We start from the raw sequence: 144,179 nt of genomic DNA on the forward strand, positions 1-144,179 counted from the left end.
TTATGCTACCGTTTCCACTTGTTGTTTGCAGTGGTTGAATTCCCAGCAGCTGGAAAGTCAGACAAAAAAAAAACAGTGACTTCTTCTGTGCCATTGTTTTATTTCAGAAGATTGTGGAAATTTGCAATTGTNAAAAAAAAAGGCTTCTTTGTAAAGCAAGCCAATTTAAGAAGAGCTAATGTTTAAAAGTCTGGCAAAAGACTTGGACTACCACAACAACAACAACTTGCATTAACGTAGCGCCTCTCGCACAGGGTGGAATCTCAGAGCTGCCAACACTAAAGAATGGGCAGTCAACCAAACCGAACCAAAATGTCAATCTATTTTCAGTCAAAGTGCTAACAGAGGAAGTTCCTCTCTATTTCTTCTGTAGAATTATCTGATCCAGGAATCAAAAGGGGATAAAGAAGTCAATAGTTTTGTTCCACCATGAGTTTGACCACTCGTCACAGAGCACTGCTCTGAACCACTCTTGTGTGAGCTCTGGGTCTTAAGGTGCGGTGAGGAAGTGTGACGCGAGGCATGCAGCTAGCAGGAAGCAAGAAAGCTTTTCGGGGAACTCGGCACCATTGAAACTATGAAAAAGGCTGAAACGTTTTAAGGTGAGCAAAGTTAGCTTCAACTTGTTTTGAAAGCACGTTCAAAAAATGGGGAGTTTTGGCGTTCAAGGTTGCCCTTTATTTCCCCCCGCGCTTAAGTGATTTTTAATATTGCTGACAAAGCTAAATTTCGAAAGTTGAAACGGTCGAGTAACAGATCGAGCCTTATTTTATGCAGCACTCAAGTTCAAACCACAAGCAAATTAGAGGAATTGAAATGGTCGCCATTTGAATGTTAAAAAATGCAATATATAATGCCTCGTAGTCAGATTCAAAGAGGGTTGAATTTCCGAAGGGTTTTAAAATGCAGAGATAACTTGGACCAAACGTTTTCACTGAATTTATGAGATGCAAAGTTGAAGTTCGTGAAACGTGAGATGGAAAATAATGCGCAGGGTTTTTTTTTCAAATTGATTTTTAAGAACAGTAGCCGGTAGTATTGTGAAGTTTCTCTGAAACATAAAGCTCTTGTGAAACACTTGTGGTATAAAAATACAGGTCTAATGCACAGCTAATCTACATTGCTAACCCAAATGGACTAAATATAGTGTTTTTTGTCACACCGCAATAAGTAATATAGCAGGAATCATGACGATAGAAAAAGTGGACCACTTCTAGCGCACAGTCTAGATCAAGTTATCAATTTGATTCCATGTTCATTTGAGGAAGTAAGATGTCAATACACTTTGCGCGTTCATTGCATATGGTAGTCAGCTCACGTAATACTTGTGCATTTGTATTTAGTCTTAATTCCAATATAGTGATTAATATTTGAAAATAAATCTTTGAGCTGAACATGAATGTATGTCTCCATATTGTTAATGTTCAAAATCCCCTCTCTTCATTCGGACTTCCATGGGTTGAACAAATAGTGCAATGACTGATATCTAATCAGTATATATTGTGTGTGTCAGTCTAGCTCAGTGTTTAGCACTCTTGCTTCTGAGTGAGAAGGTTATGGGTTCACAGCTTATCTTGGGGTTCTGAAGAGTGCTCTCAGACTCATGGTAGAACAAGACAATTGGCCTGTTTATCCCCAATTGAACCCTGGATCAGAAAATAATATAGAAGACCTAGAAAATAACTTCCTTTGATCAATTTTGGGACACTTAATGACTGAAAATAGATTGACATTTTGCTTTTGTTCCCTCCCCCACTCTTTAGTGTAGTGGTCAAAGCTGACACTCCAGTGCAGTGCTGAGGGGGTGTTGCAATGTTGAAGTGCCATCCTTCAGATGAGGTGTTAAACTGAGGTTCCGTCTGCCTGTTTAGGTGGAAGTTAAAGATCCCATGGCACCATTCGAAAAGAGAAGGGAGTTTCTCCTTGCGTCCTGGCCAAATTCCTCAATAGCAAATACTTATTCTCTCTGGAAGAAATAGATCTCTAATTTAAGTTCACATTCTTCATTGAAAGAACCCCTGAGGTTATATTTTTATTTAATATAAGAGTATTTGATTGTGTGACAGACTCAGTTTGGTCACTTCATCCAGCCTCTGTGGAGTTCCAGGATTGAATACAATGACGCTGGGTGACTGATGTATCTGCACCTGTACAATGCGGTGCTTGGGATAAACACTACATCAGGTTAGTAACACAGATCACTGACCCCAGCTTGCCCACAAGTTGTTTCTGGCAAAGTAGTAAAATTCTTTCCTTCTTTCCAATTGTCTTTAGATGTAAGCACAATCGAACATCAGTCATGTTTAGATTTGTACTGAGAAATGGACATGTTCTTACCATCAGAGCTTGCAGTTGCCCACGTTCTTGCTCAGCAAATGGACAAATAGAACCAGTGGTTAAAGTTATGGCTCAATAATAGAAAGTGTAATGACACATACAGGAAGTGCCTTAAAGGAAGCAATATGTTTCCATTTTGTATTTTGTAAGATTTTCTCAAACCAGATGAATTATTTTTACTCCAGTACATGGACTTGCTGGATAATATTGACTGTAGACTGTATTGACTGTAGAAGCTGACAATGAGTGTATTATTTTGTTCTTGAAAGTGTTTTTCAGACCACAAGTTACTTCATTTCAATAACTTTCGAAGGATAGTTTTGTGAAATCTGGGTTGAGATTCTAAACATTTACAAATATTTATGGTTAGGTAAGGACAATCATTGTTTCTATTTCTTTTGAAATCTGGGAAGTTGACAGTGCTTACACGGAAATAAGGTTGACTAGTACCTAGGATCAAAGGTGTTGTCTCTAGAAATATCACTGCTTATAAAACAAAAGACCTCCGCTGCAAGAAGCTTTAAAGAGAGAGCGACAAAAAGTTTGAGTTCCATTGGTTGATTGCTGAGCTATGTAAGGTATTGTTTGGATCATGTTTGGAGGCCAATTGATGTCACCAATGTTTTGAAAGTGTGGTCCTTTGAGAATTGAAGTAGACTTGTTGGCCTGCATTCGGAACCAAAAAAAACCTGTCTGCACATCTCTCAATTCCCAATCCCCTTACATGTTATTTCAAACGTTAAGCACATTATTTGTGGAGGTGAGTGATTATAATGAAAGGAAGCTAAACGGAAAGTACAGCACTAATGTTTTGGGCAATTTAAGAATAATAATAATCCTTGCGTTTGATATAGTACTTTAGCACCTTGTTGAGACAGTTCAAAGCATTTCACAGTGCAAGATCATATATATGAAATCATAAGGCACTCTAGGAAGAATTTGTCATAGGAAATTTAAATGCCCTAAATGAAATTATAACCTTCAGATTTACAGCATTAGTGTTGTGCTGTTTAACACTCTTTTCTCCTAATTTGGATTTCTTCCATTTTTTAGTTTATCTGTGTGTTATTTTTGCAAGTAATATTTTGGCTTGTATATTATAAATCATCTTCAGTGCAATTCATGGTGAAGCTTTTCCTGCAAAGAACGCGGGTATATTTGTTTCTAGCGCTTGCTGGCAGGAGCAATTAAAAACTACCAAAGTGTACCCCAATATTCTCCAACTCTGTGGCTGGGAGTCAGTATTGTCATACTCAAACAAAAGTTTCTCCATAGATGCTATTTTTCCTGCTGAGAGTTCCCAGCGACTTCTGTTTTTGTTTCAGATTTCCAGCATCTGCAGTATTTTGCATTTTGTCAGACTCAGTCCACCACGGTGTGTTGCCTGGTGGTGTTTTAATATTAATCGTGCAGTAAATCTGAAGGTTATAATTTAATTTAGGGAATTTAAGCGATCGTTGAAATTCAGTCTAAATTTTCTCGTGTGGTTAAACACTTTTGATTAGATTGCACACTTGTCTTACTGCCCCCCCCACCCTTTTTTCTGTTAGTCTCTAATCATTGATATTATTTCAGTCTGAAATTCAAACCTTCCACATTGCTGCGAATAAATCTGACTTCAATTCGCTGTGGATTCACCTGGCTTCATCGACTGTTTTTCAGCAGGCAAGCTGCAAACCTAACAAAACTGATCATGTATCCTGTTAAAAATTGGAATATTGGCTTTGCAAAAGATATGCATTTAAGTGCAGTGCTACTTCACTTCCAATCCAGTACAGTACTGAGATTCACTGTGGCTCTACACACAGTGGACAGAACCCAATATTCTCCATATTTCTAAGTTCGAAACTTAGAAAAGTCTCATTCCAACTTTTGAAAGAGGGTGTTGGACAATTAGTAACTATCATCTGACCTGTGTGTGATTTTTGTGCATAGGAATTATTCAAGTGAAATGAGGAGAATATTTTTTTCCGTAAAGTTATATAGAAAGGACATTAGGTAGCAGCAAACATCCCAAATGATTTGTTTAAATAAGCCGAACTTGACAGAAACTTGTAATGTTAGTAATTAAGTGTTATATTTTATCATGATCCTTTCATGAACTAAACATAACTATTTACAGAATTAGGAGCTCCCTTTGTATATTACAAAATACAGTGTAACAGCTGAAGCAGCTGCCAATTACAATTAGAATTGTGTACCCTAATTCAGAATTGTGGGTGTTAAGATGCAATTTAATTAAACCACATTATACCACATTAGTGCTTGTAAAACGAATAGGGCAAATTAGATGTATAATGGTGTGTTTTTTTCAAAGAAATTATCTTTCAAACTTCTAATTAAAAACTGCTTTGTCAGTGTCACGACACAAATCATATCCATCAATATCTCATTTTCATAAGCTACGTTTTCCAAATTTGTACCTTGATTTGGTGGTAATACGGTACACTAATTAATCTGCATAACCTTGTGAAAACGAGACCTTATTATGTGACTTTGTTCTACCGAATGCAAGAACATAGGTGCTTGGTGAAGTTGTCTGTCTGAGGTATCCACTCTCACTATATTCCAGCAGTTGTATTCACTTTCTATGGTGGGCTTCAGCAGAAACAATCCTGTTTCAAAGAACCTATTAAAACCTATTGTATAAATGCCATTGGAACTCTTGATGAAAAGTACATCACTTCTAGTGTTGCCAGGTGTTTTAATTGTGCATGTAAAGGGTTAAAATATGAATATCCAACATAAAATCCGAGTGACAGACATTTGTTTTCATCAACATTATTTAAAGCTATTGGAAGCTTTTGGAAAAGCAATGGTAATTGACAAAGAACTTTTTTTTTAAGGATTAGCAACGATAGCCACTTTGGACTATTCTAAATCACTATTATCTTTGGGCTGCGACAATGCCAAAAAAAAATCCCCAGACAATTCTTCAAAGNTTTTTTTTGAATGGAAACCTCAAATGTAAAAATGTGATGTCTCATAACTGATTCAGTGTAATATTTATCCATTCCCCCCTCTTCCTCCCCCTCCCACTTTATTTCTAAACTATAAAAAGAGCCAGCGTTTTAAATTATTTGTACTTTGAAATCAAGGTCACAGAGACCTTGTTGTTATATATACCTTCACTTGTAGACTGAAGTGGTGTAAAACCACTAATTGTATTGAGGGCCCATTTATAAATAACTGAACCACATTCTAAGATTGTGTTACAGACCTTTCAGCATTTAGCTTTGTTTTGGCGAAAGATTCAACCCCTCATTATTTAAAGTCAGAGGAACTACTGTACAATAGTCCCATTTTGTTATTTCTTAAATATTTGCTTCTTCCTTTCACACAGGAGAAATTAACTTGTGATCAAACAAAATGGTCAATTCCGCCCAAAAACATCAGCAAATTTCGGTTTCAAAAATTAATCATATTTTACCAATTTTTATTGGTGAAAATTGGTTTTCAAAAAAAACTTTCAAACGATCTGCAGAATTATGTAATTACTTACTCTCTCGGAGTCTGAATATTACAATGTAATTGAATACTTGGATGACTAGTTAGTCTGCGGCAAATCACAACCTACCCCAAGATTACTAAGATTGAATTAAATTGTGCAACACTGTATTAAGTTACAAGTCATGCACAAATACTTTTTTCAAAGCTGTATCCTCCAAAAAGAGTTTTGGTCGCTTGCATCAGTCTGATTCACAGAAATAGTGTTATATATTTGACTTCAGATCTCAAGTAACCTTGAAATTGGGAAGTCGGTAATGCCCATGACGTCCACCAAAAAAACCTTTCGTGTGTGTTATGGTTACAGTACACTCGGTAATTTCCTAGGATTTAATCTTGCGATGGTCATAAATAAAATGTTTATATTTAAATGTTATCGGATATGAATCTGTAAAACTGTTTGGTCAAGTTTATTGGTAAATTACAGAATGTACAGGATAACATTTTAATTGCTTGTGATAATTGACAATAATATCAAATGTAAAGGGTTATTAATAGCTTGTCTGCTGAGCAGGAGCAAAAAGCAGTGTTAGAGTTTTAAGCTTTATTTTTGTTGGTGTTCAGTTCTGCTTTATTGACTGCTTGCTCTTCCTCATTTTATTCAGTTCCACCATTAGCATTATATATATGGTGGCAGACAGTACTTACAATATTCAGGTCAGTAGTGTTTAAAATCAAATGATCAATACTGTACAGTCATTCTAGTTGCTTCTCATTATCAATATTGTATGCTTAACAAAGTATTGAGCTTCACCTTGTTGTTGCTCAGTTTTACTGTGTTTAAGTCAAACCTAATCAGTGTTTAGGCTTTTGTATTGCTGAATTTATATCCTTAGGGGATATGAGGAAAGTGCTGGAAAATGGGCTTACTAAAAAGGGTATTATCGCAAACAAAAGGTAACCATGGTGCAGAAACGGAGGCTTCATTGGCCTCCTCCTGCGCTGAAAATATCTTTCTTGTGTTAAAGTGGTTTGATGTCACTTTCAGCAGTGGAGTAATTTGGAGTGGGAAGCCCCATTCTTGTGCCTTCAGAGAGCTAATGGGCACTGTGTGTATGGACAGCTGAGCGCCTGCATGCATTTGGGAGCAGTAATCGCAGAGCTCACACTACATTTTAGTGGATCAAATTGCAACCCTTGTCGGATCTTCCGATACTTTTTTAAATGGCTCACTTATGAGTAGAGGCCAAATCACTTTGCAGCATCTGGATTGACATACTGTGTCATTTGGTATTGATATACTGGGTAATGTGACTAAATGTACTGGTGAAACTCTCTCTTCAATTGTAGTCGCACATCATTTATAAAGGGTTTTCACAGCAATGCAGTATGAAAAGCGTAGTATAAGCTATCTCTACTATTCCTCAACTTCATGCTGCCCATTGGCACTGTAATCTGTAAGTGTCGGGAACCTCCATTTACTTCCCTGAGACTAGATTGTGCCAATACTCTTTGACAGCCTCCCCAGCAACAGCAACAACCACAACAACACATTGTATTTATGTAGCAGCTTTCATGTTGGGAGGACAACCCAAGGCACTGTCCAGTCAAAGGTTTGCACCTGAGCTGGGGGTTGGAATCAAGGAGGAAGGTCTTGAGATGGGCCTTGGAAGTAGAGGTGGAGGGGCTCCGGGATTGAGTTCCATAGGGTGGGGGTAGAAAGGCTGAAGGCCCGACTGCCGATGGTGGACCCTCAACTAAATTTTTTTATTTCCTTCTCTCTCTTGCGTATGGATCAAGTATTCTCTTAAATATATTGATGGTACCTACCACCCACCTAGCGAGAGCTCGAACCCACGCTTGCTGGATGTCAAATGACCAAGTAGTGACTATCCTCCCGGTGGGGGAGGGAGGTGTAAGCAGGATCTTCTTGGAGCTGAACAGGCTCCAAGGTGACATGTTTGGCAATGGAGAGTCAGAATCGAGCCAGGCGGTTTCGGACAACCGGTCTTGAGTCAGGCGGGTCCGCAATGCACCAAGGCACTCCTGATAACCACACAGCCAGGCTGACTCATCAGCAGAACTTGGAAGGGCAGAGTAGTCACCCGACTCTTCCCACTGAGCTCCTGTTAACCCTGCAAGCCAAAGGAGAGGGCGGTTCTAGCTGGACAAGCAGCAGGAAAGCTGCCAGGCAGTGATATCGATGGCAAGCTATGGGGTTTTAGCTGGTCAGACTCCAGCAGTTACCCCAACGCACATTATGAGCCTTGGATTTTCCCAACCTGCACCTAATATTTCCTGGAATTAGGTAAACAAGATGTATCTCTCCAGGGAGAGAGAGCACATTCCGTTCCAACAAATATCTCCGGAATTTCAATGTAAAGGTGGGATACATTGATTTTTGGTTGGTTTGGATACTCTTAAGCGTGTTTGGGATTTTGAACATGTGTCAGACACTCAGCTGATCCAAAAAATAAATCTTGATGCTTTTTTGCTTCCGGTTAGTTTGCAGCAGTGAGATGGATTTGCTCATCACCTTTGCATAAAGAAGTTCCTCCTAAACTCCCTTCTAGATCTGCTATTAGATTTGTTAGATTTACACCACCTAGACAATTCCTTCCTAAATTCAACCATCCCAAATCCTCTTCACTTTTCTGAACTCATTTTTCAAATGTCTAAGTTGAAAGATTTTTGTGAGCTTTTCTTTAAAAAGTATATCCCTGGCTTTCTGAGCTTTTCTCAAAATATTGACTATTTGAAAGAGGATTTAAGCGTTTAATCAAATTGCAGAAGAATGTTTTGGCTGTAAAACAAATGCATTAATAAGCAAATGTGTAAACCAAATTGTTACTTTATACATCTTGCCACCTTGTTCAGTTGTTCTGATTTATACAGTAGTTTGAAAATGTTTGTGTCAATGTTCGTACCTTATCAGTAAAAAGCCAGTGGAACCAAAGGAATAAAATCATTATAGTATGTGCTAATAGAATTCATCCTGTCTAGTGCTAGAAGAGTGCTCCTTTTAGCATTGTTGTTAATACTGTCCATTTAAATGTGAAACCTGCTGGATCGTTTGCAATTGCCTTTATTTTTCACCAAATATCTTGCACAATGACTCATTGTGGTTGGCTCGGAGCAACGACTGCAAACACTTGACATCTGGAGCTCTATTTCAGTTTATTTTCCGTAATGATTTTCCAGAAGTTGCATTTGTAGTGCCGTTTTTTTTTCAAAGATTCTTTCTGCATGACATTTCAAATTTGCAAACTGCTGTAGCCAGTAAAGCCCTGTGTGACGAACTTCACAATGACGTAGTGCTACATTCAGCAAACCACGCAGGTTCTGATGAATGATGCATTATTTAAAGAGGAAGTGTTGTATTCTGGCGGATTCCCTTTGCTTTGAAATAAAGCTGAAACCGCAACAGTTTAGCAGTCCTGTCTTTCCAAATAACATTCCGTTATCTTGTGATTTGCCTATTATATGGTGACGTCCTTGAATTGGTTAATATTTTTCCTTGTATTCTTATTGAAACTTAAGTTACACTGTCAAAGCCATTGTCTTAGATTCGGGATGTTCGAAACTGAAAATTGTTGCATGTCGATTTGTTGTGGAATATCTCCCGACAATTCTTTATGGTCGTTCAAATATTTTTTCAAGATGGAAGGGAATTGTCAGGTCAGTGAATTCTCAGCGATGGGATGGATGGATGTACATGTGTGGGCAGGATTGGGCTCAGCTATAATAATCCCCACTGCACACTCTGGCCACTTGAGTTAAGGTGTGTAGGAGAGTTTGGCAAATGCTCATGTATCTGACTCCGAGTGAAGCTTCTTCTGGTGTTGATGGATGGAAATTTTCGGGGGGGAGACATTTACAAGTAGCCTGAGCTTTAATTCGGATGGAGCATCATTTAATAGGAACACCTAATGCAAAAGCTAGGTAGTAAGCGGCATGATTAGATTGATCAGGTCGTTGCATCTGCGCGCCAAAGAGTTCAGTAAAACCTCAAAACAACTCCCATTTTCCAACCAATTTTAAAAATGGGGAACAAAATATATAGAAATGATGATTCTACAAAAGATATCATGAAGGTCTGTGGAATATGCTTTGGATTTTATTTTCAGTTGTTAGTTAAACCCTCTGTTGGAAGTTTACTGCAAGGAATGAGCAAAACCCTGTTAAGAGATTATTACATGGAACTAGCTACAGCTGCAAAGTGGTACCACAGAAAAAGGCAGGATGGTTGTGGTGTGTGAGAAGCAGTGCTCTTCCTGTTGACCACTTCAACAGGAAACTAGAGGCCTAACTAAGCTCGAAGTGTTTGCTGTGTGCAGTAATTTTTAGTTCCAAAAAATACATGACAAAAGTTCATATGGCTGCTTGTGGTAATGAAATATCTTGGTCAATTTCCTTTATATGTTTAGATGAGAGTCAGATTTTTTTCTAATGTGACATTATTTTGTGTGGCATTGGTGTATGATACAATTCAGCTCGTTTCCTAGCAGCTGATCAATAAGATAAGGGTGGTTGGTATCTGAGAGGTAGATAGAGGCAGATGAGTTCCTTCTCGAGCATCTTTTGTAGTGTGTAAACCACAACACAAGCTTTTGTTTTGAGCCCGTGTTCCACTGCAAATGGAGCTGCAGTAGATTATATATGTCAGCGTGTTTTTAGCATCTGTTGCTCTCGGCTTTGAGTTTCAGTTCCTTCAGATAAGCTGTATGTTCAAACACATTAAGATGTTTTTAATGAAGTGCTGTACTTCAGCACTGTTGCAAACTCTGTGACAAGATGGAGCCAATTATATTGTGTGCATTTTTTTGTAAACCAGGGAAACTGTAAGTAAGACCCTTTTTATAACACTTCATTAATCTTTATTGGGAAGGAAGGAAGGCTGACCAATCTTGAGTTTCAAGAATGCAACAAGTCTTCAGTGTTTAAATGACAACATATTATTTGTACCTTTTCCCCCTTGTGTGGGGGGGAAAGGTTTTCTCCTTTCTCCTACCTTTAATTCCCCCCCCCGGTTACTACCCTCCATTACTCTACCCAAGTTGCTATTGATGTATGAGCTTTCATCACTATTGAACTGTGTCAGTCATCCCAGTTTGAGCCCAATCTTATCCTCACATACATGCAATTTGTAGCAGGGTCTCTGAGTAGAAATTGGAAGTGGGAGGAAGGTTGAATTCCTTTGCCTTTCTCCCTTCCCAAAACCAGGAGCTGCTGAAGTCAATAAAATGTCAATTCTACTTTTATATTGCCCAGTGCCTTAGTGGTCATTGAAAGTTCCTTCTGTGTAGAACATTTTTATTTTTTTAGTTTCGAACCATATTGAGTCAGAGTGAGTTATGCTCTTATGAACCACCTTTCAAATTCAGATTTACCAAGGCATAAATGCAACAAAACAACAGAGTTTCAGAGTTGGTGCAGTGTTGGTTTAGGACAAGTTTTCCCACCTGCTTTCCTAGTAGAGGCAGATTGGATGTATTGCAGTAGAACACTGCATTTTCAGAAGAACACTTCATTATTGTCATAAGTGGCAATAATGAAGCAAGATTATGTTGTCATTTAAACACTGCCGGCTTGAAAGTCCATTTTAACACAAAAAAAGTGAGTGGCTTTCTATTTTGATGTTGATAGAAGTGGAGGTGAAAATAGTTCTACAGGTAGTTGTGCTGTTTGAGCCTTTAGAACTCTATTGCCATGTGTATTGAACTACAGTGATGTTGGGTTTAACTCTCTGTTTGCGAACTGATGACGAATGACTTACTTTATACACTGCAGATTATTATATTCAATAATGGAAAGGAACAAGGTTATAATACCAAACACTGTAAGAGCAAACTTAATTTATTTAAATCTAACTGCCCAAATGAAATTATATATTGTTTAATTGCACTCACTCCCTCATCCATGTTTTCATCATCTTGTTATCTTGTGAGAGGTGTGTTCTACCTCCTCCAGTGACTGTTACCACAGGTGACTTAATTAAGACCGTCACGATAGGAGACAATCTCCTTATTGACAGATTAAAACGCTGTTCATTTTAATGGAATTTAATCTTCCATGAATTGAAAGATGTTATAATATTATAATCTTTCCTGAAGCATCTGTAAGGAGGAACTGCAAGGCTTTGTAATCTGGAGCAGTCAAAATTTTAATGCAAATTAGTATTTTTAGGAATATGTTACAAAAATGTGGTGTGTTCTCTGGAGGGCATGAATTCTGATTAATTTATATTGATTTTAAAAAAAAAACTTTTTTTAAAAAAATTTTGTGTTTCAGAGTTTGTTACTGTGGGATGGAGTAACAATGAGTTGTGCTTTTTTCCATTCCACCAATAAAATTTCCATAATTGAGACTATCCAAAACAGACAGCATTACACATATGTATGTGTACAATTGGCTGCTGTGTTTCACCCACAAGATAGTCAATTCACTTTATAATATACTCTGTGCAGTGCTTTGAGATGTCTCAACGATATGATGAGGGTCTATATCAAATGCCGGGATTATTATTATATATATATATATGCCACTTACACATGGAAATTGGCCTGTGCCTGGGATGGAATGCACACATTTCATGGAGTAACTAATCCATTTAACTAATTCTGGAGTTTATCAGATGGAGGTTGGCAATAGCCAAGTCTTGGGGACGCCAGATTGTGTGTTGTCCTAGTTTACTAACTGAAACCACATAGCTTGCCATCAAGACAATTGTCTGGCAAGTTGTTAGGATAATCCTACCTTTCGGGGCTTTTGCTTGCAGGGCTAACAGGAGCTGAATGGGAAGAATCCCTACTCCCACATCAGCTCCTAATGACTGGTCTTGTCATTAGCAGTGCCAATGACATTCTGTTACCAAGCATATCACCTTGGAACCAGCTCACCTCCAAGGTGAATCAATTAAAGATAATTAGCAAGGGGCCAGAGTGGGAGATTAAGAGGATTTTTAAAAAAAAACACACACAGGGAGTTGTTAGGATGCGGAATGCCCTACTGGGTGTGGTGGTTGGGACATGATCAATCTTAGCTTTCGAGAGGGAACTAGATAGAGTTGTAAAAGGAATCAATTGCAGGGGTATGGGGAAAGAGGGCGGGTAATGGATTGCTCTTGTCCAAGAGCCAGCACAGACGCAATGCGCCGAAGAGGGAGAAAATTGGTTAAGAGTTTTTAAAAACTCCACAAATAGTAACTTTCAACTGTCTTGATAGAGGCAGAGGGTGGGTACTGACAACAGGCTTTGAAAAAGACAGAGGAACTGCCTCCTGTGCTGTAAATTTCTAGAGTTTCAAGTGATTTAGTGCATCTCACGTCACAGAATTTCGTTCTCCTTTAAAACATCCCCCAAAACTTAATTTTCTAAATGAATCGCTTTTTTTCTTGCAGAAGAAATCTGAAAGGTGACGACACACAGCACTGACCAGAGAAGATGCCTCCTCCTCCACCGCCCGCACCCCCTCCTCCCCCAACATTTTCTGTGGTAAGGATTCACAAACTGATCATTGCTCTCGTGTTTGCAATAACAATCACAATATACAATATTTGCAAGCAGAACATTTGGGGAAATAAAGTCTCTGATTAATTTACCTGAAAACGTTGGTAGATATTCATGTGTTTCGAGATAAGAAAACTAATGAGTTAACCAACTAACCTCAGATACAACAAAACATTGTAGCTTTATTTTCATGAAGTTGGACAATATCTGTACATAGAGCATAATTACTTTCATTTATCCCAGACATATATTTAATGTGTCTTTTACACATTTGGGTGTCAGATCCAATTTATACCTGAGTAACTGTAATATTAATAATAATTGGTTTCACTACAGAGTTTGCTCGAGAAATGTAATTTATGCTTTACAGTAACACCTTTTTTTCAGGATGCTGAAATGTTTCTTTTTAACTTATTCTTTCTTCCTTTCCCCAACTTCCCTCTATGGTCACTTTGATACTGAGATTGAATCTTTGCTAGGTTTATTTGCACGTGTATCTTATTGCACTAACCCATACAGAGGTTAGTCTGTACATCTTCATGCTTCAAAGAGCTCCATGCAATGGAGAGGCTGGTGTTCAGTATATTGGGGCAGCCTTTGGAAAGTGCTGCTTCAACATCAGTGTGTGTGTATCAGACAAACAGACAACAGACGTGTAATGGGCCTGTTAGTTAGTGATTAATAGTGGGATCCCAGCCTGACTTTCCCTCCCTAACTGAGATCTATTGTAGAATCCTGAGTGTTTCACTGAAGAGATCCAGTGACTCCATATAGACTGGATAATTGAACCTGAGCCTCTCCTGTCCATATACAGTCAAACCTGTTCAAGTAACCACTCCATTCAGCACCTCCCCCCGACCCTGGTAACAACCATCCTGGAACAGTCCAGGTCGCACACCAACAAACCATTACTCAAAGGTCAGATCCTTGTATAAAGGCCACTTTGGCCCAGTCACTTGAGTAATTGTTGAAGACAGGTTGGACTGTAGCTCAATTATTTACTGGACAAACTCACTGCAGCATTGAAAGAGCCTTGGTGTAATGGTTATTTTTTTTCTTTCAATTTCAATACTCAAATTTTAATGGACGTGATATACTGTTTGTGTTTGTATGTATGTTTTCTGTAAGTTAAGGTTCTGCAAGCTGATGCTCATTTGTTTTTCCTGGATATCAAACAACAAACTCAAGTCTCCCTTAGGTTAATCTTATTAGTTGATTGATTGCTGGACTTTTAGCACCTGGTGTGTATGTATGTTTGTGTGTATGTGTATATATATATATATACACCGAAAACTATTGCATTTGTACAACTTGTACATTGGATGGCTATTCTCTGTTTACTTAGTCAGGTGAATCAACAACAACTTGCATTTATTATACGTCCTTCATGTGGGGTAGCGTCCTGGAGCACATGTGGCGTTAAGCATAACCCTTCCACTTGAAAAAATGAAGTTCAGCAGGAGTTCAAAGTAACTTCTAAACATGCCATTTGTAGCTGAGACTTTGCAGGGTTAAGGGATTCAGCTTACAAACCCAAATGAAGAACTAAATTTCTAGTGCTAGTTTACTTGTTGGTAGCATTTCCATATAAGGCTTGGCTGTACAAGGGAAATCATCGGTGGTTTTGCAGTTGTGTTGCTGTTGTGACCGATCAGTGTATGCGAGACAGGCAGACAGCATAGGAAATGGAGGATAACTATGAGGCCAGTAAAATGGTTGATATTTATTTATTTCAGTAGCTTTCAACTCACTTTACAAGCTGCTTTTACAGTTGTTGCGAAGGGGCAGACGCTGAAAATGTCCATGGTTGAATCATCCGGTCGATGCATAAATTAATCAGAAAGTGGAAGTGAAAGATGTGTAAACCCAGTGGGAGAACGCCACATAGCAATCCTGCCTTGATCCTGCAGCCCTGCAAGGTTTAATGTAGCTCATTTCTCATTATTTTCAATAAGGTTTTGTTAATGTTGCACATGTTCTAGTTGATTTTTTTTAACAAATATGAGACCCGAGCTGACTGGTTTAGTGCCTGCACTGTGAGCTGAAATAAAACAACAGTAATAATCCTTGCATTTGATACAGCGCCTTATCATGTCTTTGAGACGTCTCAAAGCGCTTCACAGAATATACTGTAAAGTGAATTGACTGTATATTTTGTGGGCAAAACGCAGCAGCCAATTGCGCACAGCAGCGTCCCACAAACAGTCGCGGATTGAATGAGCAAATTATTATTCTTAAAGTTTGTTTGATTACAGCAATGTAGGTGCATTATCAGGAGCAACTTCATTACTATCTAAGCCTATGAAATTATTTTCCCTCTTCCCTTTACCCTTTGAATTTTAATTCAACATTTGTAAAGTCAAGCTCTTGAATTTTATTTTCTGTGCTATCCTTATTACTCCCTGTCTTTTGTTGTCGGGCTCCCCAACAGAAGTGGCTGATTATATATTGATTAATTCCAATAAAACAATACCTGATCGTCTGTCCAGCATTGTTTTGGATATACTGGGTTCAGCTGTCTGTGTTGGGTGTGGGCTTGACAGGATGAAAGACTTGTGCTTCCTAGTGTTTTTAATCAGAATGCTTCCAACAACATTTAGGATCTCGAGGCAAGTGTCTCATTGAATAAGTAATGGTTCCTCCTTTTCTTTATCTTCCTCCATAAAACAAAGGCGAACACAGAAAAGCCTAAGTTAAACAAGTCTGAGGAAGTGGGAAGAGGTGCTCTTCTGGCAGACATAGGCAAGGGAAAACTTCTGAAGAAAACCGTCACACATGATCGAAGTTCGCCAATCTTAGATGGTATGTTTTTTTTCATTTGGAAGAGAAATAAGCTTTTACTTAACCTTTACAGAGGAACTAATATTTTGGGATTTTTAGGAAATTACACTGGGTTATCAGTATTATAACTCACAGCCTGTACGTTAAATTAGTTCATTTCCATACATTATACTGAATATGATATACAGTAAACATGTAATAATTTCTGTTTCTCCCAGAAACCTGTTATTGCATAATGGAACCCACTAACTAAGTCATTTAACCCTTTTCAGGTGAAATCTGTTGGTTGTCTTAGGACATTATATCATTTCACGATATTTACCTCGTTCTAATGCTGCCAAATTGAAAGGAAATTGGTTCCAGTTAACTCAGAGAAAAGAGTGAAATTGAAAACACTTAAAACCTGCACAGTACTTCCATATTTGAGTTCGTATGGCATGAATTTCCTTTTTTAATGTTTCCTCTCTCCTTTCTCCCTCTGTACCATGGAGAACAGTGAAACAAACTGCGCCTTTTTTTTACACCATAATGTTGGGAAGTGGAATATTAGAATACTCAGTCTGTGTAACCGTCTGTACAGTTTGACTAATATTAAATAGAAAGCTCCAACAATCTAATGCTTGTGAAGCTTCATCAGAAAAATTGTCTGAAAACATGTTGTTACACTATCCCAGGAAGTGTAGCAGTGATATACTGCTTGAATTCCTTGTTAAATGTTTTTTTATCCCTGTCCAACCAGCCATCTGGGTTCTGAAACCCTTTTTTATGATGTAATGTGATCAAAAACATTGTTTTCATATCAAACGGGTGAGCGAAACCATTCTTTTCATTTTCTGGGTCAAGTGTAGCTATTTCTGAAAGAATAATGTAATTTGGGGGCTGTGCTGACCTGAGAAATGTATGACTTGGTGGTGTAACATTTCTCCCATAATTGAGACGTGTGTGCAATTTCTGTGCCTCCCCATCATATTGTTGTAGTTAGTGATGGAAACAGTATGGATACATCTGTGAACTATTCTAGCAACAGTGCATTAATTGTACTTATGTCCTTAACAGGACCGAAAGGAGGTGGAGGTGGCCGAGGAGGTGGTGGAGGTGGCCGAGGAGGAGGTGGAGGAGGTGGTGGTGGTGGTCCTTCAAGTTTAGGTGGATTATTTGCAGGAGGAATGCCAAAGCTCAAGTCTGCAGGAAGCAGAGAGAGCTCAGGTAATGCTGATTTTATATTGAAAACAACCTCTGACAAAATATCTTATGTTTGTCTTTGGGCAAAGTGCAATTTGTTTTCAGTGAAATTGTCCCAGCTTTAATTTGTGCGTGGATATTATTATTGTTGCTCCGTTTTTAAACTCCATTCCGTATAACGCTTTGTGACAATTTCAGAAGCCAGAACTGCATTGACAGACTTCCGTGAGCAGTAATGTATTATTTTATATGAAGGAAGTGGCATGCTCAGTTATTGTAAAGTATCTCTAATGTATCTTGCACTAAAGTTTGTGGACAGGAAAGATTACAGTCTCATTTATTCTGCTCAGGCGATTCATCTTTACCTGTGGCAGTAGAGTAATTCTGAGCGGAAAACGGTATTTACACCTTAAACCTCCAAATTGCTTTTGCTGGAGACTGCACAGGTGCAGAGCCAGATCACTAGTAAGGAATGGTCATTAGTTTAATGTGATTGAAGAAATGGTCCTGTGATTTCTATTGCAGTCAGTGCATCAATGACCAGAGCTCTGAATCAGATTTATGTTGTAATAATAATCCTTGCATTTCATATAGCGCCTTATCATGTTCTTTGAGACATCTCCAAGCACTTCACAGAATATACTGTAAAGTGAATTGACTGTATATTTTGTGGGTGAATGGCAGCAGCTAATTGCGCACAGCAGTGTCCCACAAACAGTTGTGGATTGAGTGACCAAATTATTATGTTTTTTGAAGGGATTATTACCCCTGGAAAAGCGATCCTTCAATCAACTGTTTATTAAACCTAGTGATATTTTATGTGGAAACCTCATTGAATCAGTGTTGCCTGTGCCATGCAGGTAGGGTGTTTGAGTGATAATGTTTCGTATTGAATTGCAATTAATGGTAAGTATGTTTGGTGATTCTACTTACAAAACTCAATGCAGACAGTTTCACTCCAGGAAGAGAGCGCATTCCAATTATCCATCTCTGGGATTTCCATGTGTAGGTGAGAGGCGTGGAATTCTCAGTTTGGTTTGGATACTCTTGATGGGTTTCCCCATGTGCCAGACACTCAGCTCACCCAAAAGAAAAAACATCAACACAATACAGGTTGTGAGGTTTCCATTTACAAAACACAAAGATCGGCATCAGCAATTTATTGGTGGACAAAGACGCTGATTGAATTCTGTTCTTGCATATTAAATAAATGTGCATTTCTTCCTACAGATTCCAGGAGGAGGGAGAGCACCAATTCTGCCTCCTGGTACGGGTTTCCCTACCCCCAGGCCCTTTGCAGGAAGCAATGCTCCTCCACCTAGAGTTCCTGGGTCTTTCCCAAGAAGCAATGATAATGAGCCACCAAAACATAGATTCCCTCCATCAGGTCAACCAAAGTTTTCAAGGTCTGATCTGGGTTCGAAGCCTAATTTGGGTTCAAAGCCTGATTTAGGGCCACCTCCGGTACCAAACACACCAAGGCCATCAAATTTTCAGTCCAGAGGTCCTCCACCTGTTCCAGGATCCAATCGACCGATCAGCACAGGAGCTCCTCCATCATTTCTGAACCGCCAACAAGGATCTTCACGACATTCTTTTCAATCAACGCCTCCACTTCCCACTGGAAACAGACCAACATTACCTCCCACCCCCAGCAGGATAGCTGATGATAGGCCTTCTCCATCAAACCCTCCATTTCCCAGTACAAACAGACCTCCGCTGCCTCCTGCTCCTAATAGGATGACAGATGATAGGCCCCTACCCCCACCTATAGTAAACAGACCCTCACTCAGCAGGGAGGGCCCTCCACTTCCACCGCCACAAAATCATAAACCTCCTGTCCCTCAAACACCAAGGCCAGGTCCTTCATTCCAGGGCCCTCCTCTACCACCACCAAACCGACCAGGACTGGCTCCGACTGCAGATCACGACACACCAAGGCTTCCACAGCGGAATTTGTCTCTCCACGTGCCTTCTCCATCCTCGTCACCTGGACCAGTCCGGGCTGGCCCTCTCCCTCCACCTCCTTTTAATGAGAGGCCGCCACCTCCTATGAGAGATCCTCCCAGCATATCAGGTGTGTTAACCAATCGTAATCCCATTTCAGAGATGACTAACCAATGTATGGATAAATGGTTCATCACTAGTAGTAGTCGTGAGGTTTGGCCAATAAATGGTCGGAAACACCTGTTAGAGATGGATCAGATGTGTTCAAATACCGATAATGAGGTTTTCGGGGAATCACAAAGGGATTTCTCCAAGTGACAGCAGCCAGTAACATAATGCAGAGATGCTGAAATATAATGGAATATCATAGAATCAAACAGCACAGAAGGAGGCCATTTGGCTCATCGTGTCGCTGCTGGCTCTATTTTTTTTGTACATTAACCTGTTTGGGCAGGATTGAATAAAAATACTGCCATCTACAAACTATTATTTTATAGTGTGTTAATAAAATACAATTGAAATTTCCAGTTGCAATGTTAATTCTTATCAATTTACATAAAAGCGCAGTCATTCCTTTGGAAATCTTATAGATTCATAAGTAGACTCGTAGAGACTCCACAAACTCACCTTTTTTTTCTTTAATAGCAGGATTTAAACCTCCACCGCCTCCTTCGAGCAGAAGCAGCCAGAAAGCACCATCTGTCCCACAGCCACCAAATAGGGGTGGTTTCCGACCCCCACTGCCCCCAGACCGAGGTGGGTCAGGGCCTCCCCCTCCCCCACCACCAATGAGAAATGGGTTTCAGGAATCCTCACAGTCCATGTGTGAAGGTAAATGCAACGTTCCTTTCTCTACCCCTTCCCCTGCACTATCTTCTCCCTTCACTTCACCAATTCTTTTGTTCAGGGTCCCCACACTTTTACAGTAACTTCTTTTTCTAGGAATGTGAATAATGCTCAGTATTTTTATTGACAGTTTTTGTCTTCGATGATGGTGAATTGACTGTATATTGTGGGGGGGAACGCGGCAGCGCACAGCAGTGTCCCACAAACAGTCGTAGATTCAAAATGACCAATTTATTATTGTTTCGTTTTTGGAGGGATTATTATTAGGCCTGGAATTGAACTTGGATCTCTCGCTTGCAAAGCGAGTGCTCTAACCACTGAGCTACAGGACTCCACAAACATTCGCATTGGCCCCATTCCGCTTTTCGTATTCTCCAGTCAGGTGCACACTCACGAGCCTGATTTTTAGGCTTCTGCTAATATGATATGGAGTGAGTGATGTACTCAGTAATGAAGGTCTGACTGAGTTGGACAATAAAGTTATGCTGCCCATTACAAAAAGATACTCTAGCTGCGGAATTTATTGCTAATTATTTATATACAGTATATATATCTATACTGAATCAAATAGTATTTAACAAGTTTGAACCATCATGTAAAAATGTGCAACAATTAGCCACATTACTGTAGAAATTCAGAGAGTTGACTTTACTGTTAATTTTTTGTTTTGTTCACAGATGAATGGGAATGCAGGTTTTCTTTCCACTCCATCTCTGAATTCCCACCACCAGAACCTTATTTAAACACCCAAAAGACGTATCCTAGTAAACAAGGCAAGGTGGAAAGCAGAGGTGAGCAGCAGAGGTTAAATGTTCCAGATACGATTTGAAATGAATCCTTTTGAAATCATTATTTTTTTAAAAAAAAAATAAACTTCAATAGTATTTTTAAAAATACATTTGAGAATACCAAGGGATTACGAGGGGATTTTTTTCTGCTTGACCCTCTCTCCCTCCATTTGACAGAATGATTCAATCCGATAGATACTGTCCATTTAGAAATCGTGTTGCAACGTGAAACAAATACACTTTGTATTGGAAACGTTTTGTAAGTTGGCTTCTTTGTTTCAAGAATCCCCTGATAATTTCGTCGACTTTTCAGAATAAGATTGCAATGCCTATGCAAAGTAGAAGTGAGGTTTTGCAGTGATTTGGTAAGAAATGCTTTATAGGAAAAAAAAATTGGCGCGTGGCAAATTATTAAAGTTGCTCATTGAGTGGTATCGGTTATAACCTAAAACTTCCGGTTTCAATTGGACTATCCTTGGGGAGGAGCAACAGAGGAGTTTTTGTTTTGAATCTTCTCCTGACTGTTTGGTTGCGTACTCAAAAGTCTACGATTTTATTATTGTTTTTTATTGTCAGCTACTATTTAGTTTCCTTCCTTCATAATATAGCTATATTATTATAGCTGTTTTGTTTTAACACTGAAGAATTGGATACTAACTTCCACAAATGTAGAAGCCTTCCATTAATTGTAATGTTTTATTGGAACAGATTCGGGTAAGAGAGAACGAGGGGCTCCACCCCTTCCGCCTATACCCAGGTGAAACGGACCTTGTTCTTCAGGACTCAACCTCAGAAGGCCATCCACTTCACATGCTTTACCTGCACACAGTTGTTACAGTGATGATAAGTTTATTTCTATCAGTCCCAGCTCGTATCAGCTGTTGAAACGGTGTCTGTTGAGAATTGTTTTGCATTTTGTGATGTTTAAATAACATCTGGATTTTTTTTTAAAAAAGAAAGTTTGCCATTTTTGACTGCTTTATTGTAAAACATGCTAAATCTGTTTACAAAACCAACATTGTGGATGAAAATAAATATATCTATTTTGCAAAAAATGTCTTTAACCTATTGTGTTCAATGGTATATACAGTAGCAGTTGCATTTCCAATGTATGATTGATGTCTTCTAATAAAGTACTTCACATTCAATCAATTCTTGAAGTTATGTCCTCGAATATAATTTAAATTTTTTTTAAAAATCACGTTTTTTTTTTTCCAAGCTACCTGGTGTGGAATTGGGAAGCCAAAGATTTGTAAGGTTAAAAAGAAAGCTTGTATTCATTGAAAGCATTAGAAAACTAGTATTAGTCACAAGAATTAACTTTTGTACCTTGTCGATTTTGTATTTGTATAGATCACATGCTTAATAATAGAAACGATATTACAGAGCTCCTAAAATACTGTGTTTTGAAGGTGCCATATGTATTGGGTTGAATATTGTGGTGCTAGTTTGAGTTTAATTTAAACCAAAGATTGAGTAAATAAATGTGCTTATGACTGCTGCGTTTAAGGAATGTACTGTGCCAATATACATCATTTAAAGGATTATCTGTTTTAAGGATACAGATTCTATCTCTGAATAATTAAAACATATATAAATTCACATGAGGTACTTTATAATTATCAATAAAATGAAAGTGTTTTTTACCTATTGAAACTCGATCATTTTTAAGAATATCCCTCAATTTCCAAATGATTGCACCAGGACTGGTAAATGAATTACTTCTTTGCTGTTCATTTGCCCCGGCTGCTATCGTGAATTTCCTGACTTCCAATCCAGCCATCAAATTATAACCAGGTAAGTATAACATTAACAGCCTGTCCTTTTGGACTCTGTTTTACTTTCTCCAGCCAATGCTAACCTTGTTTAAAACTACTCAAACCTGCCTGGCAGTTTTCTCCTTTGCACTGTTTTCTCATCCTGTGTAGTTCCATTGGCCCTAGTTTCCATCCAGCACTTTACCCACTCCCCATATGTATTACTAGCATTGGTGGTGCCTCGTGCTCTTGTTACATGTCTGAGATCATCTGTATAAATAGTTTTCCCATTTTAAATCCTCTCTCCCAATATTTCTGCATCAATGCAGTTGCTGCCAGCAATCCAGTGTCTGATTCAAATCCATCTGCTCAGAGAGCAGTCTGTTTCCTTCCCACGCACTGTTGCTGAAAGAGCGGAGTATTTACTTTATTATCTTGTGTGATTGAATACAGTAATATTGTATTCCTGTTCAAGAAGGTTCATTTGAATATTCGCTGTGGGAGTTTGAGGCGTCACCTGAATTAAGAAATCTGAGAGGGATTTTTTTCCCATTGACCCGCCATCATACAATGGACAAAAGTTTTTTTAAAAAAAATCTAACAATTGTATGTTGCTTTTGCATAAGTCTTTTTGTGGGGATAAAGTTTAACTCGCTTTTTAAGAAGCGCATGACATAGCCGCAACAGATGAATACATGGTTTGTGTTAGTTTTCGTGCTACATTTTCTTTAAATGCAATTGACTTAATATGCTGTTATTCATAATCCAACAAAAGTGTGACGTTCAAATGTAAAATAAAACCGTAAAAACGATTTTTAAGAATAATAAAGTTAGGTCTACAGGAGTCCTGTAGCTCGGTGGTTAGAGCACTCGCTTTGCAAGTGAGAGACCTGAGTTCAATTCCAGGCAGAGGGCAAAACCTTGGGCAAGTTTCCTTACTCCACACAGAGACTAATAATAATCCCTCCAAAAACAATAAATTGGTCATTTTCAATCTACGACTGTTTGTGGGACATTGCTGTGCGCAATTGGCTGCCGCGTTCTCCCACAAATATACAGTCAATTCACTTTACAGTGTGTTCTGTGAAGCGCTTTGGGACGTCCTCCCGACGTGAAAAGCGCTATATCAAATGCAAGGATTATTATTATTATTATACAGGAATTGCACTGTTCATAGTCTCTTAGTTTTAGCAAAAACATGTCATTTTAGCCTTCAGGAAATCAGGAAATGCTGTCAGGTGCAGAGATGAATGCCATCAGCAGATGGCAGTAATGAACTTAATAACAGTATGTGTACGTGCTTCTATTTGACCAAACTAATGTAATTTAACCAGCACTGAATACAAACTTTCTTACAACTTAATTAGTTCCTGTTGCACATGCGGATTTCAGGTGCGAGCAGAGGTAGTGTTATGATGCCTCTAACAGTGGAATAGTTTGCATCGACTTATCTTTACTCTTACAAAGAATGTCAGTGTGTGGGAGGTTACTGAAATGCTTCCAATGTCTTGGAACCATAAACGAGTATTAGGAGTGGTGAAGGGAGAAAATTAGGGAGACCTAAATCAAACCCGAGCTATATTTTTAAATGATTTGAGGAAAAAAAAGGTGAATCAAAAGTTAAAAAGCCGTGACTAGTATTTGTACTTGGTATTGTAGGTGCTGGAATAGTCTAATCAGATTTGGACATGACACAAAAATTAATGGGAAGCTGAAGTGTGTAGAAAATTGATGTATTTGGAATCACACCAGAAATGCTAAGACCTATGCAGAAAACTGGCAATGTTTTTTATATACTGTACATACCAACAACAAAATTACATTTGTATAGTGCCTTTCACGTTGGGAGGACGTCCCAAGGCCCTGGACAATCAGTGTTTCAGACCTGAGCTGGGGGTCGGGATCGAGGAGGGTGGAGGGCAATGGGGGAAGGAGGGTGATTGAAGGTATGGTCAAAGAGGAGGGTCTTGAGATGGGTCTTGAAGGAGACGAGGGAGGGGGTGAGGCAGAGGGACTGCAGGATGGAGTTCCAGAGGTTGGGGGTAGAGTGGCAGAAAGCAAGGCGGGGGGCTGTGAAGAAGGCTGGGCCCGCTGTTCAGAGGGAGCGAGCAGGATGGTAGGGGCTTAGGAGGTCGCAGAGGTAAGGGAGAGCAAGACCATGGAGGGCTTTGAAGGTGAGGACCAGGATCTTGAACTGTATCCTCTGTGTGATGGGAAGCCAGTGGAGTCGGGCGAGGATGGGGGTGAGAGGGTCACGGCGCCTACGGTGCGGGAGAGGACAGGAGCTGGAGAGTTCTGGATGATCTGCAGCCTATGGAGGGAGGAGTTGGGGAGGCCGACAAGAAGTGAGTTTGCATAGTCAAGCCTGGATGTTATGAAAGCATGTATGAGGGTCTCGGCGGCCTGTGATGTGAGGCAGTGGCGGAGCCTGGCCATGTTGCAGAGGTGGGGGAAGGCAGAGGGGGTCATGGCATGGATGTGGGGTAGAAAGGATAGTTGAGTGTCAAACACAATGCCAATGTTCCGGACTGGCTCAGTGAGGTGCAGTGTGGATCCTTGGATGGTGATGCTGTCATAATATTGCTAGGAATTGTATTTTTAACCATTATCCTTGCATTTGATTATAGCTCTTTAACACAAAATGTTGTTTTCTGCGAAGTGAGCCAATTGTGCACAGCAATGTCCCACAAACAGTCGTGGATTGAAGTGACCAATTTTATTATTGTTTTTTTTTCTTCTTGAGGGATCATTATCGGGGTGTGGAGTAAGAAAACTTGCCCAAGGTTTTGCCATGCCAGAAATCAAACCCAGGACTCTCGCTTTGCCCTCTGCGTGGAACAGTTGATTAGTGCTTTGACATAGAATCAAATCTAGTACAAAATAATGGGATGAAAGTTTTCTGTTTCTGGCAGTTCTACGTGAAATTAGTTTGTAGTAATATGATTTTGAAATTATACAAATTCAGGAAACGTCCTTGTGAATTCAGGTACTTTGTCCTGTCTGTCTGTCTGTGCAACGTGGATGAATGCCTGAGGCATTGTATTCAATAAAATAAATGTAATTGAATCAATGTCCTTGAACCACTTTAGAATGGCTTCAGAGCAGACGCAAAAGGTAGGGTTTCAGCAAGCAGAGAAAAACTCGCCTACTGAAAACTCTCATCAAAGGTGACGTAGATGAACTCCATTACCTTGGCAGCAGATTTCAAAGCAATAAATACTGCAATATTTGGTAGGTTGAAGCTGAGCTCCAGCGCTAATAAACACACAATTGAATGAAAGCACCAGTGAAACAAAGGTGCGGATACTTATGAGAAGAGCGGGGCAAAGTTTCCTTCCTCCACACACATGCCTCTGTTTACCCAGCAGGAAGTAGGAACCCGGTGGTTAGTCGATTGCGTTTCCCCCACAAAATATACAGTCACTACACTTTACAGTATATTCTGCGAAGCACGTTGAGACGTCTCGAAGACGTGATAAGAGGTTATATCAATTGAAAAGGGTTATTATGATTATAGTATTGCCCTTTGTTTGGGGTCCCAGAATGGTAGCAGTGCAGGTTCACACTAATGCTGTAGTGAATAAAAGATGACTGTGTAGACCAGCTGCCAAGTACTGTGGGGGAAACAGCAGAACATCACAATCAATTCTCCCCCCAGTCACTGCAGCTCCAACAACATGATGGTTTAACTTCGCAACATTCTGAACTGAAGTGATAAGTAACTGTAGATGTTTAACTTTGGTCACACAACGTTATTGTTTCGGATAGGTAATCAGTTAAAGATGCAAGACCAATTTTATCCAGCCAACGCTCGTCTTTATATTCCACACGAGCCTCCGCCCCCTCCTATTCCCCTCTCCCATACCCCTCGACTCGTTTCCCCTAACGTAGGCATTACGTTTCCTCTTAAATATGTTAACGATAGCAATAAATAATCAGAAAACGTGGAGGGAATAGTGCATCTTTAAGTACTGTGCTAACTTGCTGCATTTGGTAGCGCTCCTGCCTATAATTCAGAGGTGGCTCTTTATACCACATTTATTCTTTATACCCCATCGTCTGATGGAGGTGGCTCTTTATACAACATTGAGACTCGAGCTCAGTGTGTAGGTTCGCTTGTGATTCGGTATGTGCGAGTACTGTCAGAGGTGATGTCTTTCAGACGGAACATTGAATTCAGGTTTTTCCTACATGTCCTTCAGCTGATTCTTAATGAAAAATTTGACATTGAATTCAGTCAAAATTTTACATTGCTCTGTCCAGAAACTTGCAAGCTCTCTGCTTTGGTTATCCTGAGGCCCAAAGGCTTCACTTATAATAAAATAAAAAATATTGATTTTGATTCATATAATGGAAGAACAAAACTAGTAATGGTGTTCGTGTTGGTTATGTTGAGTCATGATTGTCATATGATTTGGAGTTTCGATGTATGGCGAGTTACATTCGAAAATGTATCCTATCGTTATTTCAAATAGAGTTACAACGGAACACGAGATCGGGACGTAAATGATCCCACGTCTCTCTGCCCCGCGTGCAAAAAAAAAAGAAGTGTTTCAGAAGATGTTGATAACTGCTGCTAAGTAAATGATACGAACAAGTCAAGTTAATCAGCCAGCGCTCATTCGACAGCAATTTCTCACCGTTCACCTCCTTTGTTTATTGTCCTATATTTGTAATAATAATTGACTATAGCGTGACGCTTCTCTTTGATGACAGTTACGCAAACAGCGGAACAATTAAACCAAAAGCAAACGAACCAAAGCGCATGACTCGATTACTTTTTGTGCAACCAGAATTTACGAAACAACGTGACCATTATCTAACGTTCACATCGGAAACCAGGGGGAGGGGAGGGAGGGAGGGCGGGGAGGGGGAGGGGAGGGCGGGGAGTGGGAGGGGAGAGGAGGGGGGGGTGAGCATGAAAGTCCCTGTTGTCTTGTTCACTGAAAATAGCCCTGAACCAAATCTCTTCCTTCCAGGCAAAAAAAAAAATTTTTTTTAAAAAATTAAAAAAAATTAAAAAAAACAGGGACACAATTTAATACCATTTAAATAAAAAAAACACACACACACACACATGTCCCAGACCCAAATAATCACTAACCCCCAATCCCACCCCCACACACACACACAACCAGCCTGGGGTTCAGTCTGACTGGTTGCCCCTTTGCTGAGACTGGATTAGTCTACAGGACTTGTCTATCTCAGAGTGAGTGAGTGTGAGTGGGCAGATCTCTTTGCCGGGGAGGGAGGGAGGGAGGGAGTGTGTTTGCCTGGACAGAGAAGGAGAGGAAGGAGAGAGAGAGAAGAGAGAGAGAGAAGGTTTGCTGCATTGAGAGAGCAACAGCCCAGCACTGGAGGAGCATCCAAGGTCAGCAGCAGCTGTGCCTGTCCCACAGTCACCACTCTCTGTTGCTCTGTCAGTGAGTATCTTGTGCTGAGAAGCAGTGTCTGTGGGTATGGAGTCACCCCTCCACCCTCCACCCCCCCACCCACCCCTGGGCTTCTCTGCCCTCCTGCACATTCCTCCCCCCTCCACCCAATCCCATGTGAAAACGTTGCTGAGTGTGAATATTCATTGCCAGGTTTTGCCACATTCATTTTTCTCCCCCCCCCCCCCACCCCTCACCCCCCACCCACAAAAAAAAAGGGTAACTGACTGACTTGCAGCAGAGATTTTGTCTGTGGCACTGTGTTCTGTTGATGGGTAAAACCAGGCAACTGAAGGGCATTTGCTCTCACCATTACTAATACCCCACATGGATCTTTTGCCCCCCACCCCCCCACCACCCAAAAAAAAACAAATGCTAAATAACCCATTGCTTATCTGCAGGGCGTTGCTTTGTGAATATTTCCTTTTTTTTTGTGTACTTGGTTTCAATATAGAGGTGTAAGAGGGTACGTGCTCCTGCCCTCTTGCACTTAAAGAGACTGTTTCAACCACAAATGTACAGGCATTTCACTTTGCGGAATACTCTGTGAAGCGCTTAGAGACGTCTCGGAGGACGTGAAAAGCACGATATCAAATGCAAGTATTATTATTTATTATTGTTCTATTGAGGGATTAAGTGTGTGCTGACACCACCACAGTTGGGATGTCACAATACTAAAGTACTGGTTGGTAAATGCCAGTTTGTAACCTTGCCTAATCATTGGCGTCCCACTTTCTTTCCAAAACTTATTTTTAAAATATATAGATATATATATATATTTACTCTTCCACACACATGATGTGTTGGAAGGTTCCAGTGAACAACATGAAAGGAAGGGTAAGAAAAGGAAAATGATATGAACCAACTTAAATTTGTCTGGAAAATTGTGTGTTGGGCAACACACTGGGAGAAAACTCCTTCCGTTATTGGGTAGTGTCGCGGGATATTTAACGTTCACTTGAGCAGACAGACAGGATTTCGGTGTAACATTGAATTGGAAAGTAAGGGGGGACCCTCTGACAATGCCGAAATTTTCCCCCAGTACTGCACTAAAGTTCTCAAATGCTCTGAGTCTCTACCCTGTGATAGGAGTCCTGTATAAGTGCAAATTGTTGTAAAGTTTCATCTGGATTATGTACTTAAGTCCTGGCATGGGGTTTGATTCCCCTCCATCACCCCCATCTTCTAATACAAAGAAAATACAGTATTCCTATTTACTGATCCAAGTTGACATCTGGTTGTCTCATTTAGACAGTCAGAGCATAACTGGAAAGTTCGAACTAAATAAGGTTCGAAGTGAATTTTAAAAAAATTCAACGTAGTGAATATGTGGAACATAAAGTCATTAATGTTACTTTGAATAACTTATATAGAAAAGAACAGGCAAATGTGTTATCTGTTTGAGGACTATGATCTGTGATGTACATACACGACTGAGATGCTTGTGTGTTCTAAGAAACATAATGACTCATCTGTGAATTTACCAGCAACTACAACAAACTACATTTATGTGGCGCCTTTCACTTCGGAAGGAGTGCTTTTAGGGAACCTATTTAGGATGTGCATCAGGGCAAGAAGAACACAGGGTTTAGATGATGTTTCTAAATTGTGTGAGTTTTGCTGTTGCGGCTTGATGTTGCCTGATTCCCCACAAATACATTATTGGCTTGAAATATATGGTTAAGTATAACTAATCTGAATGTATTTTTAATAGGTATATTCAATGAAATTTGAATCTGGTCTTGACCTCTATCTTGGACATTTTTATACGTATAAACATACATTGATGACGGCACAGACGCTATTGTATGACAACTGGATCTCTTAATGCAGCGACATGCCTTTTTTTTCTGTTTTGGGTGTGTGCAGTTTCTTCCCCTCTGTTCTGCCCTCTGTCCTTCCCAATCTTTGTTTCCACCCACACAAAGTACTGGTAGAAATTTGTGGTGTTTAAAATAGTGCTTTTGTACTTTTTACTTTGCTGTTTATGGGAGGGCATGTTTAGTAGCTTGAGTAACGCCACCCTGTCCAGAAAATAAGGGAAGTTTATCAAGTTTATGTATAAAGTTACTGTCCCGAACGATTGTTTTTATAATCTGTAGTATTTGATTTCTGCTCTTCTTTATTGTTGTGGAATGGTAAAGCTTCCAATTGAAGTTCACGCTACAATTATAATGCTTATTGTGAATGCATTGATTTCAGTTGATCATTTTTCCCTTATTTATAATTGGTTTTCTAAAGAAAAGTAAACTTGCAGGATAGATCAGCAGTGTCAGTCTTATTCTGATAACTGATGTTTACAACAACATTTCAGCAGAAAGAGTTTTATCGCTAAAACCACAGCGTAAGTTGACTTGCTACTGTTACAGTAATTGCTACAAATTATGTTTGTACACTGGTGTCTAAAACAAGGGTTTCAAAAACCAGCAGTCTAGCCTGACACTCCCATGCAATGCTAAAGGGAACGCTAGATTACCAGAGGTGCCCCCCTTCAGATAAAACATCCAACTGCGGTCCCAACTGTCTGTTCGACTTGATTTGAAAGATCCCATGACACTGCTCGAAAAAAAGAGGGTGTTTCTCCTGGAGTCTTGCCGGGCCAATAACCTCCCAGATAAAATTGATCATTCACTTCATTTCTGTTTGAGTCATTCTTCTGTGACTCGGGAGCAATGATTCTTACCTCACTGCTCCCGTAAACCCAGCAGGTTGAAGCCCTAGCTAGTCGGGTGGTCCTAGGTAGACAGGCAGCGCCAAGACTATGTTCACAATAGCAAGTTACACCATTTTAGCTGGTTTCTCCAGGAAGAGAGCATTCAAATCATTCCGTAGAAAGGGCGGTGGCATGCGTGTGAAAACCCATCTGCTTTGAATAGTATTAATCATCACAATGGGTTGCCATATGTGTCAGTCACTTGGCTGACCAGACCCCCCCCCCAAAAAAATAATTAATATGAGTTTATTCTCTCGAAATAAATGATTACCAGAGGTGCCCCCCTTCAGATAAAACATCCAACTGTGGTCCCAACTGTCTGTTCGAGTTGATTTGAAAGATCCCATGACACTGCTCGAAAAGAAAAGGGTGTTTCTCCTGGAGTCTTGCCGGGCCAATAACCTCCCATTGTGTCCTTCATAGAAGCTGCTAATAAAAAGCATAAATATTTTTTGTGCTGTATTTAAACGTGACGTGGAAGCTGGAAGGAATATTCACTTAATACTTCCTTTTGAAATAAATTTTTCAGCGAGTACTTGATCTCATTGTGTAGATGTCTTACCCCGAAACAATGGCATACAACTTGTCCTTGTTTTGGGTGCTATGGACCAGATCACTCCCGGAGTACAGTAATAATGTCGGTTTGCACCAGTGGTTGTGCTGCCTGATGGCTTCCAACCACAGCTATGTAATTTGAAGGAAGAAGAGATGAGGTATTTTGCTAGAATGAGGGAACACAAATCACTGAGTTAGTTACCCTGAGCTATCGATGCACATCTGCTATCGACTGGTTTACACAGCAGCAGTGGAGTTAGTTAGGCCAGTTGATCAGCCTCTGAGCGGTTAACTTGGAAAGGACGAGGAGAATTGTATCACTGAAAAATTCCTTACGTAAAAGGTAATATATCCAATGGACACTTATTATGTTTTCTGCTTTTAAGAGTGAAGTAGATGACGCCAGAGGACTTGTCCAAGGACAATAAAAATATATTTGCAGACCGCCGATTATCTGGTAGATGGAGATAATTATGCACTCATCTACTGATCCTATCAGTATTTCTGAAAAACAATGAAGTGGCCATGTTCAAATATTTCTAATTTTTCTGTGTGTCTGCCTTTGAATACATTACATGTGACTTGCTCTACTTGTCTTTGTGGTACAACTACATAATCAACATTCATTCTTTCTTTGCAGTGACATCTAGTTAAAGTGACACCTTTTTAGAGCAACATAGGTTTTTTTTAAAAATACTTCTTCTATTGTTGCTTCTCTAATGTTGAACATTTTAGATTTAAATGGCGATAAGGTGGTGGTGGGTGGGGGGGTGCTGGTGACCAGGCAGAGGGATGACTTAGAAAAGTAGCTCATCCCAGTAATTATGAATTGCGAGTTGAGTCTGTATTAATGTTGATAAAATTGTAATTGTGATTCGTAATTACTCCCTCTTTTCTATTGGTCAATCTGCTGTTTGACACACAGAGAAGCCCATCACCGTGCTTTATGAATGTGTGCTTCCAATTGACTGATCTGGCGTGTGTACTCTCTTCCCAGAGAATTGCACTTATCTTGAAGAATGTAGGTCCAGGTTGGCAAAAGCCAAGGATTGTAGACACCCGTCGTGTGATTTTTAGAGTCTGATGAAGTTTGACCAGCTAAATATCCACAGCTCGCCACTACTCGAGTCTGAGACAAACTGAGTCTGCCACAAACGATCAATTTAATACCAAACTTTCATTGCCAAGCATTTCATCTTGGAGCCAACCCTGTTCCAAAGAAACAGCTTCCTTACCCCCTTACACATAAAACAATTTCAATACAAGTAAAGATTACAGGCAGCAGTTAACTTTGACCGAACTTCCAGAAGCAACAGATTATTATTATTATTCAGTGTGACTCTGCTCTAAGCCATTATCATATTTGCAGGACTATGTCACCTGCCCAGATAAGAAGCAAAATTACATATACTGTGAATCTGAAAGAGAAACATAAAATGCTGGCAATCCATAGCAGGTCGAGCAGTACCTGAAAGAGATTGATTAGCATTTTGGTTGCCACCCTTTATCAGACCTGTGATATCAACCCATTAGTTCTGAGCAATTGGTAACTTTTACATCGGTAATTCCTGAGAGAAGCAGTCTCCTCATACTGAAATAAATAAACTACCCTTTACTCAGATATTTTTCTGTTTGCACAATTTTTTTGAATTGTTCCAGATATCTAGAACTTTGTTTTCTCTAAGATCTACTCATCACGGAGATAAGGAGTAGCTTGGGATTTGATCGGATTCATACATGCTTGTGAATTTGTTTAAATTGTCATTTGTATAAATAATCCCAATGCTTTGTCTGCATTACCTCTTTGGTCTTGTACTTTTCTACTTCCAATCTCTGCTTGAGGATGACAGCTATATAGTTTAATCCTACTTCAATATTAAGATGGATGTCAATTTTTTTTTACTCAGGCCACACTATTTTGTGCTGTATTTTCCAATTTTTGAACTGTATATTTTATCTTCTCTGTTGAATGTCATTAACCTTGAGGCTAAAGTTCAGATTTTTTTTAACCCTAATTGCTCTCTGCCTAAGTAAATCCACTTGCACTTTTCTTATGTGAACGTGTAGGTAACATTACAATGATATTGAATCCTGACAGCATTTGGTTCGAGTGAGTCAGTTTTTTTTTGTGACAACAACCTATAGTATATGATCTCATCTTACAAATGACTCACAGGTTTATTGTACCAAAATGAAGTTACTTTAATCTGCTGGAAGTTACTTATTATTGCTTCCAACAATAAAATGGCAACTATTTCCATCCCTATAAGGGTGAGTCCCGACCCAACTGTCCAGTGCCTTGGGACGTCCTCCCGACGTGAAAAGCGCTCTATAAATGAAATCTTGTTGTTGTTGAGTCATCTCTTATCAGAAAGAGTACGTAGATGAGGGAAATACAAAAAACGCCTTGATATTTCAACCAACAGTATGGTTATGTTCATATTTGGGGAAAATGTATAATTAAGTGTAAGACCTGTTACTTCTATAAAGAAAATAAACTTGCATTTTGAGTGCCTTTTAAAATTGCGTTTGTATTGCATATACCAATTTTCTGATGGTTGAATACTTACTTATTTTCTGCTCTTTGTATATGACAGAGCTCGTCGAACCACATTGAAGCCAGGCAGGTATAATGCTGGCCCAGATATTTTGGACAGAATGCCTTAATCTTGCATGTGGATTCCTGAGAAAGCCATGGTAACCTTTTTGTTCAGTCAAACAATGATGGTAAGTGCAGAAAGTGGCAGTTGTTAACCCTTGGGGTACTTGTAGGTCCTGGGAATTCTAGGTTTTAGGGACTGACCATTTTACGTTTTCAGCTTAAATCTAGCGCTATTACGAATTATATGTATTGTTTATTAGACATGGATACATTGTTATTGCATCCTGTTTGTGTAGGGATATGTTTTCCACTCCGTTCCATACTTATTTGTAATTCTGCACATATGTTTGCTCCGAAGTAAAATAAAAACACATAATAAAGTAATGAAAATCAACGTGAGTTGCAGTTTATTTTTTAAAAAATTGTTTCAATCCTAAATAACAATAATCAAATCTGAAATAATCAAAACACTTCCGCTAATCCAGCCATCCCTCAACGGGTCCCACTTGCTCATTCTGTTCCCGCTAATCAGTTTCACTTTTAAATTCTGCTTAATATATATATAACGTTTTATTAAAACGAAACTGTTACTTTTCCTGAGACTGTAATGTTCCACTTTGGAGATGAGAGAAATTATTGACCAGTGATTGACTGTTTACTGGCACCAAATACCCTCCTTTCCTCCGAATAACTTTTGGAAGTGTAGATGGGCAAAGGTACGATTGGGTTAGGGTCAGACAATGTTTGGGTTCAATGCACTGTTGCTTTGGACCATTTGTGGGCGTGGTGGCAGTCGGCAAACCATACTCACGTATTCGAGACTCCCTTTGGGTTTAAATGTTTAGCATTCTGGAACAAAAATCTGTTCAATTTGTTTTGTTTCTCCTTCCAGTGAACAGCTTCATTTGATATATGATCAAGCTCATCATTGACTTGCTCTGGATGGTCTCGGCTATTCATCTGAACAATTCCCATTGGACGTTGATGTAATGGCGGGCCTGGCTACCACAATGAACTCCTCCATGACATCAGCTCCTTCGATGTCCATAGACAGACTTTTCCCAGCATTGTTGGAGTGTTTTGGCATAATTCTCTGCGGCTATTTCGCCGGGAGAATTAACATCATTACTTCCACGCAGGCCAAAGGTTTGGGTAATTTTGTCTCAACCTTCGCCCTCCCTGCTCTGCTTTTCAAAAACATGGTGGTTCTGGACTTCACTCACGTTAACTGGAATTTCCTTTTAAGTATACTTGTGGCCAAAGTCGCTGTTTTTATAATTGTCTGCATTCTGACCCTTCTGGTAGCCAGCCCAGAGAACCGATTTAGCAAAGCAGGCCTCTTCCCAATCTTTGCTACGCAGAGCAACGACTTTGCCTTAGGATATCCTATAGGTAAGCAACCTGCTTTCGACTTTTCTTAGCACCACTCTTAACAACAATCCTCGCATTTGATATTGCGCCTTATCACGTCTTCGAGACGTCTCAAAGCGCTTCACAGAATATACTGTAAAGTGAATTGACTGTATGCTTTGTGGGCGAAACACGGCAGCCAATTGCATACATTTCTTATTAGGGAGTTGATAAGAAATGTCCCAAAATATGGAACCAACTTCTTTCTTCAGATACAAGGTTTTGATGTGCCGATGCATTTTAAGTTTCATATTTACATACTGTAAAACTGTTTGTATTCGCTTTGCTATTAACATTTTCCATTAACGTTTACCAAATGAAACTAGCAAAACTGTTAGTAATTTGTTTTCATCTAAATGGATTAGGAGGAATACTCTTTCCAGCCCTTGTGACCATCAAGTATAAACAAGTTTGGGGCTTTTTTTCACAAAGAAATTCAGAAAAAACAACTTGTACAGTTCCACCATTGACTGTTTGTTACAGATCTGTCACTGCTGATGTTACAGTCAGCAAGAAGGTCTTGTGGTTTGTCTGCTTGTAAGGAGTTAAAACTATTCCCCTCTAATTGCTTATTGTCCATCATTCACGGCCCCCAATCTAAGGGAAGAAAAGATTAGAAAAAATGCTCATTTTAAATTGCAAGTTCCATCCCTTGCTTGCCTGCCGAGTATCTCTCAATCTTTGTGAAGGTGTGATTTTACATTGCAACTTTAAAACAATTGTGACTGCAATAAATTGATGCCGAGCTTTAGTTTGTGAAGTAAACAAGGGAAATTTAAACATTCAGTTATCACTGTGTTTCAGACATTATTTAAAAACAAACCTGCCATCTAGTTATTCTGGTGCATGGTTACCTCTCGGCATTTGAAGACTAAACATCTAAAATGTAGTCTTGAGTGTTTAAATCAGGGCTTTGAGTCAGAGTCATGGTATTGGCTTCCCCTTCCACAGTTTTTTATTAACTCAGCAATTCATCATCATTCAGCTTGCTCTTACAGTTTAACATTTCGCCCACAAAATACATAGTCAATTCACTCTACAGTATATTCTGTGAAGCTCTTGGAGATGTCTCGAAGACGTGATAAGGCGCTATATCAAATGCAAGGGTTATAACATGTTGGCGTGGTATGTACGTGTTTTGAAAAGAACCATGTGATGAACCAAAGCGTCTCTAGAGTACTAAAATACTATCGTAGAAACTTTCTGTGTTAGGATTCATCTCGTGTTATGATCCGTGTATTGTGGTGTGTCAGTAATCTGTGTTGTGTTTTCAGTTGAGGCTCTGTACATAGACACTTACCCAGAATATCTTCAGTACATTTACCTGGTGGCTCCTGTCTCCCTGATGTTGTTAAATCCAATTGGTTTCATCTTTTGTGAGATCCAGAAATGGAAAGAAAACACAACCCACCAACAAAGCAAACTCAAGACTATTGGGCTGGTACTATTTCAGGTTTTCAAAAACCCAATTGTATTTATGGTCATTGTTGGAATCTGTGGGAATTTTATCTTGAAACAAAAGATCCCTGTGTTCATGGGAGAATTCCTGGATGGTCTATCTAGTTCTTTCAGTGGCTCTGCACTCTTTTATCTTGGACTTACAATGGTGGGACAGATCAAGAAACTGAAAAAAAATTCATTTGTTGCCATTATTCTCCTCATCACAGCTAAACTGTAAGTAGAATGATCTTGCAATTTGATATTTTTCATCAAATTACAGTATTTGAATCAAGTAACTCATCATTATTACTATTCTGCGTAGTTAGTGGAATTGTAAGTGGGAACTGGAACTGAGGTTCAGTAAATATGTGGAAGGATAACATTCTTGTAGTCACTTAGTGGGTAACACCTATCTATTAATTGATAAATACTTCCGTAAAGGAGATGACTGAAAACACATGATCTTTTTTTGTGCGCTATAAATATTTCAACTATCTTCATCTTATTTTGTGCTGCCCTATCAAGTAAGTGTTCTGATGGGTGCTTTGGATGGGTGCTGCATACGGTTTATTTTTCATGTCTGTTACATTTCAGGCTTATTGTTTGACAAACTCTCCCTCCAGTGTTATTTACCTTAACCTTGTCTAGTACAAATTCTGCTGAGGATTCAAAAAAAAGGTTCAGACTAAAGTACTTACCCTTTATAGAGGTGAATACGTCTTCTAAGGTTGTTATAAATCAAATTTTGGCCTCGTCTTCGAGAAACCAGAACCCCAAATAGACCCACTTATTTTATCTGCCTTCTCTCCCCCCCCCCTCCCTCCCCCCCGTAGGTTGGTCGGTAGTCATCTGACAAGTGCAGCTATTAACCTTTGGTTCTGCATAAAATGTGTCAAAGCATCACCACTGTTCTGCTGCCCACAGCCCAGTCACACACCCACTACCCCATTGAGCAGTGGCCACACCAGTTGAAATTGCAGAGTTTCTGCAGCAAGTTGTAACACTCCCTTTACCATCTCAAAAGTAATTAGGATCAGGGGATGTAAAGAAATCAACAACGTGATAAGGCGCTGTCTAAGATGCAAGGATTATTATCGTAAAACAACCGACAATAACTGAAATAGTTAATGTGCGAATTTGACATTTATGCGTATGGCAAGGGATCGTGTCTTGCTATCAATCCAGTGCTGCAAATAAAATGAGAACACAAGTCCTTTAAGCAATAAATTAGATGGGGAAATTTGGGATTTGAAAATGTCAGAGTTAACGCACTTGATTTTAGCTCAGAACAAGTCTCAAACAGTGTAATGATCAGTGATGCAGGATTTTGTTTCATGTCATTTTCTCAAGAATTAATGATGGAATTTTTTTTAATAATTCCAGATTGGTACTTCCTCTCATAAGTCGTGAAATGGTGGAATTACTGGACAATGGCAATACTGAAGCTAATTACACTAGTCTTTCAAACTATGCATTTTTATATGGTGTTTTCCCAACAGCACCAAGTGTAGCCATATTTGCAAGTCAGTACAATATGGAAATGGAAATTGTAAGTACATTGGGATAAATATCCAAACACTTGCTTTTGTTTTTCAAAGTAACATTAGCTAAAAATCAATGGCAAAAGCAAATAATAAGGAGGAACGGTAAAGTGGCCATTTTTCCCAGGATCTTGTTGCATAGATCTCTTGATGTTTCATTATTCAACCCTAGTAAATAAAATCACTGAAAGAATATGTAATTTGATTACACTGGGCAATCTTCCATAATATATGGCCCCAGTCAGCAAGTGCAGTTTCCCCTCGGTAATGATCTGGATGATTTTATACAAGCCATCCTTAGTCACTCTCCTAGAAGAATATTCTTAAATTTATCAGGTACATTGCAATGGGTTGGATTCCCAGGCGGGGCGAAACCTTGGGAAATTGGGTAAGCAGTTGTTAGTCGATTGGCGGATCATTTTCAGGAGGGCAATAATCCCTTCTAAAATAAAATAATAATAATCCGACCCCCCAAAATGGTTCACTCAATCCATGACTGTTGTGGGACACTGCTATGAGCAATTGGGCTGCGCAATATACACAGTCAATCCTCTTTACAGGATATTCTGTGAAGCGCTTTGAGAGTCTCGACGACATAAGGTGCTATTTCAAGTGCAAGGATTATTATTATTATTCTCCATTAACCATGAAGTATTCAACCAGTTTTGAGAAATCTGCCTTTTGTTCTTCTGTGTGACTTTGTGAAAGGGTAAAATCTTTCCTTGTTTTTGCAGGTGACGCCTGGGATGGTGATAAATACATTTGTATCTGCTCCCATCATGTATATGTCTGCGTGGCTCCTGACTATTCCATCCATGCATGCAAAGTTGTTGCTATCTGCGTTACAGAGTGTCAGCTTTGATATAAGTATTGTCACTCTGTTTTTTCTGGTTAGTATCTAGCCTCTATAAAAAATATTCTTTCACACCACTATGTATTTAAAGTAGCTTATTAACGATTGTGATTTTAATTTTTTTTTACTTATTACCTGTTTCAAAGGGACAATAAAAAGTATCGGAATAGTTTACGGACATATTTGAAGCTTCAACTGGTTTCTAATGGGTGTTTGATTTTTTTTGTGCAATAGTTGATTTATTAATTACTTCGCTTAAATGCAGCCTATTTGATTGCCACAATTCAGTAGGATCAACGATGTGCGTGTGTACATACTTCATATTGACTGAAAACATTGTGCAAGCAATAACATTGTCCAAACGGCAATTTCTGTCTGGAATCTCTTATGTCATGGTGGTGGGAATTAAAAGCCTCTGTTTTGCATTAACTTCAGCATATTTCAAACATGCATTTGTAAACATTTTGAAGCACTAAGCAGATTTTGAAACAAATGTAGATAATAATCAACATGTAGGCCACACAGAAATGTATGATCAGCAATAACCGCTTCTGTTTTTTTCGAAATAAGTGAGTAATTCTGCTGAGGGTGGGTGGGTGATAAATTGTCCAAAAATCTGAAAGTTGAGAATTATGTAATTATGTGCCGCAATGGATTACAGTCCAATATACAGTCAATTCACTTTACAGTGTGTTCTGTGAAGCGCTTTGGGACGTCCTCCCGACGTGAAAAGCGCTATATCAAATGCAAGGATTATTATTTATTATTATTAACCTCTGGAATTACAATTGAATTCAGAGTAGCCTGAGAAAGGTAAAGCATATTGTTTACACAGTAAAGGAAATCCAACTCCAGTGATCTGACGTATGTGTGAACCATTTTTGTTTAGATTTGGTCTTTGGCTGTCATGCTATTGAGCAAGAAGTTCAAGCAAATGCCTCACCTCTTTACAGTTAACCTGCTGCTTGCACAGGTAAGTCTGTAGCTGTTGAATCTGTTTTTAATTGCTGTATGCAACTAGCTGCCACGTTTCGCCCACAAAATATACAGTCACTACACTTTACAGTATATTCTGTGAGGCACTTTGAGACGTCTCAACGACGTGATAAGGCGCTATATCAAGTGCAAGCATTATTATTATTATCTTATATTATTTATGCTTACTTACCCCCGACTGCAGTATCTACGCTATACTATTCTCAATTAATCTATCTATCAAATTCTCCCACTGCAATCATGGATGGTTAACGCATTCTAATGCAAATTCATCTTAGTTTGAGTGTGGTAAGTAGAGAGTTTGAGAGCAAAGAGATGCATATTGCAATATACTGCTTGGTCGGTGAGTCTATAAAACTGTATTAGTGCCTGTCTTGCAATTATCTACCAGAAAATCTAATCATGACCAAGATGATAGGATGGATAGTCAGAGTTAAATGGGGATGGAGTGAAGGGAAGAAAGAGGATTGTAGGGAAAAAAAGTCTGTCTTGGCTTTTTTTAATCCAGTATACTGTTATGGACAGTATACATAATATTTCAATCTTTCTGCTTAATTTAGCGACTGATGTTCAGTCATACCTAATTGTAATATTCCTATAACCGATGCAGTTTTGCTTCCTGATCATATTCCCACACCATAAAATCTCATTTGCTATTTTTCTAGTAAAATCAAGTCTTAGTTTGTCAATTGACCTGCCATTAATGTCCTTAAAATTGCTTTCCAGTGTATGGTCTCTGTGGGGATGATCATGTGGTATTTTATCACCAAGCAAACTTATCGCCTTGGCCAAGTTCTGGTGTTCATTGTTTTGTACAGTTCTCTATACAGTACATACATATGGACAGGTAAGTGATAAGATAACATTAAAAAGGAAGAATGTTCTGCTGATCTTGCTTGACTCATTAGCTTTCTGAATTTGACTTAGTTGTGTACTAGCTCGCTCATGTTTCTTCCTTTTGTGTTGTTTAACGACACGTCTGAAATTAAATGTTCTTTAGTCTGGTATAATTTGAAATATTAATGTAAATTATAATTTTATGATGAGTAAGAAATGTATCTGTTCCATCAGTCTGTTTACAGCTTTTTGTAAAATTCCATTAATTGGCTCTCAAACTGCTGCAAAGTGCTCAGAGAGTGACTACTAAACAGGTTTTTGTCAGATTTGATAAACCTCGCCAAATAATGTTTAACATATTGATAACCAATTACTTTCAACAGGTCTGATCGCATTATCATTGCTCCTCTTAGAAAAAAATACGATTAAGCAAAGTGGATTTTTCATTGTTGCAGGATGGGGGTAAGGGAACAATAAAATCTTTCAATTTTTCATCTCTTCCCTATACCAAGTAGAATTTAATTTTGTACGTAATCCTTTCATTGTGGTAATTTCATGAGTGATTTCTTTGCTGTACTTATTAGCTGAATATTGACGCATGAAAGGGCATCAAATATATTGGCCAAGTACCCAAAAGTACAGGTCGTTTCATGGTTCAGGCTGCGTGATGGGATGCAGCAAGTGTTTTACTTGTGCAATCGTTTATTGAAAGAAATGAACAGTGGAGTTCTAAATTGCGAGTTGTATAGACATCCTTGTATGGCAGGAATTGCACGTCGCCTGGACGATTAGAAAGGATTACAACTGATCTTTAATACTTTTTATTGATTGTTAATTTCAAAATTAAAGCAAATCCTACAGTATATAATGTGTGTGCATGTATATATATATATGTGTGTGTGTGTGTGTGTGCGTGTGTGTTTACATAACTTGAAGAATAACACACCACAACATAATTATACCATTGTTCGAGCTTTAAGTTGGCACATTCTGTTTGGTCAGGATACCAGCACTCATCGTGGGGATCCTGTTGATTACTGGGCACCCCAACACACGGAATGATTGTGATTCAGCATTCTTTTATGGAAACGCTCAGGTGAGAATTAAGTAACTGTAACTTTAAAATCACCTGCAGAAATCTGTAGAGTTGAAAATGCTAATAGTTATCTCTTGTCCTGGTGCTCCGATGGACACATTTCTCAAACTAGCGAAACAGGTAAACCTGTGACTCAGTTCAGATCAAGATTAGTGTAGTTTGTGAATCCTGGTCTCTTCAATGCTCATCTCAATAAGCAGACTGGGCCATGGTTTTAACTTCTCATTCGAAAGATGCTGTATCAAACAATGCAGAACACACACCCCACCCAGTTTTCCATATCAAAGCGCTATGTTTCCTTTTAAAGTTTGTTCATGTTGTTTGTATGTTTCTTACCCCCCCCCTTTCTCCCACTGAAGAGTATTGAATTTGTTTTTTTGCAGGTCATCAGTACTGCAGTGGTGTTATCGTGTAGCATACTTATTGCGGGGTTGTCATTGATGTGTTTGAGTCGGAATAGACAGCAGAACACTTACCAGATCCTGGAACGTAACTCTGTCTCCAGCAATGTTGTTGAGGAACCTATGTTGAAGGACCAGAGTGAAAATGTAGTTACAGTTAACAACGAACAGCCTGGGACGGAATTAGTAGTTGAAAAAGGTAAATGAAGATCGTTTCCTGAAATTATGCTGCATCATGCATAAAATTTACTCTCTATAACGGTTTGCACCCGAGCTGGGGGTTGGATTCGGGAGGAAATGGAGGCCGGGGTGGGGGAAAGCAGGGTAAGATGGCCGATGGAGCGGTCAAAGAGGATGGTCTTCAGATGGACCTTGAAGGAGGTGAGGGAAGGGGCGAGGCAATTGGACTCTGGGATGGACTTCCAGAGAGCGGGAGCAGAAAGGCTGAAGGCTCGACTGTCAAGGGGAGGGAAGGGTGGGTTGGTTTAAACCCTATTACTTCACTATTCTTTATTTCAGAAACAGAAATCTGTGAATGTCAAGTGAAAAATGGAGGCGAATTCTGTTGCGCGAGCCGGCAAGATCCAAATCACAGCAGAAGTGTGAATGAAGCATTACTGTGTCAAAATGGTACATTTCTAAGAAACAAAACCCCTGAGTTGACCTACATGATTGTGTAGTTGTAATTACTTTGTGAGGATTTTTATGCCATGTAAAATATGAAGCACGCAGTCGAAAACGCAATGATAATGTCATAATTTTGATTTTCATGCGGGAATGTTACTATAATTTATTTAGCTAAGATCCTATTTGGCCAAATGCGATATTTAAATTATTTTCTGGTTGGACACATAACATATTTTACGCTGTCCTACAGTATCTCTGTTTTTAATTCTTCTGAATGGGGGGAAAAACTGTGAATAAAGTACACAGGTTCCGGAAGCAATTTTTAAAAAAAAAATTAACCAAGTTTATCAGTCATCGGTGGACAAAAGCAGCCTTTTTTAAAAAAAAAATTAGCCTTTTACCTCAAGGACCCAAGTTCAAACGTGATGAAATCCACACATGCTCTCTCCACTGAGATCCGATATGGTATATTCGGAGTCGGCTGAATCACGCTTCGAGTGGTTGTTTTGAGTGGTAACCATTAATTAAGCTCTAATTGACAGTTTAACTAAAAAAAAATCACAAGCGTGATTGATGGGAAATGGAAAGGTTCAGACTGTTGAAGTCGGGAGTTGTTTTCCACCAAGTGCTTTAAAATAGGAAGTGTTCTATTCTTAGTGTCAGTATTCTTGCTGTGGCTGAAATTCACCAACATTTTTTTCGCAACACCCAGAAGTTGATATGGTTGTTACAACAACTACAACCAGTTGTTACAACAACTACAACAACAACCTGTAGTGTCCCAGAGTGCTTAAAAGCAGTTACAGAAACTTTCCCAATTTCCACATTTTCCTTTTGGTGACACTGGACTGTAACAGTCCCCAAGGAACATAAAATATGGACTTTATCGCAGATTCCCCCTCCAATCCCTTTTGCGTTTTCATGTGATTTGAATGCCTTCAATAAAGTTCTGTTCTCAAGAGATGCTTCTATTTGGAGGAGAATTAAAATGTACAAAACACGAGACTCTGACAACAGTATACAATTTACGTCTATTACTATAAACTGCATTAATTCGCTGCTTTTATTAAATCAAATTGCAGTGGCAGTGAGTTAAAATGCAAATAATTACATTTTGTAAAGAATGCTACTACCAGAGTTCGGCACAATGCACTGTTTTTCTGTTTGCAATGCATCATCTGATCAGTTGTATTCTCTAATTATAGAATATGTTTATTTTGTCTCATGGCAGAGCAATGCAGAACACTGTGCACCTCTGAAAACTGTATGTTGGTACAAGAGGAACAGCTTCTGCAGAATGCAGATCCCCAATTGGGCAGACATGTGCTGCTGTGTCTGCTCCTCATCATAGGCCTCTTTGCTGTAAGTTTTACTGTCTCTGTGAAGCTATTTAGTTCAGATAGTGCATCCTCTACAGTGTTCAATTTAGTTCTTCCACCCCCACCCGCCCACCCCCGGTGATATCATCCGCAAACACGGGTTTCCACATGTATGTGGATAACACCCAAGCCTACCTCTCTACTCCACCTTTGATTCCAGATTGTAGAATCAGCCCATCGAGTCTGCACCAGTTCTTAGAACAACCAAGATTCATCATGTTTTGCCTGTCTCCTGGCAGAAATCAAGGCTTGAATTAGTCTCAACTTTCTTCGGCTAAACATAATAATAATAATCCTTGCATTTGATGTAGCGCCTTATCACGTCTTTGAGATATCTTAAAGCGCTTCACAGATTATACTGTAAAGTGAAGTGACTGTATATTTTGTGGGTGAAGATGGAAGCTCAGGTCTTGCCAATGCATCCTTGTTCCTGGCTATGCCTTTTCCAGCCTCGTTATCCAATTGACTGAACCTTGCCGTTGGGTTTGACATTCAGCTCTTTCCTTCCTCATTTCTGATCTCTGACCACAACATCTGGTCTGTATCTTCTCCATCTCTATTTCGCATGCATAATAATTGCTCTTGAGGGCTGCAGAATATGTTCTGTATAGAGAGGAGTAAGAGAGGGGTAAACAACATTGATTGTGCACAGGAATTTTTTTATGTTCTCTCCTGTCACTCAAATCTAGTGAATATTTAGTGTGTTAGCAGTCCAATTTGTTTGCTCGATGTATTGTTTTAGTTTTGATTTCGACAAAGGATCACACACTCAAAGTATTTTAGTCTTTATAATTCCTGCAGCTTCAGTGTAATGATAATATCAGCACTGGAGTCTGTTAAATAGCCCATTACTGTCTTGATGTTGGGATTATTATACATTAGATGAAACTACTCAGGAAAATAGCAAAGACATCCTCAATAATCTCTGGTACCAGCAGTTTATGAATGTTGAAGCTTGTTGTTGAGCTATCTTACAAAATCACAAGTTTGTCTAACATTGAAAATAATTGAAGAGGATGTGGGTATGTTCTTGCAGGAATTCTCTATTTCAAAATAATTCTGGTTTCAATAACAACAAACGATTGCCATTGCCTGAACACTAAGAAAATAAGAAGGTACTTTGGAGTCTCTTGTTATCTTGAGTGTTGGAGGGAATTGGCTCAAGCACAAATAGTAAGATCAACAGAGTAGGAAAGAAAATAAAAGTCAGAGCTATGTGAGTTGAAACAGTAAGTCAAAGAGAACATAATTAAATTCACGTGTGCATAAAGTGAGAACGATGTAGTAGTAAATCTAAATGAAAAACACCAGAATATGAAAGCAGTAGATCAATTTACAGCTGTGGTGTCGAAGTATCTTAAATTGTAGTATCCATGACCACTTTTGCAAATACTTCCCAGGTTACCAGTGCGATTATCACTAACTTTTCAGACAGCTGCTATAAACTGTGACCTATATAATATCTATGCAGATGGAAATGATCTCTCTAAATCAGAAATGCCAGGAATGCACCTTTTATTTTCCGGCAATGCTTTGACACTGAGTCGCGTTCCAAATTCAAATCAAAGTGAAATCGTGTGAAATTACGGGCTGCAACAAAGTTGCTTCAAACATATCAAAAGTCATTTTCAAAGGACATAGTTTCAATGCCCAGTAAGTTTGACGTGACATTTTATTGGCTTCGGTTTCTGTTTGTTCTGGCTCCAGTTCTCAAAGCTCCGAATGGTGGGTCTTAGATATTTTCTAAGGTTTCAAAGTCCCGAAAAGAAAGAAGTTGTTCGGTTTCATTACAACCATTACCGAAGTAAATCTCACTGTAAATTGTATGAAGTTTTTTTTTTATTCTTGACTATGTTCTGTGTTGTATTGTTTTACAGAATGTCTCCAGTTGCTTGTGGTGGCTGTTCAACCACGAACCGGGGCGTCTGTATGTTGAACTGCAGTTCTTCTGCGTAATCTTCAACTTTGGTCAGGTTTGTAGTTCGAGTTTACTACTTGGTGATGCGGTGTTTTTGATATCAACTGTAAAACGTGACCAATTCAACCATAAAATGTAAGCGATTTAAATGCCAAAGAATAACAAATTTTAATATTGCGTCAAAGAATCAATTTGTTTCCTTCTGTTTCTTTTCATTTAGGGGTTTATTTCATTTGGGATATTTGGACTCGACAAACATTTAATCATTCTTCCGTGCAAAAAGAGGTAAATAATTCACCGTGATAATTTAGTAACTTCCTTCCAATCAATACCCCCACCCAAAACAATTGAAAAACAAATTGCACCAATATTTATTAATACTGTAGATTATTAAGCAGAAGCAAGAGAGTCTACATTTGAATCCCAAGCCTGATTATTATTATAAACTCAGTCTATATCAAAATCAAGTTATGGATTCTGTGATCTACCTAATGACGTTGGTAATTTGTTGTATATCGTGGAACATTTTTTTTCATATGACTCAGTGCACTAAATTTGTGGTGGGATTTAATCCCTTTGTGAGAGTACATTTTGCGTTGATGAGAAGATTAGAAATGTTTCAACAAAGGGGGAAGGTGGGAGGGTAACAATATGACGGGAGAGTGTTACTGCCTTGCTCTTATAAACCTTCTTGCAGTCTGTTTGGCAGCAGCCTATGATTTCATCACCTGCCCACCCTCTCAATATCTTGAATAGTTTATGTTGGGGTGAGGCTAAGAGCAGGAGACACATTCATTTTAAACAGTTAACAAGTTCAATCTGTTAGTCCCTTTGCCTCGCGCCCTCCCTTCCTATTTTCAGGACTCTGCTGAAGACCTTTCTTTTTGACCGCGTCTTTGGTCACCTTCCCCCCCCCCCTCTCCCCCCGGCTCGGCCCCGAGATCCGTTACTGTGAAGCGCTCTGAGACGCCGTCCGGCGTGGAGGGCGCGATATAAATCCAAGTTGTTGTTGTTGTTAGTAATTCGTTCCTGTTAATTTTGACAGACTGGAGTTCCTGTGGCATGGAAGAGACATAGCGGCACAAAATGACAGTGCAATAAGAGAAGAAATGAAAATGACCTGCCAACAGTTTGTTCAGTATCATAAGAACCAGTGTGCCAGTGACATAGTAAAGGAGAGAAGGTACGTATGTGCATCAACTGGAAATTTTCGTACATTTTCATGTATAGTCCTGTAAGCATGGTGTGAATGTTTTTCCGTGTGTGTATGATTTGCCTGACGATAGATAAGGATTTTCGCTGATTTATTTTTTCCTTTTTGTTGCTTAAGATTTGCTAGATCTCTGCTGCTGTTTCTTAAAGTCTGTGGTTTTGGTGTTTAAGTTTGTTGCTCTGTTTGTTTCTGTAAAAGCTTGCCCTAAGTCTGATGAATTTCACATTTGCTGTCTACCCTCAAGCTATTGACTATAATCTTAACCTATCTAATTCCCTGTACTTCGTACACAAAACGGCACATAAAGTTCTCTCCATCACAATGCTTAATTATGGTTATAAATTGAATACTAAAGACATTTAATCTGCACAGTATCATACATTTTAACATTCCTATTATACCTTTCAGCTTTCTCTCTCTTTTTTTTTTAACGGTGTTTATAACTCAGTCTGTGCTTACAAAGGTTGTTCTCAATGTTGTGTCTCTTCAAGTAGATCTTGCGTCAGCTTCATGTCTGTTGTCTGGCTGAATAATTTGATCCACACAGTCCTCGACATATCAGGCTCATTCCAAATAATCAAGCATGTAGGCAACAAAATGATGGTATTTATTGTTCAAAATTCTTAAAGACTGGAAGGTTTTAATTATTAATAAAGGATGATGCAATGCAGACATTTGCGTCCAATGTCTCCAGGCCCAACTGTATAACAAAATGCACACAAAATTCAGCAGGTGGCACTTCCTGTTTGACAGCTTCCCACGCATTTTTGTTAAAAAGAAAATGCTGACGTTCGGGTTGACCTCACTTCCTGAGACATAGTGTGTCAGAATGAGACACTTGACCCATTCTTTAAAGCAGCGATGGCCAATTTGAGGTCGTGCGGCCCTCGTGACCATTCCTACCTGTGTGTAATGTGGCCCGTGGGCCTAACCTTGCCCATCCCTGCCGTAAAGGATAAAGTGTCAGGGCCTCTTTGTCTTCGCTTCGTGTTCTTGGCTAATGGTGGGGTTTAATCCAGTGGGAGGTGGAGGATGCTGAATGAGGAAGAATGAAACTTTAGTGTCATTACAATCTCTGTTGCTCTAGTTTGTTATTAGTAATATTTATTAAGACGAATAGAAGCATAACCGTTGCGCTGAGTAAGAACATTGGTATTTGGTGCTGCTTTTATACTTGATGCTCTGCACTGTGGTTAACTGACTGGGGCCAAAAATGAAACAAAACACCTGATTTTGGGATTGTGGGAATGTACACCGTAAGGTGACCTGCTCTTTGATGATATGAAATATTGGCCCGTTCAAAGCTTCAGACTTGTCCAGTGGAACTTTGAGCAGTTAATGGGAAGCAAGTTCAGTACAACTTTAATACATCTTTAATGAAACAGCAGCAAATGTGAAACACACAGCTCCTGAAAGCAGCCCCTCCAGGATATTTCAGTAGATTTTTCCACGGGATTTTACACTGTCTGACTGAGCTCCCCTTTATTCCTACACCTTTTGTTCAACATTGCAGCAGTTCACTGCCAACCATACAGTGTAAACACAGAGCTTACGGTATAAAAGCAAAACTTATGTCAGGTAAGTCAAGGTCCAGATAACTGAGACATTGTGAAGCACGTTGGGCTGATCATTTTAAATTGGAAGGTGTAATAAAAATTTTATTTCTGGTTACGTAATCTACACTGGTCTTATTTTATGGAGAAATTGATTATCCCTCTGATCGCTAAAGTGGCTTAGAATTGCTATTGCTTAAGGCTTTTTAAAAACGTTCGTTGTAAACATTTTGGATTAGGAACTTCACAGTGGATGCGGAATGCTATTGTGAATTGCTGCAAACCTTCTATCCCAATCTATTAAGCTTCACACGCTACCCCATGTGAAGGGCGCTATATAAATGCAAGTTGTTGTTATTGAAGTGTCTTGAGTGTTATTTGACGCACTAGAAGTCTAATCAATGAGCAAATAATACAACACTTGTGTGTATATATAAATCTTGGGGTAACACTGTGATATATTTTCATCCATTGTGACCCTGACTTGTGTAGATTTGAATATTGTTTGGTTTATAACCGATGCTATTTTATTTCGTACTATCCTACCTTTTTTCTGGCAATTCTTTGCTGTGTCTTTTCCTGTGAAACAGTGATATGAGACTTGCCGACCAAGTGGATGAATCATTACTTTGACACAGGTGCGGTGCACAAAGCTACACAGATGTCTTCCAGGGATGTCATCTTGTGGACTGGTTGATTCAAGTGGGTCTGGCCCATGATCGAGGTGAAGCTGTGAATTATGGAAACCGACTACTTAAAGGTGGTGTCATTCAGCATATCACTGAGGACTATTCATTTTGTGATGAGTCTCTGTACTATCGTATGATGCCGATGGTGCCGTATGATCTTAACCGTTATTAGAACTACTTGAGAAACTCAGGATGAATCCTACAAAATGTTCCTTTTTATTTTGATAACACTGGTAATTTATCATTTTAATGTGTTTTTATTGTGAGTTCTGCATATTATTAACCAAAGAGTTTAAAAGTCTTGGCTGTTGAAAAACAATTGATATTGTTTCAAATCTTACCAAGGTTTAAAATACACGTTACCTGAGGTTATATAAACCTTTGTACAAACTATAAACCTACTGATTATGGAACATGATTCGCTGTAAAGCTCTGTTGCGTTGAAGACTCTGTGAGACTACACTGAGCACATTTGCTTTCCATTTGAGGAGAACTAAGCAAAGCTGATAAATATGTATTTGAAGCAAGTGGGAGGTTACGAAGCAAACCACCATTGCGTCTGTGCCATAAAGTTACTCAAAAAGGTTTAACCTTTTTTTGTGGCCACGACAGTAAAATATAACAACTCGTATCTGTGTTCGCAGCTTCAATGGAACAGAACGGGTAGGTTCAAGCTTTTGTAATAATTTTAAACACTGCACTTTAAATTAGATGTACTTTTAAACCATATGTGAAAGGCATGCAGAAAGAAGTCGGTATGAAAGCTGAATCCTCCAATTCTATTTATTCAGAGTGTTGCACTTTTTTTAACCTCCTACTTATTTCTCTGATGCTGAAAATGGATTGTTACTTTTAACTTGATTTACAGCAATATAATGCTGTTTTAAAAAAAATACTGAAATGATCTGTGAACTGTTGGAATGTCTTGGTATTGTAATAAATAATTTGATATGTTGAAAAGTGTCCTTGATTGTTGTAGAGCAATTCCAGATTTTAATACTCCTGGGCTTCGAGTTTGGGTGGCGAGATTTTATGTTGACTGTTTTATTATGTGTCTGTTAATAATGGGAAATCCCACCGACGTGAAAGGCGCTATACAAATGTAATTTCTTGTTGTTACTGTGAAGCGCATTGGGACATTCTCTGGACCTAGCGTGGGAGGCTCTGTACTGAATGTAAGTATGATTATTATTGTTATTATTAATCACTGAAATTGAACAATTCAACAACTACTATATTTTAAAAGAGTGTGCCATTATATTCTGTGCCATTCAAGACCTAAATGTCAATGCCTAAATGTCGTGTTTCACCCACAAAATATACAGTCAATTCACTTTACAGTTTATATTCTGTGAAGCGCTTTCAGATGTGTCGAAGACATGATAAGGCACTATATTAAATGCAAGTATTATTAGAAAACACACACTGTTAATGGAATTTAATGTTACAGAGTAGGGATATTAGTTAATACATTATTCTTACAATCATAGACTCTAAGGAGGGGAAAAAATGGAAGTCTGTTGTGAGACAGAAATAAATTTAAATGTTTAATATACTTGTGTACATCTTAAGCACATAGTCGAAAAATCATGCATTTGTAATCAGTCATTTTGCAAATTAAGTCACAACTTGTGCACTTGATTTAACATACAAACTCTTCTCCTCTCAAGTTTACCAGCATTACAATGTCTTCACTAAACCTTTTAGCAAATCAGCACAAATCACTACAGATGATTTTTTTAGTTAAATTTGACATCCATATTTTATATTTCTGCTTTAGGTTTCCTGTGCTACATGATATTAATTGACTGATATTTAGGCTCAGATTTCTGCTGATCCCACTTTGTAATCGGGTAGGAACACCAGGGAGCCTATGAAAAATACCTTCGAATTTAAGAACTCTTTTGTAGGAAAAGCATCACGCTGACACCTCCCAAACATGTAATCGTGATTGAAAACCCCGGGCCTACCCACTGTGTGTTAACATATTAGCTAATTACAATGGGTAATAATAATAATAATCCACTAATGACAAAGCGCTCTGGGACGCTACCCTACGTGAGGGGATGTTATATAAATGCTGCAGTTATGATCCAACTTACCCACTTCCAGATTGCCACAACTAACTTGACATTTTCAGTGGCACCAGATAACACTGACCAAATTATGTGACCCGGTATTAAACTTTTAATTTAATTAATACATTTTGAAAGAACCCTTAGATTGTTGGCAGATCTATGGAGACACTATCTCTGCAGTTCTCTACATTTTTAGCCCAATGACTCTGAAAAAGATACAGTACTGCAGCAACAGTTACTGAAACATCAGGGTAACTTCAAGTCAATAAAATTAACCCTAACTTAAGTAGATACAGGTCTCTAAAATGTTTACCTCCATTTTGTTCATTGTTTACTTCTTTCCTATACTCTTTGATTCTAGATTTGTTTTTAAGAACATAATTGAATTCTCTTTCAACCCTTTTCCATGCTATATATAAAATGAAAAGTTGTTTTACAATCAGTAAAACGTCCTGAAACTTGAGTTTGCCTGAGGCACATCCAGTTAATTTTGCATATACTGATTCTTTGTTTTTTTAAACCTGTTACATAAGTACGTGCTTGCATAAATACTAATTGTTTTTACTGCTGGTTCACACTTGTAGTGTAAATTTTAATTTCCAAGTCTACACTATCAGAGAAAAGATGAACAACTTCTGTAGAATCCAATGTTTGGCTCTTTAGGAATTCCTCTGCCTTTTCCATTTGTTCCTTCTCCAGATTTCTCATGTTCTGCAGTATCTTGGGACCTCGCTTCTGGTGATTAAGGCACATGATTTATGAAGTTTAATACAGGTTGCCCAAAGTCTACCATTCCTTTATTCATTCCTTCTGTATACTTACTGTTACTTAAGTATGTGATTGAATATAAATACAAAGAATATAAAGCATGGAAACCGGCCTATCGGTCCAACCAGTCCATGCTGGTGTTTATACTCCACACGAGTCTTCAACTATTCCTTACTCCCTCCCATACTTGTTTTTACCTTGTGTGTTTCAATAATTGAGGCTGCCTCTTCATGCTTCTTATAAAGCGCGTGTCTTCTGTCTGGTTTTGTCTGGAATCGTGGTTCCTTCTTCACAGGATCATCAGGACCAAATGAAGGTGAACTTGTGTTTAGTAACTCTTGAATATTTGATACGAAGATAAAAGGTTTGAAAACAGACCTGAGATAGAACAGACCAAATATTTGATTACGCTCATAGTTTAATTGGCAATTAGAGCACAGGACTGATGTGACACCTCCAACAGTAGCACATCTTAGCACATGCAGGGAGTTATATTGCCTGATGCCCAACACTGCATTTTTCAAAAAAAAAACATTTCTTATCATTAATGGCTGCAGTGATGTCTGGCTATGATCCACAATACTAGTTAGAAAATTGAATAATAGCCCACAGTGACTGTGTAGGCTGGGACTCCAAATCAAAATAGATGGCACCTAAACGTACCGTGTCAGACTCTACCACTGCCAAGCGTTCTGAGACACTACCCCGTGTGAAGGGTGCTATATAAACGTTATGACATTGTTGTTAAGTTATCCTGCATTTATTGTTCTAATTTGATCCGGACACAATCAAAATTAATGCAGGCTGTGCAGTACAGATGAAAATAATTAAAAAAAGGTTTCAAGCAATGGGCTGCAGAACAGTCGACCTTTTTTTTTTAAAAAACAAAACTTAAAATATGGTGGTGTCAGTTTATGTAAGTTTTTGTTCATCGCAAATCTGAACGCACTGGAAAAAGATGCTGCAACAGTGTCACCTGCTGTCGACTAAAGGAGTTTCGCCAGCAACAGTGAGCAAGGAAACCAGGTTGGTGACGAGTGGTTTTGTTTCACAAATATTGACGATTAATAACTTGATGATTAATAACTGTGATGCAATGTTTCTTGGAATTCTACTAACAGATTGATAAGAAACTGAGTTTTGACAGTTGTTAATCATAAGCTGTCTATCTGTGTCTTGGAAACCACTCAGCAACTTCATCATGTCTTCACCAAAAAACAAATTGGTCACTCAATCCACGACTGCTTGTGGGGCACTGCTGTGCGCAATTGGCTGCCGCGTTTCATCCACAAATATGCACTCAATCCACTTTGCATTATATTCTGTGAAGCACTTTGAGACATCTCAACAATGTGATAAGACACTACATCAAATGCAAGGATTATTATTATAAAATTATGAATAATAGTGAACAGTTGTGTAGAGTGAAAATGTTGACAGATATTGACCTACCTCTCAGGATCAGGGGTTCCTGTAAAGGAGTGAATGCAGCATTGTTTGGGGTCGACAGGCAGAATGGAAACCATGCTCCCTGTTGTCCCGTCCTCCCTATTAATGCCGCTATCTTTGTCCCGTAGAATTTCCATCATGGTTTGAGCTGTAATATTTCCTGTTGTAAAACACAGACAGAAAATGATCTAGGGAGCCACCAAACTCGTTATTTGACATCAATCTGGGTTTGACAATCGACATGTCACAAGAATGAAACAATAAGAAATTTCAGAACATTATTTTAATCACAAACTGATATAATTAATTATCTTATTTATTATGCATACCGGTTTATTGTAAAATTAATTTCTGTGGCTCAAACGTTAGTAAATGTTGATACAAAAGCAAAGCATTATTACATCTAAAATCAGCAACATTTTTTACAAGGCTGTGATTTTACACCAGAGGTTAATTACCTTCATGTTTCTTAAGAAGGCGGTGGCCAGTACAGTAACGGTTACCCGATTGGTACATTCTTGCAGTGTCCTGATATGAATACACAGCAGTGAAATTGAAATCGGTTTTGCCATTCCACCAGCCTCGAGTCTTGGCATAACTTCTCAATTCTGGGTGCTCCTTGTCAATCTTTGTTGTGATGGAAAGTTGGTTTGAAATATTACGAACCCCTTCTGAGTATAGGAAGCACAAGTTTTATAAAGTTGTGGGAGGTCAAGCATCAGCAAAAGCACGATGGGCCAAATGGCCTCTCTTTGTGTTGTAACTCTTCCTATGCTTCTATAAATGCTTAATGCTATTAATCAGATAAAGGTAATTGGTCTGTACCTGTAATTTTCTCTGCTGCCCAGTATTTGCCAATTGTCTCCAAAACCCAGGCCTCCTTCCTGTCAGCAACCAGAAAGCTATTGTGATAGGTAAATGTAGCCTGATCCTCCATACAGTTCCCACCCTGTCCATATTTCTTCAACAGATCAACAAGGACATCAACTGCCTTCTCTGCTGTTTCAGCTCTTTCGAGGCCAAGCCTAAAATGTAATTCAAAATATAATTATTTTTTAAAAAACTTGCCTAGAATATATAATCATAAATCTCAGTTTCAAATCAATCAAAAATGATTGTTCTTGCAGTAAAATTAGTTTTACTATAGTTATTAGCGTAAAATGCTGAGAAGTAGCTGCCGAACGTAGTGCTAAGTTTAAACAGTTAAATGCAATTTCTATGTGATGTTTCATTAAAAGATACATTCTGAAATCAAACCATAAAAAATAAATGCACTTTCTAAACAACAAAATAAATGCAATTTCTACGTGATGTTCCATAAAAAACAACCACCGTGATATTGCTTCTCGTTCTCCCTCTACCCACCAACCCCCCAAGCGAGCTCATCATAACTTTGAAAAAACATAAGATAAGGCAACCTGACTAAATCCATGCCCAGCAAGGCTTCTTCATCATTGGGCTCTTCTTTTCCCCAGACAGCTTCATTGCCAATACATACTCCGTGTTCATTAGCTCCCATTTCAGCTCCCCACAACCAGGATGGGCGACTAAGAACAACTCCGTGCGTCTTCTCAACCTGATCAATCGTTATATATGTGCACTGCAAAGTAAACAATTTCAACTCTGTAAAAAAAGCTACCGTCATTTTGCACATCACATGCAGCTTTTTTTCTAATTTTCTCACATATAACGTGACATATTACAATTTAAATTGTGCATATTAAATGTGAAGCTCATTTCAAGATCCATTTTGATTTTGTATGTTCATGCAAATATAATGTGGACCTAGATTCTTCTTATATTCACTATTGTGTGCGTTTTATGAATCAGCTGTAGAAAAGGTTTAAATCAGAATCTCCATTGCAATTGACAACAATGGGAATATTATACAAAGCAAACATTACACTCTGGGATCGCGCATTTAAAGGAGCCGTGAGAATTTAATAACTGTTAACCACTTTTAAAAGTACAGTATACGCATAGATGTTATGAACCTTAGGCTAACTGCGCTTTCAAAAAATAAACTGGTTCCTCACTTCAACTTTATTTCCTGATGGATGATCTGCTCCGGGATAGTAAACAACCTCCTGAACTTCACTGTCAGGCCTGTCAGAGTTCTTTCCAAAAATGATCCGACCATTAGCTGTTGCTGGAGGCAAAGCCACAAATGTGTCACAAGACTGAGGAGGGCATCTATTTCTGAAAGCCATACTGGGGGAAAAGAAAGTTTTGAGAAGTTTAGGAGATCTTGTTTTGCTGCTTGGTATTTTCCCCAAGATTTAATAATAATAATCCTCGCATTTGATATAGCGCTTTTCACGTCTTCTCGACGTCCCAAAGCGCTTCCAGAATATACTGTAAAGTGAACTGACCGTATATTTGTGGGCGAACGCGGCAGCCGATTGCGCACAGCAGTGTCCCACAGACAGTCATGGATTGAAAATGACCAATCTATTATTGTTTTGTTTTAAGATGTGACCCGACGACACGGTAAAGCCACGGTCAACATTTATTAGCACGTAATTTTAAATACTCTGATAATACCGCAGTACGTTGGGTCTGCTGATGCTCAGGCCCATATTCCAATATTCCTTTCCGAGAGGAACGCTAAGCATCTGTGACAATTTAAATCACTGCTCGAAAAGCACTTTGGGACGTCGTGACACGGTAAGCGGCCGCGGCAAGTGCAAGGATTGCTGGCGGTGCAGTGAGATGAGCAAAAGCTGCCGATGGCCCTCTCCGGGCAAAGAAATACTTTGTGATCGTTGCCGTTCCCGTGTCGCCCGCATTAACTCGGGGCGACCTCTGCGGGAGGTCCCATAGCCCGCAGGTCAAGAGCAGCGCGGTTGCGGTGGGTCGGGGGGTCATTTCAGATGTGAGCAATTAATCGCCCACAAAATACGCAGTCAATCCAACTTGGGGAGTGTATTTCCCGTGAAGCGCTTTGAGACGCCTCGGCGACCCGATCCAACGCGGTGTCTCGAACGCGCCGATGAATGCCATCGTCGCGACGCGGGCGGCGACGGCGACGGCGACGACGACGATGTCGTCGACCTTTCCGGGCGCAAGTCGAACCACTTTACGGTCACGTCCCGCGAAGCGCCCGGAGACGTCTGGACGAGGCGATAAAAGGCGCTCTCTCTCTCTCTCTCTCTCACTCACTATCTCTCTCTCTCAAACGCAAAAGGATTATTATTAATCTTAATCATTTATTAGCATTAATAATAACAATACGGATATCATGACGATATTATTGCTGCGGCCTGGAGGCCCTGAAGCCATTACCTGGAAAGGAAACAGAAACTCCTCCGCCTTCACTTGAGCTCAGGCCCCGCAGCGCACACACACACACACCAGGCCCGGCCCGGCCTTCCGTTGTCAGAGGCAACGCTGCCGCCCTCTGCCCTTTGCCCCCCGGAAGTGCTCACCTCCTCTTCCTTTCCCCCCCCAACCGCCGCTTCCGCCGCCGCACAGCCTTTCGGGATTGTAGTCTCTTCCAGTCCGGCGGCTTCAGCAGCTCGTCCCGGCGGCGGCGGCGGCGGCGCCGAAACTCTCGCCAACATGGGCAAGTCGTTCGCTAACTTCATGTGCAAGAAGGATTTCCACCCGGCCTCCAAGTCCAACATTAAAAAGGTGAGGGGTTCCCCCCCCCACCCCTCCTCCACCCACCCCCCGGGGGTGGGGGCGGGGCCTCGGCCCAGCCAACTGTTTGGGGCCTGTGGTTGTGTACAATAATAATAATAATCACCATCACCATCATCATCACCATCATTGCTCTTCCCGTGGATGCAGCAATGGGCAAAGGCGCCTCTCGTGCCATCGCGATGGTGACAATGGTCCCGTCCGCACGCGCCCGGCGCCTCGTCGCGTCTTCCGGGCGTCTGGCAGCGCTTCGCGGGGCGGCGGCGGCGGCCACCGCCGGGTCAGCCGACTGCGCCGTGCGCGCGCTTTGGGCGAAACCAAACGTCGGCGCCCGCTCCGGGCCCGCGACCCCCCGGCGTGAGGGGCCTCACGCGACGGCAAGTCGCTGCTGTTGTTTTGCTGCTTGCCGTCGCCGTCGCGGTTGGCGGCCAATTGGGCGCAGCGGCGTCCCGCGGGAGGTCGTGGATGGGCGGATTGGCGGGGGCCGTGTTGGGTGTCAGCTCAACTCGGTCAGCGAAGCGCTCACTCTCCAGCCCTGCGATTCAGAGGATTGTGAGCTCACAAGCAGCACTGAGACTCTCATGGGGTGGGGGAGAACGCCACATTATACGAATTATAATGAGAATACTTGCATTTGACACAGCGCCTTGTCACGTCTTCGAGACGTGTCAAAGCACTTCACAGGATACACAGCAAAGTTGACTGAATACCATTCCATTGAGACTTTAAACTGAGGTCCTGTCTGCCTGTCAAGGTGGATGTCAACCAAGCTGTTGACACTCCGTTTTAAAATTTAGTTCAACGCTACGAGTGACTCTGTATTGGGGATTTATCAGAAAATCAATTGGCACCTGTAAAGTATGTGTGGATGTTTGTGTTGTTGGGCAGAGCAGAATTCAATGAATGATTTTGCTTTATAAATAGCTGAGTAATGTGAATACTTTGCTGTCAATCTTGATTCTCTCCCACATGCATCTAGTAAGTTAATATTGGAAAATCACCACATCTTATAGTTTCCATAAAATTATGACACTTGTATCTTGTAATATTAATTATAGAAGATGTATTGCAAATTGACTAAGAATTTGATTTTTTTTAGGTCTGGATGGCAGAGCAAAAAATCTCGTATGAGAAAAAGAAACAGGAAGAACTAATGCAACAATATGTAAAAGAACAAGATTTGTACGATAACAGGTATGGCATATAAATATTGCTAATTCTAATGCATCAATTATACTTCTTAGGTGCGAGTTCTTTTTTTTTAATTTAATGTTTAACGGATTAACATTCAACTGTTTTTACATCTTTGCTTTTTTTAAGGTTGCTCATGGGTGATGAACGAGTAAAAAATGGGCTTAACTTTATGTACGAAGCACCTCCAGGAACAAAGTCTGGTAAAACTGAATATTTTAATAGTTTGAGAAGTTTATGAGATTACAGGGTGCATGTAAAAAGGCACATTCTGGGAAATCTATTTCTGTGTGCTCAATAAGATCTGGAATTAATGTGTAAAGTATACTAATTATTGTTTTCCTTTCTCTGTTTTTATTGCCCTACAATAAAGAGAGTACTGAGGTAAGAATGTGTGATTTATTTTGATAAATACTATTTTGAATCGTATTTAATGTCACGTTCAATAGGTTTGTCAATTGGGCTAATTTAAAGCTAAAGTTTTATTTATGTGTTTGCAGGCAGAAGGGGAAACTGAATATAAGTTTGAATGGCAGAAGGTTGCTCCACGAGAAAAGTAAGTGTAGCTGTATGTGCCGATCATATTGCTGCTGACAACCTTTAGTTTTAAAAAGCAAACTTCTTTTATTTAATTAGCTCAATGTTGGAAAATGACTGGCAAATTCCAGTATCATTTTCCAACAATCCCCAAAAAATGTCGAATAATAAACTCAAGACAATCCTATTTGGTATGGAGGTAAACAGTGTTTCTTTGCGACTGAGCATGGCAATAGATCAGAATTTATGATTTATGATCCTCTATGAAAAATTTGATATTTCAATGCCTGAGCCCAGTGGGTCCACAGTACTTCAAGCCAGAAAACGAAATCCCTGTAAAAGCTGTAGCTGACAAGCAATGTAGCAGAGGGCAGATTGTCTATCACTATCTTGTAGCAGTAAATGTTCTTGTGTTATCCTTCATTTTAACATTCATTTTGCCTTTCTGTGTTCTGCTGAATATCACATGGGTGCCAAAGTAGCACAGAAAGACCATACTTTTGGCTTTGAATCAGCCTAATGGTGGGGTAGATAAGAATCCGTGATGTCTGTGCAAAATGTCCACTTGACAATTCTCTTTAGAAGACAGCGATATAGCTCCACTCCTGACTAAATACTCATAAGTTACAGCTGCCTTTTCTGTTCAAACAGATATTACAGCAATCTCATCCATATTTTATTTTTCTTCTGCAAAAGTGGTTTGAGAACTATTTTAAAATAATGGAGGGATTGGTGTAGCTGAAACAGAAATGAGTATATGATCTTCCACGAACCATTCTCTGTATCTTTTCTGCATTCTAGATATGCCAAGGATGACATGAACATTCGAGACCAGCCTTTTGGAATCCAGGTGTGTGTGTGTAAGAAGCCAGAGACTAGTCATGTATTTAGAAAATATATTGCAAAAAATAAAAGATTGGCAAAATGTGTCCTGAAGAGCAACTTGCCTGGAAGATGAAGTTCCATTATACAACTAAGTTCTTCCCCATGCTGTGTGATGCAGATAGCCATCTTTGTTTATATATGTTACAACATAGTATGGACGATTTTCTAATAAAATAGCGTTTTCAAAGGGTAGGCATAGACTACTTGCTTACCACAATGTTGGATGTGTTAGAAAGGGGTCTGAAAAACATGAGAATTAAATTGTGGATTGTTATTTTAAAGCTCATTTTACACTTCTACTTGTCTGTCTGCAAACTTTGTTGTGAGTTTCTGTGTCATATTTAAGAGTAATTAGTCATTGCTTACAGAAGACACTTTTACTTTGGAAGTTGACATTCATCTGAACAGATGATCAATGCTTGATGGAGAGAAAGATATAGTGAGGGTATTTGTACCTGGAAATTATGTGGAAAAACATTTTTTCAAAATATTATAGAAAATGTATAAAGGAAAATACAAGCAAAATCCTGGCAAATTTCAAAACCTTTTTGGCTGAACAAAAACAATATTGTTATGACTCAAATCCCGATTCATTCCGTCAAATACCCTGGCTTCATAAGCTATTAGTTTTAAAATAAAGCTAGAAGTTTGTCAACCGCTGGTCTTTATGGAAAAATCTTTTGTTTAGAAAACAACAAAAACCTGCACTTTTAGAGTGCCCTTCTTGAAGAGTAACATCTCTGAGTGCTTTATAGAAACGATGCTGTAATTTACCAGATTACTACAACTGTGGTAATAGTTATGCACATGTTGGGTAAGGTAAGAGTACAGGTAATGTCTCCGCACTCTCAAAATTCTAATCTTACTATCAAATCTTGTACATGGGAGATATTATCTCCTGGGGTGGACATTGTTTCTTACTATTACTGTCTTTTTGATATTTATATTCTCTGCTTCATATCCTGTCTAGGTTCGGAATGTCAGGTGTATTAAATGCCATAAATGGGGTCATGTGAATACAGACAGAGAATGCCCATTATTTGGCCTTTCAGGAATCAATGCAAGTTCAGTGTCTACAGAAGGTGCAGGTATGTAACGGCAGATTAAATCTTACCTCGGAAATGATCCGAACTGTTTAGATAAACTGTCCCCAACTTTCATCAAAGTGACTGCTGCTGAATTATACCATTGCAATGTTTGGGAATTTCATTATGAAGACTTAGCAAAAAGATCACTTTTTTTCGTGATGACGATAATAATGATAATAATAATAAATATAAATCAGGATAATTTGGATTCGACTCTGTTATAAATAAAGGCAACTATATTTACAAAATATGCTCTTTTTTGTTTAAAAAAAATCATTATTTTGCATGACTTCCACAGACCCACTCACTACATAGGAATCCAGAGATGAATATAAGATTTAAAAACTACATGAGGCTACTGTTGTACAGTACTTAACTTTGTGAAACTAAGGAAACTGAAACTTAATGAGAAATATCTATTATATCATGTCTTTGTACAATTAATATTTTTTTCAAAGTGAAGTGTTTCTGATGTTTGTTGCTTGTGCAATAGGAGTCCCTGCTGTGCTGAAGATAAGTGAAGTCAGTTGATATTCGTTGTCTTTTAACTGATGTTTTATAGAATGATAGCTAACAATTTACACAGCAGAGGATCATTGGATTGATTTATCTGGGCTTTTATTTTTAACAAAGCAGTATGTGGATTCCAGCTGTGAAATAAAAACTAAGTGTAGACAGACATCAATGAGTATTGAAAAGTATGGTGTTTTAAGCAGGCCCATCGATGCACCCCTCAGAGCTGATGGCAGAGATGAAAAACAGCGGCTTTGCACTGAAACAAAGTGTGTTGGGCAGGAATACAAATGATTCATCACAGGTAATATACTTGTGTTTCTAAGACTAGCCTGAGGATCGGGGGTGGGGTGGGGGAGGTGGAAATCATTATATTCCCATTCATGAAGCAATGCAGTGTTGCTTAAAAATGTATATTAAAATGCCCATCCAGAACTGCGAATGCTCTTCTGAATATCATCCCCACGTATTGTTTAATTTACAAAACTCCCAAGTTTCTCCAGAATTGTTCAATATCAACATCTTTTCAATGAATCCTTTTTTACAATTCTTATCCTGTCAGAATACAATATTTAACACTGTCAATGAATAATGGATACTAAAGAACAAAATATCAGTGTTAAATTTGTTTATTAGTCACTGTTCATTAGGAAGCATTATCCATTCATTTATTTTGTGCAATCATCAACAGTGCCCTTTACTATTGGGTACGTGCAGCTACAGAATACAAAGGTTCATTTTGTTAATGGTTGCATTTAGTAGTGTCTAGATGTAGATGTGTTAGTATAAAAAGCTAATTAGAAATAATTTACGCGTACCCATGCACTTCATCCTCGAGACCCTTCGCTTCGACCCCGCCTTCGGCCAGCTCTTACTCCTCTACCCTTCCTGCCCTCCACCCTTCTGATCCCAACCCCCTGCTCGGGTCTAAATCCAGCGCCTTAGGACTTCCTCCTGACATGAAAGGTGCAATCCAAATGTAATTTGTTGTTGTTATATTAACTACTGACAATCAAAAGCTGATTTGCAAAGAAAGCTAAAAGTTGTGCTGAAAATCTTTGCTTTTAGTTGAGCTGGAAATTCCTTTTGTTAAACAAAATTGCTTTTAACTTCTTTTGATGGTGTAGGTGTACGTAGCAAGCGAAGAGGATGACGATCCTGAGGTGGAATTTTTAAAATCTCTTTCTACTAAACAAAAACAAAAACTTTTGAGGTATGTTTCGAATATCAAAACTTATTGTCAACCCAAATTGTTTTTCGCCTTTTCATTGCTGCACAGAGTGACGAGATATTTCCTCCCATTTTCTTTGTTTGTGCCGTAGTCATTCAAATCCTGATTTTAAAAAAAAGTCAGAGATCCTACAATCCTGGCAATTGTTTTCCCAAAAATTACCTTATCATAAGTTGAAATCTAAGTATAATTTTCGAATATGTTGTACTGTAGTGAATCCAATTTGCGTAATGTAGCCTGCAGGATATTTAAATGTGATCTAATTGTATTCTTAAACTAACTGTTCAATATCATTTTATATAAGAGAAAAATGTGGAAGAGAAAAAGATTTCTGAATGTAATTTTTGAGACTTTGATATGAAAAGAATTCTCTTGCCCTATTAAAATAGCTTTTTTGGAAAAAAAATCAAAAATACTACTGCTAATAATAATTGTTGCGTTTGATATATGGACTTTCATGTCGGGAGGACGTCTCAAAGAGCTTTGCAAGACATACTGTAAAGTGTTGTGACTGTATTTTGTAGGTGTACTAACCTAAATGGATATTTTATTTGCAAAGGAAACTTGATCACATGGAAAAAAAGAAAAAGCGAGAGAAAAAGAAAAAGCAAAAGAAGAAGAAAAGCAAAGGTAAACAGAAGAAGAAAAAGGAAAGTAGTTCATCCTCTTCCAGTGAAACCACGGAAAGTAGTTCTAGTGATTCGGATGTTGAAGAAAAAAGAGATGTGCGCAAGAAAAAGAAATCTTCAAAGAAAAAACGAAATACTTCTTCGGACCGTGATGTTGGCAAAAGTAACTCTCATAACCAAAATTTGACCAAAACCTATTCAAGCAATGAATCCAAGGTTTTACACAAGGGTTCAGAGACAACCAGTAGCAGAAAACAGAGTAGGAGTAGAAGTAGAAGCAAAAATAGGGAAAGAAGTCAAAGCCGAAGCCACAGCAGAGATGTGCATAGAGAGCGAAAAAGAGGAGACAGGCAAAGCAGAAGTCACAGTAGAGAAAAATACAGTGGCAGGACATATAGAGATCAAAGCCGGAGCAGAGAGGGAGATTGGAAGAGCAGAACAGATGGCAGGCACCAGATTGGAAGAAGCAGTAGATATAAGCAGAAGGAAAGGAGAGAGAGTGAAAATCAGAAAACATATCAGCAAAGTGTGCAATGGAGAGAACAAGGGACCGTAAGGATGAGGCAAAGCATGAAAGAGGGTTTATATAATACCTAATGTATCAGAAGTGACAAAGTCCTTGAAATGAATAGAGGCAGAAAGGCAGAACCCGAAGGGCTTTTTTATTGTTAACAAAACATTAATTGACATGCTATAAACAATTTTGCTAAGTGTATAAGCCGTTTGTTGAATGTTTTAGCAATTTAATTTATGTACAGTCTTTTGTGCTATTAGACATGACAGCTGTTTAATCCCTTAATCTACTACTGTATTTTTTTCTAATTTCTTCTTAAATAAATTCCATGTTAAAAGACAACTTACTGTTGTGTAGTCTTTGCAAGAATTATTTTTTTCTACCTCACCTAAAGTTTATAAATCCCTTTTAATGCCTTTTTATATTTCCTTGTAATTCCATTTTGGCCTAAGTGTCAAGTGTCTCGCACATCAGACACTGACAGCGGTGACGTCTTTTGAACGTTAAAACTGAGGGCCAGTATGCTGTTTAGGAGGCTGTTGAAGATCACATGAAGCTATTCCAATAGAGAAGGAAATTTCTCCCATTGTACTGGCTAACAATTCTCCAGATAAATTTGTCATTCACTTTGTGGTTGTTAGTGGAACATTGCTCTATGCAAATTGGCTGCTGAATCTGAATATAGTTGCTACCCTTGAGTACAATTACCTGTAAAGCACTTTGAGATGTTTATAACATTGCCGGTGCTATATCAAATGCGGAAATTATGTTTCATCTTTAATGCTAGTTATCTACGTACTATTCCCCAAGCAAGGGAGAAAACAGCCAAAGTACTCCTTGACCCCAGCTTTTGCTGCACTGAAACAAGCTGTTAGAATATTCCATCTTTGTGCACACTGATTTCCTCCCTTACTTTGTAAGAAAATTACTTGCCTTGAGTTCAGGGCCTCTCAGGTGGCCTGATTTTAATCAGGAAGCTGTTTTGTGGAGTAGTGTACATTGCACCTATAGAAGGAGCTTTCAGACAAGACCTTGCTGTCTGGCTGGACAAGCCTGGAATTGTTTCAGACTGTTTATTTCACAACTTCATGTTGATGGCTTTAATTTCTATTTTTTTCAGATCTCTCTTGCTAATTTCTCTCTCGCTCGCATTTCGTCCACAGGTCAGTATTTCAATGAGCATAAATTGAGCTAAGCAAATTCAGCACGATAGAGAACATGTGTCACACTGGGACCAGTCAAATATATAGAGGAGGTAAGTGGAAGAAGAAACGTTTACATCGATCAGTCCAGTTTTGAAAATTTCTTTTTGAAATACTGCTTAGAAAGCAGAGGTCATTAACGTAGGTAAACAGATTGCCCGCTCATCTTTTGTTTGCATATAATACAGTATTGGAAAAGATGGGCTGTAAAGTCTGTAAAACTGCAATAGGAGCTGCACTTTATAAGATTCTGCGGGATGGGGACCGCTAGTAATGTGTATTATTCTTAATAATAATAATGATGATAAATAATCTTGCATTTGAAATAAGACATTATCACATTAAGACATCTCAAAGCACTTCACAGTGAAGTGCAATATAGCCAGGTTTCCTGTTTCCCTTAATTCTTGCTACATTTCCCTGTTATAATAATAATGATAATCCTTGCATTTGATATAGCGCTTTTCACGTCGGGAGGACGTCCCAAAGCGCTTCATGTTTTCACATGATGAGCAATCACACAACTAAAACACTTCTTTCCGTTTTCCACTTGGTAAGTTCTAACCTATGGAATACATATGTTTCCTATTGTTACTTCCTATGTAGTACCTTGCATTTATCTGCAATAAACTTTCTAATAACATCATGATCTTGTTCTCAAGGTAGACAGGGAAGTAAATATAATAACAAATAGTCCCCCTCTTCTCTTGGATTTAATACAAGCAGTTAATCTAATTCTGCTCTAGGACAAATTCATGAAGGCAGAACAAGTTTTACTGGTTTTTCAGGGTGTTCAGCCTCCGTCCTAGGTCAACAGAGAGGGTGAACTGTCCATGAAACTAAGGCAATTCTGATATATAGGCCCTGATATTGTGTAGCTGGTGAACTAGTTATTTTAAGGATCAAACTGAGATTGCAGTTGGTTACCCACTTGAAACATTATTCAACTATCTCATCTTCACAATTTTTGATTGTGTGGTGTATACCTTATCGGGATCATGGAATCAGTGCCAGGGAAGGCAAGGTGACCCATGTGGGTTCTTTACAGCACCTGCTTTGGACAAAACCATAGCAAATTGCCACTCCAAACCACTGCTTCAAAGATTGATTCTATTCTAGCAAGTTCAGAAGTGCTGCATGATAAACCCGCCAGGAACATATTCTAGCTTTGTTTCCAAGCAACCACATCCTTTAGAAAGAGATTTACATCATCTTAAAATGCCGTGATATGAAAATATCTAAATACCATATGTGATGATTCATGATGTCTGTGTCAATGTGCATATGCTATGAATCAAAACTAAACTCAAGACTAAGAAGGTTAACATGCAGATTCAATACTATGAGCTTCACTGTTCAAGGACAATTTGATATCTGTATCAGGTTTAAGATGTCAAGCTTATTGCTGGATCAGTTATCGATAATGGATTGGATGGCAGTGAATTCATGATTGATCATGTGCTACGAGTGCATCCAATGTATCAGTTTAATTATGTGTGAACATTTTTACTGGAGATGTTTTTGTAATTGCACTTAGAAAGATACCAAATCTTATGTAAATTACACTAGAATGAATATCCTCCACAATATAATCACCCTTTTGAATAATACAAAGGCACGTTTTAGCGAACAGTCTCAGATTTTACTTTTGTGTTTTGAATTAATTGTCTTGTGACATTTGTACATCCATTGTAAGGATAAGATAAGAGTTTAAGTTTAGAGGGAGGGGGCTAAAATATCGGTTGATACGTTATGGTTGATATGTGTATAACTTTGATATATGAATGCAAAAATCAACAACTCCTATTGTTAATATGAGTGGTCAGTCAGTCATGTTCTGTTTCTATTGGTGATGATCAAAGTTGGAATTGAAGTCAGTTTACTCTATTTCAACGATGGACAAAATGTATGATTGAGGTACTGTTCTGGAAGGCTGTTAGAATCCAAAGATCTGAACTCCAGGATGATTTCACAAGAGAAGGAGAAAATATTAAGGTTTTCTTTGTACGTTTGGAGAAAGAGCGATCAACATTTGTCCCGTGGTTAATCTCCGCATGAGCAATTTAATAATAATAATCCTTGCATTCGATATAAGGCCTTAACAACAACAAATTACATTTCTATAGTGCCTTTCACATCGGGAAGATGTTTCAAGGCATTGCAAAGAACTCATTATCATGTTGTTGAGAAGTCTCAAAGCGCTTCACCGGATATACTGTAAAGTGAATTGATTGTTAAGTGTACTTTGTGGGTGAAATGTCTACGCCAAACCTACTACTTGTTTTTCCACCTTTTAAAATTCTTCCTTTTCGTATGTCTGTCTGTGAATTGCCTTTCTTAAATAAAAAGTTTTGTCAGCTCAGCTTCAACAACAGTGTGGCAGAGAATTCCGCATCCCAACCACTTACTGTGAAAAGAATTCAGCAACAAATACGCTTTAGTCAATTATGATGTCTTTGATCCATTTCGAAATGTACAGTGGAATCTGGTTAAACAGGTATTCGACTCAAAAGTAGATTTCCCTTGTTTTATTACAATTCTGCTATTTTTTTTAAAAAAAATCAGGTTTGTTGCGCACTTGATGCCTTATCTGATTTAAATTCATTAACAGACTGAACCTCTTTGAAGAGCTATGTTTTAAAAGTGGGGTTTTGTGATTCAAACTAATGTTGGATAACGCACACGTGTGTCACTGTGGGAGTCACAGGGGCGAGAAATCCCACCACCACATTGTCAAATTCGCTGCACTTAGCAACGAGAGGAAAATTACTCTGATTTATGTGACACACTCTGGTGAGACTCAATTGACCATTTTTTAAAAGAAATCCAGTGCACGATTAATCTATCCAGCAAACGTGCATGCAATACAATTATTTTGTTCTATCAGGAGCTCGATTTAGGTCGGTACCATAAATTACAAACAGAATCGTGGTATCGTTTGGGCGAATGAATTCACACGAAAGAAGAGACAGATACTTGTAACGTTTACCCTGTAGAGGGCAGCGTTACCCGTTCCTTGAGCAATTAAATCACCGACACTTAACTGCATTTGCTTGTCTGCATTTGTAATTATTTGACAAAAATTAAACGCAAGTGTTACTCACACAACCAGAAGTAAACTTCACATTGTACGGTTTCTGCCACGTGTCAGAAGTTTGGCAGTGGTGGTGAACCATCTTTTACTAAATTAGTGATCTTTATTCAGGTTATCCAGATAAATCATTTCCCTAACCCATGACATCGTTACACAAATCCATAGGAACGTTGTTTCCAGTACAATGAATAAATTCTTCTTCGTCTAATATTGACGTACTTGCAATGGTTTACATTTTAGCAATTCACTTTCCATTATAAATAATTCGGCTGTACAGTACTGTAACGTCCAGGACGAGTGTTTATTTTCCAGATTCAATATCGAACACGTATCTCAGGCTTTTAGACCTCTGTGTGTTGGTGCTGTTAAAAGAAATGGAGAGAGAGAGAGAGAAAAAATCGCAATTTGCCTCTCTCGGTGTTTGCACTGATCGCTTCCACTGTGCAAGTTATATTTCTACAGAGTGACTGACAGTCGATGGCACTGAGTGCGAACACTGAAACTGTCTCAGTCTTCCTTCCACACGTCGGGCTGCTCGTTTCAAACACTCTACATGTGTGTGTGTGTGTGTGTGTCTCCTGCAGATTCTTTCTGTGCATCGTCCATTATCGTATTCCTCGACCATAGGACAATGTCTACACACACACACACACACAGAGAGAGAGAGAGAGACTGCATTAATTCTGCTTTCATCCATATAATTGTACAAATAGTAGGTTCTTAGAAAGGTGGGAATGCATTCGTTTCAGAATTGCTACCCCACATTTTCTTGGTTAGTCGTAGTTCCTCTCCCCACCCCCTCCCCCACACACACACACACACACACATCTGTTGAGATGCCACAACTGTAATTGCCCTGAACTTTTGCTACGGGGGGAAAAAAAAACTCGAGAGGTTTTTGAGTCGCGTGTGTTAAAACTCAGATAAAGATAACAGTCTAAACGGTGGGTTTCCTATCATCCCGTCTCACCTCATTTCTCCCGACTCCCGGCGTTTATGGAGTGGGGATATTTGTTACACACGTGAGTTCAGCAATTTCTGCAGAAAGGAGATTCCACAAATAATTGTAAATTATTATTTATGTAATTGCGTACTTATGTTGTCATTGATTAATACGCGCTGTATAGCTCATTAGATTTCGATTATGAACGATTTGATGCTAATTGTGGTGGTTTTAGATCATGTGTTAGACGTATAAGCTTGTAATTTGAATGTGGAAAATTACTGTAATTAAAAGCTCAGGTAACGAATTTTGTTGTAAAGGTTACCTCTCTGCCCGGTGGTGTATTACCGCACTGCCTCGGGAACATTCACCCAATATTTTGCGTAAGCGAGTGTGTGGCTCGAGTGTGTTTTTGAAACAGACAGATCGTGTTGATATCTTTTTCCCCGTTTTTTTCCCCGAAAGCTTTAATTGAATGAACGTCTGACCCGAGCAACGCGTGTAGTTTCAAAGCGTTCGCAGTATAGGGATGTTTTCCACAAAGATACCTCTCCCTTTTACAGGTCTGCATATACATACACACACACATATATATATCATATCATCTATTTATATATAAGTGCACGTTTATCTCGTACATATGTAGGTGTGTGTATGTATACACACACATATATATGTTTGGATGCAGATGTAATATATGCAGCATATGATATATAATGATATATACACCGATGTGTGTGTGTATAACGTTTCAATGCTGATTCATCCTAATGTTCTCTTTAAAAAGCATGTTATCTGCTGAGTACTTTGAAACTGATGTGAAATAAGAGTCAGGTTGTCTGAAATGAGCACTGTTAGGAAATGCTTTGAAACCCCCCACACCCGTCGATCCTAAGAAGGAAATATCCAAACACGACCTTTCCCTACGATAGCTCTTGTTGTGCATTTGCATCTTCACGTACTCTTCCTGTGTCCCTTTAAATCGTACATCTTGTTGTGCATTTCAAATACAATTCATTCCAGTGGCCGAAAGACTTGTAAGAGATTGATTCAAAGTACACTGTCAATCGGTCGGGTTTTGTTCTCATCCGATTCCGTGTTTAATCGAAAAATTCTGTTTGGAAAGTACAAATGAAATTTAAGGGTTACAATTATTGGAGTGGATTTTTTTTTAAAAAAAAGGTTGACACGAATTAGCATTTGGCGATCTAACCATTTGAAATAATAATTGCAAATTGATTTCGTGTTTCAAAATCCTGTTTTAAACCCGGTGTGGGTTATCTAATCATATTGTAACAGTGGCCTTATATTTATGAATGCTTTTTCTTGCTTTAGGTGTCCAGTAGATCTGTTCCCATCGCACGCTGCCACCTTTACAGGTACAATAATGTGTGACAATAACGCTATTTAATTAAACAAGCGATAGATTTTTTTTTGTGTGTGTGTGTGTAGTTCTAAAGCACTGTGAAAAATCAAAATGCCCATTGAAATAAAATCAGTTCGAGATTTGTGCAATTGTACCTTAACGAGGTCTTACCTGATAAAGTCACTGAAATCATTGTACAATCTGCTGGATAGTGTCCTGTGCAAAGGAATGTTGCAACCGAGATCTTGGCGAGGAGCAGGATTAAAGCAAGAAAGTCATCAATCACAATGAAAGGTGTCATTTAATTAATTTATCGCTCATTACATACAAACAGCTGGTTCTGTTGTTACACGTGTCATGGTTTGAAGATAAATATCTGTGTGGAAGGTATAGGATTTATACAGTTTGGGGTGAATTACTGTTTAACCAATGGTTTTGATGTGAATCTTTTGTTGTTCCTGACATCTGTCTCTAAGGTTTTATCTTTTGCAACCAGTACTAATAGTCCTGTTTCAAGGTCAGATTAATCTTTCTAAATGATTATAAATATCTTTCATTATGAATAGGTATCATAGCGTCGCCGAGCAGTTTACTTGAGCACTCGTGAGCATTGCAACTATTTCCAAAGGCAAACAAGAAGCGTACAGAAATAATCCAAAACGGCTGATTTTAATCCTTGAAATATTTTTTCTTATAAGACATGTATCCACATCCTGTACGAGTTCACAAATCTAATTTGAAATGCAATGAATTCGCGTTTTTATTTTGGTTGTCAAAGGGGGTGGGGGGGGGGGGGGGAGAAGATTATTTAATACATTTTATTTTCTGAAATAGTACGTGCGTTTATAATTTTATGATCGCTTGATGGGAGTTTTTTCCCCCCCACAAGTAGACTTGAACGACCAAATTAGGAGTTGTTTGGATCACTATTATCAGTCAGAATCGTTTGCGTGGTCCCTTCGCGAAAATGGATCCATATAAAATGCCTTTCCGCGGAGGAACGAATCCACCTCGACCCCAAATAGACTCGCAGACAGGTCGCTACGACTTGAGACGCCAGATGTCGCTCTCAAGCTACGACTTGCAGAGAGGGCAAGTCAGGAACCGACAGCGAATGCCAGTGTGCAGAAGGCAGGAGAGACTTCGGTTGGATTTAATGGCATTAGATTTGGCTCGTCAGAATAATTAGCACAGCATTATTTACAGCAATTGCTTGCCCCTGGGTGTAGCTGCAAATAAAGACAACAAACTGACTCGAATAGTTGTCAGCTCCCCCCCCCCCCCCCTCCCTCACCCCACTCCACCCCCCCAACCCTTTTATGTCTTTAGGTATTAAACGACACGTATACGCCATGACTTTATTTAGGTTGTAAAACGCACCCGGAGTGACTTCACGCCGGAAAGTGAGGAGCAAAATATCTTCTTGTAAATATTTCCGAACCGAGTAACGTGGGGGAGTGAGTTCGCTCTCTGTGGAGTTTCCAATTGCGTTCAGGGCGAGTTTATATTAATTGCATCCCTACCCAAGCTGGCGTCCTCCAGTCTGCAAAACTCACATCGTTTAATGTTTAGCAGTGCCACATCAAAACTTCAGATAGTTTGCCTTGCCATCAAATAAAACTTTAGGTTGCTTTTTATTTTTTTAAAAAAAAACCCAATTCGAATCATTGTGATTTTCAAGGTTTTCGAAATATATATACATATATATATATATATATATATATACATATATATATATAACGCGCACACAGTGCTTTAAGAGATAAATTGTCACTTTACTCAACCCTAAGAATAATGCATTAATTGTACGTTCTCGATTCTTGTAATACCAGTCGAAGCCCAAAAAAAAAATTGGTACAAATACAACCACTAAGATTATCATTATATCATTGTATCAACCACTAGATTATCATTGCATTAACAGAACTTATTGATGGTCCGAAACAAAAAGAAATATATTTCCTCCCCCCCTCTCCCCCCCCAGGATGTTCGCTTGGGCTCAACTAATAAAATAAAGCAATCGCTTTAACTTTCTTTATTCGGGTTCTCGCTTTGCTGTCAAAGGCTAACGTTTGAGCAAAGAATCTCCAGCGCATAGTGGCGCCCTCACGTTTATAAATCGTGCAAAAAAAAAATGTGGCATTTATCAGTCTGGAAGCAGATGTGTTATACGTACGTTGGTTTTAAACCGTCATAAATATTTATTGTAGCTTCAGCATTTTGAATGACAAAAAAAGTATGATCGCGAATGGACTGAGAGACAAAGAGGCAGTAGCACATTTCTGTCAGACTGAAACCTACTGTTGTTTCAAGTTCTGACGCACAAAACATTACACTTCTAATAATATTGCAAGGGTAACAGTGGGCTGGCTGGCTTTCACTCTTCCAAACAGTGTAACGTTTCAAAAAAACTTGTTTTCTTGGTTATTAAATTAAATCGAGTTCCGAGACTGATGAACCAACTACTGCTTAACTTTAGTAAATACATACATGCTTTGCTCTGCGTGGGAACACTAAAGTAATCGAGTCAGTAACACTCTAAGAATAAGGATTTGAAGGCTTCCAAAGCCTTCCAATATTCACGTAAATTAGAAATGCAAAGCTTTGCGCGCGTGTCATCTGGTTTATTTTACTGTATTTCTGATCATCACTTTAAGTCTTCTCTTTCTGTCTCTCTCTCTCTCTCTCTCTCTCTCTCTCTCTCTCTCTCTCTCTCTCTCTGTCTACCCTTCTCTCTCTCTCTGTCTATTTCTCTCTCTCGGCCAAACTGATATGATGGGACAATTGTTTGACCTTAAAGGGGCCAAAAGCAATACAAACTGCGCCTTGATCATTCAGCTGAGAATTGTAACCCCGTGGCCTGTCGTGAGATGGGGCCAGTGTGATTTGCTTTGATCTCCCCTGGTTCTGTGTCGAAAACAATACTGATTTCTGCCCCACACCCAGTGAGCAATGCATTCCAGAGAAACAGCCAAACAACCAGCCACCAGAATCACTGGCGTTGACTTTTGTGCATTTCCCTAACTACCACCCCACCTTCCCCCCACCCCTCCAAACTGTCACTCGCAGAATTATCCATAACAGTCTATGTTCAACATGACAGTTCCTTTTAAACTCCCGTTTTACAACCGAACACCCATTTGTAAAACTCTTTTGTTTAGACACATTTCCTGTTTGTCGCGTTTGTATTTTTTTAAAAAAAAGGGAAAACGAGGTTTGCCCATTCGTATTTGTGGAGCCATATGCTTGCTTGTTACAATGAATATTAAGAGAGAGAGAGAGAGAGAGAGAGAGAAGGGGGAAAAAAACACTAAGTAAATAAATGCTTTAGAATTTTACTGGGAGGTAAATGGACAGATGCTTCAGAAAGCGTTTAAGAAAATTCTCATCACATTTGCTGTGGTAACCAAACCAAACCAAACAAAACAAAAGATAATTAAAACTATTTTCTTTCCAATAATTACCTTCTGGTCAATTTAACTGTATGGAGTTTGAAAGAAACTGGGCAAATGAGATCCCAGTCCCAAACGTGTTCCCATGCCTGAGCCCAGCCTGTAATTATTCGTTTGGTTTCATTTGCTTCAGACGCTGCAGTGAGTAATCACAAAGAAGTCAGAGAGCATCCTTGAACCTTTTCAATACCCAAGCCAGTGATATTCAAATAACGTTTAAGGGCCATTTGACTGGGAACATAAGCATTTCAAATTCAGCATTAGCATACATTTGCTTCGTTTGAAAAGCAATGAAACAGTTGCCTTTCCTAACACACACACACACACACACACACACACACAAAAAAAACCCCTCGGTTATCAAATCGAGTGCCCCCAGGTTTTTTTTTCAAACGCTTGCATTTTATCATGAATCCCTCTTTTCGGCGTTTGACATGCAAATATATCTAGTTAATTCGAACAATTAAAATTTGATCTTCAAGGGAGCTTTGTGCCACCAGAAATCTCGAGAGTTTTGCTTGGACCAGCCCGCAGAAAGTTCACGGGAACGAATGATGTCTGAGAGATTAATTGGATATTTGATAAGACATGAATCTCGGATCGGGCATACAACACTCAGGGGGCTGGTGTGTGTTCCGAGTCAAAATTAATAACATTTAACAAGCTTTTCATTAAGGCGTGAAATGTCTGCTATGGGGTATTAACCGCTCGGCGTATTCCACAGAGAACTCAACTATACTTCAGGCTTAAGGGAATTTTAATCGTATTGCATGTCAGATGTATACATACGTGCTTGTAAAAATGACATAAGATATACTATATTAACCCGATAGGTCCATGTCACGATATCGATTCTCTAATAAACCTAATGATAACCAGCACCTGGATTTGTTTTTCATGCCGATTTACCCTTTTTCGCTAGTTTCGTAGTTATTGGCGTATTTAAAGTTGCAAGGTCAGGCACAAATTACTTTAAAATACATGGTCTGTAATGTTTTTTTTTGTGTTTTTTTGTTTTAAAAAAAAACAACCATGACATTTCGATTTATGTAGAGTGGTTTTAATAATGAAGCCATGTTCCAAGTTTGCACTTGCACACTTTATTTATACAGGTAAATGCATATAATTCCTTTAAAATATGCGGCGCAAGTGTTTTTCTCTCTCTCTGTTCATATAGTAAGTAGTTCGATGAACGATTTCATATTTGATAAGTGTATTACATACTGACTTTCACAAAGTGCATCGAAATCAAAATAATGTCTCGCCGAATCCCATAAGAACCGGTCACAAAATAGTTTTTCTGATCAAACATTTACAAGAGAGACAGAGAGACAGAGAGAGAAAGATAGAGAGAGAAAGATAGAGAGAGAAAGATAGGTAGAGGAGGAGGAGGAGGAGAGGGGGAAAAAAAAAACACAGGACGTTTTGAACTTCATCTGTACACATAATCTTAAGTCATTTCATAAATGAAAGAATTTGTCCCAAAAGGGGCGGTTTTTTTTTTCGATGTACAATTTGCTCACCTTTTCCTGGGGTTTTTGTTTTAAAGTCGCAGTCTTCGTGACAGTAAAAGACTTGGGGGGGGGGGGTGGGTGGGGTGGGGGGGGAGGGAGGGAGGGGGACTCCAAGCACTGCACATAATAAACTTATTATTTTTTTTCGGGGAGTGGGGGGACATATATAGTTTGAGTGTTTTGTTTTGTTCCCCTTTTTTTTAGAGAGGAGGGGGTGGGGGGGTGGGGGTAGGTTTAGGAGTCGTTCTGTACTGGAGTGGCTGCCTTGGTTACTCTGTTGGAGTGCACAGCTTCCAGGAGCAGGTCCGGTGATTCGGATCGGGGGGTCTCCAGGTTACTGGTGTCGGTGTCGCTGTCGCTGCCCTTCTTGCCCCCTCCGCCGCTGTGCGTTTTGATGTGTTTGCTGAGGTGGTCGCTCCTCATGAAGCGTTTGTTACAGACCGGACAGGCGAAGCGCTTCTCTCCCGTGTGCGTCCTCAAGTGTCTCTGCAGCTCGTCCGACCGCGTGAAGCGTTTGCCGCAGAACAACCAGTTGCACACGAACGGCCGCTCGCCGGTGTGCCAGCGCAGGTGGGCCTTGAGGTGAGACGTCTTACCGTAGACCTTCCCGCAGCCCGGGATGTGACAGCTGTGCAGACCCTTCCTCCTCAGGCTGGCCCCCGCCGGCCCGAGCCGCTCGGCCTCTTGGCAGTTGGGGCAGTCGCAGGTGGCCCGGCCCGAGTAACGCCGGGACGACCTCGCCGAGCCCCCTCCTAGTCCGGATGGGGTGGAGATCATCGAGCTGCCCGAGATGGCAGCCGAGGCGGACTCGGCGTTGTAGGACGGGATCATGGACTTGAAGCCTTCCTGGGCCAGCAGGTGCTGCCCGGTGGACAACAGGTGGGAGGCGGTGGAGCCGATCCCGGTGGAGCTGAAGGCGGAGTGGCTGAGGGTGGAGAAGTCGGCGTTGTAGCCGCCGAGTTGGGAGTGCAGCGGCCCCTGGGCGGTGCCGGAGTGCAGAGTGGACTGCAGGGCCCCCGCCGGGTTCTGGACGTCCAGCCAAGTCGGGTTCGTGTGAACGTCCCACCAGGAGGAGCCCCCACTGCCGACCTCGCCCGAGATGCTGGTGTGGAAACCCGACTTGTACCAGGACTCGTACGGGTGGGCCATCCCACCCGCGGGTACATCCCCTGGAGAGACTCAGCCGAAGAGTGGACCTTGGAGATGAAGGCCGACTGCCCGGTGTCTTGCGAGTTGACGTTGGCCGACACCGAGTTGGAGAAGAGACTGTACTCGGCGCCAAAGGCGGACGACGTGGGGGAGGTGGAGGCCAAACAGAAGGCGCTGCTCCCGGAGCCGCCGTTGACCGAGAAGCTGTTGGCGATGGCTCCCGAAGCCCGGGCGCTGCCCACACCGAATCCCGACAGACCCGAGCCCAGGCTGCAGTTGGAGACCGATCGCTTCCACGGATGAAACCCGCCCTTTCCAAACGCACCGGACTCCGGCAAAGTCGTCAACGGGCTCGTGTTCCCGATCTTGTTGCAGGTGGCGGCCAACATGGCCAACGGGGTGGTTCCGAACCTGGGCTCTTCCTGGGGGTGGGGGGGGGGGGGGGTGGGGGGGGGGAGGTGGGGTGGGGTGGGGGGGGGGGGGAGAGACGCTCTGATCAATAAGGTTTTCGTTGGGTCACAGTCCCATCTCAACGCGGACAGGGGATGGGGGACACTCATCTCCAAACCCCATCGCCCCCACCCACCCCCCACCCACCCACCCACCGGGGCCCTCCCCTCCCCCCTCCCGCCTCCCGCCGCCGCCGTGGGAGATGGTTTCGGATGAAGCAAAACGCTTCACTCAGTCACTCAGTCACACAGTCAGTCACTCACTCACACAGAGGCAGATTTGTTTGTCTTTTAGGTTGATTTGTTGGGGAGGGGGGGGAGGGGTTGGGGTTGGGGGGTGGGGGTTGGGGGGGGGGGGGGGTGGGGTTGGGGGTAAATAAAGGGGAGAAAAGAAGATGACTGGTTTTTTTTTGGGGTGGTGGGGGGTTGAGGGGGGGGTCCAACAACAACAAAAAAAACCACAGCGCAGATCTGCGCAATCTTTAGTAAGTATTTGTTCGGCAGTTACTGAACGTAAAAGTTTGCACAACTTACCCCAAGTATTGAAGTTGCCATGAGGGTGTTTTTGTTCTCGTGGTTCTCGCTGTGTGTTTATATAATATATATATATATGTGTGTGTGTATATATATATATAGTGTGTGTATATATATATGATGTAAACGGAAACTCGCGTGGATAAGAGTGCGAGGAAGGATGGATGGATGATACCACTACACTCACTGCCTTGTTCTGCTGACGACTCGACCCTAATTGTAGCGGGTGTGGGCTTTGAAGTGCCGCTGTGCCGAGCCCTCGGCCAATCAGACCTTTTTATTGCGTGGAAGAGCCCCCCCCACCCCCCCTCCCTCCCACCCCCCCTCCCCCCACCCCACCCCCCGGGGGCGAGCAGTCAGCCACTCAGGCAGCCCCCAACTCGCCGGGCTGCACCGGGTGGCCACCAATCGGGGGCTCGGAACGCGAGCGCAACCGGGCAGCCAGTGTCAATCATGTGCCTGGATCGGCTGCACCAACCATCTCACCCCCCACCCTCCCCACTCCCACCCCCACCCACCCCACCCCACCCCCACCCACTCCCACCCCCACCTCTGGCTCTCTCTGTACACTGAACTTACTGTTAGTGCAACTACACACACCACCCCCTCCCCACCCACCACCACCCACCGCCCCCACCCCCACCACCCCCAGCCCACCACCCCCACCCCCACCCCCACCACCCCCAGCCCACCACCACCAGCCCACCACCAGCCCTGGCTCTCTGCACACTGAACTTACTGTTGTTAGTGCATCTACACACACACACACACACACCACCTCTCTCTCTCTCTCTCTCTCACACACACCACACACACACACACTCACTGTCCTTCCCTTCGGTTTTGATTCGTAGTTTCTACACATGCACAAGAAATCCCATCCCGATGAGAGAATGAGTGAGAGAGGAAGAGAGAGAGAGAGAGAGAGAGATGTGTGTGTTCAGATGCTGCACATTTTCAGAAGAGTACACACACACATACAGAGAGAGAGAGAGAATGAAGAGGGAGAATGGGATGTCCTAACTTGTATGTTTTTTTTCCCCTTTATTAAAATAACATATTACCCTAAGGGCAACAGGCAGATAAATCTGTTTTACTTTGCGTCAAATGCAAAAAAAAAATTAGGGATAGAGAGACGGAAACGTGCCACAGAGGAGATTTTTTTGGGGGTTAAAAAAAATAAGCTCCAAATAGGTTCACAAAATAATTTGTGTGAGGATTTTACTGTAAAGATCTACTTACGGTTTATTCGCGAATATTATGAATCAGACTTTTAGCACATGTCCAGGGTTTAAATTGTGGGTAATACTCTGAGGTGTGTTGTTGCTCTATCCCGTGCAATCAACGTGTTATCCTGACATGACAGGACAACGCTCCCAAATTCCCATCCAACTTTAATGTGGGAATCTTTTTATTCAAGTGCCACTCTTTAATCCAGTAACTACATTTGCTGGAGTAATAATAATAATAATAATAATAATGAATAATAATAATAAGAAGAATAGTACCTTAAATGATTTCTTTCCACACAACGTCAATGTTTGCGTGAATTTGTCTTCCAGTGTGTGTGTGTGTGTGAGTGTGTGTGTGTGTGTGAGTGTGTGCGTGGAGGCGCTGCTAATCCTCAGACCGTTATTGGTGTGAGTCGTATGTAGTACAAATGTTGCGGGAGGAATCGCACACACACACACGCACACACACACACGCACACACACGCACACACCACACGCACACACACAGCTGAGTCGCGTTCAGAATCACACACATGTCAGGGTCCGGTCTGTGCATCGCAAATCTGAATTACTTAAGCAGACGTCGATCTGGGAGCATGAAACGAGCTGCAGCCTTACCCATGGGGACTGTCTGTGATCTTGATCAAAATGACGCCGCTGTGTTATGCTCCTCGTTTGATCCGCTGTGAGAAATAACAAAAGCTGCGCTGGGAAGAGTTGCTCGCAATTACTGAGTGTCTGAGTGAGTGAGTGAGTGAGTGAGTGAGTGAGTGAGTGAGTGAGTGAGTGAGCGAGTGAGAGCAGGTGAATGAATATTGCTCTGTGCTGTGATATAAGAGACCCAGTTGTGTTTATTGCTGCCGTGTTTACTGGATTTTACCAATAGCTGTGATTATAAGATGTCACTGAGGCGTTGCAGACCGGCCCAGGGGCAGGAGAGGGAGGGGAGGGATAAATGCATTTATTTATTTTTTGGTGTGTGTGTCGAAGAAGACTGATTGAACGGTGTTAACAAGTGAATTTGTTGGAAGTTCTGATTTGTTTTGATGAACTAATCGCGGTCAAAGGGTTTATGAACTCAGCTTCCGACAGACATCCTTCCAAACCTACTGAGTCAGTCAGTCAGTCAGTCAGTCAGCAAATGATCACAATGATTGAAAAGAAAGCACACCACCTTAGAAACTAACCTTATTCCATCATATAAGTAACCATCGGCTTGATTAAGACGCGGCAGTACATCTTTACTAATATTCACAGACAGTTGCAATCATCGGGGATGGAGGCAATAACGATTACTAATAATCCAGAGGGGAAAAGAGAAATGACACACACACACACACACACACACACTCACAAAAAAAAAGCTTCAACCCTCTGCGTGTTATTTCATAACAGAATTAATCAGTCGGGAATCCTTGCACATGCCTAATGCAGAACTTCCAGCAATCCGAGCAGTGTTTTTTTTTACTTGAAACCCATTTTTTTAAAAAAAAATAAGCACAGATCAGGACATTATGCGAATGAGTTTTGCTCGCTGCTACAACATTTGGAGGTAATGACAAATCCAACAAAGCCCCCTAGTTCTGAGTGTAATCGCTTGTGACTGACTCATCATCCTTTTAAAAGTTAAAGCAATTTCAGGAGAGGCGCTTTCAGAAACCGCTTTACATTATTCAAAACGGACAAATAATGCTCCATTATAGCGCTTGAATGCTGCCAGTCATCAGAAGTGCAATTTATCGAAACGCTCAATGTGCCAAATATCGAAGTCTTTATGGGTTGGTTGAATCTAAAACAATTTCTTAGAAATCTCTGCATAGATTTCGAAAATTGCCTCCCCATTACAATCATACCAATTTGGCGAGACAGCAATTAGCACTATTAAACCTCGATTCTGCATAAACAAATTTGATAGAAATGCGTCTAGTTATCTCGTCCACAAAGGGAAATTCAGTTCCAGAAATACATCCAAAGGTCGGTATAGATATATATATATATATATATATATATATTAAGTTTTTTTTTAAAAATTGCCATCTTGGAAATCACAGTTCGACGTCGAGTTATTTGAAACATGGATTCTATTTCGCTTCTATTCTCTTAAACTGGATGCTTCAAGTAGTGCTGGCAATAGAGGAAATTATTTCCATTTTAAATTAATTTGGCACTGTATGTTTCAAGGGCCTAATTAGCATTACCCAGTTTGAAAATGTTAATAATTTTGCGACTTCTTAACATTCAATATTTTAGCGGTATAATAATAATGATCCCCCATTGATGTATTTATTCTGGTTTGCTTAAAAAAACTTAACTTTAGAAAAAAATGTATCATTCTTCGAGGAGAAAGCAGTTACGATTAATTACGATCTAAATTAAAGCTTCCAGCTATCTCTGGAGAGGGTTTCCCATATTGTCAGGAATTTTCTGAATCGCCTAAACTCTAAAAGATAAATCTGTATAAAATGAGGGTCTGCATCTGTATATGTACGTCTTGTGATGTTCTTCGTGGATAGCATATAACATTTCTAAAATATAATTTAAAATATGTCCAACTCCTAATGTAACTCCAGTAATAACGTGTTTGAAGGTATGTGTTGTAAAACAGTTCTCGATCTTTCCTTCGGCTCATTCAAAAGTTCGACTTTTCAAAGTACTTCTATATCCAGTATTTTGCAGCGGTTTATAAATTACTTGGGTTTAAAGCTTCACAGTTGTTTGGACTATTGCAGAGCTGCATCGCCCTACGAACAGAGCATATCATTTAAATAACATGATGATTAATTGGATACTTATCTGTTTTACTGCACTTAATATATCGTGATCTTTGTTTTAATGTCTAACAATGGCAGGAGTACGGAATTTGGCTTTAACCCTTAAATCAATTGAAAGTGATTTCACATCAAGGTGCACGTTTTCGCATTTGAGAATGTGTGTCTGATAATAATTTCATCGCCGAATTGAAGTAAAATTCAAGAGGCACATCCTAAATTTGAATTATCGGGGTCTGAAGGACCAAAGAGGTACATACACACACAGACACACAAAAAAAAAGCAACCCCCCCCCAAAAAAAATGATCCATAAAAACGCCAGCAATCAAATAAACCTGGGTTGCTGACACAGGCGAATTATATTGTGAGGATGAAGTGGGATGGGGTGGTGGAGGGGGAAAAAAAACGCGTTTGGGGGATCTGTAAGGATCCTGGGGTAAAGATTCAGAAGGAAATAGCGACCACAGGAGCAGCAGAGGTAATGTTTTAGGGGGCTGTCAGCTTGAGGAAGATGAATGCTCCATCTGGGATGTGGGATTTTAATTAGAGTGATTATGTTCAGATCGCCCTCATTCATTCATCAGCTGATCAGTAAGTGGCGCTGCCAACGCTTTCACCAAATGCGGTCGTGATCAGGCAAATTATTTTAAATGAGTCGCAATATTCTCAGATGAAGTGCTCCCCGTAGTAATGACCCAAAAACCACTCGCTCGGGTCGATACAAGTCTTCAAAAATCATATGTTGCTTCAAAACGTAAACAGACAACATTTATAAATATTTATTAAGTGCACCGCCCCACACACATGGAGGCTTTTTTTTTTACACACACACACACACACACACACCTCTCCCGAAATAATTATTTTGGCGTGTGAGAAAACCTCAGACAACATGCATAGATCTGTCATACATATTTTTTTTTTTTTGGTCACTAGACGTATAGATATGTCGTTGTCATGCATAGATTCCAGAGTTTACACCTCCAGGAAAGCTCCAGGAAGCCCAGAGGACTGACTGAGTGGCAATCAAATGAGACAGGTGCCTAAAAACACGCTCCCATTATCTTTTAAACATATTATTTAAATTACCCGCATTTACTGGCATATATACACTGGCGTATCTCTCTCAGGATCTGTCTACTATCGCTGCAAAAAAAAAAATAATAATGATAAAACAATGGGCCCCTTGGAGACATGTGATTCAAAAGGCTCTCTTTTTCGGGCTTTTAAATGCAATCCAGACGTGTGCATTATTTACAGGTGAATTTGGAGGAAAAAACACACACACACACACACACACATGGGAAACCTTCACAGATAAAGTGGAGGCCGCTTTCCAACTTATAAGCTGTGAGTAATATTCCGCAGCCACCAAATATATTATTCATCACACCGATTGATCAATGTACAACACAATACGGTACCTCAAGGTGATTGATGCACAGAGGACATCCTTCTCTATAAACATAAAGCTTGCGGCTGAAATACGGTACATTCCTCTGGTCACCTTACGCCGAGCATTGCCTTCGCTCTGCCTTCTGCAGGTAGTGAAACCTTTACCTGGCGATGGGAAGGCTATCAGGTTGGGTTCTTTGCTGGTCCCAGTTGCCAAGTCTCTGCCTTTTGCAGTCGCGGTGTAACAGCAAAGCGTGTGGAAAATTAAAGGGGGAGTGAGTGAGAAGCGCAGTTGGTTGCCAGACGGATTAACTCACCTTGACGCCTGTCAATAAGTGATCTGAGCAGCGCGTAAGCAAAAAAAAAAAGCCCCCTCGTTGCACTCTGGCGTCGATCCGGAGTGCAAGTGTTGAGGGGTTGGTTTATTTCTATCCGGTGGTTTGAAGTGTTCTTCCCTTTTTCTTTCCAAGACCTCTAAAGGGCTTTGCGCAACTCGCGTGGATTGATCCCCAGTACCTGGAGCTGGAGATGCTCGCACCTCTGGGGATGCTTTCTGAACACTGATCGGGGAAACTTACATCAGATGCATTCGGAATTGAGGGATAATATCCATTTGTGCGTATAATCCCAGTGTTAAGAACAACAGTCATTTCGGATTTTCTAGCATTACAGTCACGGGTCGTGTGTGTGTGTGTGTGTGTGTGTGTGTGCAAAATAAGGAATCCCCCAACTGAGATATATATCTTCCTCTCTCTCTTTCTCTCTCTCTCTCTATATATATATATATCAACGAATACTTACTGGAGTGTCGCGTTTCATTCGGTTAAATATCACCATCATTTTCAATTGGAAAGTTCGCTGTGAGTTTTGTCCCTTATTGTTGCTGAAACCGAAATGGTGACCGATTTTCCACACAATCGGATGAAATCCTCATAAAACAATGGGACACATTTGGAATTTCTATTCATGGGGTGGGGAGTGGGGAGGGGGGGGGTATTTATTGGCTGATTGAAGCCAGGTTACAGGTATCCAATAATTCACTATCCAGTTCCATCAACGCAACTGCAATCCAACCATAATGGATGCTATTGAGAATATAATTCGTGTTCACATTTATAGCATTTAACCTGGATTATAAGGTTTTGCAAAGCAGTGTTGTCCTAAGGCGTCCTCATATATTCCTGGAACTGCCGAGCTACTTGCTGTATCCTCTTTGATTATTCATTTTCAATGGGCTTCAGCTTTCAATAAGACTTCATTTTCAATTAAACCGAATGAATCTGGATCACCCGATCCGGGCGAGTACAGTGACTGGAGCTGATCTGTTTTTGGCAAGTCGGTTCATCTTCATTCTGGGGGTGGAGGAGTCTCAACGAGATTTTTACGTAGGGACTAAATGTTTGCAAGAAAGGTTGCCAGGTACTTACATCATGTGCTTTAAGTGTACTCCTTCCTCAAGGCACTTGCACACGATTCTGAACAACGTTTCGATTGCTTCAAGGAAACGTCGCTTTCCACAGTTTACAGGTAGTCCATATCTATTTGCTTTTGCAATCTCGTTAGTGACCTCTAATTCGGTGATGTGAGACTGAACGCTTGTCATATGCAAGTGGCCAGTTATGTTGCAGGAGCTGAAAAGAAATATTGTTCAGACGCATATCCACTGCGCACGATCAATTCAACGAGAAGAAATAGATATTCGGGAACTATTGAGGATCCAACGAACCGTTTGACTTTCTTTTGGTATCACAGGATTCATGTTCTATTAAAACAATGGTTTAAAAGATATGTGCTCCGTTTGCGCGACTCAACGTTGTCTTGTCAAAGTCGACACTCCAAATTAGATGCTGAGTAAATTGGATGCATTTGGGACCATTTGTGAGTTAAAACGGAGCAAAACTGGAATATAAATGGTAAATTGATGATCAGGCGATTTCTGGTGTTCAGGAGAGTGAGAGAGTAACTGTATAACGTTGTGTATTTTCAATCGCTTATTAGAATAAACCAACAACAAGAAAAAAAAAGGGATTAAAGAGGTATTGTCCTGTCTTTCCTAACATCGCCCCTTGTTCTGACTGCCCTATAGAGCAGATCAATCTAAACACATCTCAGAACTATTCATTTCACATCATTATCAGCCGTTTGTGCCGCAACTCCAGACCAAAATATCACTTGGAAACTTTGACATCAGGGGGTTTCTGGACCATTCGGGACTTGCTCCCATTTCGTTATAAATCGCTGCCAATTTCCAGGATTAAACACACCACCACACCCAGAACACAACGAAGGTCTTCCCAGAGATACAGTAGTGGACAAAGGAACACATAATAATAATCATTGCATTCGATATAGCACCTCATCATGTCGTTGAGACGTTTCAAAGTGCTTCACAGGATATACTGTATATGTTGTGTAGAGGGTAGTGTCCAGGCAACCAATTAACCCTCAGCAGTGTCCCACAAACAGCCATGGAGTGAGTGACTAAATTCTTCATTTATGTAGCACTCAGACACACAGACCAGGTAAGATGGTTTCATTTCTGGTTTATACTGAGCCCCGCTACAGTTGGCTTTTGTGCCCTGTGCTAGGACGGGGAGAGATCAAAACTTCTCCGCTCAAATGCTTCTAACCACGGCTCAGAGTTCCAAGGCATGGCATTGTAGGAGAATAATAATCATAATCCTTGCATTTGATAAAGCGTCTTAACCCACCGTTGAGACATCTCAAAGCGCTTCACGGAATAAACTGTAAAAGTGAATTGACTGTATTTTGTATATATATAGCATTTATATATATATTTAGAATATATATGTGAAGTTTAATATTTTTTTCCCTCCAGTTTCTCCCCTTCTTTTCTGAAGGCACTGACTGACTGCTGGTACTATATATTGTTCCAAAGATACCAGCTGCCCTCTGGTACATTATCAAAGGCAAGTAGCAATTTTTCATGTTGTTCTGATATTCAAGAAATGTGACAGGTGACAGAATCATACTTGGCAACTATAGACCCATTAGCCTGACCTCAATAATTGGAAAAATGATGGAGTCAATCGCCAGAAAGAAAATGGCAGATAACTTGTATCAAAATAATCTAATAAGTGACAGCCAACATGGGTTCAGAAGGGTAAACCTTGACTGACCAATCTCACAGACTCTTTTGAGGAGATTACATCTCAAATTGACAGCGGGAAGCCTTCTGAAATTGTATATCTAGAGCTAACAAGTAAGACTAAGAAGCACATAGACTTTATGGATGGCATCGAACTTGCTAAAGGGGAAGTTCACCATATCAAAATATGTGAAGCAACAGTAAATGAGCCAAACAGGATATTGGGCCAAATCAGTTGAATTCAGATCCCCAGACATCATATTCAAGCTATATTGTGCTCTAGTATGGCCAGAGGATAGCATACAGTTCTGGTCCCCATGACATGAGGGTGTTGCCCAGACACTGGAAGCAAGGGACTGCAATGAAAATGATCCCCAGTATTGGAGGAATGAGATGTGAGCTGTTGAGAAAGTAAAGCCAGAACAATAGTTTTGCACAGAGACAGCAGAACAAGAAGACACAGGTTTAGGGTTGTAAAGGGCAGTTTCAGGACAGACACCAGGAAGTGTATCTTTATTTAGAGGATAATTAATGATCGGAACAAGTTAGCAGTAAGGGTGGTTGAGGCTAAGATGTTGGACTCATTTAAAAATAGCTTGATGCTGTGATGAGAAGACAGTATTTTGAAAGGATGAGAAGAAGGGCCTTCTTCATTCATTCCTCTATTGCGTTCTTATGATGTATTAAAACAGTCAGTGAGTTTTATTCTGTGCAGACATTTTGAATTGATTTATATAACCTTCTTCCTGAAGGTAATCTTAATATTTATCCAAACATCTATCATGGATGTCTTAAAAGGGCCAGAAAACTTTCATTTTAAAGCATCAGTTAACATTAAAAGAAACTAGTCCTGTCACCTTCCTACCTCTCCAACCTGCTTTCTCCCCACTTCTTTCTCCTCACTACCCACTGCATCTGCTCGGCTGACTATGGACTGCTCCCCCACCCCCACATTCCCTCCCATTTCTTGTTATTGTAGTTACTTGTTACATTCACTTAACTTATGACTTGCATATTGTACATCCAAATGATAGCCATTGCATCTAAATACACCAAGGTTAGCAATCTCTAAATGATCTGCAAGACTTAAATATTACAATGTGCATGCAATGTGTTTGTCCCTAGGCAGAATTTAAAACCTACAGGCTTTACACAGTGGGTGTACTTGGAGTGGTGGTCCTATAATATCTTTGTAGGAGTCAATACCTTTTTTTTAATAACAGTCCAGCCCTTCCCCAGGTTATGTTTAAGATGTCCTTGGGGATATTTTAAGATTTAGAACACCATTCATTGGATTTCTTTTAACAAAATTTATAAAGAATGCAGGTTCATTCAAACATGATTAGCACCATGTATATGTACAGATTGGGCCAGCAAGGTACATCTGCAACTTTTTAAGTGAAATGTACTGATTCAGACTTAACACTAATGGCCAACCCCCTAACAACCAACTGGATTTGCGAAGTTATTTGCATACCCTGCAACCAATTTATATTGTCTTAATATTAACATAGATTTTATTTTAAATACAAGATGTTCTGAAAATATGTATATTCAAATAATTCAACATATGTAACAATGACCTGAAATAAGACCGAGGTTTTTCATCTCAAAACAATTAATCTGCAGTAAAATTCATCCGTACAATGAATACCAAGACTGTGGAGATTTTAAATTAGTCAGGAAAAAGTTAAACATTTCATGAGATTTGATTTATTGACCATTTCTCTGGAGAATTTGGGGCAAGTTGGTGATTATAAAGATGGAGGATGTCCGTGCTAGTGAATGGGTCACTTTCAGTTTGCTCACCCAGTGTCACATCAAGTATTCCTGGTCAGATATAGGATTACAATGCAAAACGCATTATAAAGTGCAGGATATGGAATATTAGCTGTAATTTGGGAAACATTCAGATAAGGAAATACTCAACATATGAGTTATTGTATTATCAACAAGTGGTAAAATGTTACGAGTGGCTCATACCGGTTATGAATGAATATTTTCTAAGGTAGCAAAATGGTTTCCACAGCGATGTTGGAAAAATGTAACCTACAACCTAAAATCTTCCCGATGTCACAAATATGATTATTTTGCAATATGCCATCACTCCCTAATTTTTAAAAAATATATTTTATGCTTCATGTTGGTCAAATAATACAGATTTAAAACCCATTTTCCTCCAATTTAGATCCCCAGCTGCATCATGTATTAGTCTCTGACTGGGAAAAAAAGAAGACAGCTTCAGAGACTCTCTTTACACCACTCTTTTTTTCTTTCCAATTTTCTCCCCACCTTTTCTGAAAGTAGGGACTCACTCATACTGAAATACGGATTTGCAGGAGCTCAAATTCCCCCAGTAACTCATGCACATAGCCATTTTTCACCTGTGAGCCTACCCTGTGGGAGGTGATAAACACAACTAATCCTATTGTCACTGCTCTTTATATATACTTCCTGCAGGGATCACTGGGTAGTGGTAAATCCAGTTGATTTTTCCATGCTTGGATCACGAATGAGAGGTCAATTTTAATATGCCACGACTACCCTAGCTGTCAATGCAGCTGACTCAGCACAAAGCAGATATTGCACCTGGGACCTTTCCAGTATGTATTGTGCTATACCAAGCCACACACCATTTATTCAATCTGGGTCCTTTCTAGTATGTATTGTGCTGTAACAAACCACACAGCACTATTCTAATGTTTATAATGTGAAAGCTTAGTGAGGAAATGTTTATTTATAAGTCATTTCCAGATCATGAATTTTTTTTATTTTGTCATCAATTTATCTTCTGTGTGGCTTCTGATTTAAATGGAGGTTAAGGAATTCCTACCTCTATTTCAAAGATGGAGTTTTTCTCCTGACTTCCGTTCCGTCCTCGTCCAAATTTAAATCAATTGGCTAATCACCTCATTATTGTTCATCAGACTTTCCTGATGCAATTTGGTTGTTGTGTTTGCCTACATAACAACATTTCTTTATATGAAAGGTGCTGTTTAAATGCAAGTTGCTGTTGTTGTCTTGCTGCTGGTGCTACTTTTCCTGATTGTACTAACAAGAAATGGAATGGAAACCAGAACAAGGTGGGAAATACGCTGATGGCATGATTAGAGCTAGGTTTTTAGAAGAGATTTTGATGACTTTGCATTGATCTGCATTGTACTTCATTTGGCAGTCATTAGACCCTGTTCATGCCCTATCAAGGTCACTTTATAATTCTTTGGTGCCTTCTTTAATTTTGCAGCTCCCCCCACCCCCATTGTTTTAATTTTAAATGTAACTTCATTACACTTCGACTGAAAATCGAGGCAATTAATGCATAAAAAGGACAAGAAGGGTTCCAGTACCCCTGAGGCAATGCTTTAATTCTGCCCCTCATTTTGACCCAGCACCTCCCACCCCAACAGCAACCATACTCTACTTCCTCCCTTGTAGCCAATTTTAAATTTACGTTGATATCTTACACTTCTTGATACTCAGCTGTGGAATCTCTCTTGTGCAACTTTGTCAAACACAATCTGGAAGCCTTATCAGGGTGGTCCAACTAGCGGCCCATGGGCTGATTCCATCCACAAGTCCCCTATCCCTCATCTCATTTGGTCCACCCGCTCCCCCATTAATTCATAAATGTTACGTTTCTGGAAGGAAAAAAACACAAAAGTATTGCTTACGCAGCCCATGGAGATTTCTCAAATAGTGCATTCGGCCCAGAGGAGCCAAAAGTTTGGACCACCCTGGTTTAATTAGGTAAACTGCTTCATACGGTATTGCCAGTCCACAGTCAGTTAGGGTTGTGACGTCCTCTCATGACTCTGTGGATGTGGTCAGACAAGAATCATTCCCCACCTACTGAATCTTTGTCATTTATTTGACAAAGCGGAAACCAGAGAGGAGCAGGTACTGGGCAGGAGTACTGTAGCGTTGCGGTAGAGCGCTTGCCTTGGAAACGAGAGGACCGGGGGTTCCATTCCCCCGCAGGGTGACATCTTCAGCAAGTTCCCTTACTCCGCAAGCGTACAGCGCCTCGGGACGTCCTCCCGACGTGAAAGGCGCTCTATAAATGGAATCTCGTTGCTGTTGCTGTTGTTGTTGTTGTTGCGTTCCTGTTTACGTTGCACTAAAGCAGAAGCACGGCTGCTATTCGACTTGCGGGTCGCACTGCCGGGTCAGTAAGCCCTTCAAAAAAAAAATAATAATACCACTGCTAGTAATAATAATTACTAGTAATAATAATAATAATTATGAGTAATAATAATTTGGTCGCCCGGTCCGGTCCGCGCCTGTTTGTGGACGGCGTGAGGCGTCGCGAAGGCGCGACGAGGCGCGACATCAAGTGCAAGGATGATTTATTTATTACTATCATTATTATTATTATTATTATTAGTAGCCACAGTCCAAGAGGGGAGGGGAGGGAGAGTGGTTGGTTATCATGACTTGGGTCATCAGCCAATGAGCGCATGCGCGGTGGGCCCCCCTCACAGCCCCGCCCCCTCCCGGGGGGGGAGAGGAGGAGGAGGAGGAGGAGTGGCGCTGTGCGCATGCGCGGCGCGAGCGGCGGGCGGGCGGGCGGCGGTTGGTGGCGCTGATCTCGGCCGAACTTTCCATTCCTCGGGAAGCCGCAGAGGCCGCGACCGGGAAGCAGGTGACGGCTTCCAACCGGGCGAGGGGGAGGCCCGGGGGGGGGGTTAGAGAGCGACCTGAGGGCCTGTGAGAAACCCCCACTCCTCCCCCCGCCCCCCCCCCTCCCGCCTCAGCTCGGCTCAGGCCGCCGCGCGCCGTTGTATTAGAGGGACCCCCGTCCTGCACTGCTCCGCTCCGCTCGGGCCTTGGCCGTGGCCATGTGCTCAGTGGCTGCTCAAGGCCCTCCTCCGTCACCCTCTCCCACCGTGACACCCTCTCAGCCCCGATCCACAATCACGCGGTGGTTCGTTGAGAGCGTCTCGGCCACCGATTCAAGACGGCGTGTGAGGCAGCAGCACAAGGCTCCTCCGGCCTGGTTGTGTCCTGCAGGACGTCTGTCTGTCTGTCTGTCTGTCTGTCTGTCAGTCAGCTGTGTGTTGTGTGTGTTGTGTTTGTATGTTGTGTTTGTGTGTGTTTGTGTGTTGTGTGTGTTGTGTTTGTATGTTGTGTGTGTTGTGTTTGTGTGTGTTGTGTGTGTGTGTGTGTTGTGTGTGTGTTGTGTATGTGTGTTGTGTGTTTTGTGTTTGTGTGTGTTGTGTGTGTGTGTGTGTTGTGTGTGTGTGTGTTGTGTATGTGTGTTGTGTGTTTTGTGTTTGTGTGTGTTGTGTGTGTTGTGTGTTGTGTTGTGTGTGTGTGTTGTGTGTGTGTTGTGTTTTGTGTGTTGTGTGTTTGTGTTTGTGTGTGTTGTGTATGTGTGTGTTGTGTGTTGTGTTTGTGTGTGTGTGTTGTGTGTTTTGTGTTTGTGTGTGTTGTGTGTGTGTTGTTGTTGCTGCTGCTTATGAACAGCACTGTGATATTGAGCTGCTCGCCTGTCCATGTCTATCGACTTTACTGGACCACACTTCACTCTACAGCACCTTTCAATAAACCCACACTCAGTGCTTGGGTTGATTGATATCCTTGAAGGCTTTGTGTTCACATCAGAGCAATGCATCTGAGGAGGTTATTTGAATAGAACATCTCTCTTGAATACGTGTGTGTGAGTGTGTATATGTTGCATTTGTCCTCCCGATGAAAGGCGCTAACCCTAAATGTAAATTGGTTGTCTTGTTTTGTCTCTGACAAAAGTTAGGGCAGATGTAAAAAAGGTACTCGTGTTAATGTCTTATCTTTTGGTTACAGAACATGCCTCCCAAAAAGTCAGATTCTGGACCCAAAACACCAACAATTATTGGACGATTTGGAACCACATTGAAGATCGGGATTGTTGGATTGCCAAACGTAGGGTATGTTTCAGAAATTCAATACATTGCCGGGGGAGTGCTGCAACGTTGGAGGTTCCGTCCTTTGGATGAAATGTTGAATCAAGGGCCCAGACGTTAAATATTCCATAGGATTATTTTGAAAGGGAAGCACCTGGTGTCCTGACCAACAATATCCCAGATAACATTGATTATTCACTTCTTGGCTGATTGTGGCACAGTATTCTGTTCAAATTGTCTGTCGTATTTTACTACAAAATACTCATACACCTTACGCAGTAAATCCTGTGATGAGATGTCTTCCTGCTGTGAAAGTCACTATATCAAATAATAATAATTATTATTACATTAATTTGAAACTTGCTAAATTAGTGAAGACCTATTTACACTCTTGAACGTTTTCCTCCCAGGTTCATTTAGTTGTAATAACCCCAGCTGGTGTTTCTTGAATTAATTTATCTCTTTTAAAGGCATTTGAATTCTATTTTCTCTTTTGGTGGTATGCTTCTGCAAGCATCAGTTGCTCTCTGGCATATTGCCATTATGGATTTATGACGAGCCATGAAAGTAAATTATTACAGTGGGTCTACACCGCTGATCTTGTTACTGTTGTATTCTAAGGTCCACAAAAATACACTTGCAAACTAGCAAACAGTGATCTTTTCTGCAACAGTGATAGTATTAGTTTCCTTACTCCACATGCCTCTGTTTACCCAGCAGTAAGTGGGAACCCAATTGGTAGTCAATTGGCGGATCGCTTTTCTGGGGATAATAATTCCTTAAAAAAAAATTGGTCACTCAATCCACAATTGTTTGTGGGACACTGCAGTGAGCAATTATCTGCCGCGTTTTGCCCACAACATATACAGTCAATTCACTTTACGTTCTCCCAATATGAAAAATGGCGTACAAAAATGCAAGGATTGATAGTTTTAATAGATTTTTCCAAAACTGAAAGACTTATTGGATACTTTTCAACAGCATTGGATGTTATTTGAGTTTGCCCAAGTCTACTATAAAAAAAACATTATGATCGTAGGTTTGTGGTCAAATTGTACAGTCCCAGAGAACTAATTTGTGCATAGGAGTTAAGAATAGATTAGTGCAAGAAATGGATAGCTTCAATCTTTAGCCTGCCCCTCCCTGCTTTTACATCATGGTCCCTGAAGCACATGCACTCACCCCGAGAGTCCATTAAAGACATTTGAATTACTAGGAAAGTCGCATGTCAGCCCAAGATCTCATTTAACATGTCAGCCGAACATCTGAGGAGACAATCAGAGAGTGAGTGTTGGCCTGCTTGTAGTAAAAAAAGATTGAGAATATTTTCTAAAAGATGTTTTATTTTTCATTTGATTTGTGCTGGGATATAAGTCTTCAAACCTGGTGTGTCACCCAAGGGCTACTGTGCATAGATGACACTTGGAAACAAGTTAGTAGAATTTGCCATCTCGAAGGACAACGTAGATGAGCCTGACCCTGTCTTGCCAAGCGTCCACATGTGTAATTTCCAGCAAGAGACAATTTTGCCCACAATTATACAGTCAATTCACTTTACAGTATATTCTGTGAAGCGCTACGAGACATCTAGAAGACGTGAAAAGCACTATATCAAATGCAAGGATTATTATTTATTATTAAAAGACACTGGATAGATATCATCACCCGGAACCCCCTCAATGATCACGAGCGATCCCAAAGTGCTTGACTATGCAATCTCCCTGCTTTTGGCCTCCCCACCTCCTCCCTCCATAGGCTGCAGATCGTCCAGAACTCTGCAGCTCGTCCTCTCCCTCACCAGGCTCCGTGACCCTATCACCCCAATCCTCGCCCGACTCCACTGGCTTCCCATCACACAGAGGATACAGTTCAAGATCCCGGTCCTCACTTTCAAAGCCCTCCATGGCCTTGCTCCCCTCTACTTGCGACCTCCTAAGCCCCTACCATCCTGCCCGCTCCCTGCGAACTCCGGTCTGCTTCATGAACCCTGCCTCGCCCGCCCCACCATTGGCCTTCAGCCAGTCTGCCCCCACCCTCTGGAATTCCATCCCGCAGTCCCTTCGCCTCGCTCCCTTCCTTGCCTCCTTGAAGACCCATCTCAAGACCCTCCCTTCGACTGTGCTTTCGATCACCCTCCTTCCCCCACTGCCCTCCACCCTCCCCAATCCCAACCCCAGCTCAGGTCCGAAACACTGACTGTCCAGCGTCTTGGGAAACCCTCCCGACGTGAAAGGCACTGTACAAATGTAATTTTGTTGTTGCTGAGGCCAAATGCAACATTCTGAATTCTTCATTGTCTGAGAATGGAGAGCTCAACACAGACCCAATATCAACCTGAAATATCCCTGATCTGTGTGGCTCAATTACTCTCTGATTAAACCTGCGAGAGTGATTGCGATGCTTGCATCTAATTTTTATAGAACAAAATAACAGCAGTTTGTACTATGCCCATCTTGTTCCCCTATTCAAAATAACAAACCTAAAACAACAGAGAAGCTAATGCAAAGAAAACGTTTTCATATTTCACCATTGTTTGGCATTCTAGTTTATTTTGTTTAAAATTGAAAGTGTAAATTTCCTGCCATATGTTATCTTGCTATAATACATTCTTCAGGTTTAGCTAATGTTGAGAAATCATGGGTGTTTGAGACTTGGAGTGCCTTGGTTTTGTTGTTTTACCTTTGTTGTTGATTATATAATGCTCTTGTGTATCATTAATGTGTTTCAATCCTGCATATTTCTGCCTGAATAGTTAAAATCAGAATTAACTCAACTAGCATTTTACTGTATAAAACCTAGGCTGCATTACATTGTGTTTCCGAGTGTTTGTACATTCATCTCACATTTAAAGCTGTTGCAATGTGTATAGATATCAAAAAGGAACATCAGAATAACTACCGATGTCGTGATTGTTGTTATTCTGATGCAAATTGTGAAGCTTTCTTTTCCAGGATGTGGTTGATGTTAACAATGATGCACCTTATAAAGGAAAACGCCATCACTGTTCATTACCATTTCATGTCGGGGACAGGCAAGGCTTTCGCATTTTAGATGTCATTTCTTGACAACATCATTTCCAAAGTGCCAAGGTCCTGACAGTATTTTGACATTCACACACTTGGTTCCACTGTTGTTGATGGGTCATGGTACGATAGTTTACTGGTAAATGAATTGGGAGGTCAAAAGTTCATTTCATAAATTGCCACTAAATTATGTACATTAATGCATAGTTTCTTATAATATGACTGAGAGAAACGTTAGCTTTCTTTGCATTTATTTCAGATTGAAGTGTACGCCGAATATCATAGAATTGAGACAGCATTGAAGGTTGCCACCAAATGTGGATGAATCTCTTAGGGGAAAAATGATTCTAACGCAGTTACTCTTTAATCAGAAAGAAATTGTTCATAATATGACAGGTGTCACAGCAGGCAAAGTATCAGAGTAAGTGGGTTACCTTAAAAATGAGAGTGGTTTGTTGTCTCTACTACCATCTCAACGTGGCAGAATTCCTTTTAAAACATTGGCTGCATTATTCAGCTCGCTGGTGAGGGTCATACCAGCTATAAATTAATTTCACTGAACTAATTCTTGTACAGCTGGTATGCAGTAAAAGTAACAGGGAAAACACAATTTAGTTAATATTAGGACATTTGTTCTTCCCCATTCCACCATTTTTCCCCTCCTGAAGGCATTTGACTCCTCTTCATTTATAGTAGGTTAATAATTATAGGCTGCTATTCAAGACCTGTCGCAAGACCCTCCTCTTCGACCGTTCCTTCGGTCACCCTCCTACCAACAACAACTTGCATTTATATAGCGCCACTCATGCAGGGAAGCATCGAGGAGCGCTTGGCAGTGGCAGATCATGACACCTCGCCGGGGGGAGGGGGCGGTGACCTTAGGCATGGTCGAATAGGAAGGTCTTCAGGTGCGACCTGAAAATGTGGAAGGAAGGGGCAAGGTGGAGGGATAGAGGAAGAGTGTTCCAGAGTTCCAGTGCAGCAGAATAACAACGAGGGTACATATTCAGAGGTCCATACACACACATCTTCAATAGCAATTTATGACTGGCAATTCCCTTCACTAACTGGGATGGTGAGTATAATTGCAGTGCCCCACTGCTGCCACAGAGAAAAGAATGGATATACCACTTTCCCATTTTCAATAGAAGCACATAAATTGCGCTGCTCCCTGTACCTAAATATCGGTTAGATGAAAGCATTTGAGTTGATCCTTGCATTTGATACACTAGCTTTCCATTCAGGAGAGCTTCTTGAAGCACTTCACATGATTTATTCAGTATTCTGTACTCAAACATGGCAGCCAATTTGCACACAGAATATTGCCACAAACAGTGATGAAGTGAATGACCAGGGGGATTATTAGCTAGGACCGTAGGAACTCCATTCTCTTTCCGAATAGTACCATGGGATTGCACTGTTTTGGGAGTGCCAGCCCCGACTGAGTTAAAATTCTCAATATGTCTTTAAAATGGTAATCTGTGACCACAGTGTATTGAAACAATGTGGAAAGTTTCCCCCAGATGTTTGCCAGAACCATTGCTGTTAATCTGCACCTCAGTGGGAGGGGGAGTATTATCATGGGATATCAAGCTTTCTACCCTTCATGAAGCACTTGAGTGCTAAATTTTAGTTCGTAACCGGAAACGCTTTCAGCAGTAATGTTTTAAGGAAGTTGTACCTGTTTTAAATCAGTAGTGCTATTTCAACGCAGTTGGAACAACCTTGGGGAATACTATATCCAAACTACATTTTTAATTAGTTGGCCTGTCAAGGTATTGCCATTTTTGATTATGTGGGGAATTCGAACCATGCGTTGACTGGTCAAGACTCATTGAATCACAGGAAAAATAATCTTGAGCCGCATTTACTGGCTGCAGTGAATTTGAGTATTTTATATGTATTTTGTATACAAGTTTGCCTGCAACTCGGACTTTGCGTAAGTATTATTAAAGGTTATGGTCCCGACTGAGACGACTTATGTGAGTTTTACTCTACTGTTTATGATTTGCAAACATTGCTTTTTATTTCACTCTAGGTATAAATATAACGATATTTCTATGAATGGTTGACATTAACACTGTTTTTTTTCTGTGTCACAGGAAGTCTACTTTTTTTAATGTTCTAACAAAGAGCCAGGCAACGGCAGAGAACTTCCCTTTCTGTACTATTGATCCCAATGAGAGCAGAGTACCGGTTCCAGACCAGAGATATGATTTCCTTTGCAAGTACCACAAACCTGCTAGGTATGTATATTCATTACGTTTCTTGGACAACTTTGTTGACACCTTTTGTTTTTTCTAATTCAGTGGATTTGCGTTAAGTTTATGAGCAACAATTTTGTGAATGATTGCAATTGATTGAGGTTTTAACCTGTATTACATTGTGATCATTCAGTTTTAGTTGCTTCCAAAATGAACCTGAGATCAAGCAACGGGACTGGTGAACAAATTTACAAAGAGCCCCACCACAATGTGCAGTGGCACTCAGTCATACAGACCTATGCTGAGAGAGTTTATTTCAGTGGGTGTGCTATTATATTGAGCAAATTATTTATACCTATAATATTCTCCCTGATTATCAAAGGGAAGGCAATGACTCATGCTGGTACAGTTCCACAGGCACTAGCAGACTTTGAGTACTTCCCAAGTGGTTTAGCTTCATTTATCATCTGAAACCTCAAGTTCCTCCAAGCTATTTGACTGGAGTCATCACAGCCTGATCACCTATTACATAAAATTACATAGACTGTTATAGTGCAGAAACATGCCATTTGGGCCATCTGGTCCTTGCCAGGGTTTATACTCCACATGAGCCTTCAGCCCTCCTTATCCCTGCTCCCATACCCCTCTATTCCTTTCTCACTCTTGGAAGCATCGAGTGTTCTCTTAAATATGTTGATGCTTTGTTTTTCAACTACAGCTTGCGGCGATTGAGTTCCACATTCTCACTACTCTCTGTGTAAAGATGTTCCTCCTAAACTATCTGTTAGACCTGTTATTGGTTATATTATATTTATTCCCCTTGTTTTGGGCTTGTCTGTAATCACCTAAAACTTCCACCCCCCCCCATCTTATATTTGTCTCAGGACAGTGCTCTTTTTGACATTGGGTAGCAGCAGAGATCAGAGATGAACCTGTGATCTGTATGGAGTCAGTCAGATACAGTACCAAGTGGTGTGTTTATGCAGGAGCCATCATAGAAGCATTTTGACTTGTTATAATACTGTCTTTGAAATATTTTCAGTTTTATAATATGCTAATTGTAACATTTTTAGGTTGAATACATGTTATGAGGTAGAAGGCAAAAAAAAGTAATTTTTAATACTGTTCTTAATATTTTCAGCAAAGTGCCCGCATTTCTTAATGTGGTCGACATAGCAGGACTTGTGAAGGGTGCCCATGCTGGTCAAGGTCTGGGAAATGCCTTCTTGTCCCACATCAGTGCCTGTGATGCATTATTTCATCTCACAAGTATGTAATCCTACTAAAGCAATTTACAACAGTACAGCCATTTAGAAAGTTTCATTTAATCATTATATGTCCATTTTTAATTTCAACTTTGACACACTGTTAGAATTTGATGATATGGAGGGAGAGAGGGAGGAGAGAGAAAATGGCAAAGGAATTGATATCCTTACCTGACACTTTTGGTCAGCTCATGTTTCTGCATTGTATAAAGCATTAATCTTTGTGTGTTTGCTACTTGTGTTTTGAATTACTTACTCTCTCTGCCTATGTAGCTACTTTTTTGTTTAAAAAAACTTCTACCTTGTAGGAGATCATATTGAAATGTAGTCATTTCCCTTCTCATGGAGACCTGCTGCTTTATGTTGCACATTCTGCAGTGAGTTGCTAAACTCTTAAGACCCACCAGCAAGTGTTTCATAGGAAATAATGCAGGTCTGTATCCTTTCCTCTGCTGGATTTAATTGTCAGACATACGGTCCAGATACTCCATGCTTGCTGGGTATAAAACTGTTTCTTCAATTAAATATAAATTCTGGTTTTACTTACGGCTGAAGTTGATGTTGTGGAAAAAGACAAACCGGCAGCTGTATATGTGAATGAGAAAGGAGATGTTATGGCCTAGATTCAAACCTGAAATAAATTAAAAATGGAATAGAAATGTGACTTCTGTATAGATTTGCTCTAGGATATCTCAGTAGAGGAAAATTCTATTATCTTAGAAATCCTTAATCTATCTAGATCAAACTATTTAGACAAGTCCCTATAATTTTCAGCGTTCCCCAGTTTGATATTAACAAACTTAGCCTTGTTCCTGACAAATAAAGTATAAATATCACCAGTCCTCGCACTGAATCTTGAGGTGTCCAGCTTCAGAAAGTTGTACTCTCCTCTATCGTAAGCCTCATTTTGTTGCTAGTCATAAGATTTTTTTCTAACTAACCTATTCTACCATCATCAGTTTTTTTTACATAATACTGGAGAAAGTATCACCTCTCTTGTTGTAGGTTCCTTAACTATTTTGGGTCTTGTAGCATTTCATTTACATATTTTTGCACCTTTTACTCTCTTATAATCCTCCCAAATTGTCACTGAAAAATTGAATTTACTCATAACAATTGTGTTTGATTCTCACAAGCCTGTCGTATTTGAGAATAAAGTTTCGGGTCTAATGTCTTGTCCTGATTTGGTGGACTATAACGGATCTCAGTTATTTTCCTTTATCATTTGATAACCAATTGAAAAGAAAATCTTAACTACTGTAATTGAATTACTGATAAGTGCTAGCTAACACACTTGCATACAAATTTAAATATTATCAATCTAAATAATATCTTCATATGTAAGTCAGGAATACTAAAGCCAGTGTGAACAAAAGGAGCTATTATTGACAGATTTAGTTCAGTTGGAGAATGTTTTACTTTTGAGTCCAAAAAGATTGACTCCAGTAATTGTCACATTGGGAAATTTTTCTTAACAATTGAGTGTTAATGAGTGGCATTTGTGACCCAGTCAGGTAAGGTGTGCTAAAGGTCAGTGGAATACGAGTTGCATAAACTAAATTAGTATGGAAATTGCCTGTGCCATTAATAAAGGTAGCTGGGAATAAAACCACACAGAATGATTTATCAGTGTTTTCTGGATAAACGAAAAGGGTTATTGTCAGCACCGCATTTTAAGGGCATCAAAATCCTTAGTTCATCTGAATTTATTCCATTAGAAATAGTAAGTGTGACATTTTATTTGTTTTATTTCACTGAATTTTCTTTTTCGAATGTATGGTCAACAGCATGTGTGTGCTGTACAAAACATGTTACTTCTTTTCAGCATATTGTATGTTGCTGTATTTTATGGGTTGGATATGCGCTGGAAATATACAATTTCCAGTCATTATCTACAGGTACAAATCCCCGTAGGAGATTTATTGATAGCTTGTGTTTTTAAGATTTCTTTCAAAAACTCTTGAGATACTTTCCCACACCCTCCTCCTAACAAAAGGCAAATATTGATGTATTAAACAGAAATCTAACAAGAAGCATTAGTATCTCTTAGCTTGCTAAGTAAAGTTCCTCTTTAGTAATCGAATGTTAAATCAAATGGCAACTTTTGAGACTGAATTGTAAGGAGTATGTTAAGAACTGTTGTTAAATTCATACCAAATCATCCTCTGTTATTTCAAGTTTAAAACTAAAACTACCACGTTCTTATTTTACCACTTAAATGGCCCTTTTCTTTCCCCTCCTCCCATCCCCCCCACCTTACACTAACGTTTAAATTCTAAAAGCATGCTGATCACTTGTCAGCCATCAATGGTAGCATGAAAATTACTTGTGGTACATGCTTTGCAAGAAAATCTTTTGTGTGTTAGACATGAGCTTTGTTTTACACAATTAAAGTATTACACGCTAGAATAATTTAAATTGTATGTGCTAAATGGTGATGTACTCTTTCTGTAAAGGCTGAATTTGTTTGCTGATGCTGGGCAGCTATTGACTTATCCTTTGTGTGACAGGACTGCTTCCTCAGTCAACCTTGTTTTTTTTGGTTGTTTGGATATTATGCTTTAAATCCTTTTTTTTTTGTTGCTGTACTGCAAATTGTTATTTTAATATCTTCAAAAATGGACTGCATCATTAAAATGCATCTAGATTTAATTTTATTTTGCCCACAAAATACAGCCAATCCACTTTATAGTATATTCTGTGAAACGCTTTGAGACGTCTCAAAGATGTAATAAAGCGCTATATCAAATACAAGGGTTATTATTATAATTATTATACTCACAATGCTCATAGAGGTTCTGAAAAATTAACTGTTGTTTAAGAATTGAATGATAAAAAACTCATTATTATTGGTTTAGAACCATTTTAGTACCGAACTGTTTGTTCAGGGTTTTGTAAGAAAATAAAAAGAGGGAGAATTGATCATACATCTTATAACTGGATTTAGGGGGATTTTACATCAGGTTTGTATATTTATAAAAATATATTTGGGTAGCGAATGCTATTGATGCAATGAAGCTGAAAAAGTTCAAACTATTGTTACATGCTGAATCCTGGAAATTTATTTAGAGTATTTTATGTAGTTCTGTCTTTTGACAAATACACTATTGCACTAAATATGAAATCAAAATGAATTTTTTTTTTAAAAAAAAGAGCGGTCGGTTATAATGCAGTTATCAAAAGCTTTGGGACCGTCCATTGGGTCTTAGGTACAGATTGGCATGAGGAAAACTGCTAATAACCTCTAGGTTTGCAAAAGTCATTTTTTGCAATTTAAGGAAATCTGCTTTTATCGTAACATTTTAGCAGTAAACAAAGCTGCGCTGTAATCTTTGTAAAAGCTCAGAATTCTATGTGCTGTGCTTTATGTAACTACTACTAGCACCTGATAATAGATGCCGAGCATCTTCAAGCAGTAATTAGTGAAGGGCTTCTCTGGTGTTAATTAGCTAGTAACTGCTACATTTAGTGTACTTGAGCAATATTGTATGATTACATGTTGAGAGATACAAGGAGCCTGAGATTACCATAGACTGATGTATTACTTACAAAACATCATCATAAATGATACTTAGCAGGAAGTAAAATTATAGCATGATCTATTATTCTATCGCGTGATCTATCTAGCCGTGTTATACAGGTGGTGCCTTTACACAGTGGGCCATCAGGAAGGCAGTCTATAATATTTCACTTCAGTTATTTATCAAATTCAGTAATTTTTTGGTCATTCATAATTCTTGGAAATATATTTTTGGACGTGAGATGACATTGTAAATGTCAATTTGATGGGTAAATTAGCATTAAAATGAGGATTAACAATCACATGGATGCTAAAAACATGAGAGCTAATTGAACTTAACAATTTGAAGAGATATCAGAAATTCACTTTGTGGAAAATGTGTATTCAGTGTCATATCCTTACCCTTTGGCCCACAGCACTTTGTTTGGACTATAAACACCATTTAGGCTGAATGTCCTGTTTCAGTACTCTTGGTTCTGTTGTAAAGCAGAGGCTTTTCTTTGCTTGATACTAGAACAATGTTTGATTTAGGCTCTGGAGGCTGCATGGGTAACAATCAGCATGTTTGATCATTCCATGGAAATGAAGAGAGGGATTTCTGTAAGCTTATCTTTTGCCAATCTTCAGTTTTCCTAATGCCATCAGCTCTTGTAACTGGACTCAGACCAGTTGTTGCAAATAGAATTGTTTTAATAATAATAATAATTTACCCTGTGATCTCAGAATCTGCACATTAGCCCATGTCCAAAAGGCTAACAATTACCCCATACCAATTATCCTCCATAATATGTTACATAGCGACTTGTCACCATACCAAACTCTGTTCAAATAACTAATATTACAGCAGTAACAAGTATTACAAATATTTCAATATTAAGAACAGAGGTTTAAAGACTATACTGAAACTTTGCCTACAGAGCTAATGCATTAATTACTTGGATACAGGATTCCTAATTGAGGGCAAAAGCGTTACGGAAAGGAGATTTTGATTTTAATGCTCATGAAAAGTAGTTAAAAACCTTAATAAACATGTCTGAGCATCATAAGAATATCCTCCAGCTTGCTTCTTTTAAAACTTTTTTGCAGCTTGTTGAATTAGTGTGGACGTTCACGGTATCCTCTTCCAGTCCTCATTTTCATTTTCTAAAGTAATGGTGAGAATCAAACTCTGTAATGCATACACCATGTGTTGCTACTCAGAGCCAGTTGCTAGGACACGTGGGGATGTTTCTCTTCTCTTCTTCCATTATTTAATACTGTAAATTCCCTCACATTCATGTGGAGAAGTGCCTAATCTTCACTCAGTGCTTCTTTATGGTTGAGTACTGTATTGATTAAAGAGTTTAGGGTTTATTCTCTCCCTCAAAAATTAGATCTTGTCTCATCAAAAAGACCACATGTCCAATTCACACTAACTCTCGCAAACTTCAGAAATCTGAGTCCAAATTAATCACAGAGCCTGGGGCAGATGGTAACTGATGGGGGAGAAAAAAACACAAGAATTTGACGAAGTAAAGTAACTGCTCATATTCTGCAGTTTGTAATTTGAGGTAATGGCAAATGCAACGCATTTTACGTGGACAGGTGTCTTAATTAAAAAATATTTTTAAATTGCAGTAAAGCTCTACATTGTTTCTTATTTATGAATTTAACCCATTCCCAACTTAAAATTGAATTGTTCCTGTTTTCATTGTACATGATTTGGTGCGCATTTGGTATGACCAAATCTGAAGGCAGTGTTTGAGCACCCCAGACTTGTGAGTGACATGAAATTTAGAGAAATTGGGGACGCTGCCTTTATTATTCAGCTACCTTTTAACCTTGAAGAACAAACTCGGATTGGAAAAAATGGAAATTTACACAATGGGCTGTCAAGAGCGCACATCGCAAAGCTTCCAATGTCAGGTTTCAGAATTCGTATTTGCTTTTGGCAGGAGCTTCAGATAAAATGGTACATGGTGTGTTTTCATTGCCTGTTGAAAGATTTTCATGCAGTTAAAATAAGCATTTTGATGCTGGTTGAATTACAAGTTTTTGTCAGTCTGTTCTCATCATGGATGATTAGACTAAAAGGTCTGCTTTTCTTGAGTTGAGATCACCACAGCTTCAGATAACATGCTTCGTGATTGAAGGTCGAAATATTTTGAATTCTAATAGGTTGCCAGATGAATTGCTTGAAATAGACTGTAAAATTTCAAGGCTTCCTTTTCCATCTGCTGTGAAAAGAACCACCAGGAATAGCTGAGCTTGATGATCATAGAATTACTGGAAGGTAATTCTAAGACCCTCAAAAAGGAGTTGCTATGGAGATCCGTTCCAAACTGTGAAACGATTCACCTCTGAAAGGCTCGAGGGGCTGCAAGCTGAACACATCATTGTTCAGGTGGTCATTGGTTAGGAAATTGCTGGTGCCTTTTGTAATCAGCACTCCTGTGGCAGTTAAAGATCTAAAAAGGTTTGTTCTGTGAACAATGTCGGACAACAATCGTAGCTTGTTCTGTCTTGGACAAGTTTTTTTTTAAAAAATGACTGAAATGTAGAGGAAATTAACAAGTTATATTACATCAGGATGTACACTGAATAAGAAATCCTTTGTGCTGTACTGTGAATTACATTATTTAAAAAAAATCAGTTATAAAAAAAGAACTTCATATAAATTTAGAAAGACATATATAGTTTTACATATTTTAAGACATTAATTTATATTTTATTCCTTAACCTATGCTTGCGAGATATAACAACGATAATATCACTTTATATTATGGAATACATTTTTGACATATTGCAGTGGTTGCTTGGAAGGATATCTCAAATAGTTGCACAACCAATTTGGATTTAATACTGGAAATTGGGTTCAAACTTACAGACCTGTTGCTTTCTTCACAATGAGTGATGAATATTTCAGTTTGTTACAATGGGGTGTGTATGGCAGTGTTTCAGTTCCAACACAGAATTGTAGCTGGGGTTTTGATTCTGGTGAATTCCTATACACTCCTGACTGTCCAAAAATGAAACACCTAGAGTAAATGTAAAGTACAGACTTGTTCCCTGACTTCATGGGTAATAGATATTGGTCTAAACTACAGACCGATTAGTAGACAGACAGATTAATTTTGGTTTCATCCAATGATGGTGTGCCTGCCTGTATGAGTTTGTACATTTATTCTCCCAAGATCAAATTTTGCATTTACGTGTTACTTTGTCGTATCAGCCTCTCTGCCCCCACTTTTTGGAACTCCATCCCACACCTTGCTCCCTCCCTTGCCTCCTTCAAGGCACATCTCAAGACCCTCCTCTTTGACCATGCCTTTGGCCACCCTTCTACCTCGACCCTCCACCCCTCCTGATTCCAACCCTCAGCTCGGGTCCAAATCCCTGACTGTCAGTGCCTTGGGATGTCCGCCCAACGTGAAAGGCGCTGTGTAAATGTAAGTTGTTGTTGTTTAGTGTACATGTTGTTCCTGTTCTACAGTTAATGCTTTAGTAAAATGCTGCAGATCAATTCTTTACATTTAGAAGATTCAGAACAAACAGAAGAATATTGAGAAGAATCCTTTTGAAATAGATTTTACTATTCAACAATAAAGATATTCATGCCACTAGTCCTTGGAGAATAACATTTAAATGAAGCTAGCATATTATGGCCAGTTTAGTTTACAAAAATGAAGTCGATGGCAGCCTACCATTGTTTATGAAAGCACAGCTGAGGCAGCCTAATTTGTAATGCCTCATTTTACCATCTTGTCAGATGGTGGTTTCCACAGTGACAGCTGGTGACAATTATACTGCTACAAATGGTTTTTGCCTATCACAAAGCAGGTAAAGTCATCATATTGCCTACGTGACCGTGTCACATCTTTGCATATCATGGCACATCCTTGTGTGCGTTTGTTTCTGGAACCTGATTGAGGCTTTAAGCATTATAAAGGCAATGGAGGCCAGGGAATGGCGCAGAAGTGAAGTCGTTTGACAATCGGGTACCATTGTTGCATTCCGTTATTTTCATGTGCCTTCAATCTTGGATTCTCTCCATTCAGGTAAGGAAGGCTCATGTGCACAAAGTGCCATCATATACTGTACATTTTTTGCCATGAGCTTCTCTAAAAGAAAACTTGGAGAGGAACTGGCAATTCGGTAATGGTGTAGTGCAAGAAGAGGGAATCACTCTTCCTACATCTTTTTGAATATCTTCACTTGCCGGTATTTTTAACAATTTTCCTTGTTGCTTTGTTTGGTGTCATCGTCTTCTGCCTACTCTTCCTCAGCTTTCCGACATTCTATCTTGCCTGAAATGCAAGTTGTTGTACATCTCTCCACATTACCTAAATGCATCATAAATTGTCTTCGCTTGCTGGTATTTTTACAGTTTTCCTTGTTGCTTTGTTTCGTTCCATCATCTTCTAACTGCTAGGTTCAGTGAGGCCCAACTGGATGCAATTATTTGAGGCCTAATTGTAGAGATTTACCTTCTATTATACATTGAGCAAAGCTATTCAGGTTGAATGAAGATGGTGTGAAGTATAGGTTGTATTGGGTGAAATTAAAGCAAATTATACTGGAATGTGGAATTCTGAAAATAGAAACCGACAAAGCATTGTAAGCTTCTTTACATTCAGCTGCTCACTAGAATTTCCCAAACCATGGTCTTGATTGTGTTAGGATTTTTCATTCTTGCAGTTTCACAAGTGTGAATAAGAAAATTATCTGTGGCTCAGTACATTTCCTCTGCTTTAATATATAGAATTTCAAGAGGNAAAAAATGCATAGTTCACATGAACGCGGAATATTGAGTAGAAAGTTAAGCATTGCAGTTATGCAGCATATAATTGTTGGTATTTAAATACTGTATATTTTTTTACCAATTGGATAAATGCAAAGAATATGTTTTATCCAATCCTCGATTTCCACTGCTGAAGCGCTGCTTCAATACATTAATTTTGAGCAGAAAGCAACATGTATATTTCTTATTCATATTACATTTGCAAAGAGCATCACCTACGATGCTGGCTAATTTTTTTAATGTTGTGAAATATTTGGTTGGGCAGCTATCTCTTTGATAACATTAAATATGTTCCTTTAAATGGGAACAGAATACACAATTCAATTTGGGCTTCAGATGCAGATTAGTAATCTGATTGATTTTTGCTTCTGTAATTCAGAATATTACCTGAATTCCTCAGTAGGATTTTTTTCCTTTATAATCACCCCTAAGTATTCTTTATTCACTATTAAAGTTAAGTCAGTTGCGATCAATTTGTAAATACATTTTAAAATCAATTGGGCGAAGAATGCAAATACCTTGTTTTATTTCTTTTGCTATCTCATATTTGCTTAAAATATTTGATTCAAAATTGGTGAGGTATATTTGATAGTTTGATTGTATCTTGTATTGAGAGTTCATATTTGTATTTTAAGTTCTTTAGCAAGCGAGGAGGTTGAAATGCAACATTCTCAAAGCCAAGATTGTCAAAAATTAGCAACATTTTTAATATCTTTCTCCACAAACTTTAAATACCATCTTCAAAAACCTGCATTTATCAATAGATGGGATGAAATTTTACTGCCCTTATAAATGAAGTCATTCCAATTATATAATTCTACAATTGAAATTGTATAATAATCCTTGCATTCGCAAATGCATGGATTATTATAATTAATGATTTTAAGTGCCACGTCATTTGTTGGTCTCCTTTGAATAGATTTAAAGCCACAGTGCACCACAATTAAAATTTAGATCCTGCTGCCTTTAAAAGATCTAAAGAAGAGACAGATATATTAGGATAATCTTTAGTATCGGCTTCCTTTATAGTATGAGCAGAGCCATCCTGATTAACATTACTCCAGGCGCAGTTCCTGGAAATAACTTTTCAAAGATGCAAAAGCAACTTCCATTAGGGTGTTAATTGTAACCTGGCACCAGACCAAACTTTCTTTTTATTTTGTGGAAGACCAGGCGAAATACACGTTAGGTCACAATACTACATGGAATTCATCTATTACTCTCCTTACTACATACAATGTATATCCTCTAATGGGTGATTTTGGGGGTTACACAAGACTTGGTAAGGTCCTCATGCACTGCACATTACAGTAAATCTTGTGAAGCGTTTGAAGACATCTTCTTGATGTAAAGACGTTGTATTATTGTTAGGGATAAAAAATGACTAAATTGTGATCTCTGTCCATTTCCCTCCAAAATGTTGTCCATTTTTGAAAATAAGAAGTTGACGTACACCTCCAGGGATTCATTTGCTTTGGAAGTGTCAAGGAAGTAATGTGAAATCATATTATAAACTGTGCTTCGGCTAACAAGGAAGAGAAAACAGGGGAAAGATCCAAAATGCAAATAAAGATCCATTCACTGAAGGTGCAACACAAAACTCCTCACCTGGAAAAAAACAAAACCTTTAATAAGGCTAAATATAACCTCATCACTTTCCTAACTGAACACATGGAGTTTATACTGTTTTGGACAAAGATACTTTTTTTTCATCAGGCAGCTGAAAGCATGGTCAGGAAGCACAGTTAGCGAGAGAAATAAAATGAATAAAGTTAAAATTGCTGCAGTTGCGGGGAATGTAGAGTGGAATATATATATATAATATGAAAATGCAAACCAAAGAGCAACATACTTTTTTAAAAGTTCAGCTGTCACAGTTTGTGTCACATCTGGAAGTTTAGATGTGATTGCCTTGTAATCACTCCAGGAATCCATTGTTCTACATAAATCCATTTAACATATTTTGCAGTCCAACAAAGTTGTCCTCCAGGGTCCCCATATGCTTGGTAAGTAAAATCAACTTATAACGTTAAAAATGTTTTGAATTCAGTGGAGAAACAATTTGAATTCAACAAAAATGAATATCTGAGGGACTGTTTAGAATTACACTAACTAGCCTTTGTATTAGTAATGAGAAAAGTCCTTTGAATCCAGTGCTCTGATTTTATAAATAAACCACATATTATGCTCCAGATTGAGGTTTTAGGCTTGAAGAATTAATTTCAGTTACAAGTTTTATCTTTTGTTAAATAAGTTTTGTTTAAAAAGAAAACCTTCAGTGTTTTTTAAATATGGCAGGCCACAAGTTATGTAATTATTAAATTTGATATCTATATCCTATTGTAGTAATTGAACTAGTTTGTTTTACAATCATCATCTGAATGTTTGGGCTATCTAAGTGTGGGCTCCCAAGTTTTGAGACCATCTACCACTTTGAAAGGTGCTATTTAAGTGTAATTTGTTCTAATGTGTGTGGATGAGGTTGTATCGATCACTTTGTATTTTTATGAAACTCAGTACATCATTTTGTACATGAAGGCATCTAATCTGGTGGGTATTTCCTGCACACATGCAGTCGTGCCTGTGCTCCAAGTTGTCCTGTCCCAACTATCCCCTGGATGAAATTTGTCATTTCACAGCTCTTTTTGGAACATTACTCTGCACCATTTGACTACTGCATTTGCCTACAAATCCATAGTCACTACACAATAAAATTGTGTAAAGTGCTTTGAGATGTCTTGACGATGCTATCTGAAGTGCAAGCATTAAAGTATCTCTAGAACTAATACAGCATCAATAATAGACTGGGGTACATTGCTCTTGCTGCAGTGCCAAATACCATCTTTGCTTGGAAGTTAAAATTTGAAAGAAAGTTAATGCATATATGAATCCAACCGAAATGTGTCCTTTAAATATTTTAAGATGAAGCATCTAATTTTACAATGTTCTAGTTTTTTCAAGATTGCTTTGGCTTCATTATGTAAATCTCTGGCGTCATTTAGCAAAAAGGTCCTCATCACTCTTCAAGGTTTTAAGTTTCCGTGAATCGGTTGGACCCAAATAGACCTTTATTTCTTATTTCAATGGTATTCAGAGATAGAAATATAGTATTCATGCATTTGCCATTTTTACAAGTGTTAATTTTGCCTGTTCCATCAAAATCTATCTTGATTGCAGCAGTACTATTGTGGGAGAAGTGTTGAGCAGAGGTCAAGGACCTGTGAAGTTTCCTTGGGGCAGTTATTCTACATATCAACCGGTGTGTCTGACCGAGAATAATGTTGTCAGTGGAGTGGGCGGAGGAAGTCCATCTGGCCCCTTGGCTGTAAGAGTTGCTAGCTTGGGGAAGGCCTGGTTGGGGGTGTGTGTGAGGAAGAAAGGGATATGCACTCCCTCTTAAGAGAGTAACCTAACCTTAAGTATGGGAAGACAGGACACATTTTACAACACTTGTTGAAGATCTCTTTTGAATTTGTTCAGAATATAGAATTACAAGGCTGAGGTTCTTAATATTTGACAGAATCTCAAGCTACCCCAACCCATAACAGATATTTTCATCCAGAAATGCTAATGTCTGAGATCAGGGTAATTTTTCTGGGATTTATAACAAACCAGTGGTGAATCTTGAACTTAATGAGATTTGTTGTTTTGTCATGAATAGCATGGGGGGGGGTCTCCGAACTTATAAATGTAAGGAAATTACATGTCATGCACACTTCTGAATGTTTTAGAAAGGTAAACAAACTTTCAAGGTTTAATATGTAAAGTAATTTAAACGTAATTTAAATGTCATTTTCCCCCGAACGGTCTAAACCTCTTTTTTTCAAATGTAAAACTATTTGGGATTAACTGAAGTTCTGTTATTTTAGGAGTACTAATGGTAGTGAAAATAGCTTTGTTCAGGAGTGCAGATATTTTCTGCCTAGTAAGAAATCTGAACGTTGCTTCATTTGTACATTTATCATTGTGAAATTTATGAAATGAATGTTGAATTTACAAATCATTTGTTTTATTAGTAATGGTAGTCATACTGAGATAACAGTGGCTGGGTGACAAATTAGCAGAATGAGAATGGAAAGATGATGCATGTTGTCATGTAGCTTACTGTCTTTATAATCAAATTGTGTTGCCAATTCTGTACGAGGCTGTTTTTGAAGTTTTGCAGTTTGGTCGTAACACAACAGTTTTATTTTGTCTTCCATCTTTTATTGGTTCTAGAAAAAAAACAATTACAGCCATAGAAAATGTTTCAGGGAAAACAGGGCAGTAACTTTATTGTACCCATTGCAGCTGTTTAACTTAGAAAAATCTATATTAGGTAGTAACCTTTTGCAGTAATGGATTATCATACTTGCCTTGTTGGGTTTGGCCTTTTTGGCCCTGCAATCTATTCTTTTCAGAACATCCATCCAGCAACAGCAATCTATATTGAACTAATACTTTGTTGCCTGATTTTTGTAGTGTTATTTTGACTGTGGTAATTTATAGTCGAAGCTCTTTGGAATCACACTTGTGTGATGTTCTTGCATAAGCTGAATAAAAATGACATGGAAGGGCATGAGTCAGTACACAGACTCTAGTAATATCTGGTTGTTTTACCCTTGTGTTTCCAGTTGGCAATTTAAAATTATGGTCCTAACTGTACTTTAAATATATGATAATAGCATGTGTACCTAATAAGGGCCAGTAGCATTTCTTCAAGCTGTGTGAATAGTTGTCACTCACATGTGACAAATGTACCTTCATCTGCTCTTTTCATGGCCCCCTAAAATCTATACCCTGGAATCAGAACGATGAAATTAGCCACTGTGTAAATTGTGTGTCTGAGTGGTTCATTATCTAATCACCGTCAGAACCAGGGTGATAAAATAGATTGATTCTGAGAAGCGCAGTGGCAGACGACTTCAGCCATTTTTAAATTTGTGGTTAGTTTCCCCATAGAAAGACGACTGGTGGGGTTTACAACTAAATAATGTGCTGAACGTAGTTTTACTCTTTCCATGCATTGCTTCAATTTCTCAAGATAAATCTCTGTAGCTTTACTTTTAGGTCGAGGTTTTTTTAGTCGCTGTCATCTGGCATTTTTTTTAATGGGGTTTATAACATCAGAACTGCTGTACATCTTTTAACATTTTGTTAACTGAAGTCTTACTTTAAAAAGTTAAAAATGTCTTTTTTTTAGGAGCTTTTGAGGATGATGACATCGTTCACATCGAAGGAAATGTAGATCCTGTTCGGGACATTGAAATCATTCATGAAGAACTGAGACTAAAGGATGAAGAGCTAATTATGCCTATTATAGACAAGCTAGAGAAAGTGTCAGTAAGAGGAGGTGACAAAAAATTAAAACCCGAATATGTAAGTAAAAACAAATTTGTGTCAAGATATAAAACACTTAAAATTTATCAGAAAAAGTGTACTTTCTGATTATTTTAGTTCGTAGTCATTTGTTTCACAATTATGTCAAAAGGACTGAGAATTGGATGATTTGATTACTATTTCAGTGTATATTATAGTGTCTGAGGTTAGCAGTGTATACATCATTAGTACTGAGGTATTCATTCAGTAGGTAACCTCGGGTCAGAATGCTAGGCTAATGAAAGTATTTGCACAGGCCTTTTGCATGTTAACAATACTTCAGAGATCTTTGTCAAGTGTTAGATCCCTGGTGTGACAGCTCGGCACTGTAAAAGCAATTTTTGATTTCTGTTCTGATGTGTATGAGTATAGAGTCTATTCTGCAAGTTTAAAATGTTGGCTTTTTTATTGTTTTGGCTGCCATCTGCCCATTCTAACCAGCTGGGCTATTTCACCTGCTGAAGCTATTAGGGAACTTGATGTTTTCCCAGATTAATCCTCCTGACATTGGTTTTTTTTTTGCAATGACGGCTGGAGCAGGCATTCAGAATTTGCAGGTGTCCAGTGACGCACATAATTGGTGACAATTTTAGGCAATGAATAAAAATGGCCTGCGTTACTTGTCAAAGGTTATATATAAAGATGCCAAGTGAAATCTCCTGGAAACCTTTTTAGGGTTCAAAGAATAGTTTACAGGCATGGTGTGCAGAGTTTTTAAATTGTAATGCATGTATAATTCCTCAGTGCTGTGTGTCACATGTCATTGTGAAGAAATCTGATTTCTAATTGATGGGAATTAATGAAATAGGGTATAGTGATATTGTAAATCTTGAATTCTGTATCCTTTACACGTTTAGTTTAACTGTAATTTTCTTTACTGATGGCTCTCATAGGTCTCGTCTTTATCAAGAATAAATCAATTTTTTAAAAAGAATAATCAAATAGAATCAGATTTTATCTTCAGTAATAAATGAATCTACAAATTTTGCTACTTTTATTCCGTTAGAAACTTGCCTTTTGGTTTAGCCACTTGTATTTCAAAGTTGTTGCTAAAGTACAACTGCATTTTTCAGCTATCACTGCTATCTCTAGCTATCACCTAGTTTGCTATTATGACATTTATGGTATTTGTTGGAAGGAATGTACAGGTGTAAGATGAAGAATAAATACTTATTTGAGAAACTCATATATTATGTATTTAGAATATGCATGCTTCACTTCATGATTTTTTTTTCCCATTCATATATTTGTAAAGGTGCTTAGCACTTAAGTGTTAAATTAGTAATTTAAAATGTTAGTGCTTGGGATAGTCTGAATTTTAGTGACGGAACATTACTGCTAAACCTTTTCCTTTTTTTTGATTGAGAGATTGAGAACACATTGAGCGAAAAACATACAATTCTTGTAGGATTTTAAGTCCAGGAGCTATGTTTGACCCCCTAAACCTGTGTATTAACACCTGCTTGTGAAGAGAATCATGCCACACGCAGCTCTCTCTCTCAATTCAGAACAGTGAAATGGATAAGGAAAGGTTTGAAGGGTTCAGTTTGTGTCACTTGATGTTTGCCGTTTCCATTTCACAGATGATTAATCTTTCTTTGAGGAAAGGACAGAAATAAAGCAAGTTGTCTCTTCCTGCAGTGTCTTCTTCTGAATTCACACTAGCTTGATAACTAGAAAGCCTTTAAATTTCCTGTTGAGAAAGATGTTCTGAAACTGAATGCAGCTGGTTGGAGGTCACCAGCGTGAGTCTAACCATTGTGCAGTTCAGGCTACGGCAGTTTTTACCCTGCTTCAATCTTTTGGGAGGGGGAGGTGGTGGCAAAAATAAATGATAAAAGAAGCTTTTCACGAGATGGAATCATTTTAGTGAAGCTACAGTAGTATTAATTGTTTGGCTAGTTTTCTGTTTGTCCCTTGCTTCCCCCCCCCCGCACTCACTCTTATGTTTTTACATTTCTGGTTTTACAATGTAGGTTTAGAATTAAATCAACATGGAGTAACCAATTTCGTACTCCAGATAAAGAAACCCTTTTGTACTCTGTTAGCTAAAGCAAGACTTTTCTCATAATTAACAACGGGATTTTCTCTTAGCCCCAAAAGTATTGATGTTGCAAACAATATGAATGAGGTGCTAAGCATTTAGAAAATACTTAGTTTTCTACTGTTTATTCACTCCTTCATGTACTGTAAAAATCTATTTTTCTCAATCTTTTATAGGACATAATCCTCAAAGTCAAGAACTGGTTAAAGGATGAAAAGAAAGGTGTACGCTTCTATAAAGACTGGAATGACAAAGAGGTAAGAGTTTCTGTCCTTAAATGCATTAATATCTGTTGCTGTGGGTATTTAAATGTTGTTGGATATCATGTTATCCTCAGTTACAAATCTTATAACTCAATTAAAACTAAGATTGATAATGTAACATTTTTCTTGGGCCAGAGTGAAGAGTCCAGTTCCAATGATCTCTTTCTCTTGGGGCAAAACACAGGATAAGAGTTGTATTTTTTGTTGCTAAGCTGTTCAAAAGAAGAAAAGTATTGTGGCTCTTGCCAACTTCTTAGAAAAGAAAACCCGAAGCTGTGTTTTCATGTCTTTTTGTGTATTTTTCAGATTGATGTGTTGAATAAACACTTGTTCTTGACTTCAAAACCAATGTTGTATTTGGTTAACCTGTCTGAGAAAGATTACATTAGAAGGAAGAATAAATGGTAAGTTTTATACAAGCTGACTAACTACCAGACGAATAATCTCTTTATTTAGCCCTTTGCTCATTTACAAATCAGAATGTGAAATGTTTAAACTGCGTGTACCGAAACGTAAATTTCATCCTGACATGCTAATAACATTTCAATTAAAAACAATTACTTCCGAGCTAATGGATAAATGCATTCCATAGAAAGTATTTGCATCTAGAATACCTGAACCATAGCAATGTTACTCTGTATTCCAGTAACTTTACAAGGATATTTTTCATTTCAGCTTTCTGTTAAAGGAATACTTGAATTTTGAATGATACTTATGGAGTAGAAATACTTTTAGCTATTTACTTCAGTTAACTCTTGGAAACATTTAGGGGCGTTTCAAAAAATGTACAAAACAATTCTTCCTACAGTTTGAATGTTGGAGTGCAAATAATAATGTAGCCCTTGAAGGATTAGTTCACACTGATGTCATTCACCTGCTTAATCTTTATCTTGAAATTACTCTGAAGATGCTGAGAAAAATGATGGCGGGGGATACCTTTTACAGAAAAAATAGTTGAGTGCAATTTGGTTTGCTCATATTATTTTCTCTTGATTGCTGTGCCATCCATGTAGAGAACCTTCAGAAAGGAATCTACATACTACATATGTGCTATTCCCACAGGCTCAATATAAATATCTGCCTGAGTTCTTATTGTGCTTATTTCCCGAGGCTTATTGTTACTCAGTGGACATGAAAGATTTTTATATGACAGGTGATGAGACAGATTCCTTGTGCTGAAAGCACCTCACACCTGTGTAGAGATGATTACAGGTGGAGAATACCAGCTGTAATTGTACAGTAAATACCGTCTCCAGATCCTAATGGTCGTCAGGCTCTCAAGAGGACGCCAGCCTGTGATTTGTTTGTCGCCAGATTTTTACTTTGCGTCTGTTGTGATGCCGGTCTGGTTATGGCCAATTCAGAAAGACCCATTAAGGAATAAAATATGAAGGAGAACTACTAATCTTTCAATACAAAAGATTTCACAAAGTTCTTTCTATCCTGTCCTGGTTTGTTCCCAATGTTAATTATGTGATGCTCTGTCCTGTTGTCTGTCCTTTTTGTAGTCTGAAGATCAAAGCCAATACGGGCAAGTGATGTTCCAAAAGCAAACTTACCACATAGACATTTTTCCAGTACAGTTTTTGTTGCCTGCTGTTCCCATTTTCCCTCTGGCGAGTCACTGACTACCCCCTGCACATCCCTGCTCGTAAAAAATGATTAAAGAAGTATTTGTCATATATTTATGAGTGGAAGCATTGCGTGATAGAGAATGGCATCTACTGAAATTGGGATGATTGCCAATTTTCTTTTATCCACTGACCGTGCCAAGGCTTTAATGTTGTTTTTGTACAGCACGGTTTTTGTATTAAAGAGTACAAAAATAAAATTGCTTCACCATAAAGAATCAAAACAGTAGGTCCATCGTCTGTGGTAGCGTCATAATGAGGCAAGCCAGTACTTGCAGAGCAAGGTCTTATTTAGATCACTTGAAACCAGATGTAAGAGGTTAGTTTGGATGTCATTCATACTATCTACTCCTTTGTTTGCCTTTTAACTGTTGTACCTCAGTTTTCAGTTTATTTGAAGGAGAATGACAAAAACAAGTGGTGCTGGATTTGGTTAGTTAATTTTAAAGAGCTTAAAACTCTTCCGGAAATTGCAGTTTCTTGTTGAGTAAAGAATGGAAGTTGTGTGTTGGGAGACAAAAGTGGATTTGCCTGAATATGAAGTCAGGATATTGGTGTCATGTCCCATTCAAATTAAAGCACTTTTGACATTGCAGCACTCTCCCAGAACTAACTTGGATTGTCAGCCTAGTCTGAGTTCAAAATCCGGACATGTAAATTAAAACATAACTATTTCATATGTACTTTTATTGGTTATACTTTATTCAGAACACAAATATTAAATTAAGCATAATGCACAACTTGTTCACAATTTGAAAACAAAATTCTTTCATGTTATTTTCTCCTCTTTGTTGCTTTGATTCCTTTTCCTTCCAAGTTACAGTTCCACCTTGCTAGTTGCGTAGAATATCTCATCCAATTGGCCATTGTTTCAGATGTATCTACAACAGTGAGCATTGTTAGGCTATTCAACCATGGGGTATCACAGCTGTGTCTGAATCTGACTCACCTAAAATCCAATGTGTAAACCTTTCAGCACAGGTCTCTGGATATCAATGAGGAGCAGGAATCTAGGATGTTGTTTCTGCTCCCTAATCCAGGGCCAATGGTGGAGGCTAACCCAGAGGACTTATTCCAATTGTAAACCTCAACTGATTCCATAGCTGGGATCAACCAACCCAGCACAGTTGAACCTGGAAGTCTTGTTAAGTCGATATAACGTAGTGCTTTGACGGTTTAACCATCAGGGAAGCTCAACCTTTCATGTCCTATTTAAAGACTATGATATATTTAACATCTCTGGCCCTAAAATCTTGCAAATAAATCTTAAAAAAAGTTTTTCCTTGTTGCACTCAACCAAGTGCTTCTTTTAAATTGGTGACATTTTACTTTCTAATTATTTATCTTTCTAAAACATCAGTGATTGCATGGGGGGGGAAACATGCTGTTTTAAGCTCTTTAAAATTAACTAACTTTGACCATAATTCTTTCTTGGCAACATTTAGACCGCAAATATTTACAGCTTAAAACGTTATGGTGGTTCGGAAGTTGTAATTTCATTCCTAAACATAGTTGCTGTTTCTAGTTAAGCATTTGCATGACTTTGTTCTATTTCTTCTTGTTTCTTGGTGAAATATGTGTTTTAAAAGTGGCTGGTTAGGCTGTTTCAAATGTGACGAGTTGCGTATAGCTCGGAAGCAGCTTGAAAAATGGCACACTCAATGAGAGCCATAGTTAGGCGCTCCGCGATGCAGTCCGTTGTGAAGCGTGTTAAAAAAATGTTATATAAATGTTGTTATCTAAAATAACAAATATCCACAGTTTTAGTCACAAATTAAAATAGTAAATGAAGCAATACATAAATGTAACAGCCCTGATCACTTCCATCTTTCCGAAAGCTTAAATATGTCCTGTTAGTGCTTTGGGACGTCCTCCCGACATGAAAGGCACTATACAAATGTAATGTTGTTGTTGTTAGTGGTTTATTATAAAACAAAATGAAATTTTGTTAATTCTTGGAAGTAGTGATGTCCTCTTCCTATTGATAATGAGATTATTTGTGGACTTTGATTGTCAGGTATCTTTATTAGAGGATCAGTATTATACTTTAATTTAGGGACTGAGTTAAATGGTTTCTCAGACTTCCAGAAGAATCAGTAAAATCAGTTGTTCGTTTAACTTTTTGTTGGCAGATAACATTCTATTATAATAATTCTTCCATTTTATATAGGGCCTTATCACATCTTCAAGATGTCTCAAAGTGCTTCACGGAATATACTATAAAGTGAATTGACTGTAGATTTTGTTTGCGAAATGCAGCAGCCAATTGCGCACACCAGTGTCCCACAAACAGTTGTGGATTGAATGACCAAATTATTATTATTATGTACATTTTTAGATCAACCTCTGACACTGATGATCACTCTCTAGCAATAGTACAGTAATACAACTAATTAAATATCATGATAGCTTCATTACTCTTGCAATTACATTTCATTTTTAAAATAAATTTTACGTTTTACATTTCTCCCACAAAATATACAGTATATCCTATGAAGTGCTTTGAGACGTCTCAAAGATCTGATAAGGTACTATATCAAATGAAAGGTTATTATTATTAATTTAATAATTAATTAGAAATAATTGTTTAAATTTTTTAAAAATAATTTTAAAAATCATCAACTACTTAAAAAAAAATGCAGAAAATGGAACCTAAAATAAAACAGTTTCTTTTCCACTTACCTATTTTACCCCTTTTCTAACGTGAAACTTATCCTTTACCCTCTATTGTGCTTTAAGATTAAATGTCAATAGTTTTACCTATTAAGTCCTCTGGCAAACATTTTTAAAGTTGTTTTGAAAGGATTCCAGTAATTAGAGAAAATAATTCAGAATTAGAACAAGTTATAGTTTTTGCAGACTAATATGACAGGAAGAAGCCATCAAATCCCATATTTCAGTGTTTCTCTAAGCTGCCAGAACATTTTTGATCTTCGCAAATAACATTTGGGGAACCAATTTACTGCGCATAATACAGGTGCAACAACCAAATCCTATGGCTGGATCTATCTTTTATCTTCTGCCACATTAGCGTTATGCTTACAGATGGCTTTATCTTGATTAGGTATGTAAACCTATATTAAAAAAAAGTACCAACAAAAAGAATATAACACCTGGGCATTAAACGACCCTATTCAAGTGCAGTTGGTTACAAAATAATCCGAGGAATCATCATCATGCTTTCAATTCCAGTAAATCTTTATTCGCTCAGCCTTCTTTTTTTAAGCAAAAGTAAATGTAGCACAAAGAAAAATGGTGGTGGTGGGGGGGGGGGGGGTGAGTGGGGGGAGGGGAGAAGAAGATAAAAGAAACAAAAGAAATTATATGGTTGGTGGATGCAGTGCTGTGCCAAAATCAAACTAGCTCCTTTAAAGCAGCTAACCTCTTTGATGTCCCAGCTCAAGGTGCTATTAATATTGTAAATTCCTGTGTTTGACTTTTTTTCCATAGTGAAACCATGCACAGATGCACCAAATAATAACCTCAAAGAAAATCTCTGCGCTTATCTGAAATGAGTTCCTGCTGAATGTTCTAATGCATCTTATTGTGAATCTTCCACAAATAAAGCTGCATGTATGAGCTCATGATGTGAATTGGCAGTAGAAAGTCAAAGGCACTGTGGGAAGCTTTTTATCTTCCCAGCAGTCAGATTTCTGGGAACATCAGTGCAGCCACCGTAGTTACCTGTAGATTACTTGTATTTTCCTCCTTCTGAGTCCTACAATCTAAACCACGCTGAAGCATCATTAGGGCCCTGGGAAGAGAATGGGGAGGATTGGACAATTTGCTCTGAAAAGCTGCATGTTGTGAGCTCCAACACACCATTTTAAACTGTGTGAGTACATTCTTATACAGTCACAATTACCAGTTGAAGAGTATTATCTATAAATTTACAGTGGCACAAATAAGGATCAAGAATATGTTCCTGCATTTTTTGACCGAGAAATTAATACCTATGACAGCAAAGCATTCTCTGCCTTAACCTGCCACATTTTGTAAGTCATTTTGCAATATATGAGCAATATTTTTCTTTTTGTGGGTTTCACCTAGATGTAAATCTATTCACACTCAGAGGTCAAAAGCATGCCATGATGCCTAGAAATTACTAGTCTTCAATTACAACTAGGTGATAACAAAGCTAGCTCCCCAGGGAACCCTGGCCAACCGCATGGAATGTATTTGTTCTTAGTTACCTTTATTGTTAAATCGAGTTAAATGTAGTTTGTTCTCATATAGTGAGTGATCTGAGGAAAGGTTTAACGATGCAATTCAAAGGATTGAATGACTACATTTTTTGGACAAGCAAATTAAATATAGAATTATGATAGGTTTCTTTGAATTAAAAGAATGGAAAATCTGGACACCCAATCTTTGATATATATAGTTCAGTGAGATTGTAATTTTAATAATCCGATACTAAAACTAAATACGAGTGTCGAATCTGATTCAGTTCACCTCAGTCCTGGAAGAGCCCAGAAAACAATGCCTGTAAGATTACACTTTCTATAATTGGATTATAAAATGCCTCGAAGATCATGAATATGAAATTAAATACTGTTGGTGAAAAATGCTATGGAAATAAAAACAATCTGTCTAAATGAGCTAGGATAAGTTTTTTTTTAAAAAATAGTCATACGATGATAACTCTTCTTACTGCATTACTTTTTATAGATTTATTACTAATTTAATCTGTCTATTTACTTGCAACACATCTTATTGGTACGTACCACAAAACTGCTGTTTAATGTTATGCAGTTGATGTACTGTGATTACTTGTTGAAAAGAAAAAAAGTATCTTGACAATTTCTCAGTATTCGCCCATAAAATATACAGTAAATTCACTTTACAGTATATTCTGTGAAACGTTTTGAGACGTCACGAAGAGATGATAAGGTGCTATATCAAATGCAAGGATTACTATTATTAATGTACCAATGGATGAGCTGGACAGAACAATTGTTTTGTGACAGATATTGTTTCCCAATACTACCATATAGATCAGAAATTGTCCTTTAATAAACTCTACACTTCAATAGGATTTGCAGGAAAATACATATGTAAATTGATTTTACAGTTCATTAAGAGTTTCAAATCATGTTGCTATGTAGCATAACACCGGGCAGTCCTGAAGTAAATCATTGCTGGGAGCATTTGAAACATGTCATTGTATTTGAAAAATATGCTAAAAAACTTTAACATAAAGGACTTTTTTCCTTTTTTTTTGAATTTCCCTAGTTACTCTTTATAAATGCTGCCATCAATGACAACTTAATATGTACCGCATGAAATATTTATTCCTATCCACGTCAGACTGTCTAGGCATTTGAGGGAGTAGCAGGAATGTCACTTATTAAGATAAAAGGAAGGAAAGGAAGGTAATCAAGGACATATGTTACATTAACCAAGGATGTTCTGTTACAACGTTCTATTTTATTCATAATAGTATAATAATTACTCTGATCATAAGCTTTCACACAATATGTGTCCGTAAGAAAGTTGAAAGCATTCATTTTGTTTCTTAAGTTGGATTGCCACAAAAATGTTTGATGTATTTGTACTTTCTCAACTCCACTTTGCTTCATCATATCGAAGATCAACATTTATACAATCAAGGATCGGATGAAGAATTACCTGATTATTTTTAATACTGTTAATTCCACTCGACCTTTAACTGTTTTTCAAACCCTATATTTGTGCTCTCGCTCACTCAACGTTTAATGTTTCACCAAAGGCCAGCACATCCGACAACACAGCAAACACCCAGCACTGCATGACATGGGAGTTTTGCCTTCGACTATATGAGTTTCATGTCCCAAAGTAGGACGCGAACCCATAACTTTATAATTCTGAAGTGAGAGTGCTTCCATCTGAGCCAAACTGCCACACTTTCAAATGCTTCTATGGCCTGCTTCAGGTCCCTCACCCAATCCCGATGGACAAGCCTTGAGCCATTCTGTCTCCACGCTCTGGAACCCCATCTCAGATGTCAGACGTTTGACTTTACATTAGGAAGAAGAGAATAGAAGGGTACGGGAGGGAATGAGGGTGGAGACTTGTGGACTATAAGCATCGCCTATGGACTAGTTAGGCCAAATGGTGTGTTTCTGTGCTGTACATTCTTTCTAAATATTTTTGTCCCCCTTGAAAGCCACTATATAAATGTAAATTGTATGTATCTACTGGAGCTAGCAGAAATCAAGATTTACAGCGATTTGTGGAAAATATGGTCACTGGAAGACTCTAGAAGGCCAAATCCCGTTTATTAAAACGTGGTTTCAGAAAGCCACATAATTTGAGCTAATTGCTTAAATTCTTTTCAACTAAACCATTATGGAATGGAATACTTAAACACAAACCACTGGTGAGTTGTATTGTAGGTTCAAGACATATCTACAAGTATTCAAGAAGTAGATAATCGTTGTCTCTGAATGTGGATAAATGATTTTTGGTTACAACCACATCAAAGTAATATATAGTAATACGTAATTTGTGGTTATAGTTATGCATTTCTTTTATATTTGCTTTTTTTTGAATTTACAACTGAACAAGAAAAATGTGGATAGCACAAACAATGTATGTTACAAAGTGTTGTTTGAGTGTTTAAATCTGATGAATGATTAGCAGAAATAATGATCCTGTCTTCTATAATCACATTAAAATGTGGTTAACATCATCTAATTTTCTACTTAATATGCAAAGATTTCCACTAAATTTGCAGTAAAAGTCATTGAAATGCCATTATTAAAAGAATAAAAATTGCAAGCGCCATTTATTCAGAGAAGGAAAAGACCAAGAATAGATCATGCTGCTGCATGTTTCTCTGAACAATGTGGCATCCGACTTCACTGTCATTCTTTTATTACTTTATCCATGTGAATAATTGCATTTTACTCGACCACAGATAAAACATTAGATTAAGAGGCTTTAGTTGGTAAAATAATGGTGTTTATGAGATTTGTTAAATTTAGCTTTCAAACCAATTAATAGTCTTACCACATACCTGTGGATATTTTATTGACCAGTACTATTCATGCCTCATACCTGTTTGCGAAATGGCTTTCATAAAAAATAACTATAGCCCTGATTCCAATGCATTCATCTTTTGTGCATCATATTTCTTTGTAGTAAGAAAATTAAAGATTTCTACCAATTAATTACATTTATTAGTTAGTGCAAAAAAAAGTCATCGAAAATGTTGTGCTGAAAAAAGTTAATTTGACTTTCTCCAATGTATAGATCAGCATGAGTTTATAAATTCATTTTATTCTGGAATTCGAAAGCTTAGTGTAAATACATACACAGTACGGACTTTTCATTTATCTAGAAACTAACCTCTATTTCCAGAAATTTCAATCGAGTCAGAATCGTGCAGGGTAAATTTGTACCACAATTACTCTGGAGTCCACCAGATGAAGTGTGCCACTTGTCTCTAGGCAACAGGAATAAAGTGCAATGACATGACATCTATGCAATGTCCATGCTGTGCACTTTACAGCTGAGTTTTTGTTAAGTTTCACTGAACACATTAACCATAATCTAACAGATATGTGGTACTGTATACAAGTGGTTCAGGTTCAGTAATTCAAAGCAGTGTATCCTCAAATACAATCTTGTGTAACTTGCACAGATTTGCAAATGTAGTATTGCAGCAATAGTTGTGATCAGAACTGATAACAAATAAACTTTTGCTGAAACTAGTAATTATAATGTTGTCTATTGCTGTCGTATTGTTTAAGCAACAAAAAAGGATCCTACCACAAATGTAATTTTTAAAAAAAATTTCAAACTGTTTCCTAAAAGTTGTTAACTTCTTATCAGCTGCAATTGACCACTGACCAGGTTCTAGCTGAAGTTGACAGAAAACTGACAGTGTAAAACAGTGGTATTTTAAATGTGAGCCTTGGAGCAGTACTGTTTTAGGCACAGAATAAAGGCAAATGGTGCTGAAAGCGGAGGGACAGACTGCAAAGGAATGTGGCTGCTGTCAGCCTAAGCATCTTCCCTAGCAATAGGAGAATGTACTGTAGCCAAAGTAAGTAGCTTCTAAAACTTTTCAGAACAACTGCACATGTAATTCACTGCTGTTTGCACATGCACAATTTTAAAATGTTCTCTAAAACATCTGTTTACCTTTGGTCTAGTTACCTGCTTTTGAAGCTCTTTATAGGTGAGTGGTGGTGTGCAGAGAGAAGACATGTTTCAGCTGTTCAATCTGGCAGCAGTAATAGAATGGGAAGTGCTCAATGAAAATCACTAAACAAAGAAAACGAAGCAGAATATAGTCAGCTTTGTGATGCAAATGGTGTGGTTTAACAGCAGACGGGATAGAAGTCTGATCAGCAGAATTGGTTATTGAAGTCATTTTGCAATGTAAAAAGATATTTAAAAACCCCCACTATGAATGGGACTGACCAAGAGTAACTCTTCCATGAACTCTTGTGGGGGGACAAATGTTTTCATTTTATTTACAACATTACGTGTCCATCACCAAGGGGGAACAGTTGTCCCACCCCCATTTTTTTTGATAAATATACCTTTTATATATAGTTCTGTATTCGATTTTGTGTTCGATTGCAGTAACGAGTGTCGAAGAACGCAATATCACCCGTGTGGCTATTATGAAGACATTGCGTACTAACTTGAAAGTTAGAAGCCCTTGTTTAATGAGAAAAATGCAGAACATCTACAGTAAGGGTCTGATTACATAATTTTAAACTGCCTTTTGTCTTGCTGCTGGTCAGATGGCATTTTTGTTACATTCCACTTGACAGTCAAAGTCACAGAAGTAACACACTAAGGCAGTGAACTGACCTACCTACACCCTACACAGAGCTTTTTAATACTTTGTTCTCATAAAGAGTCATTGTCAGATTCGATGTCAATCAGTGTAGAGACCTTCAGACCTTAGTGCTCATTTACTGGTAAAACATACTTGCTGTGCCTCTACATTATGAAGATGGGCTGTCAAAAAGTTGAAATGCCTCTTTTGTTACTAACCTTCTGATCAGCATTGTCATGGTTTTGCCAATTATGGTTTGCTATGAAATAGCTGGTTCACTGCTTTAGAATGGTTTTGTAAATCAGTATTCATCTGAACTAAAAGAAAAAAAACTAAGCGACTCACATCTTCTGTGCAGTTAAAAAAACATCATAAAAGCCCTAAAATGATAGTACATTACTATCATTATGCAGGACTTGAGCTCCAGCTAAAACTTTTCGTCATTATTTGCTTCCTTGTGTCAAATTATTGACTGAAAAGCCATACTGAGAACGTCCTTAATTAATGTACAGTTCAAAACCAAAAGTAATTGGGGATGAAAGTGAATAATGCTGCACATATGACATGACCTTTTAGAGTGTAAAATTGCTACAAGTTTAAAATGTATGGACCGGAATTCAGTTAAATTTTTAAAAAATGAATTCCAGCATTTTTTTCCTCATTGATCACTCAAAATAAAGCGAGTATTAATTGAACTATTATGCAACAAAAAGGAATTCTGTGAGCTTCCCATCTTGCTGAACTCAGTATTTTGTTGCCACCATTTGAATTTTTTTATAAAAAAGTACAACTTCTTTGTGTGAATAGGTAGTTATGTTTCGGGTTACTTTCTTATTTCATTAGTTAAATTAAAAAAGTAGCTAAACTTTTTTGATATGCCCCTGTATATAAATCTGCTTTTACCGAACTTTCAAGTTGATTAGATATAATAATATTTTCAGCATGCTTACAGCCACCTAGGATACAAATATTTTGAAAGAATAAATTGTAGGTAATAATAATAATCCTTACATTTGATGCAGCGCCTTATATCGTCAAAACATCTTAAAACCCTTTACAGGAATTACTGTAGAGTGTAGTGATCGTATATTTTGTAGCTGCACACAGAGGCCAATTTGCTCACAGCAATATCCCACAAACAACCATGAAGTGAATGATCAATTTTATCAAGGGGATTGTTGGCCAGGACAGCGTGAGAAACTCGCTGCTCTTTTCGAATAGTGCCATTTCTAACGCCTTTAACATCCACTTGAACAGGCAGATGGGACCTCAATTTAACGTCTCGCCATCGCTGACAATGCAGTGGACCTCTTCTCCCTCCCCGCCCCCAGTACTGTGTTAGACTCTTCATATATACATCTCTCTCCATGTTATAGATATTGTGTATCAGATGCTGATACGAAGAAGAAAAGTGGTCTATTCCCTAGCGTTGACATTCCTTTCCTTAAAAGAGCTCACGTATCACAAAAATACCAGTAAAAGGGAAATAATATCAAAAACTGTTTTAAGGGTATAATATAATTTAGATTTGTATATATTTGTATTGCACCTTTAATGTCATGAGGATATCTCAAAAGTATTAAAAACGCTGGATGGGCACCCGAGCTTGGGGTGATGAGGGGAGAGCGAAAGATGTGTGATAAAAGAGACAAGTTTTGAAACGTGCATGAACGAGGGGAAAGAGGGTAGTTAATGTTCTTTGTTTTTTTTATCACAAGAAAGATTTGAGTGAAGAAGACCCTTTGGACTATTCAGTCTCACCCTTCCAAATTTGCTAGCTCCACCTATTAGAACAGCAGTATTGGAGATTTTTATTTCTAGTAATAAGAGTAGCTTCTTCTAAGCAAATGCCTAAGTACTGACGGTTGTTAAAATATCTGCATTATTTGCCGGAACAGCTGGTTTCTTAACTGATCTTTGTAGTGAATAGATGGTATATCCCGAGGGTCCTGGGAATAGCAGTGACATTTATTAAGTGCTATTACATTCTGCATACCATCGTACCATCTTAGTTTTTAAAGGAAATACGGATTACAGATAATGACAGGATATTTCCTTGACTAAACTATGAAGTTTAGCTCAAATAAACTAAAGTATGGAACCTATTTTCTTGGGATCAGTCCAAACCCCAACTGCATGATTGTCTGCTTAATCTCATAATTGCCCTTGCCTCTTGCTGTTTTGTTAAGAATTAGCATTCTAGATAAACTCAGGGTTTATTCCGATTCTGTTGAGATTAGCAAACCTCTTTCAGTTGCCTGTTTTGCAAGGTTTTTCCTATCTAGAAATCTTTATTAATAATGATGAGGCTTTTCCTTTCAGACACATTGCAATGTGTTAACCAGAAACGTTTAAAATATGCCCGCTATTTTCTTTCTAAGTCAGACGATTTGTGAAAAATATGATGTCATGATTCACTATCAAATTGCCCTTTGTTTTGAACATTCTTAACATTCTTAGATAAAACGTTGCGCTTTTATTTTAATAGAGTGGCATTAAAATCCTAGATTAGGCTAACACTGGCCTAGTCCATATCCCCTGCTCTATCCACCCTCCATTTCCCTCCAACTTACTCCATCCCTCCTCTCTTTCAAGGTACGCCTCAAACAATATCTCTTTCGCTGCGCTTTCGGTCATCTGTCTCCTCCTCACCCCTCTCAGCTCCCATCTTCAGCTCCACTGCCCAGTTCGAATTGTCGAGCGCTTTGGAACATCCTCCCCATGGGAAAGGAACTAAATAGATGTCAATTGTATTTTCTTAAGTCACTTAAAAAAAGTTTATAGTGTGCCTAACTGTCAGTGGGGTTGAGATACAAAAGGAAATTCTGGAGATTAAAGATTTTTTGCAAGGACGGGGATAATTGGTTCAAATGAGCCTTCACAATTTTAATGAGATTCCTAATAGGTTTAGCGGGTAATACTGTATTTTTTTCCTAAAATGGTTACTTTACATCAAACTATTTACTGGCAAAATAACTTTCAAATTGTGGTTCTTGGTGTCTTCTACATAGTTTAGATTGAGTAAAAGCTTGTTGCAACGTGTCTGGTGGAGTTTTGCATTCTGGATGTAATCAGTGCCTGAAAATGTCTTGACCTTGGGAGCTAAACACAGAAAAGATGGCATCAGATAAACTACCCATTGCTTATGAATATGTATGTAGTACTGGATAATGAATGTGGTACAGTGATGCATGCAACACATGATAATGTTTTTGCCCTTATTGTCTACAGGTTGATAAAAATTAAAGAGTGGGTGGACAAGAATGACCCAGGAGCAGTGGTCATACCTTTCAGTGGGACAATGGAACTCATGTGTCAGGAGATGAGTGAAGAAGAGATGAGGAAGTTTCTCGAACAAAATAAAACGCAAAGGTTAATAAGCATTTATATTTGTCTCCCAAATTTTAATATCAATTTTCACTCATCACGTCGGTCACAAATCATTTCAACCAGCTGGTTAGCAGGGCTCGCCGTGCTTTCAAATTATGGAGTAGAGAGTTATGGGATTATAATTTTGAGTTTCCAACCCATCATACGATGCTTTCCAGAGTCCTTATTCATGTTTTTAAACAAATTTCTCTTACTCAGTGTTTTTTGTTGTTCTGTCTGCTTGGGGTCAATTTAATGGAACATCTGTATTTATCACATCAAATATGACTGATGCTGTTTTCTGTGCACTTTTACCCCCATCTCTCCTTCGCCCCTTTCCAACCTTATTCATGAAGCCCACAACCTGCTGCTTCTGCCCTCTGACCACCCAGTTACTTCCCTTCCTCCTGCTGCTGGATATAGTCAACCTATCCTCTTCTATTCATGCTTGCCACAGCCCACTTCCATTTCCCTGTTTAGCCTATTCCCAGTTACATCTCCCTTCCCCCCCTCCCCTCCATATTTGTTGTTTATTACTCTAGTCACTCCTTTGCTCATTCTTCTTTTGCTCACTTTGGCAAATACTCACGTGTTGGCAGTTGTTACCTCCAGCCCTTTTTCATTACCTCTCATGTCAATGCTCCTTTAGGCAATTGTGTCTCTCTTAGGTCTCTTCTTCCTCCCTCTCTTCCTTAGGCATCTCTCTCACTCCCTCTCTCTCTCTCTCTCCCTCCCTCTCTCTTTCCCCCCCTCCTTCCGTTCTTCCTGGGGTTACGACTGTGTGCTGCTCTTTTTATTCATCATTTAATGTTGCTCCATCTTCCGTGGAGTAATTTTCTGGCTGGCTTGGCTAATCCCCTTCCTCAGCAGCAGACAAACAACTGAGTGTGAAACTCTCCATCTATCCTTTCCTGACACCTCGCCACCAATTGCAATATGTCTAACCTAAACTCTGCCTGGTTCATCCAATCAGAGCAAAGTGGGTGAGTAACGCACACAGATTTCTTCACCATCTGAATCCAGACTATAGGCTGTCATTTTTGAACTCTTGATATACATGTGGGTAGGAACCTCCAGCTGCATCATTGAACACGTACATTTGCTCTCGTTGTAAATGACAAAAAAGCAATTATGATTCTGCTGAAGCCCTAAAGAAAGACAATAAAAGCAGCACTTTTAAAATTCAGTTATCTGAACCTGTTCAGTCAATCAATTTATTTATCTCATATCTGTACTGTATAGCACGTGTGTGTGTGTATTTTGCCAAACCCCAAAACATTGTTTAAATTGAAACTGAAATGTAATGATTTCTTAGTCGGAAAAACATTATTAAAATTTTGTGATTTCAGTTCATTGTCAAAGATCATCAAGACTGGATTCTCAGCGCTCCAGCTTGAATACTTTTTTACTGCAGGTCCTGATGAAGTGCGAGCGTGGACCATAAAGGTACGTTTCGCAGTCTCTGTTGTCAGCCATACACAGTTCCACGCTGTTGAATTGAGATTGATATCACTGACTTTTAAGTTTGTCACGGCAGTGGTTAGCTAGTCATTATAGATGAGGTTTTGTCCATGTTAACTTTAATTATTTGTGAGCTGTTGAACGGTGAAAGTGGGGTGCATTGATTGAGGTAGGTAGCAATTGATTCTGCCTATTACATAGCAGGAATTTCTTCATCCTGCAGAATCTGTCTTCCCTCCTCCTGTGGTCAGAGATAAGGCACCCCAGTATTGTGCTTGCTTAATCTGTGTGACTGGGTTTGTCGCCAGTGAAATTGATGTCGCTTTTCATTTGGTATTTGCTAAGTTTGTTTGGGTTGTGGGTGGCTTCTTCTGCCTCACTTGACTATCGTTTTCTTAAACTACGAGTATTGTATCAATACAATTAGTTACATGCAAAGTGTTTTTTTTTATTATTGTCAAAGCCAGACTCCTTATTAATTAGTTTTATATTTGGATTTTTATGCTGATTTTCCACCCAAGGTTGATGCTTGCGCAAATGTGCATTAAGATGTTTTTTTTCGACGCGTTTAACTGAAAACTTGCAGGATGAAATGTAAAATGTTCTATCGGAAATGTTGCAGACCGATTTGTGAATGATTCTAATAGATTACAGTTTAATAAAGCATACTAAATCAGCATATGCAGGTGACACTGCTTTTATTCACAAAATAATATAATTGATGTACAATCACATTCACTGCATTTAAAGGTAAATTTATTGCGTCCTGTTATTCTAAATTGATGTCAATTTTGTGCTTTAAACTCCCCTAACTATATAGCCGTGACCTTTTCTCTAGTTAATGTAATGGCAACCATGCAGCTTACCAGTAGTAAATTTCATGGTACTTGTCCAGCTGAGATTGCCCTACCTGTTAGGCTCATAGGGCTAAGGATATGTCTCCCCGTCCATGAGTCTCATTGATGATCGCTGACCAATCTGTTAGGCTTGATAATGCCTGAGGACCTGTGTATTTTTGCTAGATGCATGTCCTTGGAATTAATGGACCCTCAGAAAGAGAATGAAAGTAGAGTGGACCTCTCAGGATTCAAATGCAGAAGCTTTTGGTCATAAGTTTAGGAAAAAGTCAGCTGAGTTACCATTTGTTCTCTAGTTAACCACTCAGATTTATTTTCACTAGTTTTAATGTCGCTCCTCTATCCTCCATCACTCCCGTACTTACCGACTGCATTGGGCTGCGACAATATGAAGTGGTCTGGGATGCCGCCCGGCGTTGAGAGCGATATATAAATGCAAGTTGTTGTCGTTAAACCGCGGGAAATGACATACTGACCTATCAACGCATGTGCACTTACTGGCCGACTCCATTGTATTGTGGGAAACTCAGTCTTGATCCATCGAAGCATGTGCATAAGAAGTTAATTTCCTATGATTCAATACGATTTCAATGCTTGCCATTAAATGTGCATGCGGCGATGGGTCAAGACGCATTTATTTCCAGATTATCATCTTATTCTTTGACTGTTACCAACTTAGACTCTGTCTGTCTTTTACTCTGCTCAGAGATTGTTCTGCTGTTGCTATTTCAGAGAAAAGTGGCATCTTTCTCCTGGTTTACTATATTTTTATTCTTCTCATGATTTGACCCCAAATTCTAATTGTTTTCTATTCCCTTTCTAATAGATTGTTGTTTAATTTTGCTTTTTTAATGCAGTTTTAATACATGGGGAGTAAAATTACCGCGCGCTTTATGGCACTTTATTTTTTCATATCTTTTCCCACACAAAAACTTCCAGTTAACCATAAAGCAGATTTAATTTTCACTTTGACTTATTTTATTGTTTTCCCTGTTGAATTATACATGAAAAATCCCATTTGGGGTGCATGGTAATTTACTCCCCATTGATTGTTATTAATGTAGTTTCATTCAGACATTCTGTTTAAGTAGCCTTGATTTAATGTTTCAGGGACATTTAGTCAGGTAAGCATCACTGAGTAACTATATTAACTCAATATATCTTTTATTATGAAAACTGAATTTTGTAGTGCCAGGCACTTTACCATGCTCTGTTAAGCAACCTTGAGGTCACCATTACGTGTTGAGTTTCCTTGTATAGCCTTTTTGACAGTGTAGACCCTTATAATTCAGCATATGGACAATTACATAATATTGTATTCCTGTCCTCCTATATAAACTTGAACTTTGATTTATGGTAGATGCACTTATCAATGCTCTATTATCTATTATTATCCTTCAGATGAGACATTAAACCGAGGCCCAGTCTCCCTGTTCAGGTGGACGTTTAAAGATCCCACAGCATTATTCGAAAAGAGAATGGAGTTTCTCCTGGTATTTTGGGCAATATAAGATTGGCCATTCACTTCATGGCTATTTGTGGGACATTGCTGAGCATGAATTGATGTGCCGTGTTTACCCACAAAATACACAGTCACACCACTTTAAATGCAAGGATTATTAATAATAAAATGAATTTACTTATGCTTTGTAGATCACAATAGTTGCCAGTTACGAAATTGTTACCAGTTACCAGTTGCAGACTTTGGGATAAAATGTTTCAGTCCTTGTTTCTTTTGTATCTGAGAGCTACTTTGTGCCACAGTTTGTGGAAATAATAAGCAAACAAAGCTCTATTAACAACTAATTAACAACTATGCCTAATTAAACATAGAACAAATACAAACTGTGCAGATAAAGCACATCACTCTTTGTCTCCATCTATGTGCCTGCCAAAGCACCAGAAATTTTGCATCATAGGCTGCCACAATTAAGCATAAAATGGAACCACATCACAATTTAAAAGCTTGTTTGCAATCTTTTGTTTCTTGAGAATTTAACATGCAGTTTTTCTCTTGTGTAAAGCTGTAGGAATGACGAACACTCCATTTTGTACAACTCACATTTAAACAATATTTTATTTCATTAGGATACAAAAGCATTATTAACATTAATTGCAGATGTTTTGTCATAACTACATTTTATATATATGTATTTTGGTATCAATCTTTGCAACAAACATGAATCTTTTAAAAGTAGTTTTATAAAAACATTCAGTTGATTTTTTTTCTCTTCTGGTTTTGAGTACCAAATGTTTGTACTGTGAAAATGCAATATACAAACAAACCTTGTTTAACATTTTGAAAAAATGCTGTTTGTGTCCTTTTTGGGTCAATAAATTCAATTATAGTCTCAGCTCATGTAACCAAAACATTGCCTCAGACACCTTAAATGAGAGGAGATGTAGCTGAGGCTCACAAGGACAAGATTACTTCATCTAAAATCAATACTAGCTGCGAAATCTGTATCAAAAATTGCTGCTTTGCATTGATAACAGGGTTGACTTTATCTGGAGTTTGCTAAATTGGCATCCTAATATCAGGATAAGGCTGATTGTATACTTGACATGCCAAGTGATATAAAGCAAAGTTTCTCTGAACCTTATACTGTATCAAAGGGACACGTGGCGCTCCTGTAATCCATCTTCTTAAAAACAATTAATTTTGCTTTGGTCTCTTACTGACAGAAAGGGACGAAGGCACCTCAGGCTGCTGGTAAGATCCACACAGATTTCGAGAAGGGCTTCATTATGGCTGAAGTAATGAAATTTGAAGATTTTAAAGAAGAGGGCTCTGAATCCACTGTCAAGGTGAGACTTCTATTGCAGCTTTTTAGACATTTCTTTGAATTAAGAGAAGTCTCTAGTGATAAGTGACTGTGGCAGTCACTTTGAGTTTTAGAAAAGACTGCTGATACAAATGCACTGTGCTTTTACACTGGGGAAAGAATTATCCTAGTTCTGTTGCAAAGACTTGGCAAGGTAACTGAATCCAGGAGTGAGTGATAGCCCAAAAAAAAAGTCTAGACGCTATTTCAAAATGAAGCCTACAAAGCATACAGAAACAGTTTATTCTTTATAACAAGGATTTGATGTTTTTATTGATTTTGTTACTTTAAAATGCTAATTCTCAACCATGAAAAATTCAGTATCAATTCCTTGGATAAACAGTACAGTTTTCGCTGTAATTTATTGTTTCAGCTAGTATTTTAATAAAGTTATAATTTGCAATGTTTGTTTAATGCCAATAACTAGTGCTCTTAAAACTTACAGAAGAGAGTGTTCTTTAGCTGTAATATTGCTGCTAGAACCTCATCATTTCAGCTGTCTTGAAAATAACATACAGTTTGTATAATTATTTGTTTATATTTTCCTCTGAAACAGTTCATTAAACTCTCATGTGAGTACTGTATCATATTTCTTGCAAACAACAACCTACATTTATATAGCGCCCCTCACACAGGGTAGCATCCCAGAGTGCTTGACAGTGGCAGAAGGACTCCGAGCTGGGGGGAGGAAGGAGGTGACCATAGGAAGCTCTTAGGTGTAATCTAAAGATGGGGAAGGAAGGGGCAAGGCGGAGGAATAGAGGAAGAGTTTTCCAGAGTTTCAGGGCGTAGTGGCTATAAGTGCGGCCACTGATGGTGGAACAGAGGGCACGAGGAACATACAAAGCAGATCACCAAATCATAAATACTTGTAAAACAGTAATCTGCAGTTTAATACATTTAATATCAATATGATGTTAAGATTCTTCTGGCTGTGCCTTTAACTTAAAACTCTTGATTGTTGTTCTTAATATACAGTTGATATATTAAATAAATCTCACAGAATAATGGTTTACCTTTCTAAAGGTAATTTTGTTCAGGTTGTGGGAGAGAATAACCATCACTACATAAAACTGAAGTACAACATTTACTGCAGCTTTAACCATAACAGGTTTTGAGATCTTAAAAATAAGTTAAACAATAATTATATCTTAAGTGAATGACTACAAAAGACATGGAGCTAATCTGTTCTACATTCTAAACACTAGATGGCAGGTTCAGTACAAAGACAGTAAAAGTTTATTTTATAACCTACAATATTAATGAACATAAGTACCTATTTGCTTCTATCAAATTAACCTTTCAGTTATTCAGCTGCACAAAGTATTTGGAGCTGGTAAATGTAAGAATGTTTCTACCTTCACTGTGTAATAATGTTCCTATAGTTATTATACCCATGTTCCTACAATTAAATTTATTTAGCTTTTTCTAAAGTACTTTTCAGTCTGTACTTTTAAATAACAATCCTTACAATATAGCGCCTTTCACATCGGGAGGATGTCTCAAATGCTTTGTGTATTTATTGTGTTTTATGAGCAAATGCGACAGCCAATTTCCACACCGCAATGTCCCACAAATAACCATGAAGTAAATGACCTATTTTATTTGGGGAATTGTTGGCCAGGAGACGAGAGAAATACTTTTCTCTTTTCGAATAGCACTATGGTATCTTTAATGTCCTTCGAAATAGGCAGATGGCGCCTTGGTTTAACGTATCATCAAAGGCCTCACCACTGCATTTGAATGTCAGTTTAAGACTATATGGGTTCCAATCCCACAGTGGGGCTTGAACCCACAACCTTCTGTCTCTGAGGCAAGAGTGCTACCAACTGACACAATCCTCATTTTAAACGCTCAGAGATGCTACCCTGAGTGAAGGGTGATATATAATTGCACATTGCTGTTGTTGATCCTAATTGATCGCCCCTACTATATGTTCAAAGTAACAGAAATATACTGCACTGGTTTATGTCTTGTAGAACAATATATTTTAGGATGCGAAGGAGTGAAAAGTGAAACTTTTCTACACTGTGAAACTCCTGTGCGAAACAGTTACCTGATATTATCTATCTATATTTTTGGAAGAGGCCAAATGTTTCAGATTTCCATATCGACTGCAAAAGTAGGCCCAAACTTATAAATGACTGAACCATAGAATGCCGGACTTGAAGGTGAAGATATGAGGACCCAGAAGTCAGCCACTTTAACTTCCCACAGTAAAATATACAGTTTGGTGGCAGCGTCACTTCCTGTTTTATGCGTGCACAGAATTTGTCAGTGGAAACCTGATGGATGTGTGTATGCTCAGTGAAACCGGCTATTGTGCCTCGTTATAGTGGGTTGGAACCACTCCATTAAACAGGGCTCCACTTAAACCCACCAACAAGATATTAACTGCACAAACAATGCCAATTTGTAGAGAAAAAAATCCCAAATATTTCAACAGAAAATGCTGATTGAACTAATTTTTTTTTAAAAAATCAGTGATTAGCCAACTATCTTGAGTTGTACATTCTCAACACCTAAATGACATCTGGGTTTCACATTGTAGCTTATAGTTACAAATTCAAAAATATGAAAACTTACGCCAAATGATGAAAGGTTAGATTTCAGTTTACAACAGCATGTCTCTGCACTTCAACATTTGAACTGCTTTCTGAATGATTTCAACAGCGATCTTATTCTGTTTTCAGGGAATTAAAACATTTGTAACAGCTTTCTTGTTCTTTATTTCTCATTGTATGTTTTTCGTTTCACCTTGTTTTTTCAGTTGCCTTTCCTTTTGTTTGGCTTGGGTCTCCTGCACTGTTGCTTTGCCACTTCATCTCTCCCAGGCCTGCACTATCTTAACGGCAGGAACAGCACTGGCATATTATGCTCAAATCCAATGGGTCCCAGTAATTTGGAGAAAGCTTTACTTTATCTATTACAGTTGAGCTGATTCCAGCAGAAAAGCACAAAGCTTCAATCTGGGTCTACCAACAATCCTAACAGCCATGTCCAGGCATCCCCAAGGTGTAGGGCCTGCAGTATTCAAACACGACAGAAGGATAGTTAATCTGGTGTCTTTTTGGATAACATTGTCAGCTCCAATTTATAATTGGCATCATTGGTGCATCAACAACAAAATTACATTTGTAAAGCGCCTTTCACGTCGGGAGAACGTCAAGGTCCTAGGCGCTCGCACAGTTAAGTGCTCGACTTCAACCAGTGGGTCACATCTTAAATGTTTTAGGACAACCACTATGGCTACCAACATATGGCTACCTCTACATCAGTCCCCAGTCAAACTCAAGATTAGGGGTGAAAGCGACATGCATGTAGTTAAGAATGAACGAATGGTGCAGTTGAGTAAGAATCATTTTGCCTCAGTTTTCACAACTGATGAGGAAAGTTAAGACTTATCCCACAAACAGCCACAAAATGAATGACCAATTTTATTTTGGGGGGATTTGTTGGCCAGATTTGATTGCTATTAACAAAGGAAGCCAGATTGACACTATAGGCAAAGAACAAGGGAATAGGATTGGGCTCGATAACTCCAATGGAGGAGCTACCAACAGCATACAACAATAACAACAAGATTACATTTATATAGCGCCTTTCACGTCGGGAAGACGTTCCAAGGCATTGGACAGTGTACAGCATGTCAGACCCGAGCTGGGGTCAGGGGGGAGAGGGGAGGGGAAGGGGGGTGGCCGATGGCATGGTCAAAGAGGAGGGTCTTGAGGCAGGACTTGAAGGAGGTTAAGGAGGGGACGAGGCAGAATGACTGGGGGATGGAGTTCCAGAGGTTGGGGGCAGAGTGGCTGAAGGCTCTCCCACCAATGGTGGGGCAGGTGGGTCGGGGGACGTGTAGCAGGCCAGGGCCGGCTGAGTGGAGGGAGCGGGTTGGTAGGGAGTTAGGAGGTAGGGGAGAGATACGGTGGGGCGAGAACATTGAGGGCTTTGTGGGTGAGGACCAGGATCTTGAACTGGATCCTCTGAAGGATAGGGAGCCAGTGGAGTCGAGGGAGATGGGGTCATGGAGTTTGGTGCGGGAGAGGACACGCGCTGCAGAGTTCTGGATTATCTGCAGCCTGTGGAGGGAGGAGTTGGAAAGGCCGACAAGCGTAGCATTTGCATAGTCACATACACAGTGGGGACAGTACTCTTCTCTGCTGTAATCATTTGTGTGATAAACGCAATGTAATACTGGACATTCCCTTTGGGGGAGGTAAATACTGACACTGTCCAGCTCACTCCTATTTGAAATACATTGTGATTTAGTTGATCACAAATGCATTATTGATGAGATTCATTGAAAATGTTAACTGTCCTAATCTAGACTATCCAGGGAAGGCAAAACAAGGGAAAAAAGTGGGAAAACAAATTACAGTGCAGTTGTTTTGCCACTTGGAACAAGTTTAATCAAACCATAAACACATGCACATTTTAATATAAAAAAATGTGTAGTATTTAAATTGAGGTAAGTATCCTGAATTATGCTTAAACGTATGGAAGTATTGAAGGTACATTTATTTAGTCATATTTTGTGATTTAACTGTTTTGGGATTGCATTAATAATTCTAATACCAAAATAAATGGATGGTAAATAGAATTTTATTGGTTATTGTATTCAGATGTAGAGACAAACATATTTGTATTTTTCAGTGATTCACTTATTTATAATAGTTGGTGGCAGCAGATTATCTTTTCAAAGATCCTACTAAAATAATATACGCAATTCAAAAACAAGAGAAGAAAATTCAGTACTTAAAGGGCTTAATATATACTGTGTGGAGAAGCTGTAAGATGAGCCTATCTAGTAAAGTCATAGTAGACAAGCATTCTGTGTATGCCACTGATTTGACTAATAACACTTAATCTTTGTTCTGTGAACTTGCACACTGAATGGCTCTGTGTGGGCTTTGTAGTCTACAGGGATGTTGCATTATTAGCAATCATATCTGGTTGTGAAATGCTGGCCTCTCCAGATGGCTGCTTTCAAGTGCAAATGAACTGGTTACACACCATCTAGCTTAATACATATTTAGGATTCACAAATAGCCATTGAATTTTTTAAATACTATTTCTTCAAGTAATAAGAATGGATTAAATAGTCCCTAGAGCATTCGATGAACACTGAGTCTTTTAATTAATTGTACGTTGAAAAATACAATGTGTAAACTAATAAACACTACTATTGCCAGTTTATTTTTTCAAAAATTGAAACCCATCACTGAAGATACCGTATGTTTTGCTTTGCATTTGTTTTTCTACTGTTTTAATATAACTTGGCAAATCATTTTATTAGTATTTGATTTGCTTACAGTGTATCACTTAAAATGGCATTTGTGTTGATTTGACGTTTACCACATTTGTTTTTCATCTGTTCCAAGTTTTAAAAAAACTATGTTGCTAATATTTTGAATACAAATTTAAAACAAACATGTTTATATTGAGCACAAATTATTGTGGTAAAAAAAAACCTCAGAGATCATTGGTAAGGTTTATGTATTCTAACCTGTTAAGAAAGCTTCTTTGCAGTGATTGGGGACTATCTGAAACATTTCCCCTCCTTCCCATTTAACACTATAAGATCAAACTGTAACAAAAAAGTAATGTACATAGGTGGCCTAGATGAACACTTGCAATATTCTGCAACATGCTTTTATAATGGTCACATTCTAGATTTGTATCTGTGATTTTCCACAATGATTTCCAGTCATAGAGCAGCCACAGGGGGTTGGGTGGGGGAGAGAAGGTGGCAAATAGATAGGGCGCTTTTAGGGAAGGTAGTGAAAGAGAGTTGAGTTGTATCGTTTCTCTCTCACACACCTACCGGCATTTAGTTCAAGACTAACATCGACAGAGCTTCAGAATGAGTTGAGTATCTAGTATCTTGGTTGTGGTATTGGAAGGACTTAAAGAAGGGGGAGGGGAGATAGAGGATGGAACTCTGTGGTCGTACCATGGAGAAAAACATGTTTCAAAGTGCTGTGGAGTGTTACGCTAAGAGTTAATAATAAACAGTCAATGAAGAATGTAGATGAATAAACTATTAGATTTGCACGTGATATGGGAGAAGAGAGAAGTCTTATTTGGATCCATTAGAGAGTGATCTGCAATTTCTATCTACTTTTAAATTAGTAATAAATAATCCTTGCATTTGATTTAGCACCTTATCACATTGTTGAGACATTTCAAAGCGTTTCATAGGATAAAGTAGATTGACTGTACTTTTTAAGCAAAACGAATGAATATTACATTTTCACTAAAAATAATTAAGACATCTATTTCATTTTAAGTTGCATAATCAGTGAAATATAAACTAGAAAATAATCCGAAATATTTGCCCTTAAGAATAAAAACACCTGGTCCTTCTGTCTAAAGGAAACTTCAAATGGAATTTTCAAAGAAATTAAATGTCAAGCAGCAATTATATTTGGATATGTTTACAGCATTCAAAACTGAAATATATTTGTCTTGTACATGATTTATCTGCATTGGGGTTGTTTGATGATATGTACTGTTGTACTTGTTTGCAGGCTGCTGGAAAATACAGACAGCAAGGCAGAAATTACATCGTTGAAGATGGAGACATTATCTTTTTCAAATTCAATACTCCACAACAGGCAAAAAAGAAATGAATTTAAAGTACAGCAGAATTGTGGCATATGCAATTGTGTCATTGTGCCCAAGACATTGCACATAACCAGACTTGCAAATAAAAATACTTGATTATTCTGTTATCTGGCTATATAAGGAGTATATTAATTAATACCTGGTAAAATTTGACACATGTCAGGAATATGCTCATGCATTGTTGCATATGCATGGATTCATCTGTATTTCTAAAAACAAGTGAACTATTGAATTTGTTAATTTTTGGACACATTTGACTGTAAATCATGATTCAGACTTTCTAGGGGACAGAGCCTATACTACCTTTAATTGTATCCTCATGTTTGTTCTGGACTAAGATAATGTTACTCCAGTGAAATGTAGGTTCACTAAATGTCGACAGCTTTTAATTTAAGATTAAACCTCCACTCCAAATTGGAACATTTCGAGAACCACATTACTCTCATGATACTTCATTAATCTCCATCACTAGATGCCAAACCTGACACATTTGACAGAACAGACAATGGCATTTGTTCCTTTCTGAATCTACAGATAATGCATGTTTTACAGTACTCCAGATGTTTACAGTCAATAAAACATTTGACAAAAACAGTCTTGGTGTGTTTGGGGATGTCTGTATTGACTGACTGTGGTGTGTTAAATGTGATATGGCACCTGGTCGTTGCTGATTACAGAATTTAAAGACGTGTGTATGATACAGTAACTGGCAATGTGGGGCAGCACTTATTATATTTCAGAAGTGGTTCTTTTCATTAAAAGATAAAGATTAGGTTACTGATGATTTATTGAAAGCTTGAATAGGTGGACAGACATCGTGAGGCAAATACTTTCATGTCTGTATTATGGGTTCATGATCGAGAAGAGTGCAATGCCGATGCATAGATTACAGGGGTTTTTTTTGGCGATGATGGTATTTTTCTAGTACAACCCGGAAATCCGCCTGAGTGGTTTGCTTTTATTCGTTTACAGTTAACCTCTACATATTTATAAATGCATTGAAGAGTGTTAGGGATTAGAGATGTTGTATACTGTAATGTATGCTACCATTTCCACCTCCCATTTTGCCTTTCCTGAATTCCTAAATTAATTATAAATTCTTCTTCCCCTCCTTCCCCCTCCCCTCCACCACCCACACCCATAGCCTTGATCAAATGACTTGAATTAGATGGGTTTTTTTTAAAAAAAGTGAATTTACCATTATTTATTGTGGATTTTTTTTTGCCTTCCAGTAAATGGGAGGGGAAAGAGATTTTGAAAAGGAAAATAAATTCAGAGTGCCTGTTTCATGATAATAATCCTTTCATTTGATATAGAGCCATTGAGACGTCTCAAAGCGCTTCACAGAATATCCTGTAAAGTGAATTGACTGTATATTTTGTGGTTGAATTTCATGTAGAAACCTCAATTATGTTTGGTACCTACTTCTGCATTTTTATAGCACGAATAGTATCCACCCTTCCTTGTAATTTAAAGCTTTTTATACACTGCAGCAGAGGAAATGAAAGAGAGTAGATCAAATGCAAGAGTGACCAAATTCCCTCTTAAAATCTCAGTGGATCCTCAAAACAGACTGTCTTTCCAAGCCACCATTAACAGGTATATTTTAAAATGTTAGATTTGAGCTAGAACGAGAAGTCAGCTTCCGTGCTGTAAATTTCTATGGTTCTATGTGTGCGCCATTTGCGTTGTCATATTAAAGACTGATGCAACAGAGTTTCAGTGGAAATTGCTGCTTGGCCACATTTGAACTCTTGTTTATTAAATAAAATGATGAGGAACTAACACCTGTGAGCAATTTTCTGTCTACTATAACTGGAGCTGGTAGAAGCAGGAAGCTTACTGCTGAGCTCGAGTAACCTCTGCAAAAAGAACAATTTATAACTATTGCTATAAAACCATAAGTAAGGATGTTTTCGTAAATTTATATTCGAGTTTACTTGGACATTTAGCACAAAGACAGCTTCTGTGTAAGCCTTTCTATGGTAGGTTTACCTTGATACTTGACTCCAGGTTTTTTCAGACAAAAAATGCAGTTGGTTTAATGTGTTTTTGAATGATTTGAGTTGACCAATGAAACAAGGAAAAGTTGCAAACCAAGGCTTGAGTCATGCTTGAGCTACAGTTTTCTGGCCAATCTTGAACCTATGCGATGTTGTCCTTCAGCCTTAGCAATAACTAAATGTATTGTCCTGTGGTCACTTTCTCTATTGCATTTAGTATCTTCTATATCTTTAATATATATAATTATAGGTGCAGTCTACATCCTAGCAACTCTGTAAAAAAAAAAATCCCAATCAACCCTTGTTTTTTCCTTGCTAATTATTTTAAATTGATGCCCTCCAGTCAATGACTCACTGACTATGGAAATAATTTCTCCTATTTACTCATCAAAATACCCTCAATAATTGTAAAAACCTCTATCAGATCTCCGCTCGTATTATAAGTTATATAATAGATCTCGATAAGAGCTGTTCTAAGATGTATGTTTTCGAAGCTGATCTTAGATTTTTACCAGTGAGGATCAGTCTCATTGCTCTCATCTGTACTGTCTGCAGAGCCTGAGGCCTTGTGTTTTCATCCTGAAATTTACACAATACTCCAGGTGTGACATTGGAGCAATCCATATATTTAATTTTATTAAGCACCACAGTTTGGATCAAAGGACATTACCTTTGCCTATTTAGACTTTGTGATTTACTCGTCAAACATCCTCCCCCAATCTCTTTCAACAGAAAACAATACTGTTTTTAAAATCAGTTGTTCATTGACCGTTTGTAGGACGTTTCTTACCCCAAATGGCTTGGTTAGGCCATTTGTGTGCATCAATGGAAAAATGCGCAACATGCATCTTATTTTCTCCCTCAACTGAATCCAATACGTGGCCCACATTCAGTATCCATTTCATCATAAGTACTTGCATTTGATATAGGCTGATCTTGGAAGTGCTTTCTGCGAAGTGTATTGACCGTATTTGTAGGTGAACGCAAGAGCCAATGTCTGCAAAACAGCCACGAATTCCCGAGTTTTACAATTTTTTTTTTTTACTTGGGCCATTTCTGGGAAAACCTTCCCTTTTTGTGCGGATGGGATCTGAAAACATAAAACCGATTCCTGGTTTACACCGAAAAGGAAGGCCACCTTGGCTTTGCGCGTCTTATGGGAAGGCGGATCCCGCTCGGGCTCCCGACACGGGGCTGGAAACCCGCAACCCGCCGACGAGAGAGAGAGAGAGAGCGAGAGAGAGAGAGAGAGACGAGAGCTGAGCTCGGTCGGCTGACGCTTCCGTGCAGTCATCGCACCCGCAGCCTTATCTTATCTGCAAGCAAGCGAAGCAGAGGTCGGGCGAGACGAGCCGTCGCGCTATCTCTCCGCCGCAGGACCGCGCGGAAAAAAAAACACACCGCGACAGCCCCTCGAAGGCCCCCCCCCCCCCCCGGGACGAGGCGCCCCCGCGCTCCCCCAACGCCGACCCGACCGGTCGGCGCACGTCGTCGTTGCGAGTCGCTCGACGGGAAAGGCCGAGACGGGCGAAAAGGGGGGAGAAAAAAAAAGGAAAGGAGCGAAGGAAGGACCCTTTCGGGGGTCCGGACGGAAAGTGAAGAGGCGGCGGAGGAGTTGGAGGAGGAGGAGGTTTATGAGTTGAATCGGCCGCCGCGTTCGCCCACAAATATACAGTCAATTCACTTTACAGTGTGTTCTGTGAAGCG

At 39.0% G+C, this 144,179-nt stretch overlaps 6 protein-coding genes and 2 long non-coding RNA genes across 10 annotated transcripts; 4 read left to right on the forward strand and 4 right to left on the reverse strand.

The window, feature by feature from the left end:
- The first annotated feature begins 260 nt into the window (after nt 1-260).
- On the forward strand, nt 261-22,482 carry LOC103176464 (WAS/WASL-interacting protein family member 1). The gene is made up of 10 exons (XM_042336456.1): nt 261-602; nt 13,184-13,277; nt 15,965-16,094; nt 17,130-17,279; nt 18,493-18,672; nt 18,709-18,778; nt 18,878-19,332; nt 19,851-20,033; nt 20,726-20,839; nt 21,545-22,482. The coding sequence occupies exons 2-10, from the start codon at nt 13,227-13,229 to the stop codon at nt 21,595-21,597; spliced, it is 1,386 nt and encodes a 461-aa protein (XP_042192390.1). The 5' UTR covers nt 261-602; nt 13,184-13,226; the 3' UTR covers nt 21,598-22,482.
- On the reverse strand, nt 14,997-18,477 carry LOC121849414. Its single transcript, XR_006085217.1, has 3 exons — nt 18,189-18,477; nt 15,766-15,949; nt 14,997-15,204 (listed from the first exon to the last, which is right to left on the reverse strand). It is a non-coding gene; the product is annotated as an uncharacterized LOC121849414 (long non-coding RNA).
- A 5,392-nt stretch (nt 22,483-27,874) lies between the features above and the next one.
- Nucleotides 27,875-50,803, forward strand: gpr155a (G protein-coupled receptor 155a). 3 transcript variants are annotated; one of them, XM_042336299.1, is made up of 17 exons: nt 27,875-28,016; nt 33,891-34,020; nt 34,788-35,287; nt 36,580-36,979; nt 38,129-38,294; nt 39,021-39,176; nt 40,029-40,112; nt 40,862-40,982; nt 41,356-41,434; nt 41,975-42,068; nt 42,452-42,668; nt 42,995-43,099; nt 44,328-44,458; nt 46,353-46,448; nt 46,614-46,678; nt 47,439-47,576; nt 49,798-50,803. In XM_042336299.1, exons 3-17 carry the CDS (start codon nt 34,885-34,887, stop codon nt 50,018-50,020), a joined length of 2,478 nt encoding a protein of 825 aa, XP_042192233.1. In that variant the 5' UTR covers nt 27,875-28,016; nt 33,891-34,020; nt 34,788-34,884; the 3' UTR covers nt 50,021-50,803. The 3 variants fall into 3 exon arrangements, with proteins under 3 accessions (XP_042192233.1, XP_042192232.1, XP_042192234.1); XM_042336298.1 differs by lacking the exon at nt 27,875-28,016 and having other exon boundaries at nt 42,989-43,099; XM_042336300.1 differs by lacking the exon at nt 27,875-28,016 and having other exon boundaries at nt 42,989-43,099; nt 49,750-49,862.
- A 579-nt stretch (nt 50,804-51,382) lies between these two features.
- scrn3 (secernin 3) lies at nt 51,383-57,565 on the reverse strand. The gene is made up of 8 exons (XM_007890012.2): nt 57,429-57,565; nt 56,180-56,354; nt 55,562-55,743; nt 54,969-55,168; nt 54,602-54,814; nt 54,147-54,303; nt 52,892-53,072; nt 51,383-52,661 (listed from the first exon to the last, which is right to left on the reverse strand). The coding sequence occupies exons 2-8, from the start codon at nt 56,351-56,353 to the stop codon at nt 52,488-52,490; spliced, it is 1,281 nt and encodes a 426-aa protein (XP_007888203.1). The 5' UTR covers nt 56,354; nt 57,429-57,565; the 3' UTR covers nt 51,383-52,487.
- Nucleotides 57,566-57,618: 53 nt separating this feature from the next.
- On the forward strand, nt 57,619-64,715 carry cir1 (corepressor interacting with RBPJ, CIR1). The gene is made up of 10 exons (XM_007890010.2): nt 57,619-57,776; nt 58,885-58,979; nt 59,106-59,179; nt 59,350-59,360; nt 59,477-59,532; nt 60,315-60,363; nt 61,369-61,486; nt 62,203-62,303; nt 63,127-63,212; nt 63,790-64,715. The coding sequence occupies exons 1-10, from the start codon at nt 57,705-57,707 to the stop codon at nt 64,454-64,456; spliced, it is 1,329 nt and encodes a 442-aa protein (XP_007888201.1). The 5' UTR covers nt 57,619-57,704; the 3' UTR covers nt 64,457-64,715.
- An 11,463-nt stretch (nt 64,716-76,178) lies between these two features.
- sp9 (sp9 transcription factor) lies at nt 76,179-78,097 on the reverse strand. The gene is given in 3 exon segments (XM_042336434.1): nt 76,179-77,098; nt 77,101-77,515; nt 78,077-78,097. Coding segments are annotated over 3 exon segments (1,356 nt in total).
- A 13,019-nt stretch (nt 78,098-91,116) lies between these two features.
- Nucleotides 91,117-141,063, forward strand: ola1 (Obg-like ATPase 1). Its single transcript, XM_007890009.2, has 11 exons — nt 91,117-91,223; nt 92,384-92,487; nt 97,589-97,732; nt 98,832-98,959; nt 112,438-112,613; nt 114,834-114,914; nt 115,227-115,324; nt 128,562-128,702; nt 130,049-130,145; nt 133,703-133,825; nt 140,373-141,063. Exons 2-11 carry the CDS (start codon nt 92,387-92,389, stop codon nt 140,472-140,474), a joined length of 1,191 nt encoding a protein of 396 aa, XP_007888200.1. The 5' UTR covers nt 91,117-91,223; nt 92,384-92,386; the 3' UTR covers nt 140,475-141,063.
- On the reverse strand, nt 117,317-124,797 carry LOC103176458. The gene is made up of 3 exons (XR_487596.2): nt 124,697-124,797; nt 120,236-120,305; nt 117,317-117,432 (listed from the first exon to the last, which is right to left on the reverse strand). It is a non-coding gene; the product is annotated as an uncharacterized LOC103176458 (long non-coding RNA).
- Nucleotides 141,064-144,179: the final 3,116 nt, after the last annotated feature.

Source organism: Callorhinchus milii, unplaced genomic scaffold, assembly GCF_018977255.1.
Source record: "Callorhinchus milii isolate IMCB2004 unplaced genomic scaffold, IMCB_Cmil_1.0 Scaffold6, whole genome shotgun sequence".
In the NCBI taxonomy this organism is placed as follows: Eukaryota; Metazoa; Chordata; class Chondrichthyes; order Chimaeriformes; family Callorhinchidae; genus Callorhinchus; species Callorhinchus milii.

Bases quoted from the DNA above. Each gene is read 5' to 3' on its own strand.
- scrn3 (XM_007890012.2), bottom strand. From the start codon at position 56,353: ATGGCTTTCAGAAATAGATGCCCTCCTCAGTCTTGTGACACATTTGTG. The intron at 54,815-54,968 runs GTACAGACCAAT...TCCTATACTCAG, and splicing joins GGCAGCAGAGAAAATTACAG to AAGGGGTTCGTAATATTTCA. The intron at 52,662-52,891 runs GTAAAAACAAGT...CTTAATCACCAG, and splicing joins CAATTATTGAAACACACAAG to AAGCGAGGTCCCAAGATACT.
- ola1 (XM_007890009.2), top strand. From the start codon at position 92,387: ATGCCTCCCAAAAAGTCAGATTCTGGACCCAAAACACCAACAATTATT. The intron at 98,960-112,437 runs GTATGTAATCCT...TCTTTTTTTTAG, and splicing joins TGCATTATTTCATCTCACAA to GAGCTTTTGAGGATGATGAC. The intron at 133,826-140,372 runs GTGAGACTTCTA...ACTTGTTTGCAG, and splicing joins GCTCTGAATCCACTGTCAAG to GCTGCTGGAAAATACAGACA.
- LOC103176464 (XM_042336456.1), top strand. From the start codon at position 13,227: ATGCCTCCTCCTCCACCGCCCGCACCCCCTCCTCCCCCAACATTTTCT. The intron at 16,095-17,129 runs GTATGTTTTTTT...TGTCCTTAACAG, and splicing joins AAGTTCGCCAATCTTAGATG to GACCGAAAGGAGGTGGAGGT. The intron at 18,779-18,877 runs ATCCAATCGACC...TCCACTTCCCAC, and splicing joins GGTCCTCCACCTGTTCCAGG to TGGAAACAGACCAACATTAC.
- cir1 (XM_007890010.2), top strand. From the start codon at position 57,705: ATGGGCAAGTCGTTCGCTAACTTCATGTGCAAGAAGGATTTCCACCCG. The intron at 57,777-58,884 runs GTGAGGGGTTCC...GATTTTTTTTAG, and splicing joins CCAAGTCCAACATTAAAAAG to GTCTGGATGGCAGAGCAAAA. The intron at 62,304-63,126 runs GTAATATACTTG...TTGATGGTGTAG, and splicing joins ATACAAATGATTCATCACAG to GTGTACGTAGCAAGCGAAGA.
- gpr155a (XM_042336298.1), top strand. From the start codon at position 34,885: ATGGCGGGCCTGGCTACCACAATGAACTCCTCCATGACATCAGCTCCT. The intron at 35,288-36,579 runs GTAAGCAACCTG...TTGTGTTTTCAG, and splicing joins TGCCTTAGGATATCCTATAG to TTGAGGCTCTGTACATAGAC. The intron at 40,983-41,355 runs GTAAGTGATAAG...TACTTTCAACAG, and splicing joins CAGTACATACATATGGACAG to GTCTGATCGCATTATCATTG.